Source organism: Xenopus tropicalis, chromosome 3 (genome assembly GCF_000004195.4).
Source record: "Xenopus tropicalis strain Nigerian chromosome 3, UCB_Xtro_10.0, whole genome shotgun sequence".
NCBI lineage: Eukaryota > Metazoa > Chordata > Amphibia > Anura > Pipidae > Xenopus > Xenopus tropicalis.
In genome coordinates, this window is record NC_030679.2 from 100,297,056 (window position 1) to 100,418,951 (window position 121,896).

The 121,896-nt window shown below is 38.5% G+C and overlaps 1 protein-coding gene across 3 annotated transcripts; it reads left to right on the forward strand.

Annotated features, from left to right (window-relative positions):
* Positions 1-54,996: 54,996 nt before the first annotated feature.
* On the forward strand, positions 54,997-120,199 carry rfx7 (regulatory factor X7). Of its 3 annotated transcripts, none has more exons than XM_012958368.3 (9): positions 54,997-55,240; positions 84,217-84,250; positions 100,061-100,143; positions 104,527-104,649; positions 106,625-106,741; positions 108,374-108,458; positions 110,794-111,001; positions 111,500-111,795; positions 115,212-120,199. In XM_012958368.3, exons 5-9 carry the CDS (start codon positions 106,683-106,685, stop codon positions 118,422-118,424), a joined length of 3,861 nt encoding a protein of 1,286 aa, XP_012813822.1. In that variant the 5' UTR covers positions 54,997-55,240; positions 84,217-84,250; positions 100,061-100,143; positions 104,527-104,649; positions 106,625-106,682; the 3' UTR covers positions 118,425-120,199. The 3 variants fall into 3 exon arrangements, with proteins under 3 accessions (XP_012813822.1, XP_012813821.2, NP_001090849.1); NM_001097380.1 differs by lacking the exon at positions 54,997-55,240 and adding an exon at positions 55,590-56,177 and having other exon boundaries at positions 115,212-120,026; XM_012958367.3 differs by lacking the exons at positions 54,997-55,240; positions 84,217-84,250 and adding an exon at positions 55,263-56,177.
* Positions 120,200-121,896: the final 1,697 nt, after the last annotated feature.

Here is a 121,896-nt window from a genome sequence, read left to right on the forward strand (position 1 = left end):
AATGTGAAGGTGCTACTACCAGAAAATAAAAAATAAAATTATTGGAATCACCACATATAAAACACCTTACAAAGGAATTTTCTCACAATTACCTGGCATTCTACATGCAGTGATCCCAGGTACCTGAGAAAAAATGTTGATTTTAAATGGTATTTTTTAGACACTTTGTCACTCACAGTAGAGGAGATTTCCCACGAATGACAAAGCTCTGTCTGTCTTTGCTTGAAGGGGTTCTCTAAGTCTGTCTGTTTTTTCCTGATGTAATAATGGTGTTGATAAGGTATATTCAGTTATAATTGATTTGCATCTGTTATAGATGTGATAACTGCTTCATCTTGTTTCAAACTAAACAATGAGGAGTATGATAAAAGCAATGTTTTAATGTTTTCACTTCTGTCCAACACGAAGCATGTTATCTTTACTGTTTTGTCTTTTTTTTGTACCAGAATGCAGTACACAATGCAATAGAAGGGAAGCTTTGTGTGTTGCTGGGTATAACCGTGATACCAGTGATAGTCTGATTACAGCAGCTTTTCTATCTGCATGAGAAAGGTTCTTAAATGTTAAATCTCATCAGTACAATAAAGAAAATTGTGAGCATTAGTCCCATTGTCTTGAATTACCACAAGTCTTCCCTTAGGCATAATCTTTTAATCTGGGGATTTTGGCCATTTCTGATTAATTGGTACCGAATTGGTTGGATAATCACTATGCATTACTTCATTTGCTATCTTGTGGTAGTTTTATCAGGATTATCTATACCTTACTAAATACAAGCTTCTTTTTATGATTGAATCTTCAGGATCTTAACTTGTTATAACCAATAGAAAGGTCTGCTAAGACCTATGGTGGCTAAGATCCTATGGTGTATAGTGCATAGTGTATGCATCATTATGCCTTTACCTTTTTATATATGTGGATGAGCAATACTGTAATTAAAGTAATACCGACACAAACTGATGGGGTCCAGTATATGCCCAGGACTCAAGGTTTTAAGAGGTAGTATATTTTTCATGCCTCCAATATGAAGCTGTTTGAAATTCAAGCACTGCATAATTGAGAATGTAAAACCAGCTGCTGGCATGCTGGGTAGACAATTTTGCTTTAGTCCAACACTCTGAAGTGAAGCCCTTGATGTTTTTACCAAACAACTAGTATTCATATGTGTCTGAGCGACTAGACATGTAACAAAATGAAATGTTACTGTAAATTTCTAATGGAGAAGAAATGTAGTCATTTTAAGATAAATTCACAAATTCATTATGTAGTCTAGTTAAACCTAAGGTGTTGTTAGTTTCTGCTGGGAAACCCTGCGTTAGATGTATATACAGTGGAGACCTTAATTTCCAATTTATAGATGCATGGATGAAAAACTAGGGAGCCTGAGGGCAAGCTTTCCTAAAGTGGCATGAGATCTCATAAAGGATGAAGCAATGGAGGAAGTCTTTCACAGAAACGACGAGAAGACTTATCAATTGGTAACACGTTATGTGATGAGTAGAAAATGAAAAATAGAACAAAGGAGAGTTCAAAGGAGAGTTTATAAGCTTTATAAATGAGTCAATAGAAGAAGTTCAAAGTTTATGTTTAATAGTTAAGACTATATGATGGCTTCTCAAGGGTACTGAAAATGCAGCAGAACATGCAGCAGGTGCATTTAGGAATTCTTAAATGCTCAGTTAACCTTTATACCAAAACCCAGAAAAGACCAGGCCTATATCAGTCCTAGCAGAACACTTAAATAAATTTCCCCCATATCTGACTGATCTAGATCAAATGTGCTTATCCTTAATAGCCGAGCCACAAACAATATTAGAAGAACTCTACAACTTATACTTATCTTACACAAAACAAAATAACAAGAGATGCTGATGTTGATTGATATCCACAAAGCCTTTGATTCAATCTCATGGGACTATATATTATTTCTAGATAAATGGGGTATCAGGTTTTACTTTATCACAATTTTAAAAACCTTATACCACTCTCCTAAGACTATACCAAAATGGGTGTCATATTGGGCAGGCCCTATAAACACAGAGAGGGGCACTAAACAAGGATGCCCCCTATCCCCCATCCTATTTATTTTTGTAATCGAACCCCTAGCTGAACTCAATACACAAGATAACAACATCACAGGGATACAGATAGGCCATTCAGCACACAAACAATACCTTTATGCAGACAACATTTAAATGACAAAAACCAAACCATTATTCTCACTACCTAACTTAATTAACATCCTAGACACCTTTGGGAAAATTTTGTGATTAACCATCAACCAAACCAAATCAGAAGCTTCAAATATCACCATACCACAACATACCTTCAAGCTGTTAAAACTAAAGATTGATTTCAAATGGCAAAATTTATCTAGGAGTTAATATCCCAAATAATATTTCTACTTCATACCAACATAACTACTCCACAAAATGGAAAATGGTGAGGTTCTTGGTTTGGGAGAATTCACGCCTTCAAAATGACTCTTTTACCCAAAATATTATAACTGTTTGGGACATTACATATTGCAATTCCAGACCAGGATATTAAGACCATGCAGAGAAAGTATTCTAATTTATATGGGAAGATAGGCACCCCAGAACCACCCAACAAACTATGTACAAGGCCAAATATCAAGGGGCCCAAGCATTCCATAGCAAAAAAAACTACTGGTTCCATTAAAGGGGTGGTTCGCCTCCAGGTTAACTTGTGTTAACTTTCCTCTTCTGACTCTTTCTAGCTTTTCAAATGGGGGGGGGGGGGGGGGGGGTCACAATTTTATTGTCTTTGTTACTTATCTTTCTAATTAGGTCCCCTTATACTGATATTCCTGTCACTTTTTCAAACCACTGCCTGGTAGCTAGGTTAAATTGGGCCCTAGCAACCAGGTAGCTACTGAAATTCCAAAGTGCAGAACTGCTGAACAAAAAGATAAGTAATTCAAACACTGCTAATAATAATAATAATAAATTAAAACTAATTGCAAAATTTCTCAGTATAGCACTCTCCATGTCATACTAAAAGCTAATTTAGAGGTGAATAACCCCTTTAATACACATGCATGCTCATACCCCCTAAGTAAGTCACCATTTTAAAACACCAGTTGTACTCCATCCTCCCAAATGTATGGTTACGGACTTCCCTTCTACAATGCCCCTAATTCATGAATCTATTTCTAGCCTATTCTTTAGCAATATGGAACAAATACAAATATTATGCTAAACTTTTTTCACCAACCCTCCTAGCCACACCAATTCTTGGCTACCCACTACACACGTCAGGACTATCTCCCAAACCTTTCAACTGGTGGACATGAAATGGTTTTTAAATTTATATATCATTTTTACTCCAGATCAGGTCCTAAAACACTGTCTACGATTCAGGAAACCTATAACCTTTCACTATCAGCAGATAAATCATTTTATCCATATATTTAACAAAGACAAATCTAGTTTAAACCCCTACTTATCTTAAGACAGTTTGTATGAAGTACTCATACTCAAGGGGGTTCATTTATCAACACTGGGCAAAGCTGCCCATGGGCAGTAACCCATGGCAACCAATCAAATTGTTGCTTTCATTGTTCTACCTGCTGCGGGCTGCAGAAAGCCAATTGCTGATTGGTTGCTATGGGTTACTGCCCACAGGCAAATTTGCCCAGTGTCGATAAATGAGCCCCAAGGAGTTTAATCTCTAACCTATTTTGATTGTTAATTGATATATATTCTAAAGATCCTTTACCATATCTGCCCATACCTGATGCACTCTTACCTTCCAATTTGTGCCTGTATGTTACCCAACCACTCCCTGTGTGTAATTTTGTATTCTGTAAGATTGTACAGCACTGCGTACCCTTATACATACATACATGCATACATATACCCTAGCTTGGAACAAATATATTAATACCACCATTGCAGAAGAAAATTGGTCTCAAATATGGAAATCTGTGGCCAGTTGCTCTAGAAAGATTCAATTGTTGGAAACCTCAGATTCTTATACATTGATAAATGACTGCTTTCGTTTACACAAGATAAACCCCTGGTTCAGAAAAGGCTGCTTTACACGCTGCAGCCAAACCAGTTCAGTGATCTGGGGGGACTGCCCAAATGCCCAAAGATTTTGGTCTAGAATTTATAATATCATGTACTCTGTAACACGAAAAACATAAAGAAGGATCCACAGAATGCTTTAGTAAATATTAGGATACCCAGTGTTAAAGGAACAGTAACACCAAAAAATGAAAGTGTATAGAAGTAATTACAATATAATGTACTGTTGCCCTGCACTGGTACAATTGGTGTGTTTGCCTCAGAAAGACTACTATAGTTTATATAAGTAAGCTGCTGTGTAGCCATGGGGGCAGCCATTCAAAGGAGAAAAGGCACAGGTTACTTAGCAGATAACAGATAAACCCTCATTATATGGGGCTTATCTACTAGTTATCTGCTATGTAACCTGTGCCTTTTCTCCTTTTTTCCAGCTTGAATGACTGCCCCCATGGCTACACAGCAGCTTATTTATATAGTAGCTTTTCTGTAGCAAAAAACACCAGTTTAATTTTTTGATGTTACTGTTCCTTTAACAACTATACAAGATCAATCTTTGCAATAAAAGTCAATGAGTAACATTTATGGATAATGAAAATTGCAATAAGGTCTTATACCAGCCGTTCTGCCATAGCTTCTAGTCTTTAAAACATTTTATTTTTCTACACCAAGGGACCTCAAAGATATAATCAGTTCGTAAGCTTAAAATATTTGTGACTCTAATTATGTATAGATCATAGAGTTAAGGTGGCCATACACGGGTGGGCGATATCGGGGACCATTTAGGTAAAAAAAAATAATAATCCGATCGTTTGGCCCTGGGGCCAGACGATCGGATTATGTGGGAGGCAATGGGGCAGTCGGATCGGGGACCGCATCAACGAGCCGATGCGGTCCCCGATCCGACCAGATTTTCTAACCTGGCCGATCGAGATCTGGCCAATTTCAGGCCAGATATCGGTCGGCCAGGCCGATCTGCTCTCCCCATACACGGGCCGATTAGCTGCCGAATCGGTCCAAGGGACCGATATCGGCAGCTATAGTCGGCCCGTGTATGGCCACCTTTACTCTTGTAATTTCTCTTTTTTCTATAAGGATATTGGCAGGGCCGGATTTCTATCCTGGGCGCCCCGAGGCCGCGCCTGTGGGTGTCCCCCCCGCGCATGCGCGAACGCGCCCCCCAGTGCGCATGCGCGAACACGCCACCCCAGTGCGCATGCGCAACGCGCCGGCTCCCCATTGCGCATGCGTGAACGCTCCTTTAAACTCCCATACGGAGCAGTGGGGAGAGGTCCCGACTGCTCCGTATGGGAGCCAAATTTAAAAATGTTGTTGCGGCGGGGCGGCATGCCGCCCCTAAACTTCTGCCGCCCTAGGCCCGGGCCTTTGTGGCCTCTCCACAAATCCGGGCCTGGATATTGGATGATCATTATATAATTGTTTTATTGTGATATATGCCTTGTAAAAGTTAAAATGCAAATAAAAATCATTGAAAAGAAAAAGTAGGGTTAGACTGTATTTGTAACTTTGTAAAAACTGAGGGAGTCCTATTAAAATATTAATTCAGACCCCATATGCTGTTAGCCCAAGGGCAGACCATATATATATATATATATATATACCAAATCAAACACAACCAGCACCAAGGGTCTTGTGGTTCAAACAAATATTAGTGTATTATAATTGCATGTACAACCGACGTTTCGGTCCCAAAAGGGTTGTACATGCAATTATAATACACTAATATTTGTTTGAACCACAAGACCCTTGGTGCTGGTTGTGTTTGATTTGGTATCTATTTGGTATTCCGTACACAGGGGCAGCTACATTGCAGCAACTTTCGGAGTGTGGTGCTGTCGTGTGGACTTTTATATATATATATATATATATATATATATATATAAAGAACCCTGTGCATATGTCAAACTATTCAAGGCCCTTAAAAATGAAACCCATTCCTTTATAACTCAGCTCTGGCTGGAAATACACTCTTTCATGCTTCCCATGCCCTCTAAAGCTGTTTTTTCTTCTCTAATCACCTCATCACATTCACTGCTGCAACATACATCTTGAGCTTCTGCCTGTTGACCTATCATACTCTCCCTTTCCCTCCAAAACCTTCAAACTCTGCCTAAAGACTCACCTGTTTAAAAGAGCAGAGTGGACACACTTCAGAATTCTCAGCTGCACTGAGTCCTCTATCAAAAGAAACACAGGATTTCTTGCCTCCTTTTTTCGGAACATGTTCTTCGGATCTGTCACGATGTCCCTGAGGAGACGCTGTGGACTACCAGGAAGTTGGGAACCTGAAAACTGGGTAACCAGGAGTGTAACCATATACCATGGAATTGATGTCAGAGGCCATGATGATCAATGAAAGGAACTTTAATAAACGTAGTAAAGTGAAAACAAGTAACAGTGCACACTATGGATATACAGACTTGAAAATGGCAGGCAAAGACACTCCAAAATCAGGCCAAAGGTCAGGGCTAGCAGCAATCAAAGTCAGGGACAGGCCAAGGTCAGAACCGGGGAATCAGAGAACAAGGAAGGGCACCAGAGAATGGTAACAGGGCAGAGAGCAGGAACAGGACACAGAATCTGGAGCTTGAAACCAGAAGGGGGTCACAAGATTAATACCACTGGAACAAGGGAATCAGCGGCAGGGTCACAGAAACAGCTTAATGACCAAACAAGGTTCAGTGGTCAGGGACAGGCTTATAAAGGGTCATGATTACAAGATGGGAAACACATGAGGATAACGAGGTGGGCGGAGGAAAGGGAGCAGACAGAATACCAGAAGTGTGACAAGATAATTTGTCAGAACCAGCCCAAAACACCTCCAGAACCACATCAACCACAGTTTGAATCCCGAGTGATCCTGACAGTATCAGACCTCTCTTTTTGGGCTCCTTCAGGTTTGGGGCTTGAGTCTGCTCAGTTCTTTCCTCTCTCCCCCTCCCTTCTCCTGCGCCCCCCTCCCATAAGAATGCTTAAGAACTTACTTCCCCCACCCTTAGGAATGTGTGATCTGAGCTCCCAATGGCTATAACTGCAGCAGGAAGCTACCAAGACCAAGCTAAAATGGCAACTACTATCAGAGTGAGCTTCTAAGCCTCTTTACTCTGGTATACTCTAGTATAGTAAAGCTTTCTGCTGAATAAATATAGCATTCTAGGTGGCACTAATGTGGCAAATCTATTTTCAGTAAAATGCCAAAATGACTTTCCTTCTCTTTTAAAAACTCATGGCCCTCTAATCCTACTGTATCCTTATTCTGTAACTCTTGTTTGCGGATGTACAACCCCCATTGACAGTGATCTATGCAACTGCACATGAACGGTAAATAACTAAGTGAAATATTCAGCTTCCAGTCTGTTTTCTGTAAATGCTCAGATCACTGTCCTCACGTGGATCATTGCAATAAGACCTGCATTCCTGGAAATGTTTCATTCTACAGAGGAATGCAGCCATAGCATCCACACTATGTCAGCTATACCTACTGCTTTGCTCACATAGTTACAATTGTTCTGAAAATATGGTGTGTTCTGTACAAATGCCACTGTACATACACTGTTTTTTTATTTGTTTTCATTTTTTGGTTACATTTTGCTAGCTGTAACCAGTTCTCTGTGTTAGATTTTAAAGGACGTGTCAACCTCAAAAATAATTTTTTGCCTAATAAAAGCAACTTTCCAATGTGAATTTACAAACCGGATTCCAAAAAAGTTGGGACACTAAACAAATTGTGAATAAAAACTGAACGCAATGATGTGGAGGTGCCAACTTCTAATATTTTATTCAGAATAGAACATAAATCACGGAACAAAAGTTTAAACTGAGAAAATGTACCATTTTAAGGGAAAAATATGTTGATTCAGAATTTCATGGTGTCAACAAATCCCAAAAAAGTTGGGGGACAAGGCCATTTTCACCACTGTGTGGCATCTCCCCTTCTTCTTACAACACTCAACAGACGTCTGGGGACAGAGGAGACCAGTTTCTCAAGTTTAGGAATAGGAATGCTCTCCCATTCTTGTCTAATACAGGCCTCTAACTGTTCAATCGTCTTGGGCCTTCTTTGTCGCACCTTCCTCTTTATGATGCGCCAAATGTTCTCTATAGGTGAAAGATCTGGACTGCAGACTGGCCATTTCAGTACCCGGATCCTTCTCCTACGCAGCCACGATGTTGTGATTGATGCAGAATGTGGTCTGGCATTATCTTGTTGAAAAATGCAGGGTCTTCTCTGAAAGAGATGACGTCTGGATGGGAGCATATGTTGTTCTAGAACCTGAATATATTTTTCTGCATTGATGCTGCCTTTCCAGACATGCAAGCTGCCCATGCTACACGCACTCATGCAACCCCATACCATCAGAGATGCAGGCTTCTGAACTGAGCGTTGATAACAACTTGGGTTGTCCTTGTCCTCTTTGGTCCGGATGACATGGCGTCCCAGATTTCCAAAAAGAACTTTGAATCGTGACTCGTCTGACCACAGAACAGTCTTCCATTTTGCCACACTCCATTTTAAATGATCCCTGGCCCAGTGAAAACGCCTGAGCTTGTGGATCTTGCTTAGAAATGGCTTCTTCTTTGCACTGTAGAGTTTCAGCTGGCAACGGCGGATGGCACGGTGGATTGTGTTCACTGACAATGGTTTCTGGAAGTATTCCTGAGCCCATTCTGTGATTTCCTTTACAGTAGCATTCCTGTTTGGGGTACAGTGTCGTTTAAGGGCCCGGAGATCACGGGCATCCAGTATGGTTTTACGGCCTTGACCCTTACGCACAGAGATTGTTCCAGATTCTCTGAATCTTTGGATGATGTTATGCACGATGATAGATGCACAATCTTTGCAATTTTTCGCTGGGTAACACCTTTCTGATATTGCTCCACTATCTTTCTGCACAACATTGTGGGAATTGGTGATCCTCTACCCATCTTGGCTTCTGAGAGACACTGCAACTCTGAGAAGCTCTTTTTATACCTAATCATGTTGCCAATTGACCTAATTAGTGTTATTTGGTCTTCCAGCTCTTCGTTATGCTCAAATTTACTTTTTCCAGCCTCTTATTGCTACTTGTCCCAACTTTTTTGGGATTTGTTGACACCATGAAATTCTGAATCAACATATTTTTCCCTTAAAATGGTACATTTTCTCAGTTTAAACTTTTGTTCCGTGATTTATGTTCTATTCTGAATAAAATATTAGAAGTTGGCACCTCCACATCATTGCATTCAGTTTTTATTCACAATTTGTTTAATGTCCCAACTTTTTTGGAATCCGGTTTGTATTTAAAATGTTTAATGCTTTAAAAAATATTTGTAAATATAATTGCTATTGAAAGCAGCATTTGCTGAACTCCTGATTGTTACTTTTTAAACAAAGTTGCAAAGGTCAGTCTCCTCCAGCAAGTCAGGTCTGTCAGTCTGCTGCTTGTGTTACATTGTTTCAAATGCCAGAGCTTCCAGGGCAGAGTATAGAAAGGATTGACAGACACTGCTTTTATTAGAAATTATACATACAAATAACTTAGAACCCATTACAAATTTGTAATGACTGTATATTGTAAAGTTGCTAAGAATTTTGTTTTTTTTATTAGGCAAAAAATTATATTTTGTAAAGACTTGTCCTTTAAACAGAAAATATTAAATGGATTAAATCTGTAGGGCTAAAAATCTTTGTTACCAGATCTAATTGTATGTCCATATCAAATGTATTTTTAAACAATGTATAAAAGGCCAACAAAAAATGGACAGCAAAATGTGAAAACAGTGAGGGGTGCCAGTTTGTTTGGTAAATTGTTAAACGTGTGGCCTGGTGCTCTTTTTCCTCCCAAAAAAATACATCTGCCCAGGTACTTTTTTCTAGAGTTCAGGGCCATCATGGTTTGGATTTTTACAAAGTATCCCCTGAGCTGCCCTGGGTGAGGCACACACAGAATAGTGCTTTTGACAAGTAAAGCAACATTGCCACCCGGCCGGTATTTAACCAGCCTCGCTAGTAAAACACCTGCCAAGGCCAAGGCCCTGGTAGTTCCCAGTAAATTTGCAATAAGATAGGTTAAAGGAGAAGGAAATGCTAATAAAGAGTTAATCTCAAGCTGCAGGCATACCTTCAGTTGTCTCAATAGTGCCCTTAAGTCTCCCCATATTTCGCCTGTTCAGATGATCAGAAGCGTCATAGGAAAAAAAACGCTGAGCTCTGTAAAGAAAGTTCCCATAATGTCTCACTCCTGCACCGAGACCAAGACCCCTGTACATGCACAGTGTGTAAGACTATGAGGAAGCTTCCTGCTGATTGGCTCAGATCACCCATTCCTAAGGGGGGGGGAGTTCTTAGCATTCTTGAGGGAGGGGGAGCAGGAGAGAGGGGAGAGCTGTGCAGACTCTGACACAGGAAAACAAAGAGACAACAAATCCTGTTTCTTTTGACAGAGAACTCAATGCAGCGTTTCTGTAAGTGCTTATGGCTGTATTTACATAGACCTTTCTGATAAAGCTTACTTAGTTTTTACCTTTCCTTCTCCTTTAATATAAGCCCCTGGCCTGCCCCAATCTGCTCCAATTTTACCCTTTTTCTTTCTCAATTCTCTCCATAACCTGCTCTCCATCTGTCCCTGCGTCTTAGCTTCACCCCTTTACCTCACTTCACCACCCCCTTTATGTCACTGCTGCACCCTTTTGTGCCCACTGCCCAGTAAAAATAATTTCGAAAGAGAGCAACTCTAGACGCGGTCTAGGATTACATAAGAGTCAGAAATACTGGGCCCTGTTACTTTAGATATCTGAAAGTTACGTTTAGCAGAGGTTTTCCAGAATGTTATAGATGTGCTGCTTAAGGAGTAGTCAGAATACAGAACGAGAGTTGCATGTGCACTATTGGGGTAATATAATAAACATAATAAATAGTGCTATCGGAAATCTATGTAAACAATCTCACCATTAAATATTGGTGGAATGTAAAAGTAACAAAACGTTTTGTGATTTTTAATCATGCGTTTTTTTTTAAATTTATTACTTTAATAAAATTTCTCATATCATTTTGTTGTCACAGGGATTCTCCATTTGGGTGCCATGGGCGTATTTTGTATAATAATTTTCTCACTTCTGTCATTTGGTGACAGCTATGGATGGATGTGCAACAGGCCTTCTTGACACATAAACTATAATACAGTATATTTATCAGGCTAAAGAAATTAGAGGTCAGGGATAGAATTAGCACAAGAAGTTTGTTAAGTTCAAAAGAGCTAGCACAACTGGAAGGATTTACCTAGAGCTGTGATCCCCAACCAGTGACTCATGTGCAACATGTTGCTCACAAACCCCTTGGATGGGGTGGCCACAGTAAAGGTTCTTATTTTTTTTCCTGGCTTGGAGGCAAGTTTTGGTTGCATAAAAATCAGGTGTACTGACAAACAGAACCCCCTGTAGGCTGCCAATTAGGGGCTGCCAATTAGCCATTCACAGCCAATATTTGGCACACCCAAGAACTTTTTTTATGCTTGTGTTGCTCTCCAACTTTTGAATGTGGCTCATGGGTAAAAAAGGTTGGGGATCTCTGACCTAGAGTGTTACACAGATAGTCCATGTGTAGCCAAACCAGAGATGAGCTGGTATACTGCAGTCCTTATCTAAGTAAGCTTTATCAGAAAGGTCTATGTAAATACAGCCATAAGCACTCACAGAAAGGTTGCACTGAGTCCTCTATCAAAAGAAACACAGGGTTACATTTTTTGTGTTCACAAGTTCTTCGATATCAGACTTCCTCTCTCAGAAAAATCCTTTATTGCTGGGGTCAGAGTCTGCGCAGCTCTCTCCTCTCTCCTGCTCCCCCCTCCCATAAGAATTTATAAGAACTCACTCTCATCAGAATGTGTGATCTGAGCTACCAACGGCTAGAGCTGCAGCAGGAAGTTAGGGCACTTAACTCAGGTATGGTAAAGCTTTCTGCAGAATAAATGTAGCATTCTAGCTTGCACTAATGTGGCTAATCTATTGGCAGTAATATGCCAAAATGACTTTTCTTCTCCTTTAAGGGGGTTTGAAGTCTCCATTGGCTTCAGGACACATTCTGCCAGTTGCTTCTTTTTACTGTGTTTTTCAAATACTACCTAGTCACTCACTACCCCATTAGAACATACCCCCTAACCTATCTATTGACTTCACTCAATGCTTCCCCCAGAAAGGGGATGTTATTTCATCCTTTTGTCTGATAACCTTTCTGGGCTGTAGGTGGGAAGTAGTAGACAAGGTATGGACAGGAAACACAGTAGGGGTGGAGATCCCATATTGAAAGGGGTTATGTTCAGCAGACAGAATGGCACCAGTGCCTCTAAGGGCTATAAGAGGATTACTATATAAATCACAGAATAATTTTACCTCTTTATATCATGTAACACATGGCACTAAATCTCAAACATCTGCCTATTAGAGATTACAGTAAAGAGAAGTTGCAAATCAGTACGCATGCATGTGCTCACTTGGGGAGTGCGCATGTCGGGAGGGGGCCTTAGAGACTGTGAGGGGGCCCTTCAAGGACCGGGCAAAACAGGGGTGTGTTATGGCACACCAGGGTGTAGGGCCCCATGATTTTTGAAGGCAGCCCTGGGAAATGCTCTTAAGAGAAATTTAGATGTGTGTGACACAGAAGTTTCAGCATTGCTATGGGCTAGAGCTAAGGTAGGCAACAGTGGAATCTGCCTAAATTTTAAATTTTTTTTAGTTAATTCCTGTTTAAGTTTTCTGATCCAAGTAGCTATCTATATCTAAGCCACATAGGGTTGCCACCTGTCCTGTTTTGAACTTGACAGTTTGTCAAGGGGCTGTTCAATTTAAAACTTCAGTCAAGCAGTAACCCTGCCCCCAAAATAATAGACATGCCTATAATGCCGCTCAATTCTGCCAGAGATATAAATCATAGGGACCACTACCAATTCGCGGTTAAAAGCATACCAGAAAGGTTAACTAGTGTTCATTACCTTGCTAGGCCTAATAGCAAGCATTATCTTATAACTGGTTCTCTACAGCATAAGAATAAGGAACTTGTGACTTCTGCGTTGTAATAATTTCATATTAATCGGACGTTGGACAATTACTATAAAGATGCACATGTTCTTAAGTTGCACCAGGATTAGCCACATATGAGGAAGGATCCTGGAAACAGAATACCAATAAACCGTGACCTAATACTCGGTGAGGCACTAGAAACAAATAAAGTAAGTCTATAATTAAGGGATCTATCTCGCGTAGAGCACCAGAATGACACTTACCTGAGTATAACAATCAATACTTACTTGATAATTTGCACAGTAATCCAACGATTAAATAAATAAAAATAAATACAGTGCAATACTCACCTGATCCCTCGAAAAACAGGGGTTAACCAATTAATAAATTATACAACACACGAAGGGTTAATTAAAGTTTATTGAATGAATGGTGTGCTTCTTTCCAACCTTTCTGTATAAATACCGCCAATATATACCTGAATGGAAGGATCGTAATTCCTTGTGGAAATTGTAACACGCAGACAGCATTGATACAAATGAAACCATTCGCAATAGACAAAGACATTTTGTAAAGTAATAATATCCAGGAGGATAAGAGCTAGAATTGAAACGGTTTCAAGGTGTGATTCACAACATTTTTAATACTTTTCCTTACTTCCTTTTCTATCTATTTTAACTTAACAATTTTAACTAGCAATAAGTAAAAGTTATATTTTAATGGAAAGAGGTGTGCCAGTTTTGTCCTCTTCGTGTCTATAACACGATACAATATATTCGTAAATCTCTGATACTGAGCACCCTAACACACACGACTGTAGTGCGAGGTTCTTTTCATTTTGTATACAATTTAGAACTTTGGGTCTTTTCTTTTCCCGATTTCTTACCTCAGCACACAGATAGGTCAATCATGTCACAAAGATCTAGTACTCAAGCCTTAGACGAAACCCCCACTTTCAACCTGAGAGAAAGAAATGCACGTAGAAAGGAAAATCTCTCTCAAATTTTTTCGAAACCCTTAACCCTGAATACATCATTGTCGAACAGCCACAATGATTTATTGCGTAACCTGAAACATTTAATGTTACAACAGACAAAGAGTTGGTGGAGTATGAACTTTTTTGAGCAATATCTACAACAAAATTTAATCCCCAGGGGTTTGAGGTTACATACCTACCCCTCATTTGAATTATCAAATCAGGACTTAAGGGATAAATGGGAAGAGACACTAACTGCGTGCTCCTTCAAATTAATGGGTATTTTAATTGTAAATGAAAGAGACAATTTAGATAAATTAGAAAGAGAAATTGAGGATATACAAAAGGAAATTGACACTATAAAAATTGAAGTTCAAAGAGGATATGAAAAAATACTATCTGAAATTGACAAGTATGAATCAATCATAATAGAGCGGAAAAAACGGAAACTATATAGAGACCAACAAGACTTCGATACAGGGAAAGTGTATATCTGGCCACACAAAAGTTCCAGCTCCCCTAGAAAACAAGAAAAAGATTTAGATACTTCAGACACAGATACTGAGACACAGTCCAATAGAGGAGAAAGACCAAAAACTAATTTTTTAGAGAAACGCAACTGGCAGAGCAGATTTCAAGAAAAAAGAAACAAAGCAGAACAAATCACTATACCGAATTCAAACACAAGATTAGGAGGGGACAAAGAAAGATACGCATTGAGACCCCAAGAGAGACGGCATTACGGTTCCAACCACAGGAGATACCAGTGGAGGACGTAGAAAACAAAGCATTATTAGTGATAAATTTATCCAAACACTCCCTAAATGATGCACATTTATCAGTCTTAACTAAAGGCCTTTCTTTTTGCCCCACGCCATATTATGATCACTTCGAGTTAGAGAAAGACCTGAATCTTTTTTGTCGAAAAATTTTACTTAAAAAACATTTCTACAGACAGGATGACGATATCCAATTAGACAAAGAAAACAGGACACTCGAAATCCTGAATAGTTTACTTTCGGAAAATGAGGTGTCACAAAAAGCTCATCCAGAGGAAGTAACAAAATTAAAGAAAAAATCAGACTTTACTCCTACTTATGGAATTAGTCAGCATGTCTCGGTGTTTAAGGACATGGTCTCTGAGGCCTTCACAAATTTGAAACTAAGATACTATCCAGACAATTTATCCAAGTTAGAAAGAGAAGCCTTAAAAGAGATCAGATCCTGGCAAGATGTACAGATCAAACCATCAGATAAAGGAGGTAACATAGTCATTTGGGCAAATGAATTATACACTTTTGAGGCAAAACGACAACTACACTCTGAGACATATAAAAAACTATATTCTAACCCTACTGATATATATATGAACAAATATAACCAAATAATAGAAGAAGCTTTTAAAGATCTGCTCATCTCTAACCAAGAAAAAACGTTTCTAACGGCGAAATGTCCCAGGATTGCCACATTCTACCTCTTACCAAAGATACACAAAAATAGCCAAAAACCCCCTGGCCGACCTATAGTGTCAGGGAATGGCAACTTAACGGAAAACGCCAGTAAATACATAGACCAACAGCTAAGGGGACATGTAGCTATGCTACCCTCATATGTCAAGGACACGACTGAGGTGTTAGCCAAATTGGAAGGAATCCATGTAAATAAAGATACATGGTTAGTAACCCTGGATGTCGAGGCACTATACACCTCAATTAAACACCGAGATGGTATAGAGGCAGTAAAGTATTTCTTAGATATAGATAGTACAATAGATCTGGATAAGGGACATTTTTTAATCAAGCTGTTAGGTTTCATCTTAGAGCACAACTATTTCATTTTCAATAACAATTTTTATCTACAAACACAGGGAACCGCAATGGGCACGGCCTGTGCCCCTACTTATGCCAACCTGTTCCTAGGAAAATGGGAACAGGATTGTGTGTTCTCTGATGACTTGAGCTTTTTTACTAGCTTTATCCCCCTGTGGATTCGTTACATCGATGACATTCTGTTTCTGTGGGAGGGACCCCTGAATCTATTGGAGGATTTTTATGAGATTATTAACAAAAATTCTCTTAATATAAAACTGACAAAAACAGTATCACAGAAATCAATTCCATTTTTAGATCTCACTATAGCAATTGATGAACATTTAAATATCACTACAGACCTGTATAGAAAAGAAACAGCCACAAACACAATTTTGCATTACAAAAGTTTTCATAAAGAAACAGTCAAAAAGTCCTTACCAATTGGAGAATTTTTACGTATAAAACGGAATTGTACGACATACAAGACTTTCTCCTTACGGGCAAGGCAACTAAAAGAGAGACTAAGGAGAAGGGGGTACCCAAATAAAATACTGAAACAGGCATACCACAGGGCAGCTATAACAGACCGAAATCAGTTATTAAAAACTAAGCCTACACAAACGAATGAAGACCACCAGATAAGATTTGTGACTACATTTGGACCTCATACACAGGAATTACAAAAAATTGTTCAATCTCTCTGGCCCATCGCATGCCAAGATCCAGTGCTGAAACAGATCTTACCGGCAAAAGTGTCCTTCTGCTACAAAAGGTGTCAAAATTTGGGAGACCAATTAACTAGAAGCCATTTTCAAAATAAAATAAGACAACCCCCAATAAAAGGCACATATAAATGTGGGAATTGTATCTCTTGCAATTTGGTTATAATCCAAAATAAATTTAAAGATCGCTTTGGACGCATGCATTATGTTAATGACTATATAAATTGTAAGACCACGAATGTAATCTATTGTTTGGAGTGTCCCTGCAATAAAAAATATGTGGGGATGACAACACAACCTCTAAACAAGAGGATACAAAAACATGTCAGTACCATAAAAAATGCAGAATTGGATTGGACAAATAATAAAATTCTAAGTACAGTAGCCAGCCATTTCCGGAAATATCACAAAGCTAATTTTAGCCAGTTAAAATTCTGGGCTATTGAACACGCATCGCTAGGAATACGGGGAGGCAATATTACTGAACACCTGCTTAAAAAAGAAAGTAAATGGATTTACCTTCTGGACTCTCTTTCTCCAAAAGGCCTAAATGAGAACATTGACTTCACTACGTTTTTAAGAACGTAATAGTTATTTGAGTAATTGTTAACACGTTCACTATGAATACAAAATGGAGTTTATTCCCTCACTCACATTTACACACAGATTCCCACTCACTCTGTCACGAACATCACTACACAACATGATTTTGTTTTCAAAATCATGGACTATATAGCAGCACTTGCCACTATAATTTATATTTTATTTTTAATTCTTACTCTCACTAGTATATTTAAGGATCATTTATAAGTAATCCCATAATATAGTTGGGATTTTTTACTCCTGCTGTAAATTAACACCTCTCAATATTTTCACTCGAGCACTTTCTTTTTTCTCTTTCTCACATCGTCCTCTCATTTTCTTTGCACCTACAATCTATTTCACCAAAGTATATAGATTGACCAAAAAAACTTTCACCTTAATTAGCACAATTATTACAATTAACAGATGTTTAGCGCATAATATACAGTTTGGAACAGAAAGATTAATAACTGTGCACTTTTACCCTCATATCATGTCAGATAAATAAATAAACCATGTCAGATAAATAAATAAACCATATTACAACTATTTAAACCCGTGATCACTAGGGAAAGATTGGAAAACGAAATAAACAAACAACAAATATGGCAAAGCAAATAAACCAAGAAAGATAATGTTTTTAACTAATTCTCCCTGAGTCTCGTAAAAGGTCAATCAAGAAATAACAATAATTAAATATAAAGTAGTGGTGAAGTGGCGGAACCGATGAGAAAATGATTGGCTGAAACAGTATTAGTATTCTGATTGGCCAAAATGGGTTTAAATTCACCCTTACGGAAATGACCAAAAATTCGCCTTGAGAAAGCTTTATGCGAAACGCGCGTCGGCGTTTCACATCCTTGATCTAGCAAATCCTGTGCCGAGGTTATAACTAGGGTTGTAGGCACAGGAATATTTTCTGACCTCCTGTTTTTTTGTGTGCAGCCAGTAATGTAGGCTGACTACTCATATTTTAGTTTAAATGCGAATTGGGGATATTGGTATCTATTGGTCACTTCAAATCCTGCTGGCCGAGGTAATAAGTGGATGCCTGGGCGCCAGGCTTTAGGTCTAAGAATTGGTGTCTCACAGATTTGATTTGATCCAGTAACTTTTTGCACCGAGTGATTAATTGGGACTGCAAACATAGGAACACCATCGGATTCTCAGGTGATGCTTAGCCAGTAATGTAGACTGGCTATTGTCCTAACTGAGTTTAATGTGAAGCGCTAATATTTGTAACTGTCGACTATGTCTCATAACCCTGCCTGCCGAAGTAACAATAGAGTGGTAGGCATTAGGATTTGGGTGTAACACGGAACATAGGTATAGGAATCTCGCCGTACTTTGCTTGGTGGTGTGGTAAATTCTGGTTGCCGAGGCAACGAGTATAATTATAGGCACCAGGACACCAGTTCAGAAACGGAACCGAATTATAAATACTGAACGGTTTAATTACTGTGTAGAATCCTAGGTGCCGAGGTAATAAATAGAGGTGTAGGCACCAGGACTCTGTCCCTTCGGGGAAGAAAGGCTGTCTTGATTTGTACTGACCAGAAGTAATCACAACGTAAAATATCGTCAGCCATCATATTTAACCATTTAGGCGCCGAAATAATAGGGAGTACATAAGCTGGGATTCCATGCAGTTCGTCTTTTTGGCACTAATGGGCAATATGGTGAATCATCAAAGCCGAATGTAACTTATATGCCGCATAAGGAAATTACTAGCATTAGCGTACCGTATACCGATTATTTAACAAGTGGAGTCGATGCACGCCTAGGGTTGTATCGAGCGGTTAAGTAGAACCGAGGCAGTAATCGTGAACGCGATTCCTATGGGTAGTATATTGCATACTTGCAAGTGAATCTTGGGCGTTTCCGTGCATATATGATGAAGGTGTGTGGAGTAATAAGCCAACAGTGATTATAAGTATACCGAGACAGTAAATATAAACGTGACCCCCATTGTGCACTTTCATGAATAGTGGTGACAGAACAAGCAAGTGTTAATGAGCGGGTCAACATTGCTATTGCAATCAGTGACGCTGCCTTTCTGCAAGAAAATTGCAATGGGTGGATGAGTCCGCTCAATTCTGCCAGAGATATAAATCATAGGGACCACTACCAATTCGCGGTTAAAAGCATACCAGAAAGGTTAACTAGTGTTCATTACCTTGCTAGGCCTAATAGCAAGCATTATCTTATAACTGGTTCTCTACAGCATAAGAATAAGGAACTTGTGACTTCTGCGTTGTAATAATTTCATATTAATCGGACGTTGGACAATTACTATAAAGATGCACATGTTCTTAAGTTGCACCAGGATTAGCCACATATGAGGAAGGATCCTGGAAACAGAATACCAATAAACCGTGACCTAATACTCGGTGAGGCACTAGAAACAAATAAAGTAAGTCTATAATTAAGGGATCTATCTCGCGTAGAGCACCAGAATGACACTTACCTGAGTATAACAATCAATACTTACTTGATAATTTGCACAGTAATCCAACGATTAAATAAATAAAAATAAATACAGTGCAATACTCACCTGATCCCTCGAAAAACAGGGGTTAACCAATTAATAAATTATACAACACACGAAGGGTTAATTAAAGTTTATTGAATGAATGGTGTGCTTCTTTCCAACCTTTCTGTATAAATACCGCCAATATATACCTGAATGGAAGGATCGTAATTCCTTGTGGAAATTGTAACACGCAGACAGCATTGATACAAATGAAACCATTCGCAATAGACAAAGACATTTTGTAAAGTAATAATATCCAGGAGGATAAGAGCTAGAATTGAAACGGTTTCAAGGTGTGATTCACAACATTTTTAATACTTTTCCTTACTTCCTTTTCTATCTATTTTAACTTAACAATTTTAACTAGCAATAAGTAAAAGTTATATTTTAATGGAAAGAGGTGTGCCAGTTTTGTCCTCTTCGTGTCTATAACACGATACAATATATGCCTATAATGTCATCACACCCACCCCAAAATGATCACACCTACCCTGGCAGTTATAACCTATATATATATATATATATATATATATATATATATATATATGTGTATATATATTACAAAAAACTCACCAGCATATATATATATATATATATATATAGAGAGAGAGAGAGAGAGAGAGAGAGAGAGAGAGAGAGAGAGAGAGAGAGAGAGTAGAACACTTTTTGTCCCTAAAGAAGAGTACTGTTTGTACTCGAAACGTTGGAGTTTTTTCAATAAAAAGATCAACATTTCGAGCACTGACAGTGCTATTCTTCAGGGACAACCCTGTCCCTGATGAAGAGCATTGTCAGTGCTCAAAACATTGGAACTTTTTCTATAAATATTTTTTGTTGTCATTACGTCCCTGTGTGTGTGTGGCACTCTGTTCTTTTATTGTTAATTTTGACCAGCAGCCGGGGCAGTTGCCTTTTATACCTGGTATTACCGTTATAATGTGGTTCGATTTCTTCTGGCCTAAAATTTCACCTAAAGGAAGGGCAAAAGTGATGTTTGTGCACTTATTGCACTTACAATGTAGGAATCATATGGTATTATTAGCTATGCCATGCAGTTATTGTCTAATGAGATTTTGAAACCTGCCCAGTTGCTGGCTAATCTCTGACCAGATATTGGTTAAGCATGCCATCATGCCATCATGCAGTTAGCGTTGGTCCTTGGATTTTTTAAATTTCATTAAGCCATAAATTACCTAAACAAGTAGCGAACAGCTGATAGCTACTATAGACATCAGGGTAATGGCCCTTTACTTGATAGCAAATAGATTGTAAGCAGGAGAGTTATTTCTATTACCGCTAAATAGGCTTGGTTACTGTCAGGATATTTATTTTCATTCCAGCTGAAACAGAAACCAAAGGTTATTTTCAGAACTAAGGCCCCAGTGAGTCTTTGAAAGAAAGTATACATATTTTATGTTTGCTTTTATATATATATATATATATATATATATATATATATATATATATATATATATATATATACACACACACACACACACACATATATGTGAATAATCCTATTGTAAAATATAAGGATATTATAAATGACCAAGGTGTTAATGACCATATAAGAACAAGTCCAAGTGCTTTCCTACAGGTGCTTTCATACAGGTCATTGAGCTTTGAGGTGAATTTTAATATTCTTACATTTTACAACAAAAGGGGTGCCTTATTTATTATTGTTGACTGTGATGGTTATTAACAACCAGGTTTATAGTGAATAATTTATTTAATAGTCTGTATTATATAACTTCTGAAACTATTCTGTGCCATACTTTCAGTGCAAGTTTATAATATATATATACACAAATAAAGACTTGCACGGGAAATATAAAAACATATTCATTAGTAGATGTACAGCAGGAGATTATTACTTCATAATGAACCTGTTAGATATAGAACCAAATATGAATGCCCATAATTATCTGACTAATGAGAGTTTAGGAGTGATAGGTTCTATAATAGCACAGAATAGCTACAGTGGGGCTCATTTATCAACGCAACGCAGCGCAGTAGTAGTCGCAGACGCATAATTTTTGCCCTGCGCATAAGCATATTTATCAGTATATCGCAAACACGGTCGCTTACCGTTTCATGCGTTAATTTGAACGCAAACAGATGCGCCACGCACAAATCCGTTTATGTGGCCGCAGAATTGCGCACGTGAGGTCGCAAACAGTATGATAAATTATGTGCATGGATGGCGCAAGGTCACGGCGCATTTGTAGCGCATATATGGACGCAAACGGTGTGGTTTTTGCGTTCGTTGTTTCGCATAGTGCGACGGTGTTGCGCCTTTATTTGCGCCTAACTTGGCTTTATGATTGTTATCGTGTAGCCTATGTTAAACTGAAATGCATCTTAGTTAACATTTAATGATCCTCCTATTCCTTACAAGGCCTTGAACTCCCCTCCCTCAGTATAACATTAACCCTTTGCTAACCGTGGGTGGCTAAACTCCCTTCCCACAGTATAGCCTTACACCCCATCAGGGCCGCCATTAGGGGGGCACAGGGGTACAGTTGTCCCGGGCCCGGACAATTTTAACTTTAAAAGGGGGCTACAGTTTTCTTATTAGCTCGGGCCCCCTTAAATCAATTCCGGGCCCTGTCATTGGTGGTCAGCAGGTGATCCTATTGGTCACGCTCCGTGCATACATGCATGTCAGTACGCACGGGGCACAACCTTATAAAAAGACCTGGCGTCTTTCGCAACTCAGAAGTGCAGTGCTATCGTGAACGGAGGAGCCACCGTAGACAAGGGGGGCTGTGCTGTGCTGGCTACCAATGTACTAGGGTTTGGGCACTGCTGACTACCAATGTACTAGGGGCAGGCCCGGATTTGTGGCAAGGCCACAAAGGCCCGGGCCTAGGGCAGCAAATACACAGGGGCGGCATGCCGCCCCGCCGCAAGCAAATGTTAACATTTTGCTCCCATACGGAGCAATGGGGACATCTCCCCACTGCTCCGTATGGGAGTTCTAAGTTAGGCGCTTGCGCATGCGCATTAGCGATAGGGGTTGTTCGCGCATGCGCAAGTTAGGCGCATGCGCATTCGCGTTTACGCGGCGGGGGTGGGGGGGCGCCGAATGGTGGCGGCCTTGGGGCGCCCCAAGTAGAAATCCGGCCCTGACTAGGGGGGGCCTGCTGGCTACCAATGTCTCATGTTTGTGAGTCCTTTGTACTGGTGGGAGGGGGGCCCAGAAAATGTTGTTGTGAGGGGCCCCGTGATTTCTGATGGCGGCCCTGCACCCCATTAATTAAATCTAGGACCCAAGAAGTAAACAAAAGTGCAATATGTCCTGGGAGGGGGGTGAGGAAGATACCAGGGGTGGTTGCCTGACAGAGTACTGTGTGTTATTGTGTTATATTGTGCTGTTTGTTTTTGCCAGTGAGATTTATGGCCCCTGTAATTATCCCTTAAAGTATAGACCCCTCCTGCCCCACTCAGGGTGCTCTATGAGTAATGTAATCTACAGGTGCTGAACATCCAGATATGATGCATTTCTGTATAAAGGATAAAATAAAGAATAAAGAAACAATTATGCAAACAAACAGTAGTTTTATTTAACATTATGTTATAATAAACATGTTTTTTTGGGATTTTAACTTTTCTGTCGTAACACACTTAATTATTTTTTATTTGTTCCAGACTAGCAAATTTATCATCAATTTTCAAAAAAATTTCCTGTTTGAACACTTCCATCTCTTGACGAATAACATCGATTTTCTCAAGTAAAGAGGAATGACAATAACTACAATATGATGAAGGAACTTTGGATGCCTCCATATTGACACACAAAACTGACTCTTGTGAGTTAGAGAGTGGGATTTCGGCATAGCTGCTACATGCCTCAATTTCAGCCTCTGGTCCTGCCGAAGCTTGTGGTGATGACATGTGTGTAGAAAACATATCTGAAATATCATCAGATGTTGGCAATTCAGGCTGCTCGTCATGGTGTTGAGATGCAGGCTCTAAAGGATCAGAAGCCTGATCATCATAGGCTGCCGGTTGTATATAAGGCTGAGGTGTAGTTGAGGGCAAAGTGATATGGGCACATACCTCAGCTTCTGCCTGTTGCTCTTCTACTTGTACAGCCTGTGATAAAATGTGTTGTTGAGGTATTTTGCCTGCTGATTTTTTTACAGGCTGGTGTTCAGGTGGTTTAGATTGCAATTTTGACCTTTTTTTTCCTTGAGCTTGCAGGCCAGATGGTCCGGCTACTGGCTCTTTCACTGTAGGATGTGCTTGAGCTTTGGATGTAGTCTGGGCCCCAGGTATCTTATCAGATGATACATTGGAATGGTGGTGTGTCCTTTTACTACACCTCTTTTTCATTATGTGTTGTCTATCTATTGAAATGAAAATTAAAATTGTTAAAAAATAAATATACAATTATATTTTAATGAAGTAATTCACCTAATCCTTATTGGGGATGTTCATAAAAAAAAAAAAAATTTACGTCATATTAAGGGAGAATGTTATAGTGGTCATGGAATTTTATTACAATATAATCAAATGCATGAAATTAGTATTTTTATAATAACAAACAAATATAAATAATTTATTAATAGTATTTCTATGTCTAAGAGCTGTTTGTCTCTGCACAGTCTATGTGAAAAAAATAAGATATAAGATATAAATGTTCTTATTCAAATATGTTTTAAATCAAATAAATACACTCAGGACTTATTTAACCCCACAACATAACCACTGGATGTCCTGCCACAATGTTATTTTGCATTACCTAATTTTAATAGATGTGATCAGAGTCCTAACTGATCTAGAGTACAATCTGGACAAATGAAACTTCACATGGGACATTAGCACACAAATGTTAGATATTTTTGTTCAAATTAAATAAACTATGGGGCACATTTATCAAAACCTGAATTTGAATCCCGAATGGGCAAAATTTTGATTGGATCCCAAATTTTTTGAATATTGCAAATATCACAAAAATGCTTATGAAAAAAATCATATTAGTCATGAAAAAATCGTATTAGTCACGATAATATTGTATTTGCGATCTGAAAGTCACCAAATTTTTGGAACAAACCATTGGAAACAGTGGCAGAGCCTTTCAGAATTTTTGTTTTGGACGCGCTAAAAATCGCACAGTCGTGCAAAAAGTTGCGCGCGCAACAAAAAATTGCCCAGACGCATGAAAAAATCCATGCACGTACGCTTGGAGCGTTTGTGCCTTCGTAAATGTGCCGCTATATCTGAAAATTGTTCAAAAACTTGGTCTTATTGTGCGTTATAACAGATTTGGTCAGTTCAATAACATGGGTCATATTAAATCCACTTACTTAACATTATTCTGTGGCGGATCTGCTTTATTCGTTCCTTTTCTCGTCTATTTAAGTCATTCCAGCGCCGTTGTAGTTGGCGTAATGTTCGCATACGACCTGTTTTTTCTGCAATAATTTTTTGCACCTCCTGAATTATGCTAATACGCATAAAGTGATAGTTTTGCGCATAGCTTGGGATGCGGTCATATCTGCACATAGATATAAAACAGCACAAGTCAAATTATAAATTTGGAAGCACAAACTTGGAAAGGGCAGGTTGCATTTTCTGGTGTATTGTATAATAATTGAATCCCTATTTCTTTAAAGTTATAATTTTATTATTTCCTAATTGTTCTTAACACAATCTTGCTAATGGTATAATAATCCAAATAATTGATCATGAATGAAGTCTAAGTTTATACTGTTATCATTGAGAGAAAGTTTTGAAAATAATATTCCAACAATCAAATGACCTTTAAAAGTATTAACTTCATTAGATTTATATAAATTAATTTAGTCTATTAAACACATGCTTACCTTCTCTTATCTAAAATTTTGACAAGAAAATAAATTTCTCTTGAAGAGAATGCTTGACTTCTTTGACTGTCTGCCATAGTGCTCCTCTATCTTTCTCTGAGACTAGCAATCGGCCGAGATCCAGTGCGCCTGTGACGTCACGCATTTGCCACACCCAGCTAACCTATCGAAGAAGCGCCGCTATAGACGCAAATAAAGTCAAAGCAGACGCAAGAAAGATAAGTTGCGTCGCTACGGGTGCGTGCTGCGTCATAACGCTGTTATGCGCAATTTATGGCGCGAAAGTGCGTTTGTTGAAAACATTTTTGCAAGAAGTTTTGTGCATGAAGGTTGTGTATGAAAAGTTTCCAGGAGGAGAAAAATATGGCAGAACAACTTACTGACAAAGAATTCCAACAGTTGCTGCAGTTTTTGCCTTTTATTCGAGCTCAGTCTACAATTCAGAGTGCAGGCTCCCTGAATAATGCTCCCACAGCTACAAACCTCACATCTGTGGTAAGTAGTGTTCCACAATTAGCTGGACCAACAATTATTTTGGAGTCTACAAAGTCTGCAAGCGCTGAACCACCTGTGACTGAGGAAAATCGGATTTGCCAAGGTTTGTCTGAAAACACTTCTACTACTGACAAAGCAGAGAATGTGATTCCGTTTAAAAAGTGCCAAACTAAATCTAAACATAAAAGTGTTGCTTGTGACCAAAATGTATTGGAATATGAAGAATTAGGCAACAATTTGAGGAACCAGTGTGAGGATTTATCTTCCAGTGAGGATTCAGAAGACTTAAAAGGCCATTCCAAATCTGGCCTTATTGAGAGTAGCCAGAAGCGAATGTCAAAATTTTCTGATGAAGAATTAGAAGTCTTAATTCGTGAAGTAAGTGTATCCTGTTTTTGTTTTTATATTTCATTAATGAATTTAACATGTGTCATGTATCAGGATGCATGCAATTTAATTTAATTGATATTTGTTTTATTTTTCAAAAAAGTCAAAATAGTAGCTGAAAAGGTTTTCAAAAATTTAGATTTATTAACATTGTGATTGTGTTTATGAAAAATTCACAATTAAAAGTTTATATTAATTATGTTTAATATTTTATAAAAAAAAAAGGGGCAAAACTCCATACATAATAACAATATAATTGGCCATTATCAGTACACAAGAGTATCTCCAAATGTTTTGTTTATTAAACATAAGACTAGTTAAATAGAAATGAGTGGATACTATGTGTTATGTCTGTTGGCAATGTGCTTTATATAACATTAGTAAAATTACAGAAATATTAATGCAGGTCTATCTGTGTTGTATATCGTATTAATATTTGTAAACATTTTTGTTTTAAGGTCACTGAGAAATATGAGATGCTCTATGGATCTTTGGCTTCAAAACTTACTAATCAAAGGAAAAAACAAATATGGGAAACCATCAGAAGTAAAGTTTGTGCTGTTGGAGTTAAGCCAAGATCAATTATTCAGCTTAAGAAACGGTGGCTGGATATTCGCCGGTAAGTATTCCTAAAAAGTTATTCAATTCCAATAGGCTAAACCTATAGGGAATAGCTTTAGAACGGTAACCTGAGCATAGTGGGCTCTATCCAATAACAGTAAAGATGTGAAGAGGTAGGGAAATAAGGCCATAGGGAGCTGAACCCTATGGGTCCCTACAGTTATTTAATAGTTATTAATAATAAAAACTTTTCTTGCTTTAAAAAAGTGTAATTCATTATTTTAGCCTGTTTTTAAACAATACCATTTGCTCAATAATATATTAATGTCAAAATGTATATACAGGTATTGGACAAGTTATCCTGAATGCTTGTGACCTGGTGACTATCCAATAAATTATATTCTTACAAATGCTACTTAGTGATATTTGTTAGAATAGTAGCTTAGTGAGTTAACTTGTCACATGACTTGTGAAATCAAGTGTATTATAAGGCATCATGAACATTTGTATTGTTGCAATATTTAATGTACTATTTTTATTCCCTAATTAAAGACGTACAAAGGATAAACTCGGCCAACTTGAGAAAATAAGACACAAAACTGGTGGTGGTGAAGAGAACACTGCATCTCTTAATCGGTTTGAAACGCAGGTAAATGAAATTAAATAATTATCCAAAAATTTAAATAAAAAACCAGCTCTACTTAATGCAAGAATAATTTTAGACACTTCTAAGTAAAATAACAAAAAACCATAGATGAATACATAATATAAAGTGATTACACTAAAATTATTAATATTGCATTATTAAATATGACCAAGTATTCAGCAAACCACGTAGCTGTCATTTATTTTGCCACTGAAATGTTTTTAGGTGTATTATAATATTTATCTGTCTTTCTATCACTATCTTTCTGTGTTGATGAATTTGAAATGATATGAGTTTAGTTTCAGTGTAGACATGTTAACAAACCAATAGCATTGTCAGCACTTAACTACTTTTAATGGTTTAAATTAAAAATTATGTTTTTCTTTAAGGTACAAGAGACCATACCCGAGCTCTTAATTAAAGGGGATTCTACGCTTGATAGTAGTGATCTCAAATCTGTCGGCACATATGGTAATAAAAAGTTATTATATAAAATATGTATTAAGTAAAGTACGAGAGACAGAATTGATTGAGATTTGTGCACATTTTTAAGTAAACATTAAAAATTATTTAACTATAACACTTAAAAACATTTGTATTTTCCTTTTATTTAATTTATTAATATACATCTTTATATTAGCCATTATTTCCTTCATAATGCTAATTGTGAAACTATTTGCAAGCTTACAACAACACTTTTAATATACTTCTTAGTAGTATATTAGGCATATTTTGAGAAAATCCACTTATCTACTACCCTTCAAAATATCCTTTAACACAACTTAAGTTTTACTATGTCTGTATTTTATATATATATATATATAATTTTTTATAATTTTTTTTTTTATTTTTTTCTAGCTCTAATTGAAAAATTATTCATGGATGAGGACGCTATTCAAGACACAAATAATGAGGATATCGCCTCCACTTCAAAAATCCATACCAAACCATTTGTGTGCATTGACAGTCAAAAAAAAGTGATTCTAGAAGAAATGTTACATCTGTGCAAGGAAACAGGACCTGCACAAGATAAATGTTTAAATGTATTAAATGAGATCTTGTCAGTATCTAAAGAACAACTCAAACTGGCACGAGACAACAGTAACATATTACAAAGCATGTGCTCCTCTATGAAGTCTGTTGAGTTAGCCTTTTTGGACTTTTTGAAATTGGAAAGGCACCTTGTACTGGCAGTAGAAACGGACAAAACTGATTACATTGTGGATGATCTAAATAGTAGTTTGTTTGAATCTGACACAGGGGATTTGCCAAAACAAGAAGAAACTAACACAATAGAATTGACAAGTAAACCAAATTCACCATTGTCCGTTACCCAAAAGCAAAACAATGCACCGAACGATACATGTTTAGTTGAAAATCTATTAAGCCAGCAAGATGCCCAATGCTGTGACGGTGGCAAACCAAAGTGTGACACAGAGGCACATTCTCAGGAGAATTCTCAGGAACCAAAACTCCTCAGGCGCTCAACACGAAAGAGGAAATGTAATGTTGAATTAGCCAGTCAAAAAAGAGGGAAACCAAAAAACATTCAAAACAACAAATAGGTTTTTTCCTATTAGCATAAACTTAAATTCAAGGTTCTTTTGAAATATGCATTCTGTTATTTTGAACTGGCTTTTAAGTTATTTAGATATATAATTTCTATATTTTTTGTATTTTATTGTGTTAGCATATTTGCAGATCTGACTTGCTGGAGGAGGCAATAAGCAAAATATTTTTTGTTTCATCAATCAACAATGATTGTTTTTTTTTTTGTTAACACAAATAAAAATTTAATTTGTTGATCAGCTTTTGATTGAATTGTATTTTTTTTAACTCCTAAATAATTATTGTGTCATGCAGCCAGGGATAAACAGTAGACTGTGTTTTGATAAGGTGACATTCAAGAGCAATTTTAGCATTCAGTTACACACTTCACCAAAATAATATGGTTAAAGAGTTTCAAGCATAGGTGGAGGGTGATTTCTTCGTTTGTTTAGGCTACACATGGGCCATACACATACTGACCTAAATCTAATGTGTACATTTGTGTTGATCAATTAAGTCCATAAGTGTGATCAGTTAGTTCAAACACATAGTTCACCTTTCAATTAATTTTTAATGTAGGCAGCATTGATATTGAGACTATTTGCAATTTTTTTAATTTTAATGGTTTTTCATTCAGGTTTCTGTTCATCAGCTCAAAATTTTTGATTTTACCAGCTATTTGGTTACTTGGGGTGGTATTTACACTAGTAAACAAGTAGTGTTTTTAACCCCCATTTGAACTATGGAAAGAGGCAGAATAACAATACAAATTAATTTATAAAAAATAAATTATGAAGACCAATTGCAAATTTTTTAGCAATAGACCAATGTAAACACAAACATTACATTAAAATTGAAACACCCCTTTAGGTCTGTGTCACACGGGGATATTATTTGTCATAGAAAAATCTGTGTTGTTGCAGGTGAATAATCTCCCTGTGTGTCGGAGGCCTTAGATGTGTTAAAGTTAGTTTGATAGACAGGCAGGCAGTGGGTACTGACATCCAAGGCACATTATATGCAGTGAGAATTGTTGGGTACAGATGGCAGATATTCAGGCCCTGCAACTATAACACTGGCACTGATACACAGCACTGGCCCCACTGTAACTAACTAGAAATTAAATAAACAATGTAAAAATTAAAGAAATATTTTTTAATTGTTACATTTGCAAGTGTCATATCAAAACGGTGTGATCTTATGAACATTTTTTTGTATTATTTGTATTTTAAAAATCACACATATGCTGCTTAATTGGCGCATAGTAGGTGTGTTTGCGTCCATATAAACGCATTTGCTATTCGTGGCGTACCGGCCACATATTCCGCGTGCGTAGTGACGCAAATGTGCGTTGAAAACACCGCGAGCAGGTTTAGTTCTGTGAGGATATTTTTCAGAGATACATGGCTTTATTTAATAATCACCACCATGTCCTATTAGCAATGCTAATAGATTATTTTGATGATTCAGATCATATTGAAAGACCTAGGCTGAGAGTTGCCCGAAAATTTAATGCTCGCACTGTTTTGTCCCAATTAACAGATGAGGAAATCAGACTGAGATACAGGCTAGGTCGAACAGCTATTTGTGAATTATATGACAAAATCAAACATTACCTAGAGCCAACCACAAAGCGCAGCCTTCCTATTCCTGGAATTTCAAAACTATTAGGGACATTACACTTTCTTGCATCGGGCTCATTCCAGACAACAATTAGTGCATGCACTGGCTACAGTCAGCCATCATTTTCTAAACATTTAAAATTTGTCCTGGCTGGTATTTGCAGTTTAGCACCAGAGCTGCTCAAATATGACATGGATCCTGCAAATTTGGCCAAAATGAAGAGTGATTTCTACAGTATTGCTCAAATGCCAAATGTCATTGGGGCCATTGACTGCACTCATGTAGCTCTCATTCCACCAGCTGACAAAGAGCGATTTTATTATAATCGTAAAGGGTTTCATTCCATTAATGTACAGGTAGGTGACAATATATTTTTATATATAATTAAAACTTTTACATGTTAACCTTATTGATTGTAAACTTGATTTAAAGTAAAAATGCAGGTATGCCTGGAGCTTTAAATTAACTCTTTACTAGCCTTTCCTTCTCATTTAATATCAACAAAATAGGTTGTCTGTGATGCATCGTGCAGAATCCTGGATGTTGTTTCAAAATTCCCTGGATCAACACACGACTCTTTTATATTTAGAAACTCACACTTGCATGAAAGGCTGCAATCAGGAGAAGCTGGAAGTGGATGGCTGCTTGGTTGGTATAGTTTTTAATTTACATTTTAGTCAGATGTAAAACATTAATTAAAGGGCAACTTTTGTAATTTCTTATTTTTCATGTTTTAAGGAGACAGTGGTTATTCCGTTAAACCATGGCTTATAACACCACTACTTAATCCACAAAATGAATCAGAAGAGAATTTTAATAGCAGCCATAAAGCCACAAGGTGTATCATTGAAAGAACCTTTGGAATTCTGAAGAGTCGATTCAGATGTTTGGACAAAACAGGGGGTGCCTTAATGTACAAACCTGAAAAAGTCTGTCAGATTATTTTTTGTTGCTGCATACTGCATAATTTTGCCCTCCTGCATAAGGAAAACATGGAGATTGCACAGGATCTGACACCACAATCAGAGGATGTCATTGAGCCAAATAGTGAAATAAATCAAGAAGGCGTGCTGATACGCAGGCAACTTATTCGTGATTTTTTTACTGGTAAGTTTATTGAATGTTAATATTGCAAATTCCTGATTCTGCAGTTTCACTCAAGCAGCCCAGAGTGCAATATGCTACATCTGAAGTGAAATATTAATTTTTAGTTAAATATTCTCTGCAGCAGTGCTGTCCAACTGGCGGCCCGTGACCCCCCTCTGTGTGGCCCCCCACCTGTCTGGCTGTTTTGATGGCTCTGCCTGCCCTATGGTGCCTGTGGGAGGTGAACCTTGCAGAAGTTTGTTGTGGGAGTTTGTTAGCAGTTGGAAATAGCCATTAAATGGTCCCTAAGGTGTGTAATTATATGCTGGGGGTTTCTTTGCTTTCCACGGGGAGGAGGAACTATATGGATTTAAGGGTGTGTCTTAATATGACATAATATAATTCTTTCACATATGAATGGTGGTTGATATCCCCGCAGTGAGGACCATGCATTTGGGTTTTTGCTGCACTACCACCATTGTGATAAAATAGGTGTGGTTTGAAGTGGGTGTGGTTTAAAGGGGGAGTGGATGCGAGAGAAATTCCAGCCCTCGGCAACGCAGAAGTTGGACAGCACTGCCCTACAGCATACATCGAATGTAAGTTAATGTTGTTTGAAAATAATTGGCCTTTAATGAGATTAATGAATTAAGCTCAGCAGGGACAATTAGCAGAAAGGTAACAACTACTTAAGAAATTTATAAAAGGCTACAACATTAATGATAATTCAGCCCGAGCTCATTTACAAACAAAAAAGAAAAGACAAAATAACAACATCTACAAATTTTGTACATTGAAAAAAGAAGATAAATGTCACAGATTATTCAAAGTGTAAGTAGTAAAGCACTATTCTGTTAGAATGACCATCTGTACACAATGTTATGTCAAACGACAAATTTATTAAATAGAAAAAAATACAAGAAAGAAAGGCATAGTGCAAAATGTAAAGCATAATGATATGTTTGTGCAAATATAAATAATTCATATTTTGACATGTATTGAATTTATTATTTTGCAGATGCATAATTGGCAGAACTGTGGAAGAACATTTGCAAAGAAAAAAACTGTAAATCGTGTCTATTATTTAAAAAAAAAAAAATATTAACCTGTTAATATAAAGAAATATGAAATAAAGATGACAACATAAATGATGTCTGCATTCAATTATTAAAAAAAATATTCCAGTACTTAATCAAACTGAGCAATTCATAATAGTCACACACTCTTTCAGGGTTACATTTATTTTATAAAGTTCTGTATTGTTATAAAAAAATATAAATCACATATGTAAGAAATGACACTAAGTAACCCATAGCAAACAAAAATATGTTTGCTTTTAAAAAAGGTGAGCAGAAAATTATAACTATTAATTTGTTGCTATCATTTACTGGTACTTGGCAACCTTACTACTCCCTTTATTACATAACCCCCTATGGGTGTATCATTTACTATTAATAACGGTACTAATAAAGACATATGCCCCTTTTATGTTACTGAACTGTAAATACACTTGATCTAATCAATAAATGGATGAAATAATTAATAGGAATATTTTTTTTTTTTAAACAATTACGCATTATGTGCAAATATATGTAACATTATTAATATGAGAGAACAATGGTGGTAATGTAAGAAATCCATAACAACTACATGCTTCCTAACAAAACAACCTTTTTGTTAGGAAGTTGTTGTTTAAATTAAAAAAAGATATGAAAGACTCACATTAACATTTCATATCAAGGGCAACTGTGTTTATAAAAAAAACAAAGATGAAAAAATATTACAAATGTATTGAAACATTATAAACAAATTAACAATCATAGTTCATTCATAATTAGAATTAACATATCATAAGTTTGAGAGACATTAACATAGTTTATTAATGACATACATAAATTAATTACTATAAATATTGCACTAATTTCATTTTAGCGCAAATATGCGACTATACTAACGCAAGTGGTGAAGAACGCGCAAATATACGCCACAAATGAACTGGCGGTAAAAGTTTAATGCAGCTACACCTGCGCACATTTGCGCATATATAAGCGCAAATAGCGTTCATACACTCGCAAAGGGCGCGCTCGCGCAAAAATCGCGCAGTTAGAGCACGCCCCTGGCCACACCCACCCCCACAATTTAAATATTTGCGACATTATTGCCCAGTATTTGCGACATGCGCAATAAAAGAACTGCCGTAAAAAAAAACACACAGCGCAATGTAACGCATATGCAATTGCGTGTGCGTAAATAATGGCGCATAATAATGATTGCGTCCGTTTGTGCGCTGCGTTGCGTTGATAAATGAGCCCCAGTGTATTTTATTTAAAGGTCACTAAAACCACAGTTAAAAAGTACAGGCATCTTCAAAGGAATATCAGATTAAATGCATAACATTTTTTTTTTTTTTTTTTTTTTTAAATAAGGGAATTATCCATGCTCTTTGTTTGTGGTGAGCTATGCAATTTGATCCTTTTCTGGTATGTGCTATAAACAACAGCCTTCAAAAATTGTTTATTTTGCTTTAACCTGTTGCATGATCCTTTTCATTTATGATATTATGTTTGAGTTAATGTAATGCAGTCCCTACAATGCCACTGTAATGGGTTAGGTGAACCAGAAAACAAACCAAAAAAGGAAGAATACATAGATATATTCTACACACAAAAAAAGCTTTATTAGACATCCCCTTTGATGTTGTTAGGAGCACTAAATAACTTCCCACTACCTAAGGGCTCTGGCACACGAGGAGATTAGTCGCCCGCGACAAATCTCCCTGTTCGCGGGCGACTAATCTCCCCGAAATTCCATCCCACCGGCGAAAATGTAAATCGCCGGTGGGATGGCATATGCGGCGGGGAGATTTCAGTGAAATCGCGGAAGTTGCCTTGAGAGGAAACTTCCACGATTTCACTGAAATTGTGCCGCCACGTATGCCATCCCACCGGCGATTTACATTTTCGCCGGTGGCATGGCATTTCGGGGAGATTAGTCGCCCGCGAACAGGGAGATTTGTCACGGGCGACTAATCTCCCCCTGTGCCAGAGCCCTAAGACAGTTTACCCCTGTGGCAACTAAAACTCTAACATTTCTCATTTTTTACATTTTAAAATTCGAATAAATTCTTTTTCATGACTATCTTACCTTTACTTCAAAGTCTGAACTAAAAAAATCTGCGTGGGAAAGGCGTGAACATCGGAAAAAAAATCAAATGGTTAGTAAATGGCCCCCTTGTAGTTGCTGCGGCTGTCTTATACAATATACAAACTTAGCTTTATTCTTGGACATCTGATTTTTGTTTGCCAGATGGATGGGTGTGGATTTAAAGGACAACGAAAGGCAAAGTCACTTGGGGGTGCCAAAATGTTACATAAGGGGCAGCAAGAAGCCAATGCATTTACCTCCCCTACACTGTGTCATACAGGGAACAAATTTTGGTGAGAAAATTCATTGTTTAAAATTTTCATGCTATGTGTGACTGCACACAAGTTAATGCCGTGCCTGTCAGCGCAGAGGCACAGTGGCACGGAGGTGAGCCAAGGCTGTGCCTCATAGTTACATATTACATAGTTACAGTGGAGGAAATAATTATTTGACCCCTCACTAATTTTGTAAGTTTGTCCAATGACAAAGAAATGAAAAGTCTCAGAACAGTATCATTTCAATGGTAGGTTTATTTTAACAGTGGCAGATAGCACATCAAAAGGAAAATCGAAAAAATAACTTTAAATAAAAGATAGCAATAAGTAGGGGCACCAGGCAGGGATGCCCCCTCTCCCCGCTTTTATTCGCACTCGCAATGGAACCCATGGCCTGTCGTATAAAAGCTCAGAACAACATTGAAGGTCTGAAACTGGGCCCCAACAAAGAAATCATCTTGATGTATGCAGATGACACCCTCATTTACTTACCTAACTCAGAACAAGCACTAGAAATGGTACTGCAGGTAATTGATTCCCATACTACCTACTCTGGCCTAAAAATCAACTGGGAAAAATCAGTGTTATTCTCAATAGACCCTCGACCACCAGACGCTCCCACTCAGACTAAAGGTCTACAATGGGTAGAGTCCTTTAAATATCTGGGAATTTGGATACATGCTAACCTAAATAAATTTGAAGAACTCAACATAAACCCAGTTCTTAGGCTAATAGAAAAAAAAACTGAACAATGGGCAAAACTACCTCTGTCACTAATAGGTCGCATAAACCTGTTTAAGATGGTAATTCTTCCCAAATTGACCTATATTTTTAGACAAGCCCCAACTGTCCTTCACAAATCCACCTTTGCCAAACTAAAAAGCCTAACGACCACACTATACTGGAATCACTCACCCCCGAGAATAGCCCTCACAACCCTGCAACTCCCTATAAATAAAGGAGGCCTAGCAGCTCCAAACCTATTTTTATATTACCTTGCAGCGCAACTTACAACGGCCAGAAACTGGACAGTACCCACCTTAACCAATGCTGCAACTATTCTGGAAGCCCAAGTAAGAGGCTCACTGGAAGAGCTAAAAAACCTCTTATACAGAGGCACTAAATACACAAAAAAGCCTCTCCGCTAATGAAAGCAACTGTGAGAGCATGGCAAACCGTGAATAGTTTTTACCCCAAGCCCCAACAACATTACTCCTTATACATGCCGTTATGGCACAACTCCCACCTAAAACACTTCAGATCAATCCCAGATCCGCAATTACGGGCACAATACAACATAAAATACATGGCAGATATAGTGGAAAATGGCAAGATACTAACATATCAACAACTTAAACAAAAATTCTTGCTCCCTAACAAGATGCTCTTTAGATACTTACAACTCAGGCATGCTGCGGAGGCCCAATTTGGCCGCACGCTAATTGATACAACCCCAAAACAAACAGAAATAAGAACGCATGCGGAAACCCTTAAGAAACCACTATCGAGTTTCTATGCACAATTAATGGAAGCTGGTAACACACCCCTGAATAGGCTCTATATGAAATGGCAAAATGATATTCCCCAGCTTACAACAGAACAATGGGAAGATATTTTAGACTCTGCCTTCGAAGGGGTCATTAGCAGTAAAGACAAGATGACTCAACTAAACTACCTACACAGGACCTATCTTACCCCACAGAGGTTACACAACATGAACCCTACACTATCCCAGAACTGCCCTAGATGCCAATACACCCCAGCAAGTTTTATCCACATGACATGGGAATGTCCTAAAATAAAACGCTTCTGGGGAAAGGTCATACAGTGCATAAAAGAAAAAACAGACATAACACTTCCAATGGATCCCAAGGTTACACTACTCAACCTAGTAGAAGAAATCTCACCAAGAAGGGCACAAAGAACGTTAGTGTCAATACTATGTATGTACGCAAAAAAATCCATAGCAATCCACTGGAAATCCAGTGCTGCCCCATCTATTCACTCCTGGAAACAATTAATAGAAAAGGCCATTCCACTCTATAAACTCACCTATATGAGAAGAGGTTGCCCAGACAAATTCTATAAAGTATGGGAACCCTGGTTAGATATACAGTAGATTAAACCCCTACATGACACAACAAAGCAGAACGAAACAAACACACACCAAATGGTACCTCCCCCTAAGTATAGACACCAAGAGAAATAGCAAGCAAGGAATAAGACACCATCAAGGTTAAATTGGTTAAATTTTAATTTTATTTTTTTGTTTATTATTCTTATTTTCACTATTAAACATGGCATGTATAATGATACTCTGCTCTATTACAAGTAAATACAAAAATGCAAAAGCAAACTTAATAATGCATGTAAACAACTGTATGTAATGCTTTGAAATGTTTAATAAAAGAAATGTAAAAAAAAAAAAAAAAATAAAAGATAGCAACTGATTTGCATTTCATTGAGTGAAATAAGTTTTTGAACCCTCTAACAAAAAAAGACTTAATACTTAGTGGAAAAACCCTGGTTTGCAAGCACAGAGGTCAAACGTTTCTTGTAATTGATGACCAAGTTTGCGCACATTTTAGGAGGAATGTTGGTCCACTCCTCTTTGCAGATCATCTCTAAATCCCTAAGGTTTCGAGGCTGTCTCTGTGCAACTCTGAGCTTGAGCTCCCTCCATAGGTTTTCTATTGGATTAAGGTCCGGAGACTGACTAGGCCACTCCATGACCTTAATGTGCTTCTTCTTGAGCCACTCCTTTGTTGCCTTTGCTGTATGTTTTGGGTCATTGTCGTGCTGGAACACCCATCCATGACCCATTTTCAGTTTCCTGGCAGAGGGAAGGAGGTTGTCGTTCAGGATTTCACGATACATGGCTCCGTCCATTTTCCCGTTAATGCGAATAAGTTGTCCTGTGCCCTTAGCAGAAAAACACCCCCAAAGCAAAATGTTTCCACCCCCATGCTTGACGGTGGGGACGGTGTTTTGGGGGTCATAGGCAGCATTTTTCTTCCTCCAAACACAGCGAGTTGAGTTAATGCCAAAGAGCTCTATTTTGGTCTCATCAGACCACAGCACCTTCTCCCAGTCACTCACAGAATCATTCAGGTGTTAATTGGCAAACTTCAGACGGGCCTGCACATGTGCCTTCTTGAGCAGGGGGACCTTGCGAGCCCTGCAGGATTTTAATCCATTGCGGTGTAATGTGTTTCCAATGGTTTTCTTGGTGACTGTGGTCCCTGCTAATTTGAGGTCATTAACTAACTCCTCCCGTGTAGTTCTAGGATGCTTTTTCACCTTTCTCAGAATCATTGACACCCCACGAGGTGAGATCTTGCGTGGAGCCCCAGAGCGAGGTCGATTGATGGTCATTTTGTGCTCCTTCCATTTTCGAACAATCGCACCAACAGTTGTCACCTTCTCTCCCAGCTTCTTGCTAATGGTTTTGTAGCCCATTCCAGCCTTGTGCAGGTCTACAATTTTGTCTCTGACATCCTTGGACAGCTCTTTGGTCTTTCCCATGTTGGAGAGTTTGGAGTCTGCTTGATTGATTGATTCTGTGGACAGGTGTCGTTTATACAGGTGACTAGTTAAGACAGGTGTCCTTAATGAGGTTGACTAATTGAGTAGAAGTGTCTAACCACTCTGTGGGAGCCAGAACTCTTAATGGTTGGTAGGGGTTCAAAAACTTATTTCACTCAATGAAGTGCAAATCAGTTGCTATCTTTTATTTAAAGTTATTTTTTCGATTTTCCTTTGATGTGCTATCTGCCACTGTTAAAATAAACCTACCATTGAAATGATACAGTTCTGAGACTTTTCATTTCTTTGTCATTGGACAAACTTACAAAATCAGTGAGGGGTCAAATAATTATTTCCTCCACTGTACATAGGGTTGAAAAAAGACCATCAAGTTCAACCCATCCAAGTAAACCCAGCACACACAACCTATACTGACCTATCTATACACTCACATACATAAACTATATATACAACCACTACTACTAACTGTAGATATTAGTATCACAATAGCCTTGGATATTCTGCTTGTTCAAAAACTTATCCAGGCCCCTCTTAAAAGCATTTACAGAATCTGCCATTACAACATCATTAGGAAGGGCATTCCACAACCTCACTGCCCTCACCGTGAAAAACCTCCTACGCTGCTTCAAATGAAAGCTTTGTTCCTCTAATCTAAAGGGGTGACCTCTGGTGCGTTGATCGTTTTTATTGGAAAACGAACATCCCTTATCTGCCTATAATTCCCTCTAATGTACTTGTACAGAGTAATCATGTCCCCTCGCAAGCGCCTCTTTTCCAGAGAAAACAACCCCAACCCTGGCAGTCTAACCTCATAGCTTAAATCTTCCATCCCCTTTACCAGTTTAGTTGCACGTCTCTGCACTCTCTCCAGCTCATTAATATCCTTCTTAAGGACTGGAGCCCAAAACTGAACTGCATACTTAAGGTGAGGCCTTACCAGGGACCTATAAAGAGGCAAAATTATGTTTTCATCCCTTGAGTCAGTGCCCTTTTTTTATACAAGACTTTATTTGCTTTAGTAGCCACAGAATGACATTGCCTGGAATCAGACAACTTGTTATCTACAAAAACCCCTAGATCCTTCTCCATTAAGGATACCCCTAACACACTACCATTCAGTAGATAGTTTGCGTTTATATTATTTCTACTAAAGTGCATAACTTTGCACTTGTCAACATTGAACATCATTTTCCAGTTTGCTGCCCAGTTTTCCAATTTTGTCAAATCGCTCTGCAAAGTGGCAGCATCCTGCATGGAACTTATAGTTTTGCACAATTTAGTATCATCAGCAAAAATAGATACAGTACTCTCTATGCCCACCTCCAGGTCATTAATAAACAAGTTAAAAAGCAAAGGCCCAAGGACTGACCCCTGCGGTACTCCACTAACCACACTGGTCCAATTAGAAAATGTTCCATTTACCACCACTCTTTGTAATCTATCCTTCAGCCAGTTCTCTACCCAATTACAAATATTATGTTCTAGGCCAATATTCCTCAATTTGATCACTAACCTTCTGTGAGGTACAGTATCAAATGCTTTAGAAAAGTCCAAGTAGATGACATCAACTGCCATTCCAGCATCAAGGTTCCTGCTCACCTCCTCATAAAAGGTGACTAAATTAGTCTGGCAAGATCTGTTACGCATAAAACCATGCTGGCACAAACTTATAGTATTGTCAACTGCAATGTATTCAAGTACCCTATCCCTTATTACCCCTTACAAATTCTTCCCTACTACTGACGTCAGACTAACAGGCCTATAGTTTTCAGGCTGAGAACGGGATCCCTTTTTAAATAACGGCACCACATTAGCAATTCGCCAGTCTCTCTGCACCATGCCAGACCTCAATGAATCCTGAAAAATTAAGTGAAGAGGTTTGGCAATCACAGCGCTCAGCTCATTGAATACCCTGGGATGAATCCCATCAGGTCCTGGACCTTTGTTTACCTTTACATGTCTCTTTTGAATACCCTCCCGAGTGACCCAAGCGTCAGTAGCTAAATTACTAGATCTGGGCATATTAAAAGGGAAGCCTTCATTAGCTGGCTCCTCAGATGTATAGACAGATGAAAATAAGAGTTCAAAATATCTGCTTTTTCCCCGTTCTCATCAACCAACTTACCCCCCCCCCCCGTGATAATAAGGTTCCCACCCCTTCTTGCTTCATTTTTTTGCTATTCACATAATTAAAAAATAATTTTGGATTCTTTTTACTCCTACCTGCAATATCCCTTTCCATCTCTATTTTAGCTTGCCTGATAGCTTTTTTGCATTCATGACATTACCCTAAAACTTACTGTCCAAGAGTCCCATTTGAATGGTTTAAAATAACATACTCCCATGTGGTTATTAACTAAAGACTGGATTGGATTGAATAGATGATTGAAACAAATTTTTATGCATTTGATTATTCTGTTTGAATTTTCATTCCTGCCTTTTCAGTTACTGACTAATCTGAAAATGTACACTTGCTGAAATTCTGCAGTGACCCTCCTTTCTATAAAGTGAGAATATTGTAAGAGATAAAACTATAAAGTGAATGTTAACAAGAACATATACTATAACAAGATCTATCCTTATCCTAGCTACTCCTACGGAGGCCTACCTACACCTCTAAGTACTATCCACCTCCATCGTCATATGGTTCCTTCCCCTTTTAAAGACTGGGAAAACCTGACACCTCCTGGGTAACTATAAACCTGCCAGGGAAGCACTTTGACCTGGATATGGAAAACTTCTTCCCTTCCCAACTACAAAAGAGTACCAGCTCTTAGGTGGATCATCTAGCCTGTACTTCATAGATGCATGTATATCATACTTTTCTACTTAACAGTTCAGGTTCATCTTAAGCCTATTGAACTTGCCTTGGTTTTACCTGCTTTTAACCTTCCCAGTATATCATCTTTGAATCCCAACAATACTATTATTATTATTAATAATAATAACTGTTATTAATATATCAATATCACTATCACTGACATATTATGCATTACTTTATGGAGGCCAAACTCTAGTTGTAGCAATATGTGTTAGATTTAGCCACTAGAGGTCTCACTCCTTTTAGACCTGGGTACAAGTTAGCTAACAGAGACTTGTTGGTAGCTGCAGAGAGTGTGTTCAGCAGTAATGGCTTCTGTTAGAATCATCTAATAAAGTTTGATCCTGAGACTGTCTCACCTTGATTTGGCAACCTATCTTAACAGCAGTACTCTTTCTAGACATTGCATAGTAGTCTCACTTACATTGCAAGTGATATTCATTGAAGCAGGAGTACACAGAGCATGAATTCGGATTGAAAAATCCTCATACTCTCTGTGGACTAACAGCAAAAGTCAGACGGTACATTGGGAGACAGGGACAGGAAATTGCAGCAGAAAACTTATTCAAGGGCATATAATCTCCTTCATATTAGATAAGACAAAAAATGGAAGGTCACCTTTGTTATTAAAGTCATATGTTTTTGCTTATGCTACTTTGTAAATGGCATTCACAAGAACGTCTTTTTATAATAATTTATCTTGATGACATTTATCTTTGCCTCCCTGGCAAATCTATTGCCCTCTGAATGAGCATCAACATAATTTATATAAGCTTGCCCAGTCTTACTATATCTTGATCCTAGACTCATTTCAAGTTTCACTTCTGAAGCCCGCTGTCCTTAATTTCCTTTTCTTTACTTCTATTTGGGATCGAAACAATCCCTCTGACAGTAGATAGTCTAAAATAATATCAGGTGAAGCTAATTAGAAGAAGTGCCAACATTCAGTATTTGGGCTACAAATAGATCTGTGCTGTTTTGAGGCATCCAATATAGGGTTACCAGATCACGTGAAAATTTAGGGAAGCTACACTGATTGCATTTAAATTATATTACAATCAATGCAGCCCTTCAAACTGGATTTTCTAAACGTGTCTCTGAATTTTCATGTGATCTAGTAACCCTAATCCAATATATCATAGAAAAGCACAGCTGTAGTTGTAGGAAGTGCCCTTGCCTGTGAATATTATTAAGTAATATTACTAAAAAACACATTTTGGGAAATGAAAGTTGATCTAAATCCTATTTCAAGAAGCAAATGTGTGCAGAAGTGCCACAACATAACAGATTTGTGGAAATATATACTTAGAGGCCCATTTATCAAAGAACAATCGCTTCTGAATACAAAAAAAAGTATTTTTTTGTACTGTGTATTTTTTTGCAACTTTTTAGTTAATTTGCGCAACTCTTTTTTACTTTGCGTCACAAAAAGTGCAACAAAATTGCAACAAAATTGTATTTGTCATGGCGAGTACAAAAGTTTCGGATTCATTCAAGCTTCAGTATAGTGACTTTTCTTTGGCCAGGTTGGAGCCGTAGAGCGCCATTGAGTCAGGATCAGGAAGGTCAGGAAGGTTTTTTCCACCGTTTACGATCATTAGGATACGAAAATTTAGTGACTTTTGGATCGCTAATATGATATTATTGTGATTAATACGATTTTTTCGTAAGCATTTTCGTGAAATTTCTGGTCATCAGAAATTATGTAATAATTGTTATGTAATTACGTATCTAATCTGAATTTTACCCATTTCGGGATTTGAACTCATACTTTGATGAATCAGCCCCTTTATATATGTAAATTAAATAATAATTCTACATACAAAAGATCTGCTTGCTTAATGTATAGTGAAAACATGCTGTCAGCATTGACTTTATTCAGACTTGCATGTGTAATGGATCAGATGTAACCATGAGTTTCTATGATATCATGTCCATTTGGAATCTGGAACCCAGTTTTTTCCTCCTTTTACACTGGTCAGTAGATTGCTTATGATTGATTTCTGTCCTGTAGCACAGAGAGTATTCTCTACAGAGAACCATATTAAGTATATGCATGTCTACATGAGTAGGAAAAAGACATATTTTTAGGCATTCATGTTTTTTTTTTTTAAGAAAGTTTAGTCATGGTATAAAAAAACACGAAAATTAGACAAATACAAATTTTAAAGGGGAGATTCACCTTTAAATTAACTTTTAGCATCTTATTGAATGCCCTATTCCTAGCAACTTTGCAATTGGTTTTCATTATTTATTTTTTATTTAGCAAAAAGCTAAATTACTGAGAAACCATAAAAAATGAAGAACAATTGCAAATTGAGAATATCAATGTCTACATCATATTAAATTAATTTAAAGGTGAACTACTCCTTTAATAAATCTGCTGTATAACATTAGCAGAAACAAAATCCTAAATTTGCTTTTACCCTGTAAACTTTTACAAAAACTGACAAATACCTGTAATAAGTACACTTCTTATTATTCTTAGGGGCTGATTTACTAACCCACGAAACCAAATTGGAAAAATTCCGATTGGAAAACGAAAATTTTGCGACTTTTTCGTATTTTTTGCGATTTTTTCGTTGCCGTTACGACTTTTCGTAAATTGTCGCGACTTTTTCGTAACCATTACGACTTGCGTGAAAAGTCGCGACTTTTTCGTAGCCATTACGATTTGCTCGTATCTTGTCGCGACTTTTCCATATTGAGCGCTCGTAAACTGCGGGCAGAACTTTCAGACTTAGCATGATTTTGGAAGCCTCCCATAGGACTCAATGGCACCCTGCAGCTCCAACCTGGCCCAAGAAAAGTCACGATACTGAAGCTTGAATGAAACCGAAACTTTCGTACTTGGCGCAAAGGCTACGAAAAAGTTGCAACATTTTGCGAAACAGTCGTAATGGCTACAAAAAAGTCGCGACAATTTACAACAAAAATCGCAAGTCTTAACGCTACGAAAAAGTTGCGACATTTTGCGAAACAGTCGTAATGGCTACGAAAAAGTTGCGACAATTTACGAAAAAAAATCGCAAAATACCGGTCATTACGAAAAAAACGCATTCGGACGCCTTCAGACTGTTCGTGGATTAGTAAATCAGCCCCTTAGTGTAGAATGACCCTTTAAAGTAACCTCTGACTTTATAAAAAAAAAAAACAACCATTAAAAAAGAAAAAATACCATTAAGCAATATCCCTTTGACGTATTCTCCTTACCCATTGCTTGTGAAATTAGATAGAAGATACCAGCTCCCTAGCTATTGGGGTTAATGTCTTATGGAAATAGAAGGAATACATGAGGGTTGTAGGACAACACTCCTTTTATAAGTGGAGTGGAATGATAAAATATCTATGTATCAATGTATAGAAAATGGTGCTTTCTTTTTTAACCAAAATTATTTTCCAAAATTAGAGAAACAATAAAATGTCCTAAGCCACATCTGGCAAAAAATATGCAAATAATAAACTTTCTTGCTCCCCCTGAGGTTAACTGTAAAGAAACCAGTATCTTACAGTTCACAAGCAATATAACAGGACATATGATCATTTTTTTAAAAAATAATCTAATATTTTTAAAAATGCTGGCTAGTAAGTATATCCAATTTAGAACTAATAATAAGGCTCTATATATGAAAATACAAAAAATAAAATAAAGTAATACATCAGAATAAAAAACAAGAAGGCCAATAAGGGGCTAATTTATCAAGATCATTCTAGTTTTCTCTTGATTCGTGTCATATGTAAGGAATCCCTAGCACCAAGCACATCATTTTCATTTCTCAGCCATATATTATTATATTACATATTTGAGAAATGTTTTCTTGCCATGCATGAATATCCTGGAGGTGTCGACTTTGATTTATCATGCTGAAATTGATTTTTTTCATGATTTTAAACATATTTTAAATAATTTTGCAAATAGGTTAATATAGTTTCTTAGATTTGATGAAAATGCTTGGTGAAAAAAACATGAAATTTGAAAAATATTAGCAGGGATCTAAGTACTAAGTAATGCTCATCCCAAAAGATTCATGAGTTATGCATGGCTACCAGCCTTCATATTGCTAAAAAACATTTTACAGGATGAATTACAGGATGGCCTTCTCCCATTGGGTAATGCCCCATAGGGAGATTAGTTGCCTGCAATAAATCTCTTTATAAATATAAATAAAGCTTTCTACTGGCAATAAAGGGAATCACTGGTGGAAAGGCCTACGCATCGCTTTGTTGTCATGTAAAGTTGCCTGCAGGAGGAAACTTTGTGACTTTGGAAAACCAAAGTGATGTGTAGGTCGTTCCACTGGTGATTCCCTTTATTGCTGTTGGAAAGGCTTTTTGGGGAGATTAGTTCCGCATGGTAGCAGAGATTTATTGCGGGTGACTATTCTCCCAGTGGGACATTACCCTCTGAGTCCATTTTTAAGGGAATGTAAAGTATAAAAGTAAAATCTCATTTTCAGGTTCATTGCTAAAAAATATACTTTAATTACAAAATCTGTACAATTTTTATTTTAAAAAAATGTGCAGTTCCCCTTTCTCTCCACTCACACTGACTACTACCTGCCCAAATCTTTAGATGACTGGTAGTTGCAGTACTTCAAACAATCTGCGTTGTGGACGGCAGGAAAGTAGCATGTAGTAGTGATGCATGGCCTGAATATCTGCAGGATTTAAAGGTTAACCTGAGCGGGGAGGGTTCAAGGTAAAATCTGGGCAACCATTGGGGGTTTAGTCTGGGTGCTTGTCAGACTGGTGAAGTGCACTGCTCCTCTGCTTCCAAAGATTCTTGGAACAAGATCAATTAAGAATTTTGGTATTTCTTTTCATTGGGCACCACAGGAATAACCTGTTGAGGTACATGTGCTAATGTGCATTCCACACCCCCAAATAGCATATAAATTAAATTTGAGACTATCATGCTAGGACAATATTTCTCATGTCCAGAGTTAAATCTGGCAACATTTGGCTTTGGGTCCACAAGAGACCCTTAATTAATTAAATACGCAACAAGGGACTGTGGAAGGCAACAAACTTATCAGGGTTAGCAGATGATTCGGAGCCAGACCATTTGGGGATGGAAAGCTGGTGCAATTGGTTTCTTTGAACTGTTGATCAAAGAAAGGTAATTGTGGACCTCAGAACAGCTCTGAGAAAATATGGATTATAAAAAGGGATCCATATCTCCTTTGCTTTAGGGTTCACATAAAAGGGCAAAATATCCTCTTACTATAGCTCATACTTGAGGTTCCAATTCTGTTGGGATGTGTGCTCAGGTTTCCAAACTCTTGCCTCAGGAGGACACAAAGGAAATTCCTAACTTGGTAAAGTACATAGGGCCTCTGTGTTTTATTCCCTTTTATATTCTTTACTGTTTGCAATGTTATGTGTATGTCTCTTTTTGTAATATCTTTATAAATGCACTGTTTACCCTTGTAATATTAAATATAAAATGTAATAAGTTATGTCCTTTGGCTCTAAGACTCACGTGCTTGTATGACGTTTGGGCCTAAAATGTATTAACTGCTTGTCCGTGTGGGTAGAGGGCAAGTTGTCTGTGTAAATGCTAATTAACTAGTTGACTGCTAGTAGGAAAGTGTGTTTGGCTGTAATTTAACCCTTTGGCTTCTAGAGTGCTTGTTGAATTAGTAGAAGCTAACCCTAACTACAGCGAGAGAGAGTGTGTGACACCTTTGTGTATTGGAAAATAGTACCTTTTGTAAAGAGCAGGGAGATATTCAGATTAAGTTTCTATCGCCTCTTAAGGACAGATGGTGGCAGCAAATAGATCTGGGGCGGTTGTGTGTTTGGGGGTGTCTGATGTTAGTTTAACCTGTGTGAAAGGTGACTGAGTGTAACCCCTTGTTCTCCCGTCCCAGTGTCACATGCATCTGAGAGTGGCATGCTTCTGACAAATGTGCTGGGCATTTGTTGAATTTTTTATATACTGCACTCATCTCCAAATGTTCTGTTTAGGTGCACACAGTTCATTAAAAATGTTGGTAAGGACCAGTACTCTCTTGCATTAGATTTAAAATGACTAAGTGTCTTTATTTCACATACCACTTGTGTCCAACATTTCAGTCTACATTGAGACCTTTATGAAGGATGGTCCTTGAAGAAGTTTTTCTTTCTCTAGAAAAATCTGCACATCAACATAATGTTAGCCTTATTTCCTCAGTGAGATTATTATACATATTGATTCACTGGAGCTGTAATTTTTTTTTTAGCTATATTATAGCTAATAATAACAATGGTTATAATTGTATCTTTTGCTTCACAGGGTGAATGTTACCTACAAATCGACACCAAGTACACATACGGTAATAACTATGGATTTTAATCACTTTTTAGCAAGATTATACCAACATATTTAGTAGTCTTAAAAGGGAGCTCCACCCAAACATAACTTCAGCTTTTTTGAAAAATAAACACCATTTCAAGCAACTTTACAATATACATCAATTAAAAATATGCAGCCTTTTTATAGTTTTTAATGTAAACATATGGTTTGGAACAGTTCCCTAAGCCTGGCCCCTGTTCTCCTGCTGATCTGGCTTACAGCTTTGAGACTTAAATAAAATGTAACATTAGTCAACTGTCCTTAGCCCGCCTTTAGCCTGCATCCTCCAAATCAATGTTCCCTCTAAGCTGTGCACTCATGCGCGAGCACACAAATTTTGAGACCAGCACACACAATACATTGTGGTGTATATGCAAAAGAATAAATACCGTATATACTCGAGTATAAGCCGATCCGAATATAAGCCAAGGAAAACTGGAAAAACTTATTGACTCGAGTATAAGCCTAAGGAGGGAAATGCAGCAGCTACTGCTAAGTTTCAATAATCAAATAAATAACAGATAAATAAATAATAGATAACTTTAGGGAAATAAAAATGCTACAGCAGCAGACAAAAGCAAGTTTGGGAAGGAAGCTGCCATACTAATTATCAAGTATCAGTTCACGTGAGGGGTGTCCTCAGTGGATCCCAGTGCACAAGTCCCACCACAGTACTACAATAGTAGTTACTAGGGCAAAATAATTCTTGATGCTGGACTTAGTACAAATTTAATTTTTTTAAATAACAAGTTATTTGACCACCTACTGACTGGCTCATTGTGCAGATACACTGTAGGCACTTAACACACCCTATCATTAGTACTGTTTTTTTGTAATTAAATAAATTGGCAATTGTGTCATAGTTTGCGGACGTGCGTGCAAACTATGCACGTCCATCCACGGGGGGTGGGGGGGGGTTGGGTTGTGCAAGGAGCGCGTTACATCTGTCTGTTTTGTTATTTTAGCCATAAATGCTTTTGTTATTTTAGCCTTTTGTTATTTTAACCATAAATGCTTGTCCCCTGCCCCTGGCAGCATCCAGTCACAACTGTTAGTCTATAGGCATGGGCAGCTACAAGTTACCTTCTGTCCTTGCAACAGGATCCTGTCTGGCGCGATGTGCAGAGTTAACACGCTCCTTGCGCACACCCCCCCCCAGTGGACGGACGTGCGTGTGCACGGGGGGGAGGTGCGCGCAAGGAACGCGTTAACTCTGAACATCGCGCCAGACAGGATCCTGTTGCAAGGCCAGAAGGTAACGTGTAGCTGCCCATGCCTATAGACCAGCAGTCCATATACTCGAGTATAACCCGAGGGTTACTTTTTCAGCACATTTTTAGTGCTTATACTCAAGTATATACGGTAATTATGTACTGCACACACCACTGGCACCTTGGCATATCCTTGCCTGCTCACCCGCTCAGCAGCTTATGGTGGCAATCGCTGACTTAACTAGGGCACGCCGCCCCCCTGCAAAAGCTCTCCCTACTTGGACCCCCACTACCCACCCCTGGTGTAGTCTCCCGCCCCCATCACATCCCCCCTCCCTGGCCGCAGGTAGGAACGTGGCTGTGGAGTGGGGGATTTTTTTCACTGCTATAGAGAAAGCAGACCCCTACAGTCTAAGCCCCCCATGTGACCTTTTGGTCTGCTACCTCTATAGTTACGCCACTGGTGGCAATTTTGGATCCACTGATGTCAACCACCTGAAAGTTTATTCTGTGCATGCATGCCTAGCCCTCAAATACTTCATGGACTTTGCTTTGACTGTTTCAGTCTCCACCCATTGGTGGAGATATCGGGTGAAGATCCGCTCGCTTGGCGACATCGCCAAGCGAGCGGATCTGCCCGTGTATGGCCAGCATAAGCCAAAAGTGATATGAGATCAAGAACTAGATCTAGTAATGCCATGATCAGAAGGCTGTTTCTAAGGCAGTGGTGTACCTTGTTCTATCCGGCACCCCATAAAAAATCCTCAGGGGGACCTGGGCACACATTGGAGCCAACACACCCTTCTTCTGCCTACCCAGCTACTTGTGTGCCACACAACAGCATGTAAACAGAATTTCATCTCCAGAAGGATCAATGTAGTATAAACTTCCATACAGTAGTCCATACAGTGGCCCAGGCCCCCTTGTCCCCTGGGCCTTCTGTGACTAAGGGGGTTGATACCTTTCTTTGAAAAATTTCCCGGACAGTTTAATAGGGATGGAATGGTTAGACAGAAAGGGACGGGCTGATGATGCAAAAAGGGCAGGTCAATGATACAAAGGAGCAGGGTAATTGTGTAAACAGGCAGGACGGGAGAGACTGACCATCAATCCAGAAGAAATTAAATGAGTTGGGGGAGGAAGGGAAGGAAGGAGAAAAGAGGGCCCACCTGCAAGCAAAGATCTGGGGGCTGAACAACAGGTTATTACAAATTTACTAGCAACTACATTCAGGCCTGAACTGGGATTCAAAATAGGCCCTGGCATGTCAAGTGCACAGAGACTCAAACAGCCCCCAACCAGCCCACTAAATAGTGACTGTGTATGCATTTTACAGCAGCCCCTCTAACATTTACCAGAATATGCAGATTGCCAGTCCGGGCCTGACTATATTGCTGGTAAATTTTTAATACCAGCTCTTGCCTTGGCTGGTGTTTTACCTGCCAAGGTAGCAACCTTCGCTGTATGGTAGTTATGCCACTGTCTATAGGTCTAATGAAAACAATACTGCTTGCTAGTACCTAGGCTCTGCAGCTTTGATTCTTAGGCTACAGCCACACCTGGCTGTTTTCAAGGCCTGCTCTTCTCTGCTCGCTTCTGTCTCCACTGTCAAGCAGTGCTCAACACACGTGCAGACACATTGAGCAGATTTTGGCACATAAATGCATTTGTTTCTGAAGTCCACTCTATGGGGCACATTTATCAAAGTACGATTTTCGTACCTTTAAGAAGCACGATACAAACAAATAATATTAAATACTATTTTTTTGTATCGCGCTTTTTAAAGTGCAAAAAATTTGTGTCTGGAAATACAAAAATATTGTATAGTATCATATACTGTCTGAAAACCACAAATTTTTCATATCCGAATGATCGTAAACGGCGGGAAGACCTTTCTGATTTTGATCTTTCTGTGCATGATTTTGGAAGCCTCCCATAGGACTCAATGGCACTCTGCAGCTCCAACCTGGCCCAAGGAAAGTCACAATACCGAAGCTTGAATGAATGCTTTTGAATGAACTTTTGTACCTTTTGTGACAAATACGATTTTGTCACACAAATTGTTGCGCATTTTGTCGCAAAGTACGAAAAAGTTAACTTTAGAAAAAATAATTTTTTTTGTATTCAGACCTGTCATACTTTGATAAATGTGCCCCTGTATGTTTTAGGTCTGGACTGGCATTTCAACTTCACAGAGGCCCAAACAGCCCACTACCAGCCCAATGAATAATGACTGCCTATGGCATTTTACAGCAGCCCCTTTGGCATTTACCAAAGTCCACAGGCTGCCGGTCTGGGCATTATGCACACAGGCCGACACAGTTTGTGGAGACACAGCGGTGGAGAAGAGTGGAATGGCTGTTTCACTGCATGCTTTTATGCAGTCACACCTGGCTGTTTCTTGGCAGGGTAGGTTTTGCAGGGAACTGGGAGGTAAAATGGTTTGTGTGTGGGCAATAAGAACTCTCTAGCAATTGAGTAAAACTATGGGTTGGCATTAGGCTACCAATGTGGAAATATTAAAGAACATTACCTTGACTGTAACATTTTTATGGCTCTCATCCTGATTATACTTAGAATGTAAGCTCTACAGGGCAGGGACTTCCTTCCCACTTGTATCTCTTATTCTACGGCACTTAATCTCTGTATATTTGAAATATATTTACATTATAATGTTGTCTTCCCTGTATATACTTTGCTGTGTGTATTTCCCTGTGTGTACTTTCTGTATTGGGCTGTGTATCCTAGTAGCACAAAATAAATCAATAACAATAAAAAATAAAGTTATACATACATGCATACATACACCATTGTTCTGCAGAAAATATCAAGGCACTGGGGGCACTTTGAGACAGAGCACTGTATACACAAACACAATACACTATTGCTCAATTTTATGTTAGCAGCTTAGTCTTATATTTTTGCTCTCTTATGTGCCCCAAGTATACTTTGCCTGAGCCCTGCACATGGCTTATTTCTTTTTTGGCTTTCCAGGAATAGAGAACCATGCCTTTGGTGGCCGTGTACGGCACCTTCACAGGTGCAGCAAAAAACTGCCTCTGAAAAATTTGAGAGTGCAGAGAATGCATTTCAGGTGAGGTAGCACTGGGGATGCTGTCTCAGGCAACAGAAGCCCCTGGAGTGGCCCTGTTTATGGTAATGGATGTTTTCATCTTTGTAATAAAAGTAACTTAATCTGTTAGCATTACTGAAGTGGGAGGGTGTGTGTTATAGTTTTACTTCTCCTTCTGCAATCTGACCTGTCTTTAAAGTATATAGATTTTGCAAGGCCTAAAGTAAAACTTCCTGGCCTATGGCCTTTACTTGTTTAGGGAAACTATTGATTCTGCTGCAGTTTGGACATCACTGACATAAAGTGTTACTGTTGCCATCCTTCTGTACTCTCTGCAAAGCCCTCTATATAAACAATTAAATATAAATATTTTCTGTATATACACATATCAATACTAAACTATTAAAATCACTATAGCTTTGTAAACCACTCCTACAGACACTAAAGGCAATGGCACACGGGGAGTCGCCCGTGATACATCTTCACTATTGCGGGCAACTAATCTTCCCGACATGCCATCGCACTGGCAAGAATGTAAATTGCTGGTGGGATGGCATATGCGTTGCTTTGGTTTCCTTGCAAAGCAACTGCGGGGGACATAAGCGATTTACATTCTTGCCGTAGAGATGGCATGTCAGGGAGATTAGTCGCCTGCAATAGTGAAGATTTATCACAGGCGCCTAACCTCCCTGTGTGCCACCGCCCTTATAGAATCAGAATTTCACCAGGGCTTTCCACAACCTCACTGTAAAGAGCCATTTATTGATGCCATTTTGGGCTGCCCTTAGGTCAGGAGAGTTAAGGATGAAATTTGTGTAAGTTCGGGTTGAGTGCGGGTCAGGCTGGAAGTACACTTTTCCTTTGCGCCACTAAATTGTGCAAAACTATAAGTTCCATGCAGGATGCTGCCGCTTTGCAGAGCGATTTGACAAAATTGGAAAACTGGGCAGCAAACTGGAAAATGAGGTTCAATGTTGACAAGTGCAAAGTTATGCACTTTGGTAGGAATAATATAAACGCGAACTATCTACTGAATGGTAGTGTGTTGGGGGCATCCTTAATGGAGAAGGATCTAGGGGTTTTTGTAGATCACAAGTTGTCTAATTCCAGGCAGTGTCATTCTGTGGCTACTACAGCAAATAAAGTGCTGTCTTGTATAAAAAAGGGCATTGACTCAAGGGATGAGGACATATTTTTGCCGCTTTATAGGTCCCTGGTAAGGCCTCACCTTGAGTATGCGGTGCAGTTTTGGGCTCCAGTCCTTAAGAAGGATACTAATGAGCTGGAGAGAGTGCAGAGACGTGCAACTAAACTGGTTAAGGGGATGGAAGAGTTAAACTATGAGGTTAGACTGTCGAGGTTGGGGTTGTTTTCTCTGGAAAAGAGGCGCTTGCGAGGGGAAATGATTACTCTGTACAAGTACATTAGAGGGGATTATAGGCAGTTGGGGGATGTTCTTTTTTCCCATAAAAACAATCAGCGCACCAGAGGTCACCCCTATAGATTAGAGGAACAGAGCTTCCATTTGAAGCAGCGTAGGTGGTTTTTCACGGTGAGGGCAGTGAGGCTGTGGAATGCCCTTCCTAGTGATGTGGTAATGGCAGACTCTGTTAATGCCTTTAAGAGGGGCCTGGATGAGTTTTTGAACAAGCGGAATATCCAAGGCTATTGTTATACTAATATCTACAGTTAGTATTACTGGTTGTATATATATAGTTTATGTATGTGAGTGTATAGATTGGTTAGTATAGGTTGTGTGCTGGGTTTACTTGGATGGGTTGAACTTGATGGACAATGGTCTTTTTTCAACCCTATGTAACTATGTAACTAGGTTTCCCTGTCTTGGAACCTAAGGTGCGCACAGAAGAAATGTGGTAGGTGGTGGTTGTGGGTCCTACAATGGCAACATTTTGTTAGGTTAGGGTCGGGAGTGGGTTAAGGTTTTGCAGATTAGAGTTGGGTGCGGGAGGAGCTTTTCCTGACTAAACATCACAAGTTGCCACCTTTTCTAAAATGTTTTACTGTTTATGGGAGGGTGTGGGTGGAGATGAAAGGGGGTGAACTGTGACAAAAAAGAGGTGGATTTCATTATAGAAAGGTTGGGATCTTGATGTAAAAGGAAGGGCCAGTGACAATATGGTGGAGTCAAGATGCAAGGGAGCATTGAGGGCGCAGGCACTCAGCTTAAGGGGACTTACAAATTTACTGGCAACTACATTGCTGGTAAATTTGTAATACTGGCCCTGGCCTTGGTAGGTGTTTTACTGGTTAGGCCAGTAAAATATCACCTGGGTGGCAACCATTCATCATTTAGTTGCACTAAGCAGCATTGCATCCATTTTGCCTCTTCTACTGAATCACAAGCAAGCATGCCCACTGATGCTGGGATCCCTGGAGCAGTAAATCCAGGTTTCCCAAAACAGAAGTCTTGGCCAAAAGAACCACATTCTAATGGCATTTTAATGTTGTGAGCTAGAGGTGACACAGTGCCCACTCTGGAAATATTAACCACAATTTACATCCAAGTGGTAAATACACATGTGCGCAATTGCTTCAGTTTTGAGGAATAGTGAGAAATTGTGATAGGCGTTACTCCCCACGAGGCTGTATTTATGCTGGAATTCTGAGGGAAAAATAATGCATTTGTAAGTTACCCTTACAGACACTAATCAAGTATATCTTTGCCAAACCCATAAAAACAACTGAGTGTGTTCCAATGAAGAACAGCTGAGTAGCTAGCAACAAATGGCAGTGTTATCAAACTAGGGCATGCAGGAAAAGGTGGTTAGGCCTAGACTTGCTCCTCTCTCCCTCCACATTGCAGAAACGTGTTCAGTGAGCCTTCCATGTCTCCTATTCTTCTGCAGAAAATATCTTCTTTTGTAATTCTATGCATGAAAATTGTATCCCATTTGTTTTAAATGTATGGAAATATTGAAACAGGGAAAACACGTGGATGAAAAAGTAGGTGAGTTAGAGCACCTAAAAACGGTAGCAGAACTCTGGGACTACTGGCTGGGGAACCGTAAATGTTTAGGAGGTCCATTTGGGCTGTGGTTGATAAGCAGGCTTGTGTGACTTTGGAGATTTTTAAGGGCCCCAACTACCAAAGCGGTCGTTTAATTGTTATTGTAATAATATCTAAATATAAAACCACTGAACTGCTAAGGAATCTAGACTACATCTCTCTGCATCCTTGCATAGCCGGTGAGGCGCAGCTCGGCGATTTCTAGCCCTGTGTATGTTGTCAGGCTGTGCCTATGCTGTGTGGAGTTGTTGTTGTCAGGAAGAGTGCGCCTGCGCGGTGCGTGTGCAGCCTCGGCTCCTCTCCAGTGAGCGCCGTGCGGGCTGCTCCCGGCTGCAGTGGGACCAGGTGCTGGCTAGTCACGGGGCGCCGTGCGGAAGAAATACAGCTGCCGTTTTACCTTCATGACCCTCGACAGCGGAGCAGTCTCTGTACTTACCGACACCCCAACATTACCCTTGGGTTTGTCTCCTCCCAGCAACCTTACCATGCACCTCACCCAATTCCACGCGTCTTCCCCGTTCTAGCTCCCCGCACCCCACATATTCCCCAGACAAGCTCTCCTTCGTCATGTCCCTCCAGCAGGGGAAGGCGACTTACTCGAGGTCGGGGTAAAGGCCTAGTTTGCAGTGCTCCTTCCGTCCTCCAGCTTCCCACCCCTCCCCACCTCCTCACACATACATACACAGTCAGACACACCGAGCTCAGCATCAGCAATCATGGCAGAGGAACAGCAGCAACAACAAGCCCAGAAAATCCAACGCACGGAGCAGCCTGCCCAGCTGCCTCCCTCTGCACCAGGGGCACTGCCAGCCTTGGTGACTGGACTGCAAGGGACAGAGGCCAACGCACTGCAACAGAAGATCAAGAACTCCATCTGGTAAGTACCATGCCAACAACAACAACAACAACCCCCTTGCCCTGTCATTCATTCGCCTACCATTCGCTTTATACCTAGGAGAATGCACACTGCCTGGCACCTTTCATGGCAATACAAGCTCGATTTCCAGGGTTGGGCTTGATCCCTGAGTGTACACATGGGTGTATGCAAAATGTTGCCCCACAGGCATAGCACAGATCTGACTATAAGGACATATTTCTGCTTGGTGTCCTTGTACCCCAAAACAAAAAGGGAACACAAAAATAGCACTAAGGTCACCGCCTTTTCTGGAAAAAAATACCAGCCTTCCTATATTTTAATTTTTTGCCCTATTAATAACAGTGTTGTCAAGAACCATTTTGACCGTCTAGGCCTGAAAAATACTAGCCAGGGGGCAACCTTACATTCCATGTGTACATTACGTTAGTGTGTCATCTTATCAATTTCCATTTTGCATATATGTATATATATATATATATATATATATATATATATATACACACACACACTGACACCCCACTAGTGTGTTCCTACCCATTGGTTATGTCCACTCTTTGGCCTCCAGCTGTTGCTGAGCTGCAACCTGCAACACTGGGAGCTATAGTCCAATAACAACTGAAGGGCCACAGGATGGGCATCCGTCCATTTTAGACATATGAGAAACTAAAAATTGCAGCATAAAAACACAAGCAGTATTTCATTTTCATTGAGAACTAGGCAATGTGCTTTGATATTTCCATCCAAAAGAAGGATATGTTGTCTGTTTATCTCCCGTCCTCTGCAGTATTAAACAGGATTAAATACAATGCTGCAGATCATATTGCTGTTTTCATATGCATCATAGAGGAACATGAGAGAAATGATTTATCCATTTGTGTCCCTGCTAGTGGAACATGCAGATGATGGGAATGCATGAAATATTTTTTCATTCAGTGGATTTTTTTTATCCCAAGAATAACAAAGGTGGTCAGATGCAGTCTCGTGCTGAATGGCTGGCTGATATTTTTTTCTTGCATCAGGTCACTAGACTGATGCTGTGTGGGAGTGTCTTAGGCTGCTAGATAAAAAATCACACCTGCTTAGGTTTTATATTAGCATGGTTTGTGTGTGTGTGTGTGTGTGTGTGTGTATATATATATATATATATATATATATATATATGTGTGTGTATGCACGCACTGCACTTTCTGGTTTTCATTAGGTTAGTCACAAATGAAAAAATCCCTCTGTAGAAGACATGGCGTGTAGTATTTTTGCAGCGTTTCTATTGATAGCTTTTTACTCTCATCTGCACTGTGCTGTAAAAAGCAGCAGCAGCAGCAGAAGCTGTTTACATCCACTCACAGTTGGTATCATGTCAAAATTCCTGGCAAAATGGCTACTGAGTGAAAACCTTGTTTGTTAAAGCTCATCCTTATGTGCACATGGCTGTCCATGTTGTACAGTTGTACATCATGTACTCAGCCTAAATGACAATTTTGCTCCCCTTTGGATATAGATTTTATTCTTGTTCTTTAGACCTGGATTGCATTAATGGTTTCATTGTAGTCATTATTTGGATATTTTTTTGCTTTTCACAGAACTGGTTGTAAATTGAGAGAGAATGTTTTCTAGAAAAAAAACAAGATCATCATATCACGTGTGTCTTTGGTCTATTTGTGCATCTGGTATAACCACTGTAGTGAAGCTGCAATCTTTTGTATTTGGCTGGTGTTTGTGTTCATTTTGCATTCAGTTGTGCAGTGCCACACAACAAGTTGCTGCTTCAAAAATACTTGTTAATGATGATAATGTTTGTGTTTATTAGCAGGCTGTTAAAACCATTTACGTTTAGGGCAGATTCTCTCGATTTGCAGCTTCTTTAATTTCAAACCCAAGCTTTAACATTGCCAGGCCTTTTAGCTCTCAGCTAGTTAAACAACTTGCAAGATTAGTGGCAGTGGGTGGACTTGATCCTATGACTTTTTCATTCCCAGTCCAATGCTCTTGATAGCATCAGGTCAGACTTTTACTCCCTTTATATAATTAATATATATAATCTCATGTAACTGTAGGGCTTTTTTTCATCCATTACATCGTTATGTAGCAATGTTGCATATTGTTCACAAAGCCTGCAGATTGTTTTGGTGTTTGTCTTTTTCTGGGTTCACTCACCATGAAATAACAACAATACTTTTAATAGCATCGGGAGGTGGTTTTAGGAAAACTGTGACATACTAGCATTCTCAAGGTCATCTGAGGTGTATTACATGGAAAACATATGTTTTTCAAAACTGCTTTGTTTAATTTGCCCATGCTGATGATTGTCTTAACTTCTTGAGCATTAATATGGCACCTTTTTTATCTATACAACCCCACTTTATAGTCTGTACAGTCCTGCCTAGAAACAAGCAGTTTTTGAACAAAATTAGATTAATTGTTTCAGCTGAAATGAGTTTGTTGTAGAACAGTACTATATACTTGGAACACAAGAACCACGAGTAGCCTGTAATATAAATAATCATAAATGTTGCTTAGTGTTGTCACTTGTGTCCCATGAAATGTGCAGTGTTTAAAATTATGTGCCACTACTTAAAATTATTTAAGTCACCTCAGAGGTTCATGACCTGTTTTAAGAACATTGGGCCTGCAGCCTTGTTCTTTTTTTTATTTTGCTTCTGTAATACTGGTATAGGATCCATTTTCCAGATCCATCATCCAGAAAACTCAGAATTACAGGAAGACCATCTCCCATAGACTCCATTTTAATCAAATAATTACAATTTTTAAAACTGATTACCCTTTTCTCTGTAATTATACAACAGTACCTTGTACTTGAGCAACCGAGATATAATTAATCCTTTTGGTGCCAAAACAAACTATTGGGGTTATTTTAAATGTAAATTATTTTTAGTAGACTTAAGGTATAAAGATCCAAATTATGGAAAGACCCTTTATCTGGCAAACCCCAGGTCCCGGGCATTCTGGATAACGGGTCCCATACGTGTAACTGATTTAAATCATTGTCGGTGATGATATAATTCTGTTATTCGTATTCAAATATTGCTCCGCTTTATGTTTATTATTTACCTGTTCCGGTTTAGTTTGTGTTCTCAGGAACTGTACAAATATTGCTGTTTAGATCCTGCTCAGTGGCCTAAAACACAGGTCTTAAGCCTACTGGCTGAATGTGGCCCTTCATGACATTTTTATTTCTTGGGTAACCTAATACAGGTATGGGATCCCTTATCCGGAAACCCGTTATCCAGAAAGCTCAGAATTACGGAAAGCCTGTCTCCCATAGACTCCATTTTAATAAAATAATCCAGAATTTTAAAACTGATTTCCTTTTTCTCTGTTTTAATAAAACAGTACCTTGTAATTGATCCCAACTAAAATATAAATAACCCTTATTGGATGCAAAACAATCCTAAATTAATTTATGTTTTATTAATTTTTTAGTAGACTTAAGGTGTGGAGATCCAAATTACGGAAAGACCCCTTATCCGGAATACCCTTGGTCCCGAGCATTCTGGATAATGGGTCCTATACCTGTACATTGAAAAGGTTTGTGGTACTGCTCTAAATTACATAACCCTGGTGAATAAATTGCCAAAGCATTTTCTCCGCTGGCATAGAAGTTGCCTATACTACTTGATACCAAATGGTATTCACCTGTCCAAGAAATGTCACTTTTAACCCATTGCAATGTATGTTTAAGGCAAGGACCCATTGGCATTTATATATGCATTTGTTATGCACAGGATAACACATAAGTAGATCACACAGCATTTAAAGCATCCATTTGTACATAAGCTAATGCTGAGGGAAATTAAGGACAGTTGCACACAAAGCTATTTCAGTGTCCCACTGCCTTTTAAGTCATTCAAATGCAGGGCCAAAACACCCAAAATAGACCTTTATTGCCTTCTGTGCCAATATTAATCTGCTACCTGAATCTGGCTTGAAATAGGTTTAGTTATCTTTGGATGATTATTATTTTATATTTGCTCCATAGAAAACAACAGCAAAACACATTTTAATTCAACAACATGCATCAGCTACGCAGTTAAAGAAACCACCAAAATAAATTTGCACAGATATCCAGAAATCTTCCAGTTACAAGAAGGCCAGCTACAATAGAGTTAATTTAAAGCAAATAATTCTATTTATTTATTGTATTCTGTATCTTGTAAGGGTATAGGATACAGAGTAAAGGAAATTATTTTTTAAAATTAGACATTTTAACCATATAGATTGTTAGCTCTACGGGGCAGAGACCTCCATCCTCTTGTGTCTTTGACTCTTAACTTATTGCAACTGTATTTATCTTGTATCTATCTGTATTTATTGTTATACTTTGTATTTATCTATTATTATCTTAATAATCCCCTGTTTGTATTAATGTATTCTACTGTACAGCGCTGCGTACATAAGTAGCGCTTTATAAATAAAGATATACATACATACATACATTTAATTCTATGGGAAATGACGTTCCCCTAATTCTGAGTTTTCTGGATAAAGGATTTCCAGATAAGGGATCCTATACCTGTAGAAGGTACTGTAATAATAAAACAAACAAGTTAAACTGTAGGAATTCATATTGCTGTCTAAACAATCCTATTTGATTTATTTAATGTTTAAATAATTTTTATTAGACCTAAGGTATGGTGATCCAAATTACAGACAGATCCCTTATCCGGTAAACCATACAAGCATACCAGATAATACCAATAATACCCCATACCTGTAGTTAGAGTGGCTTTAATTTTCAAGTGAAAAAGATAACTTGCATGCAAATATGTTTCTATTTAAATGAGTGTGTTCTGCCTTCACAGAGTCTCGCAGGCAATCAAACCTTATCACTAACGAAAATCTTGACTCCCATATATACAGTGGTGTGAAAAACTATTTGCCCCCTTCCTGATTTCTTATTCTTTTGCATGTTTGTCACACAAAATGTTTCTGATCATCAAACACATTTAACTATTAGTCAAAGATAACACAAGTAAACACAAAATGCAGTTTTTAAATGAGGGTTTTTATTATTTAGGGAGAAAAAAAATCCAAACCTACATGGCCCTGTGTGAAAAAGTAATTGCCCCCTGAACCTAATAACTGGTTGGGCCACCCTTAGCAGCAATAACTGCAATCAAGCATTTGCGATAACTTGCAACGAGTCTTTTACAGCGCTCTGGAGGAATTTTGGCCCACTCATCTTTGCAGAATTGTTGTAATTCAGCTTTATTTGAGGGTTTTCTAGCATGAACTGCCTTTTTAAGGTCATGCCACAACATCTCAATAGGATTCAGGTCAGGACTTTGACTAGGCCACTCCAAAGTCTTCATTTTGTTTTTCTTCAGCCATTCAGAGGTGGATTTGCTGGTGTGTTTTGGGTCATTGTCCTGCTGCAGCACCCAAGATCGCTTCAGCTTGAGTTGACGAACAGATGGCCGGACATTCTCCTTCAGGATTTTTTGGTAGACAGTAGAATTCATGGTTCCATCTATCACAGCAAGCCTTCCAGGTCCTGAAGCAGTAAAACAACCCCAGACCATCACACTACCACCACCATATTTTACTGTTGGTATGATGTTCTTTTTCTGAAATGCTGTGTTACTTTTACACCAGATGTAACGGGACACACAGCTTCCAAAAAGTTGTCTCGTCGGTCCACAAGGTATTTTCCCAAAAGTCTTGGCAATCATTGAGATGTTTTTTAGCAAAATTGAGACGAGCCTTAATGTTCTTTTTGCTTAAAAGTGGTTTGAGCCTTGGAAATCTGCCATGCAGGCCGTTTTTGCCCAGTCTCTTTGTTATGGTGGAGTCGTGAACACTGACCTTAATTGAGGCAAGTGAGGCCTGCAGTTCTTTAGATGTTGTCCTGTGGTCTATTGTGGCCTCTCGGATGAGTTGTCTCTGCGCTCTTGGGGTAATTTTGGTCGGCCGGCCACTCCTGGGAAGGTTCACCACTGTTCCATGTTTTTGCCATTTGTGGATAATGGCTCTCACTGTGGTTCGCTGGAGTCCCAAAGCTTTAGAAATGGCTTTATAACCTTTACCAGACTGATAGATCTCAATTACTTTTGTTCTCATTTGTTCCTCAATTTCTTTGGATCTTGGCATGATGTCTAGCTTTTGAGGTGCTTTTGGTCTACTTATCTGTGTCAGGTAGCTCCTATTTAAGTGATTTCTTGATTGAAACAGGTGTGGCAGTAATCAGGCCTGGGGGTGACTACAGAAATTGAACTCAGGTGTGATAAACCACAGTTAAGTTATTTTTTTAACAAGGGGGGCAATCACTTTTTCACACAGGGCCATGTAGATTTGGAGTTTTTTTTTCTCCTTTAATAACGTAAACCTTCATTTAAAAACTGCATTTTGTGTTCAATTATGTTATCTTTGACTAATAGTTAACGGTTTTTGATGAGCAGAAACATTTAAGTGTGACAAACATGCAAAAGAATAAGAAATCAGGAAGGGGGCAAATAGTTTTTCACACCACTGTATATATAAGGAAGAGTGGAGCACACCCTATAATGGTTCAAACGCCCTGGGTGCTGGCTAAAGTAAGGGAATATATGGACAGAGAGCAGCACACACAAGGACTTAGCAAAAAAAAAAGGGAACAAATGTATTCAAAAATAATCCAACATTTCGAGTACCAACTGTACTCTTCCTCAGGGACCAGGTTTGTCCCTGAGGAAGAGTACAGTTGGTACTCGAAACGTTGGATTATTTTTGAATAAATTTTTTCCCTTTTTTTGCTAAGTCCTTGTGTGTGCGGCTCTCTGTCCATATATATATATATAAATTTTTTTTTTTTAATTAAATAAAATGTAATTTTAGGCAACATTCCAAAAAAGAAATATAAGGGAGAGTTCACCGTTAAATAAACTTTTAGTATGATGACATTTTTATGAAGACACATTTCCAATTAGACTTCATTTTTTATTTTTTGTAGTTTATCAGTTATTTGGCTTTTTGTTCAGCAGCTCTCCCATTTAATATTTAGCAGCTATTTGGTTGTTAGGGTCTTATATAACCTTCATAAGGGGCATCAACCCCCTCATCCTCTACCCACATGCAGAGATTGTTAGCAGGAAGTAAGGAAAACTCCAGGTTAAGCGCTTCTGCGCATGCACACTTTTTCCGTCATATGTGTCAGCAGTAGCTCAGAACTCTAGATAACTAATGCACTCTCTCTGCTGATCTTTGCATCCACACTGATCCCAAATTGGGTAAGCAAGATATTTTAAATAATAAAGGAAGCTTTTATTTTTTTTTAATTATTGTAGGTTAAGTTATTCTTCTGCACTACCACTCTGGTTAATACTTTGCAGAATATAAACATCCCCTTCAATATCACTGATAGTATATGAGAAGGTATACATTAACCCTTTCACTGCCAGCCGTTTTGGACCAAAGTGGAACTTCTACTGCCAGATCGTTTTTGAACATTTTGCACCGTTTCAGTTTAGGGGCCTTTCCTCGGGGGGACTTTTAGTTTACCCAGGAAAACAATATATTGTTTTTTTCAGGACAACCTAAGCTTTCAAAATATTGTAGATTTTGGTGTAATTCCAATTCTGTTACAAGATATAGGCTTCTAAATGTCTAAAAATTTTTTAAAAAAATCACATTTTCCATACTATAAACACACATACCAGAAACAAAAATTATTTTATGCACAAAAATACAACTGATTTGGAAAATCTCATGTCTCCTGAATGTGCCAATACCAAATATATATAGTTTTATGAAGATTTAGGTATAGGTCGAAACTCCCAGCAGTACACTACCAAATGTCCAAAGCACTGCTTCAGAAAACTGCATACTTTAGATTTCAAGGCCAAAAAATCCACTAACGGAAGGTTTATCCCAGAAAATTACACATTTCTGGAAAGAACAGATTCTGGGGAATCCAGAATAGGCACAACTGTTTGTCTACTCCAAACTATCAAGTCGCAATGCTTTTCCAAGTTATTGGTTTTTATCAAAATTTGTGAATTTTTAAAAAAATCACTTCAAAGTTTCCAGTCTATAGTATCTTATCTCCTATAGGTCATAAAGTAACCAAATAAAACACCCTAAATATGAACGCCAGGGGTCCACTGAACAGTTTGATGCACAATATGTATAGGTTTACCCAGGGCTGTGGAGTCGGAGTCGAGGAGTCGGAGGCAATTTTGGGTACCTGGAGTCGGCAAAAAATGAACCGACTCCGACTCCTACTAAATTTAAATGGGAATAAAAAAATAAATAAAACAAGTTTAAATGTCCCAATTCACAAACAGTCATAATTACTTCTCTGCTATAAGAATAAAGCCCAATGCACGCAGTGCATAAACGAACACGTTGAGTGACCATGAAGCATGCTTTTCATTGACTGTATGAATGTATAAAATACATTAGCATATTAAAAATGTCGGAGTCGGAAGTATCAGAAACGTCTGAGTCGGAGAATTTATCTACTGACTCCACAGCCCTGGGTTTACCCAAGTATGTGGCATGTAGGGGCCCCAATGGGAAAATACCCCCATATGATCTATCATTTCTGTCATTACAGCTCCTGCAAAATCAACACATTTACATCATTTCATGTGGGATAAAGCTACAAAAAAGTACGCTCACCCTAGAATGCCATATATTTTTTGAAAGAACACATTCCCCCGAATCTAAAATGGGTACCCATGTCTTTCTACTCCAAAGTACCAAGCCGCAAAGTTTCCTAAATTTGGCGATTTTGATGACATTTCCAATCCAATCCATCATATCTCCCACATTAGGTACCAAGATAAAAACACACTAAATTTGAACACCAGGGGTCCACTGAACAGTTTGATTCCCAATATGCATAGATATAACAAAGTCTGTGGTGTGTACTGACCCCAAAATGAAAATAGCACATATGGATTTCTCACCTGCCAACTCAGCTTTTGCACACAGAGCCCCCTGTCAGCGTATTATGTGCCGTAACACCCCCTAACTATACAGAGACCCCCAGAAAGCCATATATTTTTGGAAAGTACACATTCTGACAAATCCAACATGGGTAAAGAGTCCTTTCTATACCAAAGTACCAATCTGCAAAGCTTTCCTAAAGTTAGTGGGTTTTTTTGACATTTCAGAAAATCGTCTAAAATTTTGCAATTTGCCGCTTTTATCTCACACAATTTCTTGCGTACAAAGGCAAGTCACCCCAAATAGCAACACCAGAGATCTACTGAACAGTTTGATGCCCAATATGCATAGCTATACCAAAGTCTGTGGTGTGTACTGAACCCAAAATGAAAATAGCGCATAAGGATTTCTCACCTGCCAACTCAGCTTTTGCACACAGAGCCCCCTGACAGTGTATTATGTGCTGTAACCTCCTTAACTATACAGAGACCCCCAGAAAACCATATATTTTTGGAAAATACACATTCTGATGAATTTAAAATAGGTAAAGTTATTTTTCTACACCAGAGTACCACATGGCAAAGCGAAGCTAAAATATAGATCAGGAACACTAATACAGGGATAAAAATGCAATAAAACCACAAAAATTGTGCAAATTAGTGAAACGGCAAAATAAGTCACACAACAGTGTGGTCAGAGTATCTGATCCAATAGTCAGGCTGTCAAAATAAACAGCTTTTAGGATAAAGACGAAGGGGTTTACACATCCGAAAGTTGTGTGGCAGTGTGTAAGTGTGTATATGAGTGTATAAAAGTGTGCTAAAGTGTGCAAAATGTAAAAAAAACAAAACAGTTCTAATATGTGTACAAATGCATGTAATTGTATGTAAGTGTGTATAATAGTGTAAAGAAAGGGCACTTACCTGTCCTGGAGCTAGATGGCCGATCAGATTGCTTGTAGATGTCTTCAGTGATCCTGCAGGGTCCTCTGTGCAAAGCTCACACAGCAGGAAGTGAGTGGGCATCGCCGGAGGGAGGGGGGGAAAGCAGGGAGAGCCAAAGGAGAAGCAGCAGATGCGATCGCATCTGCTGCTTAGAGATGGGTCCTGCGATGATCGCATCGCAGGACCCACATGACATCCCCCCTGGCTGGTTGCCCAGGGGGCTGTCATCACTCAGAACATGCACATGCCGCTTCTGCAGAGAGAACCTTTATCTGCCAAACAACGTACGGCGCACGTTGTTGGCAGATAAAGCCTTTTACTGCAACAACGCATGCCGTACGTTGTTGGCAGTGAAAGGGTTAAAGGAGAACTATACCCTCGGGCGCTAATAGCCCCCTTAACTGTCACTGCCTTGACCCCCCTCACCTGTCCCTTATTGCATAGTTCCTAAGTTTAAACACTGTCCCTATTGCTAACCTCTAGCTAAAAATGCATTCTAGCGCAGCAGCGTACCTGCCCGACATTTTCTTAGCACCTGAAGACACTTTGGGTCTCTCCACCAATACGAACCTGCTTGCGCATGCCCAGTTGGAGGTAGCAGGAAATCAGCTTAAACTACGCATGCAGGGTCCGTGTCGAAGGTGAGACCTAACATGTCTTCAGTCGCTAAGAAGATGTCAGGCAGGTACGCAGCTGCACTACTCTGCATTTTTAGCTAGGGGTTAGCGATAGAGACAGTGTTTAAACCTAGGAACTATGTGATAAGGGAGAGGGGAGGGGGGGGGTCAAGGCAGTGATAGTTAAGGGGGCTTTTAGTGCCTGGGGGTATAGTTCTCCTTTAAGTATTAAACATAGTTTAAGCTGCCCATACATGGGCAATCCTGTCCCATTTGATCATCTAGTGGCTGTGCTAAATTGTTTTGATCTAATCAATTAGTGCCCTGAAAAGTGATCAGATCACATGAGGGGTCTCTGTCGCTGTATATAAAAAGCTGCTTGAAAACCCATAAGCACAACAGCTAACTTGAAATGTCTGGATCTTGTTGGTGGGATTAACATGTTTACCTAACGGTTAAGGCATTTCAAAGTGGCTGTTGAGCTTATAGGTTTCCAAGTAGCCTTTTTGTATACAGTGATAGTGGCCTGAGAGAGAATTCATGTAGTGCCTTCTGATACTCTCTCAATAATGTCTTCAAGCCTCTGCTTTATGGGAAATACATGCAAAATTTTTCAAAGCCATATTTACCAGCTGTTCAAGAGAGACAGACAATGTAGCAAGAAGCCCTAGATGGACTAACTTTGTCAGTACAGGTATGGGATCCCTTATCCGGAAACCCGTTTGTAATTGGTCCCAACTAAGATATAATTGATCCTTATTGGATGCAAAACAATCCTGTTGGGTTTGATTAATGTTTTATTGATTTTTTAGCAGACTTAAGGTATGGAGATCCAAATTACGGAAAGACCCCTTATCTGGAATACCCTTGGTCCCAAGCATTCTGGATAACGGGTCCTGTACTATGTTATAACACCACTGTACAGTAAGGGGCATATTTATTAACACTGGAAACTAACATCACCTGTGATGTTGATCATATCAACCAATCAAATCTTTTGCTTCTGTTAACTTGTCGGTGACCCTTCAAATCTAATTGCTGATTGGTTGCTATGGGCAACATCACAGCCTATGTCTCCAGTGTTAATAAATACACCCCTAAATGTGCTGTATTTGTGAAAAAGAAATTCCGGTTATTGTTACAAAATACATTAGTTTTAGATTTGGGCCATATTTTGCAATAATTTTTCAGAATCTACCATTGAAGCATATATCAGTGGGATTGATAGCATATCGTTTTGTCTAAGACCATATTCCATATGGATTTTGTTGAGTGGAGTCTCCTATTTCTCAAACATTATTCATATTCACAAGGATAATATAGGCATCCTTTGAGATGATTGTACTGGAATTATTTTACTTGCTCAGGCAGCAAATATAGCAACCAATGGAATACAAAACCTTCAAACCACAAACATGCCTCAGCTTGTCTTTTCGCTGTACAGACAGATATAAATATAAGAGATGTAGGCCTCTAGTGGAGCAATGAGTTATTCATATTACATTTTTTGTTTTTGCCTAATTGCAATTTTAAGTTGTGTAGATTGTGGTAATATAATTTTTATATTTTATTTATATATATATATATATATATATATATATTTTTTTTTTTTTTTTTTTACTGTTAACAAAAAAAAACTTCATAAGCACAATCATGAAAACTGTGTCTAATTGGTAATTCTTATAAAATAGTTTTCTTTTAAATCTATTGCTTTCCTCCCCATACTTGAAATTCAGAGAAAAAAATATAAAATATTTTAAATACAGTATATTAGATGACATTGACTGTAATGACCGATCTCTCTTTGTCATTGTGTAGTTTGTCTTGTTTTGAGAGAACCTTGTACTGTACATTGTGCTATAATAAGAAATGTCCAGAGGCATCATAAGTAACTGTTCTGCATCTCCTTAATAATGTGTAATTGATGCAGGAAACTATAGAATGCAAAGTACAGTCCATCATAGATGAAGTCACACAGATAAGTGTCAGTAGAGATTTTTGCTTGTGAATACACTGTGGCTGTTCAAGTACCACTAATTATTTGCTGGTAAAATAAACTTCCAGTCTAAATTTGAGAACCTGGTCCAGCACTGTATCACTGTAAGAAGTTAATTAGTCTTTGGGGCTATGGCACCACAATTAATAGAACAAAATATCCCACCATTTTACTGGATTTTACCTATTTGTTGTCCATTGACCCACACTGTGTAGGCCTCAGCAGCACCATTAATTGATTTGATAAGTGACATATTTACATCCTTCTGGAGTGGTAAGTTGTGCTATTATCAGCAGTCGATCAGCAGAACAATGGGAAGGTAGCAAGATAGCAGCTCTCGGTAGATATCAGAACAGCACTCAACAGTAAGGGCTCTGGCACACGGGGAGATTAGTCGCCTGCGGCAAAACTCCCTGTTCGCGGGCGACTAATCTCCCCGAGTTGCCTTCCCCCTGCCATCCCACCGGCGAACATGTAAGATTCCCGAAATCGCTCCGCCGCGTCTGCCATCCCACCGGCGACTTACATGTTCGCCGGTGGGATGGCAGGGGAAGGCAACTCCGGGAGATTAGTCGCCCGCGAACAGGGAGTTTTGCCGCGGGCGACTAATCTCCCTAAGGGCTCTGGCACACGGGGAGATTAGTCGCCCACGACAAGTCTCCCTTGTCACGGGCGACTAATCTCCCTGTGTGCCAGAGCCCTAAAGCTGGCCATACACGCACAGATGTATATTCGGTGCGTGTATGGCATGTCGGCGAGTCGACCGATATCGCAGGAAGCTGCTGATATCGGTCGACTCGCCGATCGGCCAGGTTAGAAAATTTTGATCGGGCGCCATAGAAGGCGCCTGACCAAAATCTGCCGTCAGGGCTGAATCGGCAGAAGGAGGTAGAAATCTTATTGTTTCTACCTCCTTATCTGCTGTTTCAGCCCTGACGGTGTGTGGCAGATCTGACGATGTTTCATGCAACCAATGGTCGCACGAAACATCGTCAGATCGCCACGTGTATGGCCAGCTTAAGAAATCCAAGTCCAGCTTGGGCTCCTGTTACCATCTGCAATTTTGCTCTCTGCACTAGAAGAGCCAAATTTTTGGTTAAAATAGCAGGTGTCTTTTTGCCTCACAGCGCTGCCCACTGGACACACCAACTGGATCACACTGAAATCTTTTTACACCATCATTTTGTCATTAATGGCTGTATCTTTGGCTAAAATGATATGTTAAACGATACAAGGAGTAACCTAAGTAAGACAAAATGTTTTTTTATTGTTTATAGGAAGCCAGTGGTGAGTTGTTCTTTTTCTGGGGCTTTATCATGTTTATCAAGAGTAAAATTTTCAAGTTTTTTCTACTTTAGCTGTAGTCCTTGTACAAGCTAATGTTGTTTTCCTTCCAATGGTCACATCACTCAGTAAAAGATTGTTTATCATCAAATGTCTCTCACGTTGCTAGATAGAGCAATATATATCTTTTTTTACCAACCCAGATTTCTAGGACAATCTTATTGAACCAATAACCAATGATCTTTCAGAACATTTCAAGAAGCTATGTTGGCTTGTATATATATCTAATATTATCTGTAATATATATATATATATATATATATATATATATATATATATATATATATATATATATATATACAGAAAACCCCTACTTATCTCAAGGATACCCCACATTTGCTGGACAGTATTAAGCAACTAAGTATCCTTGTGGACGGTTCTTTTTAGCGAGCATGGATGTGGTTAGCCTCTATACCTGTATCCCGCACGGGGAGGGTTTGGCGGCCACACGGCGTGCATTAGAGACAGTGGATTTTTTTCTACAGGTTTCGGGCACCGCAATGGGTGCGGCCATGGCATCCGTCGTATGCTAATTTATTTATGCATTGTTTTGAACAACAGCACATTTTGCCAAACTATGGTAATAACCTTTTGTTTTTCCAGCACTATATTGATGACATGATCTTGCTTCGGGGTGGCACTGAGACTGAGTTCCATAACATGGTAGCTAACCTTAATGCACTAGATAGTCCTGTAAAGTTTTCGGCCGATATCCAAAGTGAGCGGTTAAATTTTTTGGATATTGAACTGTGGATCACAGGTAACCATTTGGGCTACACTCTGTTCCACAAGCCCACTGATAAGTATGTGCTCCTTCACTTTGGCAGTAGCCATCCTCCGGCCCTTAAAAAATCTTTACCCATTTCAAAATTTTGTAGGGTACTGAGGAATAACTCTTGATTTACATATAGCAGAAACCCAAATCCTTGAGATGTGGGGGCGCTTTGAAGCGAGGGGTTATCCAGCATCAGTCCTGTCGCAGGCTTTATCCACGACTCGTACACGTTGTAGCCTCATTAATAGGGGACCTAAGGTACACCCGGGTATTGTGTTTAGTACCACTTTCAATGATAGGTCTGATCATATCAGAAATGCTATTGGGAAGAATTGAAATATCCTTCAGGCTGACCCTGAGTTTAAGAAAGTTTTGCCAAGGGCCTCGCTTGTTAGCTATAGGAGGGGTACAAATCTACGGGACCTCTTAGTACAGAGTGACCCTATTGCATGTCATCAGAAGAAGTCCGATTCATGGTTACGAAGCAATAAACCAGGATGTTTTAAATGTCCCAATTGTACCTCTTGCAGATACATGACACCAGGTGCGACTTTCTTACATCCACAGACAGGTAAACATCTTACTATTAGGCACCACATTACCTGTACTACAGCTTATGTGATTTACTTGATTACCTGCCCTTGTGGTTTGTCGTATGTAGGGAAGACAGATCAAACCTTGAGGATATGTATGGATGGTCATCGTTCCGCCATAAGTACTGTGTTTAGGGACGGGGTGACTAATAAACATTTTCTTTTCGCTACATTGCGATTGATCTTGTTCCCCCAAGGGGGGGTGAGAGTTCCCGTCTGCTTTTACTAAGGGAAGTTTTTTGGATAAAAACACTTAACACCTTGTCCCCTTTTGGCCTTAATGAATATTGTTCATTTTCTTGCTTCCTGAACCAACGTTAGCATTATGTGATTTTCAGATCATTCAGATTTTCAGTTTGAGTTTTGGCTTAGAATATGTGCTAGGCTTCGCTGCTATCGCTACATTTTTTCCATTAGTGCATTGGTTATTTTGGTGTTCTCCCTGCAGTGTCTGGGGTTGTTCTTTCCTTGGTACAGGGTTCTTTCTGGTGTTTAAATATGTCACATGACTGGGAGGAATTGTGCCATTGGTTGTGGGTCTGTGCTTTTAAAGGAAAAGTAACACTAACATTTTTTAAGTGAAAAAGCTATTCTGCCCTGCACCAATAACTGCCCTATCCTGCAAACCCCTTAGTATTTTGAATGCTTTAAAAGAAATACCTGTTAAAACTTGGCTTCTAGGTCACTTTAAGTAAACATCTTATTGATTACTGCACATGGGCAAGTTTTGTGCCTTTATTACATATTGGGGTAAGGCTTTCACTGAAACTATGTACCCTGTCTTGCCCAATCAGATCTGCTTTATTAATGGGCGAAAGCAGGGTAATCTTAAAGGACAAGGAAAGTCAAAATCTATGAAGCACACTATTAAATAGTACTACCATTGCTGTGTAAAAACGCTATAATTCTGGCTTGCCTAATGAAAGATTTACAGAGATACACCTGCTACATTCTACATACTTGTTTCAGTGAACAGCGCCGCCATTTTGTCAGCACCCTACCCCCCCCCCCGTCCGATCGCTCTCTCCAGTCGGCTCCCCCTTTGCTTTTCCCCCCACGAGTACCTGCTTGCCGGCTGTCTGTACACACCATGGCAACCGGACGCTAGGGGGCGTGCGCATGCACCGCCTACAGTCCCAAGTCGCCAAGTCTGGGAAGGAGCGAGGCATTATGGGAATCTTCTCTACCCAGCTCAGCGTTTTTTCTAACTGTTTGGCTTCAGATCTTCTGAATGGGAGAAATATGGGGAGTCTTAAGGGCACTATTGAGACAACTGAAGGTATGCCTGCATTTTGAGATTAACTCTTTACTAGCCTTTCCTTCTCCTTTAAAGATCTGTAAATTTGTAGGGAGGTACTGACTAAAATATTGTCATCTGCAAATAACCTGTACGTTTGACCTGTTACCATAAATTGGTGTGCCTTTCAGTAGTGTTGGGTTAACATTGGGAAATCTATTGCTTTATCATTTTATTGCTTAACTGGAATTGGGCTTTTTTTTTTTTTTTTTTTTTAGTTATTGCAGGGTCACTCAAGTAATTTTATAAAGGAGCTGAGCTGCTAATTACTAACCCTGTCCCATTGACTGTTTCTGATATTCTCAGACTTACTTTCATCTGGTATGGTACCTATGGATTGGAAAAAGGCTAATGTCACTCCTATATTTAAAAAGGGAGAAAGATCTCAGCCTGGCAATTATAGGCCTGTAAGTTTGATATCTGTGGTGGGCAAGTTATTTGAAGGCTTGTTAAGGGATCACATACAAAATTATGTGCTAGAGAATGGCATTATGAGCAGTAATCAGCATGGCTTTATGAAGGACAGGTCATGTCAGACCAATGAAATTGCTTTTTATGATTAGGTTAGTAAAAAGCTGGACAGTGGGGATGCAGTAGATGTGATCTATTTGGATTTTGCCAAAGCATTTGATACCGTTCCTCAAAAACGACTGCTTTCTAAACTAAGGTCTGTTGGTCTTAGTGAAGTCATTTGCACATGGATAGAAAACTGGCTACAGGATCGGGTACAGAGGGTGGTTGTTAATGGTACATTCTCTACTTGGAGTATGGTTCTCAGTGGGGTCCCTCAGGGTTCTGTACTGAGTCCACTTTTGTTTAACTTGTTCATAAATGATTTAAGGGAAGGGTATTATAAGCAATGTAAGGTCATGCACCTGGAATATAAAAATATGTGAGCCATTTATACTCTTAATTGGGCTGCACTAGGAAAATCCATAATGGAGAAGGACCTTGGAGTCCTTGTAGATAATAAACTTGGCTGTTGCAAGCAATGCCAGGCAGCAGCTGCAAGGGCAAACAAGATAGATTCACGGAAGGAGGGTGCTATTCTTCCCCATTTACAGTGTGCTGGTAAGGCCCCATCTAGAATATGCTGTTCAGTTTTGGTTTCCAGTGCACAAACAGGACATTATTGAATTAAAGAGGGTCCAGAGAAGGGCAACTAAGCTGGTAAAGGGTATGGAAAGTCTCCGTTTACACTGGAGAAGAGGCGCTTAAGAGGTGACATAATAACTATGTATAAATATAAAAGGAGATCATATAATAACCTCTCTAATGCTTTATTTACCAGTAGGTCTTTCCAACTTACACGGGGGCACCCACTCCGTTTAGAAGGAAGGATTTTTTACTGTGAGAGTTGTGAAGTTGTGGAATTCTCTCCCTGAACCAGTCGTACTGGCTGATACATTATATAGCTTCAAGAAGGGGTTGGATAACTTTTTAGCAAGTGAAGGAATATAGGCATTATGGTTTAACTTGATGGACAAATGTCTTTTTTCAACCTAACTTACTATGTTGCTATGTGATATCCAGTGAGTTATAGAAACCTCTTAAAGGCAGCAGAGGCCTATTACAAAGCTGAATATAAACGTGGCTAATATAAGGGGATGTTCAAGCACAAGTACAGGTATCGGACCCCTTATCCGGAAACCCGTTATCCAGAAAGCTCCGAATTACGGAATGCCCGTCTCCCATAGACTCCTTTTTCTATGTATAAATAAAACAGAACCTTGTAATTGATTCCAACTAAGATATAATTAATCCTTATTGGATGCAAAACAATCCTATTGGGTTTAATGAATGTTTTATTGATTTTTTAGTAGACTTAAGGTATGGAGATCCAAATTACGGAAAGACCCCTTATCCGGAATACCCTTGGTCCCGAGCATTCTGGATAATGGGTCCTATACCTGTAATTCATTGGCCCAGGGTGTGCATGTTACTTTAGAATTTTTTCTTATCTTTTCCTGCTGTGTCATTCACTGTTTTGTGTGCTTGGTATTTTCTGTAAATGTTCTGTATTTTGCAGTGGTTAAAATAAAGTTTAATGGTATTGCTGATATTTTTTTTCTGAAAGGATAACAAAATGATTTACCATTCTCCGTAAATGTTGTAGTTTATTTTTCTTATAATATTTCATATTTTTCATAGTTTTTGACTGAAAGCTTTTGAGAGCATGCTCTCTGCAAAGTGTGTACCTGCTCGATGTAGATTTATTGTAATATTCATTAATAATGCTAAACAGTATAGGCAAACAATATAGCAGATGCCAATCTGTGGTAGTAAATACTCCTGTGAGCTAAGGGCTCTGGCACACGGGGAGATTAGTCGCCCGCGACAAATCTCCTGTGTCTCGGGCAACTAATCTCCCCCAAATGCCATCCCACTGGTGAAAATGTAAATCGCTGGTGGGATGGCATACGCGGTGGCGCGATTTCACTGAAATCGCGTAAGTTTCCTCTCGAGGCAACTTGCGCAATTTGACTGAAATCGTGCCGCCGCTTATGCCATCCCACCGGCGATTTACATTTTTGCCGGTGGGATGCCAATCCCAGGAGATTAGTCGCCCGCAAACAGGGAGTTTTGTCGCGGGCGACTAATCTCCCCGTGTGCCAGAGCCCTAAAGGTATTTTTTGCAAATGCAGTGTGACCCTATTTACATAAGGGCCTTTATGCTGATAAGGGCCTTTTCCATTATAATAGTGCGCACTTAAGCCAGCCATATACGCTCTGATTATATTGTACGAAACCTCGTTTTGTACGATATTCGGTGCTTAAATAGCTGCTCAACGAGGCAACCGATATTGCAAAAGGCTGCGGATATTGGTCGACCCGTAGGTTGGCCAGGTTAAAAGATTTTGATGCGCCCGAGCAAAATCTACGTCCAGGGCTGAATCGGCAGGAGGAGGTAGAATTTCTATTGTTTCTACCTCCATATCTAACGATTCAGCCCTGAATGTCAGTGGAGGGTTGGAACGATCTTTCAAAAGACCACGCGAAAGATCAAAATTGCTATGTGTATGGCCACCTTTATTTGGCCAATAACATGCATTTATGTAGGTTTCACACTGTAATACATTGATTTGGAATGACTGCTGTTTTTGGTCCTTTTAGACTTTCCAAGTAATAGTGCTTTAAAATTGTAAATTAACAGACCATATAAGGTACAAATATACAAATAATATTGTTCATACAAGACCTGTCATTGCATGTCTATGTATAGATTGTGCTATCAAAATTAGTAATATCACATTCTGTGTGTATTTTTTTGCACATGATATACAGTGAGGAAGCAGGTAGATAGGAAAGAGCTAATGATAACTGTAAATCGGTTCATTTTGTAATTGTTGGGGTTTGCACTGATTGTCAACAGCTCAGCTCTAAATTCAGCTAAACTGAGTTGAGGCTCATTTATCAACAGCTGGTTAAAAAATGATGTAATCACTTTAAAGTTGTTGTTCAACAGTTTTTGTTAGTATAAATACTAAATTCTTTTGACATGTATGTAATTATGTTTGAAAAAAATTGTTTTGGTTTTGTATATATTATGAACCTGAAAGGTGGGCAAAAGAGTTTCGAAGCTTACTGTATATAATATAAGAAGTTATTGTGTGAACTAAACTATTGGTACACAAATCATTTTTCAGGTACAGCGGGAGCTGGCACATAGATAAAACACCTATTTGATTTTTTAAATTGTTACATATATATTCTTCCTCCCCATGAACAGTTTATATAACAAGAAATGAAATAATGTGCAAAACTTAAAATTAATTAAATATCTGCCAATGTGTAGTAGTACAATGTTTCCATTTTGTGAAATTCATAGTCAAAAAAACTGAATTTTGATTCTAAGGACATGGACACACAGGGCAGATTGACTCCTATGCTTAAAAAATCTTCTTGTTGTGCCTGCACCAGGAAGCACTGAATCTGGCCCGATGCAAGCACACGCAGCCCATAATTGTTGCCAGATAATGGCTGCGTGTGCCCTTAAAATCAAAATTCAGTATTTTGGTGGACAAACTACTGTCTTGTGGCTTGAGTGCCCCTGATGATAATCACCAGCTCATAACTGTACCTGGTTCTTTCAATTCAGGTTCATGGCAATTTGGATTGTTTTGTCCCCTGCCTTTAGACTTATAAAATGGATGAATGAAAAAGCACTGTGAATGCGCCATTAGCAAAAGTAAACTTATTTGGGTGGTGGGGGGTCATTCAATTTCACACCAAATGTATATTATTTACTTTGTTCTGGGGATCTAAACTAATATACCTATAAAATACTATCTTAAATTACCACTCATACTATATTTAACAAAATATACTGTCCCAATGTTTTAAGATGAATCCCAGCTTATATAAACTATAATATAACTAACAGTGGGTTCACGGAGAACCCGATCCATTAATAATGCTCTGCTGGCAGCACCTTGATCCTCGTATAGGAGTAGCCATTTCACCTATACATATAGAACTATATTGAAAATATATTCTGGATGGGTTTTTAACCTAAGGGCTTATACGCGCACGTCGCGCCCTGGGTTCCCCTGTGGCGGGGTTCTCCTGTACTCTGCGAAATGCCCAAGTGTATGCGCCCTTATTAAGATTGTTGTCTGTAATGGTGTTTGTCAAAGCATCATACAGTGGCTTGCAAAAGTATTCGGCCCCATTGAACTTTTCCACATTTTGTCACATTGCAGCCACAAACATGAATCAATTTTATTGGAATTCCACGGGAAAGACCAATACAACGTGGTGTACACGTGAGAAGTGGAACAAAAATCATACATGATTCCAAACATTTTTACAAATAGATAAGTGCAAAGTGGGGTGTGCGTAATTATTCAGCCCCCTGAGTCAATACTTTGTAGAACCACCTTTTGCTGCAATTACAGCTGCCAGTCTTTTAGGGTATGTCTCTACCAGCTTTGCACATCTAGAGACTGAAATCCTTGCCCATTCTTCTTTGCAAAACAGCTCCAGCTCAGTAGATGGACAGCGTTTGTGAACAGCAGTTTTCAGATCTTGCCACAGATTCTCGATTGGATTTAGATCTGGACTTTGACTGGGCCATTCTAACACATGGATATGTTTTGTTTTAAACCATTCCATTGTTGCCCTGGCTTTATGTTTAGGGTCGTTGTCCTGCTGGAAGGTGAACCTCCGCCCCAGTTTCAAGTCTTTTGCAGACTCCAAGAGGTTTTCTTCCAAGATTGCCCTGTATTTGGCTCCATCCATCTTCCCATCAACTCTGACCAGCTTCCCTGTCCCTGCTGAAGAGAAGCAACCCCAGAGCATGATGCTGCCACCACCATATTTGACAGTGGGGATGGTGCGTTCAGAGTGATGTACAGTGTTAGTTTTCCGCCACACATAGCGTTTTGCATTTTGGCCAAAAAGTTCCATTTTGGTCCTCATCTGACCAGAGCACCTTCTTCCACATGTTTGCTGTGTCCCCCACATGGCTTGTGGCAAACTGCAAATGAGACTTCTTATGGTTTTCTGTTAACCATGGCTTTCTTCTTGCCACTCTTCCATAAAGGCCAACTTTGTGCAGTGCACGACTAATAGTTGTCCTATGGACAGATTCCCCCACCTGAGCTCTAGATCTCTGCAGCTCGTCCAGAGTCACCATGGGCCTCTTGGCTGCATTTCTGATCAGCGCTCTCCTTGTTCAGCCTGTGAGTTTAGGTGGACGGCCTTGTCTTGGTAGGTTTACAGTTGTGCCATACTCCTTCCATTTCTGAATGATCGCTTGAACAGTGCTCCGTGGGATGTTCAAGGCTTTGGAAATCTTTTTGTAGCCTAAGCCTGCTTTAAATTTCTCAATAACTTTATCCCTGACCTGTCTGGTGTGTTCTTTGGACTTCATGGTGTTGTTGCTCCCAATATTCTCTTAGACAACCTCTGAGGCCGTCACAGAGCAGCTGTATTTGTACTGACATTAGATTACACACAGGTGCACTCTATTTAGTCATTAGCACTCATCAGGCAATGTCTATGGGCAACTGACTGCACTCAGACCAAAGGGGGCTGAATAATTACGCACACCCCTCTTTGCAGTTATTTATTTGTAAAAAATGTTTGGAATCATGTATGATTTTCGTTCCACTTCTCACGTGTACACCACTTTGTATTGGTCTTTCACGTGGAATTCCAATAAAATTGATTCATGTTTGTGGCTGTAATGTGACAAAATGTGGAAAAGTTCAATACTTTTGCAAGCCACTGTATATTGTACCCCTGTCTTATTGTTCTCACCATAAACTCAACGTTATCATTTGCAACATTCCTATAAATATGTGAGCACAAACCTGCACCAACACACAAACAGCTCACAGCTGGAAAGAAGCTTTTTTCAAGGGTGCCGTAGCAACTAGAAAATTCTGATTCTCAAGTGTGCTCTGTGTAGAAGAGTGGGCGATGTTTGAATAAAAGAAAGCAAGCAGAACATGAAGCATGGATGATGATGATAATAATAATAAGGTACACTGTGGCTTCTCTTTGTCATTTGTTTTGTCTTTGGCAGTGTAACTACAGCGAATGGAAGCCATCAGTGTTATGCAAACCTGAATTTATATATTTTAACAAAAAGTGTTATAAAAAGTGTTTATAGATGCTTTTGAGAAAAAATTGCTGCCTTGATTCAATGTAAATGATAGACAGGGTTTACCATACTTTCTTGGGGCAATGTCATTTTCATCTGTGCTGTTTTTGGTGGTAATCAAAATGGCATTCTCCCAATGTGCCACCAATAATCATTGTAAACCAGTCAATAAACCCCTTACTTTCACTTGAATAGGAAACACCTGACAGTGCTGTTGCAAGTGATTTTAAGCCCAAAGATGCTCAAGTGAATTGTTTCTGGATGAAAAGCACCACCGCTTTTTTAGCGTGCAGTTTGTTATTGGTGCCATCTAAAATATGCTGCAAAAGCCTTACATACTGTATAAACCTCTATAGGTGTCAGGGGCATTTTGATTGGCTAACTTGTTGATACAGTGGTAGAACAGTAAAATAGCACATCTGAGTTGTCTTGGTTGGTTAACTGCACTGTAGCTAAATGTAGCTAAATGTAACTTAGTACACCACAAAAGCATTTTGATCACCACTGCTGCTCGTCACCACGATCAAAACCTCTAGTGTTCCTGTAGCCTCAAGGACTATAAGGCTAGATCGGCCCATTAGTCTGTGTTTCTAACTATAGCGCAATAAATGTAATTGTAGAAAGAAACTGTTTAGGTAGATGCAATACAAATGTCTGAAGCTGGAGCATGTACGCTTGCAGCTCTCAAAGCAGTATTGTGTTTTATTTTGGCAGTTGCTTTACAACAACTTTATCATTCTGACCCACTTGAATTGTTGCGTGGTACATGTTCTGTGCCTCAGATTGTTTCCTGTCTGAAGAGCAGTGCCTTAGGGGCTCTAGATATCTTCCTGTCTCCACAAATTCTCTACAAGGATAATAGCTGGAACCTAGTCTGTCCTAAATATTGCTTTAATAACAATGGCCAAATTCAATGAAAATATGCTCAGGTTTCTATTTTCTCCCACCCCAAAAGTTTACTCTGCTTATGTTATTGGACTTATACCTGGCCAGCAGCTGTGTGAGCTAGGCTGTAAATCATAATTCATAGTCTGTCCAGAAGACACATCTCTCCTTACTAAAGCAGAAACTAAAGAAGGAACTCCTAATGTATTATGACATCAACCTGTACAGCTCAGTTAGAAATACACATATATTTGCTTTGGTTCTCTAAGGCGACTGACTGCATAAATCCATAAAAGTCCTGCACTTGAAAAAGCTTTGTTGTAATTTGATGAATGAGTCATAGCCTTTTATTATGCTGTAGAATGCTCTAAATGTTAATATCTGCAACTGTATGTATACACGGTTCATAAAGTGTAATGACATCGCCTGTCTAATGTAAGAACATTTGTCTGTAATATGTTTGTAGTCATCAGGCCATAGTCCAAGTGACTTTTGGATTATTACTGCATCTAGTTTTACGCTGTGCATATTTAAACTGACTTGTTTCCTTTTCTTTGCTATGTTTTCTTGCCTCAAACAGTCAAGGTGATTTATCACCGATCAAGTTTGATTTTTTTTTCTTCTTAATCTTCACTCAGATTTGCAGTTATGGTTCCAAAGCTCAAATGTCTGGTATTCATTAAGTGCAAAAAATCTCCTTCTAGAAGCTTTGGAATTTCTATAGAAGAAAAAACGTTTCTGGGGATTCCCTAATAAGAGCTGTAATCAGATAATTGCTAGTCCCTACATAGACAGACAGCCTATAGGAGATTCTGTTTGTTAGTACACCTGGTTTTATACAACCAAAACTTACCCAAAAGCCAGGAATACAATAAGTACCTGCTTTGAGGCCACTGGAAGCAACACCCAAGGGGTTGGTGAGCAACATATTGCTTGCAAGCTGTAGATTAAAAGACCCTAATTAAATGAGCCAATGCTTGGTCATTGAATTATTGAAGGAAAAAATCCAAAGTTACATATTTGTTTAAATTAATTGTAAATTCATTTTCTATTGTACCTTTTCTGTCCTTTTTCCACCTAAATTGCTTGCAGATGCTTGTTTGATAAACTGAGCTTTGTAATTCATAAAAATGTCACTTTTTTTACGGTTTAGGAAAACCAATTTGAAAAAAAAATCTTGGATCCCTAGATTTCATGTAAATGTTTTTTTCAAGTTTCTAACTCAAATAAACTTGCATTTATAAATAATTTTAATGCTTGCATATTTATTAATATGAAAAACTCATTCAAATAAAAAAACTTGAATACTTTTAACGTGTGAATTTAAATACTCGAAAAAACCTTGAAAATCTCGAATTGAAAATATGGCTTGACTTTGCCTAGGACAGCTTCCATATAATATATAAACTGTATAAACTAGCTAGCTTTTAGATGGCGAAGTTTTATATTTGGGTTTTTGTTTTTTTGCACTTAATACCAGACATTCAAGTTTTTGAACCATACTTGAATGTTGATAAAACACCCCCTTAGTGCTGTGAAATTGGAAAAACTGTTATTTTCATAGAAATGAATAGTAATATAGTTCTAATAAATATTTGAATATAAAACATTTGAAAAATAATTTTAAATGTAATCGCTACTGAAAGCAGTATTTGTAAGCTTACATTGTCTGCAGTCCTGTCTCTGACTTCTGAAACAATCTTACAAGCTAGCTGATTAAAAGACTTAGAGGAGGCCTAACTCCTTTTAGGGCTCTGGCACACGGGGAGATTAGTTGCCCGCAACAAATCTCCCTGTTCGCGGGCGACTCTCAAGGCAACTTCAGCGATTTCACTGAAATCGCACTGCCGCGTATGCCATCCCGCCGGCGATTTACATTTTCGCCGGTGGGATGGCATTTCGGGGAAATTAGTCGCCCGCGAACAGGGAGTTTTGTTGCGGGCGACTAATCTCCCCGTGTGCCAGAGCCCTTACATTGTTTTAAGTCAGATGCAGAGAACAGAAAGGCATAAAAAAACACTCTTCATGTCAGAATCTGACCTATGGCAGGATAATGCAGATAAGAGACAAAGCTGCTGTTTACAAATACAGAAAGATGTTTACAGATGGAAGTATCCAGGAAAGCCCACCCCCCACAATAGGAAAATAAATATTTTTTTTGTTAGAATTTATTTTTATGCATATAGAATTTGTGTTAAATTACAGATAAATCTGTTATATATTAAGCTATGACCTCTATCACCTCCTTTTTTAAATAAACTCTTAGGGGCACATTTACTAACCCACGAACGGGCCGAATGCGTCCGATTGCGGTTTTTTTCGTAATGATCGGTATTTTGCGATTTTTTCGTATTTTTTGCGATTTTTTCGGCGTCTTTACGATTTTTGCACAAAAACGCTAGTTTTTCGTAGCCATTACGAAAGTTGCGCAAAGTCGCAATTTTTTCGTAGCGTTAAAACTTGCGCGCAAAGTCGCGCCTTTTAAGTTTTAACGCTACGAAAAAGGCGCAACTTTGCGCGCAAGTTTTAACGCTAGATAGGTTAATCTGGCTTAAGGCTATATAAAAAAAAAATGTTATGGCATGCATTTTCACAGCGCAATAATGGCAATTTTTTACCATGTATACGACACTTCTGTGAAATTTGGCGGATTTACAACAAATCCATAAAACTATAAGATACCTTCTGTTAATTTGTCATGCTTACGACATTTTGACTGCACTTGAGAACTGTGCACTTACTGACACTTTTGTGAATTCACCCATAGCCTGTCTTTACAATGATTAGGCTTGTGACTTGATAGTGGTCTTGCATTAAAGTTTAACAGATTTGGATTTTGCTACTGTAAGCAGCAAAAGCAGCATGTAGGTCAGCATGTAGGTCTGGGGCATTCATTTTCTTCTTCTTTAACTTTTCTGTGGTAGAGTGACTATTGTTTTTTTTTTGGGGGGGGGGCCGTTATCTTGCTGCATGAACCACTTTCTCTTGAGCTTCAGTTTGCAGAGGGATACCCTGACATTTTCCTGTAATGATGGCAAGCAGTCATGTTCCAGAGAAATCAAAGCAGGCCCAAACCATGCTAATGTCACCATCATGTTTCACAGATGGGATAGGGTTCTTATGGTGTAGTGGTTGTCTTTTGTTAAATTAGTTTCTATTTTTCTCATCCTCTTACAGGTTTACAATAGCCTTCTGACTTGTCTAGGTGGTCTTTAAGCAAACTGTAGGTGGTTGTCAATGTTCTTTTTGGAAATAAGTGGCATTTTCCTTGCAACCCTGTCATGCACACCATTGTTGTTTCATATTCTCCTGATGGTGGACTTATGAACAGTGACATTCATCAATGCAAGTGAGGCCTTTAGTTCCTTAGACATTAGACTGGTGTTTTTTAAGACCTTGCGGAGTATTACTCTTGTTGTGATTTTTGTTGGTCACCACCATTGGTAAAGAAAACAATAGTGTTGAATTGCCTCCATTTATACACAATCAGCCTGATAGTAAAATGGTGCAGTTCAAACTCTTTAGAAATAGTTTTGTAACCTTTCCCAGCCTGGTAAAGCATCAAAAAATGAACTATTTTTTGGAGGTCCTTACATCTCTCTTGTTCAAGCACACTTGCATAAACCTATATGAAAAGACTTTGGATAGTGAACACCCAGATATCTGTTTCTTATATTAGGCAGGGCCGCCCATAATCACATCTGATTATCATCTCATTGACTGAAACGCCTGACTCTAGTTTCCCCTTCAAATCAACGGAGAATCCTAGAGGTTTACGTAATATTGCCACATACAAATATGTACCTTTGGGTCATTTTCTTCAATAAATAATTGTACGAGTTTTGACTCATTTGTTTAATTGTGTTACATTATTTAATTTTTAGAACTTTTTGTGAAAAACAGACCACATTTTAGGTCATTTTACTTTTAAGTGCCAATGTAGATAGATTTTTTTTCTTTAAAAATGTAGATTTAAATCAGCCAAGATTTTGTTGTCGACTTTCTCAGAGACACTCTGAATGCTTTGATTCTTTTTTGGACCGAACAATAAAAAATACTAATGCTTGTTCATTTCTTTTCTTCCCCTGACAGTAAATCCATACAGTCAAAAGTGGACTGCATATTGGTAAGTAGTGAGTACTCTGTCAAACTTTACTAATGTTGTTGAATCAGTTGGGAAAAAACATGCCAAATGTTTTAATCGTTCCAACTATATTAGACTAAAGATGGCCGTACATGCACCAATATTATCAGTGCATATATGGTGGGCGACAAGGCAACTGTTGTCGGCTAAAGCCTTGAATATCTGTTGTCTCGTTGATCGGGCAGGATTGAAAATTTTGATCCATTGGCAAAGGTTAATGCTGAATCATCAGGGGTAAAATTCTTTTGTTTCCACCTGCATATCTGGCGATTCACCTCTTGACGTCCTGGAGTGGACAAACAATCTTTCCTGCGACCAGTGGTTTCAGGAAAGGTCATAATTGTAACGTGTATGGCCATCTTTAGTTGAGCTTCTTACTTTGGTAAAAAATACTTAAATCAGGAAATAAAATTACAGAAAAAAAGCATGTAAACTTTTTGAAATTTCAGGGAGGAGGGAGAGAGCTTTATATATCATAGGGTTCTGCAAAGCCACCTTCCCGTACAACCTCACCCTCCCACACTTCACAGTCTGGCGTGGGACATCCATACATGGTAATCATAGGCAGAGCAGCACAGTGGTGTTTGTGCCACAATGTCTTTCCACTTCCCTTCAACCCTTTCCTGTGCTACTCTTCCTCATGATGATCCTTTTTGTTGTTGTTACTGTTTTCATTATTAATAATAATTACAATAATGGCTGTGAGTGGTGCCATTTTTAGGAGTCCTATCCATATCTAATGTGCTTTCATTCCCCTTCTTTCAAGTATAGGGCTGACTTTTTCTTTAACAATTTTGTATTTTGTTTAAAATATGAACTGTGTACCCTATCTCTGGTGATTTATCCTGTTATTACCTTGAAATGTTAGTTTCACTTAGAACTTGCATACAAAAGTACAAAACAGAATTATCAGCCTGTGCTCACTGTCCTGACCACCACAATGTTGGTACATGGTAGCATTCATAGCTGCACACTTGTAGTAGACCAGGAAAAAAGGTTTGTAGAAATATACTTTTAAGTAGGTTTAATGCAGTTTGAAATCATTATCACACACTGTTAATTGAAATAATGCAAACTAAAATCTTCTCTTTAATCTCTCAATTTAAGGGAGACCTGTCACCCAGACATAAAAAGCTATATAATAAAAGTCCTTTTTAAATTAAACATGAAACCCAAATTCCTTTTTACATACCCATTATAAAGGCATTTAAAAATCCCAGCTGTCAATCATATCTTGCCTTCCTAAGGCATAAAGGTGGGGCAGACAATTACTTTTTATTAATGTTGTTTCAGTTTATTTTCTGTTATTTAAATTATAATCAATTTTTGATTCTGTAAATCTCCAACTTTAAATTTAAACTGTCAGCTGGTTCCTAGGGGTTAATTAACTTAGGAGCCAGGAAACATTTTTGTAATCAAGATGGAGGATGACTAGCATGGAGACTTAAAAGGAAAGAAAGAAAGACAAAATAAGACTATTGCCACATGGAAACCACCCTCTACTCCGCTGTCTGGTGTGTCTGCATGAGTATGCCTTTGCACACTGAAATCCGCTCCATGTGTCTGCACCCTGAGAAACTGGTCCATATGTCAGTAGCCTTACAATAAAATTGACTCCTCACATTTGATCTGGTTTCTGGGGTCTATGACCCCCCCCCCCAACCAGTTAGCATTTTCAGCTGCAGCCTAAAAAAGAGACAGAACATGAAGACTAATAATTTAAAGAACATACAAAATAAATGATGGAGATCAAATACATACTAACACACAAAACAAAAGTAAACTTCTTTTGTTTTCCTTAACATAGGTTAAGGATTGTGCACTGTTTTTTTCACAATATGTCTAAGCCTTTGTAAGAGCAAATAGGACAATGTTAGATGAAGTGGTGAATGGCAAAGTAAAAGGAAAGGCAATTATGATTTTCTGCATTTTAATGTGCTTTTGATATCGTAAAACCATACACATATGCGTTGCTTAACATTTTGCCTGAACCACTTCGAGAAGCTCAGCATGCAAGATTAGCAGAGCGGCCTAGGCTGCCAGTAGCTGCTGTTTGTTACTGTGCTTTCTCACCTTCTGCTTTGGTGAGAGACATTCCATTCTAATCTAACACAAGCCTGATCTAAAACTGTACCTGTCTGATAATGTTGAAACTAAGCAGGTGTTTGTTATGAGGGATTGACTAACTGCTAGCCTGGAAAAATAGCCTGACAGCACCTTTATATAAAATACTAGTGTGCAGAATACAAGGGCAGCACATATTTAAAATGTAAGTTTAAATTCCCTTTTCTAGAAACCCATTGTCCAGAAAGCTCCACTTTATAAGAAGGCCATCTCCCACAGAGTACATTTTAAGTTAATAATACTAATATATTTTTCTCTACAATAATAAAACAGTACCTTGTACTTTTGATGATGGCTAAGCTGCTGTCCATATTGGTGGTAAAACAATCCTGTTGGGTTTATTTAAGTTTTTAGTTGACACTTGGTCGGCGATCCAAATTACAAAAAGATTCCTTTTCGAAAAACATCCTAAACCATCCTGATAATAGATCATATACCTGTATTATTATTCATTTTGCTGTAATATATTTAATTTGATTACTGAAAATGATAGCTTATGGACAGGTATACAATAGTTTGACAATTCATATTCTTTTATTACATATAGCATATTATATCATTTAAGGCCTTCTTATTAGCAGAGACTACCCTGCTCAGCCTCAAATAGGTCAGAATCATCTGCCTGTTTTCATAGGGTGAGTTTTCCCATTGAGGATGATTTTTGCACCATCATCGTTCTTTATTTTGTGCTTCCGCAGACAGGAAAACTAAAGCTCAAGATACAAAGAATTAGACTAAAAATGTTTTTGGCTTCTGTACTAGCGAAATACCGCTTAAGCAGTGAAAATATATGCTTCTGTGCACCCAGTAGCTCCTCATGTCTTTTTCTATTGATTCATTGCACATGCTCTTGGCTGCTATGAGTTAAGCTGGCCATACACTGTAAGATTTGCTAATTTGGTGAGGTCGCTAAGCGAGCGGCTCTCCTCCCAATATGCCACTCTAGGGCCAAACCATCAAATTAAAACAATGGTCTAAAGTACTGATATCGGCAGCTGAAATCGGCCCGTGTATGGCCACCTTGAAGCTGGCCATACATTGAGAGATCTGCAAGGAGATCTTTCTCCCATATGGTCCTGAGGGCCAAATAATTGGATCACATTGATGGGATACAGGCTGTTGGCACAAGGACTGCATCTATGCACTGATGCGCTCTTCATCCTAATTGGATTTTTAAATCCCAATCAACATCTGGCTGATTTTCGACCAGATACTGGTTAGGTATGCCCATCTGTGGGCTCTATCAAAAGGGCTCTTTTTTTCTCTCCCTCCTGAAGCTGCGTACAGGAAACCTTAAGCTACAGGCATACCTTCAGTTCCCTCAATAGTCTCCCCATATTTCGCCTGTTCAGATGATCAGAAGCCTCGTAGGAAAAAAGGAACGCTGAGCTCTGTAAACAGAATTCCTATAATGCCATGCTTCTGCACCAAGACCGAGACCCCTATACATGCCCAGTATGTAAGACTATGAGAAAGCTTCCTGCTGTAGAGCTCAGATCACACATTCCCAAGGGAGGGGGAGGGAGTTCTTAGCATTCTTGTGGGAGATGGTAGCAGGAGAGGGGAGAGAGCTGCACAGACTCTGGCACAGGAATTAAGGAGACAGAAGGAGGCAAGAAATCCTCTTTCTTTTGAAGTGCAACCTTTCTGTGAGTGCTTATGACTGTATTTACATAGACCTTCCTGATAAAGCTTACCTTCTCCTTTAAGGTTTTTTTTTGCAGGCCTGCTGCCTTGCCACAGTGCCCTGTTCATTCTCCATAACACCTCCAGTCCCATGTACAGATGAATAACCATCATTCATGGACGTTCAGGTGGACCTGTACATATAAAAGCATGTCTTTATTAAGTTCATGTGTTACTGGTTTTCCTACAGACCCCTACTGAACTTTGATAAAGACATTTAAGTAATATTTAATTTGGTTTCCAAGTTGTATGTGATTCTGAGTAAGCATATGCAAAACAAAATGTTAAACTATAGCATTTTGCTAGTTTTATTGAAATGTGACATTGTCTCCCATTTTATAGCTATCTTATTTTCTCAAAAATAATCAGTAAAAGGAAATTCTTAATATGAATTAAACATTCTCGGTTTGTATCTTTCCATTTAAAAATAAGTGGGTGCTGCTGCAGCTGCTGTATTGCCTAGGTAAAATGTTATAGACATACTCTATTTATGTTTTCTGATTGTCCTCTAATCTTTCTGAAACCTGTACACATAGGGACAGATTTATTAAGACACAAATTCGGATCCCAAATGGGAAAACTTTGGATTGGATACGATAATTTCTGAAGATTGCATATATCACGAATATGCTTACGAAAAAATCGTATTGTTCACAATAATATCGTATTGGCGATCCGAAAGTCACAAAACTTTCGTATCCAAACGATCGTAAAATGCAGGAAAACCTTTCCGACTTTGATCCTTCTGTGCATGAACGAAAAAGTCGCAGAAAACACGAACGGCCCGATCGGACCGTTCGTGGATTGATAAATCTCCCTGCTAGTCTCCTTTGTTTACTCTTAAAGGTGAATTTGTCTGAAGTTTTTGTTTGCTTAAAACACAGTGTCGAAGCAATCAAAATCACTTTCCATTGCCTTGTATGACCGTCCGTTGAAATCACCAGTGCAAGAGCTCCTCAGGCAATTCTCACATAAAAACACATACTGCCACTTTTCAGGCAAAAATCACCCAGCCAGCATGTGCTTTGCTGAAATTCACTCAAATGGCAGAAGTAGTAATACGCATTTTAAAGGAACAGACAACCCCCATCAATTCACCCATTTCACCAATTTTCAAGGGAAAGTTAATCCCATCATTGTTTTCTTTTTCATCCAGGAAATTTTATCCAGGAAGTTAATCCCATCATTGTTTTCTATTTCACCCATTTTCAAGTAAAACCTTAACACATTATTGTTTTCCAAGAATCAACTCTAATGCTCCTAAAATGGCCACTGGAGCAATTCCTGTTTGGGAAAAATAAAGAGGATTCATGGAAATGAATGGCTATTTAAATTTTACGATTTTCTCAATTTTTTGGACAATAACCCCAATATTTTTGTTCAATCCTAACAACATTCTTGTGATATTTAATAAATGCAAGAATGATCGTGTTTTATTCAAAAATATACCAAGTTGAGTTTATACAAGTTTCAGGACCAGAAAAATTCTAGTTTTAGTAAATCTGCTCCATATTGTTGTTACTGATTTGTTTTTCCCTCTGGCTGGGAAAAACATAGTGTTCTTTGCTTTTATTTTTGCATTGCAAGGTCTTGGCTTCATGGCAGTAGAAAAGCACGACCAAACTAGAAAATCTTTAATATTTCTGTAGGAATAGTTTCTATTGCCAAGTAGCATTTAATTTAAGAATCTTAACATACTTTATTTTTTATCTATCAAAAGATATGCATTCCAGTAGCCCTGGAGGTCCCAGCTCCAGTGCTGCTCGAATGACAGTGGCTCTTTCTCCTGAAAAAAGTATATTACACAGTATTTTGTCAGAATCCCTAAATTTACTTGTATGTTTTTTCATCCTCTTTAAATTAGTTCTTTAAACATTTGCCCAAAAAAATATTGAGAAGTCACATCAAATATATTTGTACAGTGCCATGCCCAGGGCCTAATAGAGTGGGAGTGGTAGAGCATTTTGAACAAATGTGGCATCTCCAGGATATCAATTCCAGGGGTTGGCAATGCAGGAATTACAAAATAGTGTTGTAATCCCTTTAAAGGGCAAGAACGCCAGGAGACGTTAATGCCCTAGACATATTTACAATATGGGTTTGTTTTGTCTGTAATTTGGAAAACTGTTACAATCTTTGGTCCCCCACAGGGAAATTTGTCAGAATTGATTCATTATTGGCAAGCAAAATATATACCCCCCAGCAGTCTCTTATGGCACCAACAACAACAACAACAGACTTGTGGCCACTATGTACAGTGCATAGTGGTAAAATAAACAAAACATATGAAGAAGGTAAATGTAAATGCCAAACTGAAAAGAATAGTACCAATTGAGCATGGAGAGCATCATAGCACCAACCTTTGCCCTGTTGCACCCACCCAGGGTGTCTGGTGAACAAGGGGAGACAGAATAGGGTAGTAGTGGTGAGTGCTTGTAGTTGCGTGCCATTGCTAAGCAACATGGTTTTTACAGTCCAGGTTCCATAGCTGTGTTGCTTTTATTGTAAATATTACATTCCAAGTATACATCTGTGTTTATATCATAGATTTATGTGATTGTCTTTGGTTGCCTAAACAGAGATGGTTGCAAACATTTAATACATATCAGTTATTAAATGCACAACATTTTAATGTTATCTGTGTTTTGCCTCCAATAAGGATTAATTATATCTTAGTTGGGATAAAATACAAGGTACTCTTTAATTGTTACAGAGAAAAATCTAAATTATTTAACTACAATGGAGTCTGTGAGAGGCGGGCTTTCTGTAGTTTGGGGCTTCCTGGATTTGGGTTTCCGGAACGGCTGCCATACCTGTATATCCTCAGACATGTCTGATGATAACCCACCACACAACTTGTACTGCTAAACTTGTAATTTGATGTCCATAGTTCATTGTCTAATGTGGCTTTTATGTAATTAAAAATAAACCTGTAGCTTAACAATATTTGGGATATGACACTGTAGCAACTAATTATTCTCCAGATACAAGATGTGGTGGGGAATGATCATGTTTATTAATGCAATGCGGTCGTTTTTGGATTAGGAAATTAGGAACTGTTTCACCTTGAGGTTTAAATAAATTTTGCTCCTTATATTGTCTTTTGTATAAGCATTTATTTTTCGGTAGTCGTACTGTACAGATATTCATGATTTGTTCATTGATAATATTGGGTTGGAATTTTATGTCTTTTGGTCCCTTGTGGCCTGATCTGTTGGTGTGGTTTATAGAGCAACCTTGCCCTTATTTGGATAGGAACCTGGAGTAGATGGCTAGGGTTATACTTGGTTTTAAACTCTGCATTTGTGAGCAATTTGTGCATTTAACAATATGTATTGAAAAATGTGTAAAGGATTTACCAAACCCTGACTATATTCTTAATAAAGACTTCTTAAATGCAGAGCACTCTTCTGTGATTATGATATATATATATATATATATATATATATATATCTGTTTTGAGAGTTTTACTTTTTTCTAATGAACATGCTGCCCTCTAATGATCACAATAAAGACAACCACACCAGTAAGGAATAGAAGTTCAAATATAAACAACAAATAAATTGCAACTTAGTACAGTGTGATTTTCAGTTAGAAAAAGAAGTAAAAACACAAATAGGCAATGCAAATCCTATCCTAAGTTGCATGAAAATTGAATTTACAGATCATTTTATAGTGATTCATGGGGTTCCAGGTCTTCAAATTAAGCAACTGCAGTTATTATAGGTACAAAAGAAATGGTGATTTGTCGCAATCTTAATAGTTGCAATTATGATGTAACAAGTTGGACTTATGTATAATTGTACCTGATCTCCGTTGCACCAATGTCTAGGATAGGAATGAGGCCTCTGGAGGAAACTGTATGAAAGATTCAATAGGTAAAAATTGTTGAACTGGCAAAATTAATTCTCATTGTTGTTTAATTCTAAAGCGGATTTGATTGTTCCATTAAGCTAGCTGTGTAAATCTGTGCACTATGCATCCCTCAAACAGGTGCTTTTTTTTTTCCTTTTACAAATATGTTGCACATAATATCTGTTATTCTTCCCCTCATATGTTATTAAAGGCACAAAGTTTAGACAGATGCAGTAACCCATAGTGCCCAATAAACTCTTTGCTTGGCTGCTATAGAAGATTAGACCTATAGCCTACTTTAAACCCATTTGTCTTTCCTTACCTTCAACAAAAACTCTATAGATAAAGGGGTATCTAAATAGTGTATTTAGAGACCCCAAAATGAAGTTAGTGCATACAAATAGACCTGGCGATCAACTGAAAAATTCAACACATTAACTGCATTTGTGTGGGGCAAAAACACAAAACCATATATTTTTAGAAAGTACACATTCAGGGAAATTATGAAATTGATTGATGAAATTGCCTTAAAGAACCACTTTAAAGCACTGAACAGTTTGATGCCCAGTAAGTGCAAATTTAGCAAACTATGTGGTATACCGAGGCACCCAAATAAAAATAGTGCATATGAATTTTTTACATCTGACACGCTGGCTGCTGCAGTATAAGCACCCAGTATGTGTATTATGTGCCTTAAGACCCCCTAAAAGTATGGAGAACCTAGAAAACGATATATTTTCCAAAAAAACATTCTGACAAAACCAGAATGGTTAAATACATATTTTTACTGCAAACTACCAAACTAAAAAGTTTTAAATAAACATAGCGTTGTTTCTAAATTTTCTAAAATGTGTCACAAATCTTGCATTTTACCCTATCATATATCCCACATATTGTAACGTACCAATATTGGACATTCTAAATATGAATGCCATTGTTCTTCTAAATAGTTTGATGCCCAATATGCATAGATTTTCCAATCTAGCAGTCAGAATCACAGTTTCAATATTGTAGCTTAGCCAAATAAGTTTCTTTTTTTTTACAGACAAACAAACCAGCACCTATGCAGAACTGAAAATACAATAAAATGGCTTACATAGTAATATAGTAAGTTGAAAAAAGACGTACGTCCATCCGCCCCCATCTGAAGCTTCTCTAATTTGCCGCAGAGGGGAAAAAGTTCCTTCCTGACTCCAAGATGGCAATTGGACCAGTCTCTGGATCAACTTGTACTAAGAGCTGTCCCCCATAATCTTGTATTCCCTCACTTGCTAAGAATCCATCCAGCCCCTTCTTAAAGTTTTATATAATGTATCAGCCAGCACGACTGATTGGGGGGGGGGGGGGGGGGGCGGGGGGATATTTAAATGGAACCTCCCTTCTTCTAAACGGAGTGCCCTTGTGTCCGTTGGAAGGACCTTCTGGTAAATTAAGCACTAGAGAGGTTATTATATGATCCCCTTATATATTTATACATAGTTATCATGTCACCTCTTAAGCGCCTCTTCTCCAGTGTAAACAGACCCAACTTGGCCAGTCTTTCTTCAAAACTGAGACTTTCCATACCCGTTACCAGCTTAGTTGCCCTTCTCTGGACCCTCTCTAATTCAATCATGTCCCGTTTGAGCACTGGAGACCAAAACTGAACAGCATATTCTAGATTGGACCTTACCAGCGCTCTGAAAATTGGAAGAATAACACCCTGCTCCAATAAATCTGTACCCCTTTTAATACAGATACAATCACTAAAAATGCACCTAAATCACCAGAAATGTAATATACACACTGAAATAACATACAAAAGGTAGCTCAGTGAGGTTAGCAAATACACTATTGGTAATTACAATAAAACAATTATTTTCAGGCAAAAACAGTCACAATATTGTGTGTATATATACACATATACATATATATACAGAATATATATATATATATATATATATATATATATATATATTCTGTAAAGCACTGCGTTAATAATAAACTGACTGAAGCTGCTGATCCCATTGGATCCAGTCTGGGGGTGGCGCAGGGGGGTTTAGGAAGTGCAGGCAACAACAGGCACATAATTTGCACATGCCTGCTTTTGCCTAGGGTCCATCGATCCCCACCTCTACTCGGTGCCCAGGGGCTTTAAAAGCCGCTTCATCGATCGCAGACCTGGAAGTGCAGCGGAACGTAGAATCTACGATCTGTGCCACTTAGGTACTTTTATCCATAGAATGTATATTCTACGGACTGTGGCACTTAAAGTGTTAAAATTGTTCATATTTGTTTGCTTTGTATTATGAGAATATAATTTACCACCGTGTATGTATTTGTCTTGAAGCATTTCTAATTTCCCCTGGTTTTGTGGTTTCCTTTATCTATCCTAATCTCAGTCTAGACAGAGATTAAGTTGTTTTTTATATATTCAGGATTATCTACCTAGATTATAATCCTATGATTTTATAATTCCTTACCGTCTCAAAGATGCAGTGAATATATTCACAGATATTTCTTGAAAGTTTGTTGAACAAAGTGAAGCTAATAATAATTAACTCTCTAGTTTTAAGTAAATATTGGCATTTTTATGGCTTCAGTCACCAGTTTTGAGGGCTGACTTTTTTTTTTACTCCCTGGTTAGTGGGACAAGCTTCTACTTCATTTTAATTAAACTAACAATGTCCACTGAAAGATCCAAGCAGTTGTGTTTTTTTGTGTATCCTTTGTCTAATGTACATTTGTTCTTCTTTTAGTCTTCGTTTTTCAAATATTTTCTTCAGATACAGTATGAATAATGATCCCTTGTGTGTTTTTTACCCATATTATATGGTAGTTTAAGGCTGAAGCCACACGGGGTGGATTCTTAGCCTGCAGATAAACGCAGGCCGAGAATCTGCCCCTCTGCTTCAAAAATCTTATTGTTGTGCCTGCACCTAGAGCAATTCAGTGTGTTACAGCATGCGCGAGCAGATGTCGGCACAACGATACGATTTTTGAAGCATAGGAAAATTCTTGACCTGCGTTTATTTGCCCCATGTGGCTTTAGCCTATGCACTCAGATATACTGTGTAAAAAGTCCCCTGCAAAAAAGTCCTGTCAGAACTTATTCCACCTTTTATTGCAAAACATTTTGATATCCTCGAGGACAGCAAACAAAACTATCTTAGTTTTACCTATGCCCTCAAATAGATTTTCTGCACTTACATAAATATTTTGAATTGGCTCCCTTATGCCTGATGAGTGAATGTTATCTAAGGCTTGCTCATGAATACTGCAGTAATTGTTCTCCATCAAAAATGTCTTGTTGCTGGGTAATGGCAGAGAACGCAAAGACCAGCTAAACATGTGCTAGTTTGTACCATAACAGGTTTAAATTGAGCCTTTATGTATTATTAGCTGCATTATTATAAGAATGTTAGGGAACTTGCACTGTCAGCTTTGACTGTCCCCCCCCCCCCCCCCTTCCATTCCAGTGACAAATGCTGTGCCAAAATAGATTATCATTATTTTGTATTAACTTAGTCAACAATATGGTTGCCACCTAGGTTGGTATTTTACTGGCCTAGCCGGTAAAATACCTGTCAAGGCCAGAGCTGGTATTTACCGCCCCTGATTTGCCCCAATCTTAACTTTTTCTCTTACCTGATCTTTCCATAATCTACCCTCAATCATCTGTTGCGTCATTTCTCCACCCAATTTTGTCACCACCCCTCCCATTTGTGTGAAGCTGAAGTTTTGTGTTTCTGAAGTCATGCCGAAGTTGCCTGCAGGAGATAACTTTATGTGACTTTGGAAAACCGAAAATATGTGTAAGGTATTTTGGAGAGATTAGTCACCCGCTGTAGCAGAGGTCTATTATGAGCGACTAAATCTCAGCCTAGGGTAAGGAAAGCTACCAAGGCAGTTTAATGCCAGTAGATTAGCCACAATTGTGTAAGCTAAAACACTATATTTATTCTGTAGAATGCTTTACCGTACCTAAGTAAACAGCTCTATAAGCTCTCTGTTGAAGATAACAGCTGCCATTTTAGCTTGGTCTGTCATCACTTCCCTGCTTGCATCTCTCATGCTGCCTGTATCTCTTGCTGCTGTGGGGAAGCTCTCAGCTCAGATTACAGCAGGGAGGGGAGGGGGAGAGGAAGAGAGGAGCAATCTGCACGGGCTCATGCTGTGTCCTGAAAGGTTTGAGCTGAGAGAAGGAAATCTAATACTGTAACCCATATGTTCAGAATAGAGGAAAGAAATGCAGTGTTTCTTTTCACACAGGACAGAGAGCAGCAGTACTGTTTATGGCTGTATTTACAGAGACCTTTCTGATAAAGCTTACTTGGTTTTACCTTTTTTCTCTTCTAACAAATTTTTACCAATGTTAATTAGCTGTATACTTAAGGTATCGTTTCGTACGATATTCGGTGCGTGTATGGTATGTCGGCGAGTCGACAGATATCGCAGGAAGCTGCTGATATCGGCCGACTCGCCGATCGGACCAGTTTGAAAATTTTGATTGGGCGCCATAGAAGGCGCCTTACCAAAATCTCCCTTCAGCGCTGAATCGGCAGAAGGAGGTAGAAATCCTATTGTTTCTACCTCCTTACCTGCCATTTCAGCCCTGAATGGTGTGTGGCGGATCTGACGATGTTTTGTGCGATCGATGGTCGCACGAAACATCATCAGATCACCACGTGTATGGCCAGCTTTAGAATTATGGAGGGAATTAACACATTTTGCTGTTATTTTGAATCTTTTCTAAATATAATTCTGTACACCCATGACAATATTTAGAGAACTTTTAAAAATACTTTTATTGCATAAAACTGAATATTTAAAGGATCTCCATTAAATTTACTTGAATCCAAAAAAAAAAAAAGGATATATCCTTCAGAAGGTTTTATACCTCTAAAGCTGACCATACACTGAAAGATCCACTTGTCCCTGATATGCCCACCTTGTGGTGAGCAATATTGGACTGACCTGATCATTTTGGCCCCCTTTCTGATTTTCAACAGATATGTTAGGCAGGCCTGTCTGAGGTCCCCGTAGACGGGAGAATAAGCTGCTGACTGTCAGCAGCTTTTATTGTCCTATTTAGATTTGGAACAATTGGTTATGTCTTCACTGGCTCCTAATCTGTAGGATCAAATTCAAATTACTTATTTATCCAGGGTAATTCGGCCCGCCGGAAGTGCCCATACACGGGCCGATTAGCTGCTGAATCGGTCCAAGGGACCGATATCGGCAGCTACTGTCAGTCCGTGTATGGGGACCTTAAGACCCTTACTAATGAAGGCACTCCCTATATCTCAGCTCTAATCCCAAAATACACTCCTTTGTGTAACTTATGTTCTGCCACTGACCTTCTCCTCTATTCACTTCATTCCCAACTACTCCCGGGCTTCTGCCTGTCTCTGGAACTTTCTGCTTCAACCCATCAGACTCTCCCCTTATTTCCAAATTTTCAGCATACCCATTGTATAAAAACTAATCAGACATTTATATATGTATTATAAATCATCAATCAGTATCTACATTCCTTTTGTTTCAGTGTACCCCCCAACGCCTTTTAAGCTCTTGTAAACTTTATTGTGAATCGCTTCGTAATTTGTTGGCACTATATAAATAAATGATGATGATGCATATATTGATTGGGCAGCCTGTTGGGAGGCCCCATATATATGTACTACTAAGCTGCCACTGGAACGCTTAATTGGCAGCTTTTATTGTCTGTGTATGGCCAGTTTTTAGCTTTTCTGCCCTTTTTTTAATTTAAGATTACAATTAGCTGCCTATTGCACACATGCTATTCTCAGCCACAAAAAGGCAGATGTCTGTTTTATTGTGGCATTAGTACTAGATAAAAAAAATCAAATAAACATGGACTGTGAATTCCAACTTTCCAGTTCCGTCATAGACGCAAAGAGATTGCATTCTTATGAATTTAATATCAAAATTATTATGTAAAACCGTGTGTCAGGTAAGACTTGCCACATACATGTACAACCCTGAATTTTGTTGAAACGTTTTGGACTACTCATCTGCCAAACCTGGCATGGCACATGATATGCCTTAATATGATTAAGAGATACTTGGCAAGCCTGAACTGGCAATCCGAGTACCTAAAATTCCAGGGCCTATTTTGAATCACAGTCTGAACCTGATGCTTAATGAGTAAAGCAAACAGCCATGATATACACAGTGATAGCGACAGCTTTTCTCAAAATATTCATAAAGCCTTTGTCTGTTTTGCAGTCATCATTTAAAAAGACCCAGTATGTTGTTTTGTGTAAATGTAATGTTGTTTACAGTATTAAACATACATATGAGAAAAGCAGAGTCTCAGGTTAGATAAAGATGCGGATTTGAGAAGCAAATAGCTTGCGTAGGCAGGAATGCTTTGTCTGCCTTTCATGAAAGAATGAAATAACCTATTCATTAGATTTGGACAACATGTTATTAGCTTTTGCCAAATGCCTAAACAAGCAGCCGTTTTATATATTTGTTGCCAAGTAGCTTGTGCTGGTAAGGCCTTGTATTCTTAAATGGAAAACCTCACACTTAGAAATGCAGTAAATTATGCAAAGTATATATCACAAACAAGCTGCACACACAGGTCTTGCTTAACAATATTTTGCTAGTAAACTATTAATTGCTGTGGGTGCAGCTAATTTGTACTTTAGATTCCTAGATATCTAGGTTTTTAGCATGCACCTAAACCTAAGTACATTGCTGTGCATCTATATACATGTAAAACTTTTTTCCCAGTTAAAAGGAGAAGCCAAGTAAACTTCAACCTGTGTACAGGCTGTGTAAAAGGTCTGCAAGGAGCCCTCATTGCATTGTTTTTTTTTTTTTTTTTTTTTTTACAGTCAATGATATTTTACTCAGCATTATTACATCATATATATTGGTCACAAAAAAACCCTAATATACCTATCACTGTAATCTGTTCCTTCAACAAATATGAATAAATACCATTTTGTATGCTGAAATCCAGGTGCAAAATAGTTCTTCTCTTTCTGCATCATTTAAAATCCGGGGGCAGGGGCGGAAGGACTAAAACACTGACGTTACAAAATGTAATAACTTCTCCACAACTTACAAGACAGCAAGTAGGAACAACATAACCCCCCCACAATGCATTGCACTGTGATGTTCCTTTCCTGACATCACGTGTGCAGGGAATTGTGGGATTTAGGGGATGGAGACTGAAGGCAGAAAGTAGTCAGTCAGATCAGCAGGAGAACAGGGGGCCAGGCTTAGGTAACTTATAAACCATATTATCATGTTAAAAATAATGAAAAGACTGCATATTTTTTAATTGATGTATATTGCAAAATTGCTTAAAAATTGTGTTTAGGTGGCGTTCCCCCTTAATATAGATACACACACACACACACTCGGTGAGATTGAGATTGTACAACTAACCATTTTGCCTACATTCCATGTACATATAATGGAAACAAGCAGGCTTGTATCCATATATTCCTTTAGTTACCTTTAAAACATCATTCCCCTTTATCATATATAATTATTATTACATTTACCCTATTGTCAGTTTTGTCAAGTGATCACTAACCTTAAAGGGGGAGTATTGCGAAAATAAACATTTAGTATAAACTTTATCTTTAATATATATATATATATATATATATATATATATATATATATATATATATATATATATATATATATATATATATATATATATATATATATATATATATATATATACAGAAACAAAAGCAAAAGGAGCACTCAGGCAATCGAATGCCCTAGGTTCTGGTCATATATATATATATATATATATATATATATATATATATATATATATATATAATATATATGTTGATGCACACCACTAACAATGATTATACCTGGGTGCAAGAGCAAATATAGTACAATAAAGCAAAGAAGTGTCAGCACTCACAAGATTTAAATTATTTGAAAAAAGGGTAAATTTTATTACAAAATATGAAAAAGAACATTACAGACCTCAACGTTTCAGTCCCCCACAGGGACTTTCGTCAGGAGGCAGAGAAAAGACTGTCTGAAAACGTTATATATACTGTATATAGATATATATGGCTTATAATAGACTAATTGATGAACAAAAGCTGTATAACTTATGTTATTTTCTTTTAATAGCAAGAAGTTGAGAAGTTTACAGACCTTGAGAAACTCTACCTCTACCTCAAACTGCCTTCTGGTCCTAGCAATGTGGAGAAAAGGTACATAATTTTATGTATGTATTTTATTTAATAGTCTGTGAAGAAGCCTGCACTAAAACTTCTGCAAGACTCAATATGGTTTAAAAAGAAATGATCATTCATATTTAAATAGATATTACTTATGCAGTCAGTGAACATGGCCTTTTCTAACCTATACCACCACACTTTGTAAGCTGCAGTGGAGAAATGAATCAAACTACCTTTCTTGCAGTATTTAGTGATCACTTTAAGGGCAGTGGTACATGGGGGAGATTAGTCGCCCCGCAACAAATCTTTGTTGTCATGAGCGACTAATCTCCCCGCAATGCCATCCCACTGGCTAGAATGTAAATCGGCGGTGGGGTGGCATATGCATCACTCGGATGTCCCACAGTCGCCTGAGGTTTCTTCCGAAGACAATTTCGGGCGACTGTGGCTCATCGCAGCGACGCGCATGCCATCCCACCAGCGATTTACATTCTAGCTGGTGGGATGGCATTGCGGGGAGATTACTCGCCCGCGATCAGAGTCATTTATTCGATTGGAAACTTTTGGTTGGATAATGATAAAATCACTGCATGTATTTTGTATCTGACGATATCGCTGGGGGACCTTATTAACTCTTCCAAAAGCCTTCCTACCACTGATGTCAGACTAACATGCCTATAGTGTTGTGTAGACAGATGAAAAATAACATTTCAGCATTTATGCTTTTTTTTTTTTTTTTTTTTGCCTGTTCCCATCATTCAGCCGACCCCCCTGTGAAATAAGGGTCTCACCCCTTATTGCTTCTTTTTTTTTTTTTTTTTTTACTTATATTTACATATATAAAAAAATATTTTGGATTCCTTTTTTTTTTTTTTTTTTTTTTTTGCTGCAGTAATGTTTTCCATCTCTTTTTTTGCTTGTCTGATTTTTTGCATGCTTCATTGGCTTCCTTGTACCTGATGAAAGTTTCAGCTGTCCCAGCTAACTTGAATGCGTTAAAAGCATGTTCTCTCTTACTAATTTTGACACCAACTCTTTTATCAAACAGTAAAGGTTTTTGCTAAGTATGTTGCCATTTGCTTTTCTAAAAGCCAATATTTTGTTCCTAAATGTGTTGAAGTATTCAATGTACCGTATATACTCGAGTATAAGCCGAGATTTTCAGCCCTAAAAAAGAGCTGAAAAAGTAATCCTCGGCTTATATTCGGGTATATACGGTAGATGCTGATGTAACGCTGCCCAAGTGCGTAGCCGCACGCACCCAACCCTCCCCCGGCCGACGCGTGTACATGCGCTTACTCTGCGACCCCCTCTCTGTAAAATACCCCCGTAAAATACCTTGCTACAGGCAGCGAGCGCAGCTAGACCATTCAGACCAGCTAGACCATACAGCCATCGGACGCATACCGGCATTCGGCGCACACGTGTCATGTCGCACTCTGCGTGACGTGCGTGAGTGTGCGCCGAATGCCGGTACGCGTCCGATGGCTGTAGCAAGGTATTACGGGCTGCCGTTTTTCGTAAAATTGCGGATTGTTGTCTCCGTGGTTAAAGAACTTTCATTTAAATGAGCTGTTTAATGAATAAAGCAAGACCTATGCATTCTCCCTTGCACCGTTTGAGGCATTCTGATATCTTTGGTTACAAGGAGAGCCAGCTCGGCAGATAAGAGTTTAATGGTCATTAACACTCAGCTAAACTCTTATCTGCCGAGCTGGCTCTCCTTGTAACCAAAGATATCAGAATGCCTCAAACGGTGCAAGGGAGAATGCATAGGTCTTGCTTTATTTATAAGTTCATGCCATTTTTTGCACCTGACAGTTCATCAATATGAAAATGGACATTATGCCTCAGGGGGATCGCACATCCTGCCAGACACATTCGGAGACATGTCTCATCCTTTGGCTTTGATTTCTCTTATTTTATGCTCCTTAAGTCGCCAATGATTTTTTTCTCTGCTCTAATAGGGCTGCAGTATGTGACACGTTGCACAGAAGCCTTATAACACACATGCTCCAGGGCAGGGGTAGGGAACCTTGGCTCTCCAGCTGTTATGGAACTACCAGTCCCACAATGCATTGCAGGAGTCTGACAGCCACAGTCATAGTTAATTAAGGAAAATGCTTGATGGGATTTGTAGTTTTATCACAGCTGGAGAGCCAAGGTTTCCTACCCCTGCTCCAGGGCTTTCTCTTCAGTGGGCAACAAAACCACTGACCCAGGCTGCCCTAAAAATGGATGTCTATTAGTAACCAAAGTCAAATATGCAAAAGTAAACATATTAGAAAGGGAGAGTGGATACCCATGGGCCCCCTGGAGGACCTGGCTGCCTTCCACCCCTCCGTGCCATCACTCATGATGATAACTCCATCCCCAATATGTAATAAAAGCCAAAACAGTAAGACGATGGAATACACAAATGTCTACAGTTATAGTATGAGTTGAGGTTTTCTACTTTCTGTTTTGCTTTCTGTTCTACATTCCCCCTATGTACCCCCTTTTTCCTTCTGTGCCGGGATATCACTGTACTACATGCAAACCTTTCCTTTCTAATCACCCAAATTAAAATGATAACATGGTTGGCCAGTTGGACTAGTAATCCAGCGCTGCCCTTACTACTCAGACACAAGCTAGTGTGCAGGTGTGTTAAAAGAAATTGATGCCTAGGCTTATACTCGAGTCAATAAGTTTTTCCAGTTTTCTTAGGTAAAATTAGGTACCTCGGCTTATATTCGGATCGGCTTATACTCGAGTATATACGGTATTCTGTTTCAGAGTTTACAGTGGCAATGCTTTGTTTTTGAAAGCACTTTTTTCTGTTATCTCCAGTAAAAGCCATTGTCACGTTTGCAGCATGCTCTTAGTATCAGCGATAGAAATAAAAAATCTTCCAATATTGTATTTTTTTAACCCTCTACAGACACATGGAACAAAGTTTCTCTTGAATTCCATCCTTCATATTTTAAGGCCTGTATACAAGACCAATCAACTCTGATCCACACCCTGTTCAATATGCACTGAGACAGCACAGAGCTCTCACATGGTGGATTTTGGCCCATTTTAAAACTGAAATCTGCCCAGTGTGAGCCTGATAGATGGATTCTGTGTGTACTGAAAGGGGTGTGGATCAGAGCTGACTGACCTTTTTTCAACAGGTGGCGAAATGCCACATGTAACATTAGCCTAAGTTATTCTATTACTAATTCATTTTGACTACAAGCAAAAGATAAACATAATATAATCTCTTGTGCTATTTTATTACAGCATATAGAAAAGATCTGCCACTTTGGTAGATTTATAGGAAGTAGAACTTCAAGTGACTAAGCCATCAGTGTGGTCTTGCTGCAGCAATGTCCGAGAAACCGCAGTCTCCTGACCTTTTCAATTTTCAGACTGACTGAATAGCTCTTTAATATACCCGTTAGGGAAATAAATATCGATTGGAAATAATCACCCCCCACAATGGGTTTTGAGTTGAGTTCCTATTTTATATCTTTCTAGCTTTCATATCGGGGTCACTGACTCTGGTAGCCAAAAAGCTATTGCTCTGTGAGGCTACAATTTTATTGATATTATTACTATTTATTAATTAGCTTTTTATTTGGGTTCTCAACTATTCATTTTCCAGTCTCCTATTAAAACCACTACCTGGTTGCTAGGGTAAATTGGACTCTAGCACCAATAACTGCTGAAATGCCTGAAGAGCTGGCGAACAAGCTAAATAATTCAAAAATGACAAAAAGTAAATTACAAATTATCTCTCAATATCACTGTCTACATCACACTAAAAGTTGATTTAAAGATGAATTGTAATAGCATAACTTATTGTATGTATTGTATGCACTTAGTTGAGGCATACCTGTTTACAAGTTTACTTGTCATTCAGTTTCCATGTAATAGCTTAAAGGGAAACGAAAGGTAAAGTCACTTGGGGGTGCCAAAATGTTAGGCACCCCCAAGTGACTTTAACCGCTTACCTCGTACCCCGGGCTGGTGCCCCTGTTGGGAGAAAACAGCACCAGCCCGGGGCACCTGGAGCGCAGCGCTTCCGTGTTCTGGCTTCCTCTTCCTGAATGCCAGCGGTGGGCACATGCGCAGTAGAGTGAAAAGCCGACTTTAATGTTTAAGTTCGGCTTTTCTCTCTACTGCGCATGCGCGCGCAGCGAAACAAGAGGAAGGAAGCGCCGGCAGCTACCCCGGGCTGGTGCTGTTCCCTCCTCACAGGGGCACCAGCCCGGGGTAAAAGGTAGGTGGTCAAAGTCACTTGGGGGTGCCTAACATTTTGGCACCCCCAAGTGACTTTGACTTTCTTTTCCCTTTAATAAATGATATATATATATATATATTTTTACTTTTCTCTGCATACTGGGTACATAAAGTAAAAGATTATCAATAAATAAATAATTTATTTTGCAGTGATCAGAACTCTTTGTCATCAAGTCGGGCTCAGCAAACTCATGCATTCTCCTGGATTCGGAATACTTTGGAGGAGCATCCAGAGACTTCACTGCCAAAGCAGGAAGTTTATGATGAATATAAGTAAGTTGTTATGTTATTTATTATGTGCATAAAGGTAAACAAGTTAAAAGCATAATATTTTTGGCAGCTGAAAATGAATTTTTATGCTATATTTACATGTCACACAGCTGTTTATATGCAAGCCCAGAAACTGCTGAACTGATAGCCTCACTTTGCTCCTGTATCTGCATTAACAAGCAACGCATCAACCTGTGTGCAGACACACATAGTGAAATTTAGTGCAGAATCTAAGTATGTGTTAATATGCAGACTGAGAAGCACCTTAAAAATTGGTATCTGTTGATTGAGTGCCTGCAGATAAACTATTTCTTGGCAAAAAAAAATCCTAGTTTATATTATAGAGGGTTTTATTCTGTAGAGAGCATTGATATTTGATCATGTTTATCTTCCTGTGTATGAAATAAAACCATTGTATACCATTGTATTTAAAACAGATTATCTGTTACATGCTATATAATGTGTTTGCCCTATTCACCTTGAATGGCTGCCCTACAGCTACATTTCTATAAACTGTTGTAATGTTGGTCAATCAAACAGACAACTTTAACCAGTGTATATTGGTTAATCAAACAGACAAATTTTACCAGTGTATATTTATTTATATATTATATTTAAATCCATATAAAACACTTTCCACTTTTGGTGTTACTTGTCCTTCCTCCTTTTAATGACTCCCTCTGCACTAACTGTTGTGGGAAGAACTATGTCTATTCCTGGCAATGGTTGTGGGCTCATAAATGAAAAAGTGGTCTGTGGCTGTTCCTGCTTTGTCACTACTGCATTTCCAGGGAAATGTAGCAGTGATTAAAACAATTATTCTGCCATTTTAAGGTATTGAAAGAAATACATTTCATGTTGCGTAACAACATGTGTGGCTAAGCTGAAATTCTCTCATAAATCAGTATATACTCAGTGTTCAAAAGGGTATTTACATTTATTATTTACTCAAATTATTTTAATTTAAAATATATAAATACAGGTATAGGACCAGTTATTCAGAATACTCGGGACCAAGGGTATTCCAGATAAGGGGTATTTCCGTAATTTGGATCTCCATACCTTAAGTCTACTAAAAAAAATCAATAAAACATTAATCAAACCCAACAGGATTGTTTCGCATCCAATAAGGATCAATTATATCTTAGTTGGGACCAATTACAAGGTACTGTAATTATTCTGAATTATTTCATTAAAATGGTGTCTATGGGAGACAGACTTTCCGTTATTTGGAGCTTTGTGGATAACGGGTTTCTGGATAATGGATCCCATACCTGTATTGGATGAGTATTCATGCTAATAAGTTAATATATATATATATATATATATATATATATATATATATATTTTTTTTTTTTTTAACCTTTTCCTGTACAGAAAACTAAAACCTATGCCGTGCCATAGATGTTTTTGTTTGTTACCCACTGAGTAGCATTAGTTGAACCCAACAAATGAATTGGTTCCTGATTTTTCCAGGACAGGATTTTTCTTTCTATTTCTCTTTTTTTCTTTCTTTTGTATTCTTAGTCGCCCGTGGTTAAATCTCGGCTACTTCAGGCAAATAATCTCCCCGAAATGCCTTCCCACCAGCAATAAAGTGAATCACTGGTTTAAAGGCATACACGTCTCTTTGTTTTCCAAAGTCACGCTAAGTTTCCTGCAGGAGGATTAACCTCAGACAACTAATCTCCCCTTGGGCCATGTCACTTTAAGTGCTGTGAATAAAGTATGTAGCAGCTTAGTTTCTGCTTCGGGGTGTCTGTTTCTCCACAATACTGTATTATTGCAACTTGACTTGGAGACTAAAGTTTGGTGAACAGATTCCAATATTAATTCACAAACTGGTCTAGCAACATGTTATTTTTGGTGTAACAGCTCTAGTGAACCACTTCATAAAACATTGCTTGGTACATTGTTTTGTACTCAGAGGTGCTTCTTGACCATATTTTATTATACATGTACATTTCTGGTCTTTCAGGAGCTATTGTGACAATCTTGGCTATCATCCACTAAGTGCTGCAGATTTTGGAAAGATTATGAAAAATGTATTTCCAAACATGAAGGCACGTCGCCTGGGCACAAGAGGAAAATCAAAATATCCTTTTCTTGAAGTGTGTACTATTCCCTCAAAACAAACATATTTAAATTATTTATCTTGCATCTAGATTTAGAAAGAAAATATGATCCCTAGTTGCTAAAATTATTCCAGAAAGTGCAACTCCTATTACTGTTGTATTGGGTACCTTAAGTGCACCGTATCTTACACCTCAAAACTGAAGTGTAGTTATTGTTGTACCTGTGTTGCTGTGATCAAATAATGCATTGTATTTAGCATAAGGGTCCCTGTGAATTTTTGGAAACCAGTTTAGTCCGCACACCTGCAATGTGCTGTGTACTGGGAATAAAATACAGGCCTAAAAAGACTTGGTCGGCCCTGTAGTCCATCACTTGTGATTTATGTGAATCACAACAAACCAATCACTAGTGTCGAAACTAACTACAACTCCATAGCTAACAAAATGAGGTCAGGACCAAATAACTAAAGCAAGTAATTTAGATGACATTTAACTGTTGCTTATAGAAGTGATTAGATATTTGCATTTTTCAAAGCGGATTGATTGCTGTTTGTCAGTATTAGTAAATAAGGCCCGTTCTAAACCTAAAAGCCAATGGCACTGCCCTCCCTAAAATCCCAAAAACATAAAACAAACTGGATCTATTTAGGACTCGCTTACAAAACGGCCACAACTGAAAGATGCATAAATATAATTGATAATATGACCATTGATCCTGAGATTTCTGCCACATACAACTAGCCACCTCTGCTCTCATTAAAATACTCCTGTGTGCTAGAATGCCATTGTAGGAAAGCTAATTTTATTAATGCAAAAACATCTTCCAGAATTTTAGTGGATTTCTCTGTCTTCTGTAAAGCAGTATATAATTCTCCCTTGTGTCCAAGCAGTCCCACTATCTCTAACAATTTTTCAACAGCTTGTGGCAGACAGAATATGGGGTAGTTGTTGAAAATCATGTTTCATCATATTATATGTCATGCTTGTCTCTATTTTATTTAATAAATCCAAACTTACTGCATGTTGTATAGAACACCTTCCCTGCCATCTCCTTCTTACAGTACCTCTTCCTTTACATTTGCCCCTACCCTTTATTCCATTCACTTTCCTCCTCAAGATTACTGGACAGCATGCAAACAGTTAATTGTATCTTTTCTCTTCACTCCTTATTAGGCCAGCTACAATCTGGTTTCCATTCTCACCATTCTATAAAAAGGACCTTCAGAAAATCAGCTAATGATCTCTTTACCATTAAATCCAAATTTAAAATTCAATCTAAGCAGAACTGATGAGATAAAAATGTAACATAAATTAAAGTATATTGATTTTTAGATTAACATTTGCTTTATAAAAGCACATTAATGCCTGCAGTAGTCCCACTAAACTTTTATTGGGTCATGTTGTATGTAAAATCCAGTATCTGTCGTGTTATGTTGTCAATTTGGTGCAATTCTGTACTCGAAGATCACCTGTGTTACCTTACCTAACATTTAAGGGAACATGAGGATGACAAAAATAGGGCAAAGGGGTTGCAGCACTTTCCAAGTGAGACAGTCACTTGTCATTGCAACTCTGCCTTTGCAACCAATTCTGTTCTCAGGCTTTATTTTAAGGTGTTAATCTATGTGGTAAGGATACCTTAACTGTTTTACGTATTGCTATAGTGGACTTCGTAAGAAAGCTTTTGTACATATGCCATCACTTCCCAATCTTGACTTCAACAAATCTGGTGATGGGGTAAGTATTAATTTCTGAATCAGACCTGTCTTCTTAAATAAAAGTAATACAGTGGATATAAAAAAGTCTACACACCCCTGGTAAAATGTCAGGTTCCTGTGCAGTACAAAAATGAGACAAAGATAAATAATTTCAAAACTTTTTCCACCTTTAATGTGACCTATAAACTGTACCACTAAATTAAAAAACAAACTGAAATCTTTTAGCTGGAGGGAAGAAAACCAAAAAAACTAAAATTATGTGGTTGCCCTTAAACTAATACTTTGTTGAAGCGCCTTTTGATTTTATTACAGCACCTTTTTGGGTATGAGTCTATCAGCATGGCACATTTTGACTTTGCAAGATTTGCCCACTCTTCTTTGCAGAAACACTCCAAATCTGTCAGATTGCGAGGGCATCTCCTGGGCACAGCCCTCTTCAGATCAACCCACAGATTTTCAATCGGATTCAGGTCTGGGCTCTGGCTGGGCCATTCCAAAATCTTCTTCCGGTGAAGCCATTCCTTTGTTGATTTGGATGTATGCTTTGGGTCGTTGTCATGCTGAAAGATGAAGTTCCTCCTCATGTTCAGCTTTCTAGCAGAAGCCTGAAGGTTTTGTGCCAATATTGACTGGTGTTTGGAACTGTTCATAATTCCCTCTATCTTAACTAAGGCCCCAGTTCCAGCTGAAGAAAAACAGCTCCAAAGCATGATGCTGCCACCACCATGCATCACTGTGGGTATGGTGTTCTTTTGGTGATGTGCAGTATTGTTTTTGCACCAAACATATTTTTTGGAATTATGGCCAAAAAGTTCAAGCTTGGTTTCATCAGACCATAACACCTTTTCCCACATGCTCTTAGGAGACTTCAGATGTTTTTTTGCAAAATGTAGCCTGGCTTGGATGTTTTTCTTCGTAAGAAAAGGCTTTCCCCTTTGCCACTCTACCCCATAGCCCAGACATATGAAGAATACGGGAGATTGTTGTCACATGTACCACACAGCCAGTACTTGCCAGATATTCCTGCAGCGTTGCTTTAGGCCTCTTGGTAGCCTCCCTGACCAGTTTTCTTCTCGTCTTTTCATCAATTTTGGAGGGATGTCCAGTTCTTGGTAATGTCAGTCTTCACTGTGTTCCATGGTATATCTAATGCCTTGGAAATTCTTTTGTACCCTTCTCCTGACTGATATCTTTTAACAATGAGATCCCTCTGATGCTTTGGAAGCTCTCTGTGGACCATGGCTTTTGCTGTGGGATGCGACTAAAAAAATGTCAGGAAAGACCAACTAGAGCAGCTGAACTTTTATTTGGGGTTAATCAGAGGCACTTTAAATGATGGCAGGTGTATGCTGACTCCTATTTAACATGATTTTGAATGTGATTGCTTAATTCTGAACACAACTACATCCCCAGTTAGAAGAGGGTGTGCACACTTATGCAACCACATTATTTTAGTTTTTTTGGTTTTCTTCCCTCCACCTAAAAGATTTCAGTTTGTTTTTCAATTGAGTGGTACAGTTTATAGGTCACATTAAAGGTGGAAAAAGTTCTGAAATGATTTATCTTTGTCTCATTTTTGTACAGCACAAGAACCTGACATTTTACCAGGGGTGTGTAGACTTTTAATATCCACTGTATATGTTCATCACTAATGATGTATCTAGAGGTTGGTGAGAAGATTAGGTATTCGTTTTGATTTATTGAGATTGGTGTACTATACCCAAACAATGTAGGTCTCAAAAAATATATTGCATAAACAAGCTCATATGTAAAACCCTGCTTCATCTAAATAAGCTATTTTCATAAAAATATATGTTTTTAGTAGTATGTGCTATTGGGTACTCCTAAATAGAAAATTGCCATTTAAGAATTAAGGGCCGCCTCCTGGGATCATAGGATTCACAGTGCACACAAACAAGCCAAGGCACACATACAGGTTAGGTCACATCAGCCAATTAATGGACAGAGTTCTGTCTTTTACTCCCACACTACTTCCTGTTACAGTTTGAGCTGCATTATTTCTGATCATGTGATCTGTGGAGGAGCACACAGCCCATCACTAAATGGTGGCTCAAGGGAAAAGATGTAAAAGGGCAATATTTACTGAAATATATATTCCAGTTTGGCGAGATTCTTTAATAGTTTATATTATGTTAAGTAGCGTTAACATAATATGTTGGTTAAGTATCCATTCTGGGGTTATTGACTTCCTTTTAGAAAAAAATACATGTGTGTGGGACGCTTTAGTTAATGTGTATATTTTTAGACAAGTTATATCCTAATGCTAATCCTAATATCTTTGCTAGCTTGTAATTACATCATTTCAGTGGAATGACTTACCTCTGTTTTTTTAGGTGGATGGAATAGAAGTTTCCACACAGTTACAAAATGCTGATGAAGAAGTTGTGTCTGCTGCTTGTCGCCTTGTGTGTGAGTGGGCTCAAAAGGTTCTAAGTCAGCCATTCGATTCTGTCTTGGATTTAGCACGCTTTCTCGTTAAAAGTCACTATATCGGCACTAAGTCAATGGCAGCTCTCACTGTAATGGCGGGTGATTCAGCAGGTAAACAGAAAACGTAGACTTTTGTTGATTCATGTTCATTCTAAAACAATTTTTTTTTTTAAAAAAAGGGAAGTTTAAAGACTTTTTCATTCTCTTGCATCATAGCCATAACAACCTATAATTTTAAAGGATTGCAGGATAGTCTGCCACAACTGCCCCTGAGGTGCCCATACATGTCCATATAGTCAGGCTGTGCTTAAAATTTGTCAGACTGCCATACCAAATGTGTGCATGTATGGCCACCTCAAGGCTTCTTTAGGCACTGAACTGTATTGCTTGCCTGAAGAATTGTAAAGCTAGGTTTTTAAATGTTGTTTTGATACAAATTCATATAACAGGCCTCCTACATCTACATTATATGTTTATCGTTATATGTTTATCGTTTTCAGGCAGTTCTTCTAGTATTCTAGAAGGCTGTTCTCTCCTTTTTCTTCCCATTTGATAAATGTGAGAAAATGAATTTTCATTAAAACATGTTGGGCTCTTTGGTTTTTACAGGATTGAAGGGAATTACACAGACTTCAGCTTTTGTTCCTATGTCTGAAAGCAATTCTTTCCACCCACAAGTAAAGAGCTTGACTTCCCCAGTAGATGCCAAGCAGCAGCTACAGAGGAAGATACAAAAGAAGCAGCAAGAACAGAAGCTTCAGTCACCATTACCAGGAGAGCTCCAAATAAAAAAACAAGATGGAACTGCATCCAATGGCATAACCAGTATCTGCAATGGAAGTCCTGCAATCCTTTCTCCTCAGCCTATTGGCATTGTAGTGGCAGCTGTTCAAAGCCCAATTCCGGTAATTATTTTTTACTTGTTTCTGTAAAAGTTTTTTGGTTGTAAAGTATAAATTCCATAAAGTAAAAGAAATGTGAGTTGCCATTGTAAGCATGAATATCTCCACATGGTGAACATAATTGTTTTAAAACGTAGCAGATCCATCATCTCTTTACCTGGGAACAGCTTAAAAATATTGTTGTAAATATATTTATCAGGAAGAATTACGTTTTACTTTCTTACAAAAATATTAAAAAAAACTTGGTTTAAGCTGTACCCAAGCTTAACTCATTTATCAAGTTCAGCACCTCTTTTTAACATGAGCTAGGTGTTGTGCTGAATATACTTTTTGCCACTTGTTTTAATTAAAGGGGTAGTTCACCTTTAAATTAACTTTTAATATGATGTAGACATTGATATTCTGAGACAATTTGAATTTTTTTTTTCTTTTATTAAGCTATTTTTTAAGCAGCTCTCCATTTTAGTATTTTAGTAGCTATTTGGTTGCTAGGATCTTATTTAGCCTATCAGCCAGGCAGTGGTTTAGATGAGAGATGGGAATATTAACAGTAGAGGGCCTGCATAGAAAGATAAGTAATAAAAAGTAACAATAACAAAATTGTAGCCTCGCAGAGCAATAGTTTTTGACTACCAGGGTCAGTGACCCCCATTTGAAAGCTGGAAAGTGGCAGAAGAGAAAGGCAAATTATTCAAGAACTATAAAAAATAAACTAGAAAGGGAAGTTTGAGAACAAACTTCATGTTGGGTTGAAAAACATGAAGTCACTAAATGAAATCTGATCTCTTGTTGGCTCCGCCCACTTTTTCTAACCTGGGGCCACAGTTATATAGTAAAAAACCACTGTGCAAAGTTTGGGGACCCTGACATAAAACATGTGTAGCAGTTAAAACTTCCATACTGAAAACAATGAAAGAAATCTAATTGGCTGTTGGTGGCTCTGCCCACTTTTCAAAACTAAAACTGCAGTCCCCTAGTGACCAACTGTAAATTGTTTGGGGACCTTGGTGTTAAAGGAAAAGTAACACTAAAAATTCTATTCTACCCTGTAAAAACTCTATTCTACCCTGCCCCAATAATTGCCCTATCCTGCAAACCATTTAGTATTTTAAATGCTTTATTAGAAAATACCTGTTAAATCTTGGCTTCCTGTCATTTGAAAAAAGGCAATACGGCGATGCAGGGGAAGCATCCACTATGCGGCGATCGATTGATCGATCCTAGCCTGACTCCTTCCTATACAGAAGGAAGGCTAGGATCGATCAATCGATTGCCACATAGTGGATGCTTCCCCTGCATCGCTGTATTGCCTTTTTTCAAATGACCGGAAGCCAAGTTTTAACAGGTATTTTCTAATAAAGCATTCAAAATACTAAATGGTTTGCAGGATAAGGCAATTATTGCGGCAGGGTAGAATAGATTTTTTTACTTAAAAATTTTTAGTGTTACTTCTCCTTTAATACTGTGAGAATGGCAGCAGGTTGAATTTCCCAATTGAAAGTCAATAGGTAAAATCTGATTGGCTGTAGGTGGCTCTGTCCACTTTTTCTGACCTTGAACCGGGGTGCCTAACTTTGCAAAGTTTGGGGACCCCCCGGCGTTATTACTGTGAGAATGGCAGCAGGTTGAATTTCCGCCAAGTCAATAGGTAAAATCTGATTGGCTGTTCACGGCTCCGCCCACTTGGCATCCAACAATCATCATATTTTCATTCAGGCTGACCCCATGACTATGTGATTCAAGTTTGGGGAGTGTGGCCTCAAAGCTGGAAGATTGGCAGCAGTTTCAATTTCCCTGTAAAAGTCAATGGGTGAAATTTGATTAGCTGCTGTTGGCCGCTCCCACTTTGGGGTCATCCAACAAATGTTGCTGTTTCATTTGGGGTGACCCCATTATTATGTTATTCAAGTTTGGGGAATGTAGCTTCAAAGCTGTAAGTGTGGCAGCAGTTTAAAACTCTGTCAATGGAAGTCAATAGAACAATTGGGGGGTTCGGAGCGGTGCCACAAATAGACAGGGGGCGGGATCACTTAGAAAAGCACAAGCAACCTGCTGGGCTATAGGGCGAAGAAGTGGGGAGAGTTTGGGTGTTGTACCCCTAAATCTGTAAATCTGTAGGAAGAGTAGCATTTAGAAAATGGGGGCACTAAGAAGAAGAAGAAGAAAAAGCGGAAGAATAAGCTGAAGTCGAAGAACAGTATGTTGGGTTTTTCAACCCAACATAATAATGAAAACCAAATGCAAAGTTGCTTGGAATAGGGCAGTCTATAACATACTAAAGGCTAACTTAAATGCTCTCTTTCCTAAAATCTACATCTTCCATATAAGGTTGAGAATCATTTGTAAGTTCATCGTCTAAGCTACTAGAAGAAAGTTTCTACTAAGTAAATATTTATATTCTATTTTTTTTTTGTGTGTTTGTATCAGAAAGTAACTTGCTGCCCTGACTTGTCACCAATTTAGTTTATTGCTAAAATAGTGATGTATAATTTTCCCATTCCCATCCCCTCTTGCCTTCTGTACCCTTCCCCTTACATTTGAAAATTGAAAATAAAAAATATTAAAAAAACAAAAAACAGTTAATCGCCCCTTTAAGAAATATCTGTGGTAAAACCCTCTTCTAACTTCCTGTTTAGCTGGTTGTTTTTAATCCCCATTTAAGGAGGAATATGTAGTAAAATACAGTACTAGTCCACAAAATCAACCCTCTGTACAAGGAGCTGCTTCTTAACTGAAAGCCTAACAAAGGCTGGAGCTTAGGGGAGGGATGGTTTTGTTTATGCAGAATGTATTATTGGAACAACTAACCCTGTTTCAAGGGTGGAAGTTTAGGGAAAAAGGCAAGAAAAGGGCTTTGACATCTTGCTTAGGGCAAGGTTAATAACTTTCCCAAAGTAACTACTGCCTTTCCTATTCTATACATATATATGTTTTGCCTTCTCTATTTGTTGAATTAAGATTAAACATTTCTATCTGAGATGCAAGTACAGGTATGTGACCTCTTATCAAGAATGCTCGGGACCTGGGGTTTTCCGGATAAGGGGTCTTTTGGTAATTTGGATCTCCATACCTTAAGTCTACTAAAAAATAATTTAAATAGTAAATAAACCCAATAGGATTGTATTGTCTCTAATAAGGATTAATTATATCTTAGTTGGGATCAAGAACAAGGTACTGTTTTATTATTACATAGAAAAGGGAAATCATTTTGAAAAATTAGAATTATTTGATTATAATGGAGTCTATGTGAGGTGACCTTTCTGTAATTCGGAGCTTTCTGGATAACGGTTTACGGATAATAGGTCCTAAACCTGTATAGGTTTTAACTTTCAGTATGCTTTTGGTAGAACTTTTGTTTTTTTTTATCTGGTTTCTTTTTATATATTTGTTACATAACAGCCTTTTCTATTATTAAACAGGTACAACGAAACAGGCCTCTTGTGACTTCTCCCAGTCCTATTGGTTCTTCTGAAGGCAAAGTACTCCCTCTAAACGTGCAAGTGGTCACTCAGCACATGCAGTCTGTAAAGCAGTCGCCAAAGACTCCCCAGAATATCCCAGCAAGTCCTGTTGGTGATCGTTCTGCACGACATCGCTACCCTCAGATCCTTCCTAAACCAGCCAGTTCTAATGCTTTGACGATCCGTTCTCCTACCACTGTGGTTTTTACCAGTAGTCCAATCAAGACGGTTGTTCCTACTCCACATGTTAGTTCTCTGAATGTGGTTAAAATGACAACAATCTCTCTTGCTCCAAGCAGTACTGGTACCCCAGTGAAACCAACTCCCAGTAGTAGTACAGGGGCAACTGATGAGACTAGGACTGTTCCTCAGATTAAGAATGGTTCTGTGGTTTCTTTGCAATCTCCTGTACCTAGAGGAGGAACACCTGCATCTTCTTCAGTGGAAGTGAAAACAGAACCTGAAATTGTTTCAGAGGATACGGCAGTGCAGTGCCAAGAGACTCCTGATAGTTCTAAAGCTCAAAAGAGAACTGTAATAGGTTTGACGCAAAAGGGTAATCAAGAGAGTGTGACGTTAAAGCTATCCCAAGATGCTGCCCGGGATCAAGCTGTTAAAGGTGTTGATCATAGAGCTGAAGGAACAAGGACCAAATGTAAAAGCCGTTCTGTTGAAGGTACAACTATTTCTTCAGCAGGCAGTAACCAGAGTACTCTAACTCTTTCTGTTGCACCTCAAACTTTATTTAACAATCGCTCTAGTCAAAACACTAATGGAGATCAAGGAGTGAAAGATGTCAGAGTGTGTAACAAAAGCCCACGGAAGCGATTACCCACTACAGGGCAGGAGTCGCCAATACCACCAGCTAAAAAATCACTTCTGGGTCAAATAACTTCAGATTGCCCTGTACCAGAAGGTATTACCGGTAAGAAGATTCCTAGAACACTGTTAGCAAAAAATGATGATGCTGTTACTCTTGCTTTGGTACCGAGCAAAGAAACAGAAGGAGATAATACCACTTTAGCAGTAAATTACCCTTTGAGTTGTGTTGCTGAAACATCCAGTGATACACCCCAAGAGATTGTGGCCTCATCTCAGGATGTTAAAGTAAAACTAGAAGGAAATGTGTTTAAGTTTGTGAATGAATCGAAGTCGGATAATACTTTTAGTCAAGATGCCTGGCAACACATAGCCGAAGATGCAGACTTCTCGTCTTCTAACTGTGAGCAGACGCAAACTATTGGTGTATTGGATATTTCTGAAACTTCTGGTGCTGATAACCTGCAGAAACCAGTATGGGAAGATTTTGAAGGAATACAGCAAGGCATATACAGCCAGCAACTTGAAGATTCGTCTTTGAATCAGCTACAAGCACATTCTTCAAACCAGTTACCTCAGCATTCTGATATGACTGACCCTAGCTTCTTTTCTTTTGATGATGACCTCACGCAGGACAGCATTGTAGAGGAACTGGTGCTCATGGAAGAACAAATGTCAATGAACAATAATCCTCAGAACTATGGTAACTTGGGTATGGTGCTGCAAAACCAATCAACAGCTAGCCATGGGACACCAGTACCAACTCATCCAGGCAGTGCACACTTTTACCATTCAGTCCACAGTAGTGGAACTCCTGTTCACACTCCCACTCCAACGCCAACTCCCACTCCAACTTTAACTCCAACTCCAACATCTGAAATGATTTCTGGCACTCATAGCCTATCCAGAGAAAGCCCATGCTCTCGCTTAGCTCAAACAACACCTGTAGATAGTGCTTTAGGAAGCAGTCGACATACACCAGTTGGAACGCCTCATTCTAACTGTAGCAGCAGTGTTCCCCCAAGTCCAGTTGAATGCAGAAATCCATTTGCATTTACGCCTATAAGTGCGAGCATCTCATATCATGATGCTACCATTGTGTCAAGTAGTCCAGTAAAACCAATGCAGAGGCCTATGGCAACCCATCCAGACAAAACTAAATTAGAATGGATGAATAATGGGTATGGCAGTGTCGTAAATCCTTCTGTTTCCAGCCATGGTATTCTTCCAAGCTATAAAGAGCTGGACAGTTTCAGAAAGCCACATGCCTTTGCAGTGCCTGGTCAGTCATATCAATCTCAGTCTAGACATCATGACAATCATTTAGGCAGGTTGACCCCTGTGTCACCCGTGCAGCATCAGTTGTCCATTATAAATAATGCCAGCAAGCAAGAGGGATTTGCAGTACCAGCACCTTTAGACAACAAATCTACAAATTCTTCTGGAAATAGCAATTTCAGGTGCCGTAGTGTAAGCCCAGCTGTACATCGTCAACGTAACCTAAGTGGAAACACAAATTGCCCTGTTTCTAATGTACCGCAGTCTAATGTGACAGCTTTTGGAACTCTAGTAGTCCCAGAGATTCACAGCATACTTAGCAACATCCAACCAGATAACAGTGCCAACAGTATAGCTCAACGAAGTCAGTCAGTCCCTCTGACAGTAATGATGCAAACAGCTTTTCCATCTCTACAAAAACAAAATAACACGCAGAACATCACACATGTTTTATTAAGTAAACTGGATTCTGACAGAGATGACGCAGTCAGAGGGTTGGGAATAAATAACATGCCTTCTAATTATACTGCAAGAATGAATCTCACTCAGATTTTAGAAACATCTCCCATGTTTTCTGGTGCCAATCAGCAAAGTATATTAAATTCCAGCAATCCAGCTTATGAATTCCAAACCCCATCTTACCTCACAAAAAACAATAGTTCTGAGCAAATCAGTTTTACATCTGGAGAAAACCAAGCACAAACTGATATTGGAGAGCAGCAACTTGATTTCAGTAGCACTGTTAAGGATCTCTTAGATGGAGATAGCCTCCAAACCAACCAGCAGCTTGTGGTTCAAGTGGCCTCTGAGTTGAACAATGCCTCCGACTTCTCCAGCGACATTCGATTGTCTTCTGAGCTCTCAGGCAGCATCAATGATCTCAATACTTTAGATCCAAATCTGTTGTTTGATCCAGGCCGACAGCCTGGGCAGGACGAGGATGCTACACTGGAGGAAATTAACAATGACCCTTTGTTTCAGCATATTTGCAATGAATCCATAAATTCCATGACCTCTTCTGGATTTGAATGGATGGAAAGCAAGGACCATCCTACAGTTGAAATGTTGGGTTAATTTTGTACTATAATGTAGCACACTGTATCAAAAAGGCAGACGTTGTATTTGTCTTAATGGAAGTGCCTCCCGCAGCAGAAACATTTGTAATTATGAGATTTTGATAAGGTTTGCTGCACAAATTGATCGTTCAGCTGTTTTCAACAAGCTTAAAAAATCTTGGGCAATTGATGAGCCAGTATTAACTCCCATTTCTGTTTTTGCCCACTTGGTATAATTTCCTTCAGCTGACAGTCATTTAAAGCCAGTTACACTAATGAGCATGTTTTAGTCTAATGTTTGCTAGCTCCAGACCATGCTCCTCCCTTATAGGAACTGCTGTTTTCCTTGAAGTGGAAAGAACAAACAAATGCCCTCTGGGTTTGAGTATAATGACTGGGATACCATTGTGAATACTTTTATCACTCGTGGCACGTGTAAATTATTATCAAAAGAAAGGAAAACCTGTTCTTGTTATAGAAACATAATGATGAGCAGTGCCCAGTAGCTGTGTGTGTTTTTTTTTTTATGCACTATGATGTAATAAGAAACTTTTTAAACGTCCGTGACCTCACATGATATTTAGAAGTTTTATTTTATGTTATTTTGTTTTAAATCTGGTTTTTCACATAAGCAGGTATGTGAAATAATTTTCCAGTGAGCTGACAATGGTTTGGTGAGTCCTAAGACAACAAATAGGTTTCTGTGGAACCGCCGCCATATTTTGGAGGTTGCTACCCAGAAGTCTCTTCACTAGCAATGTAACAGCAGCTGATATTAAGCACTGATATTTCTAATATTTGTACATATTAGAAAATGTGTCTTTGTTGCATGTATTTTTTTTTTTCTTTTAGCAAGACAGAGAAGAGAAATTGGACTTTTAAGATTACCTTTACAACTCATACTCCATGTTTTAGGATGCTTGCATGCATAACAGTGGCTGCCCTCTTTTTAATGATCAAGAAGTAAGAAAGTTATTGCGGGATAGCGGATATAGGAAGAATTGTTGTTGTTGAAGTGTTGCATTAGTCACTTTTTATCAATATGTATGTAGTGGCCAAGAAGGCTGTTGAGTAGGGATATGGACCGTATACTCCTCAAGATTTTATAATCAAACATGCCATTCAGAATTATGAAGCTGTCACTGAAGGTTTTTTTTAAAAGAAAAAATGCATGTTAAACAATTTTAGCTGTGTGTGCAAGCTTCAGATACTCTCAAACCTCCTTGTTCGATATTCTGCAGCGCTTCATGAAATTATTTGCAGCCCATCATTAAAGCAGTGTAAAAAAAAACGACAGAATGGAATTCCCACAAATGTAAAATTTTTAACCTTGACTATAATCCAATGGCTTAGTTGTGTAGAGTAATCATTTTGATTGTGTTTTATCTCAGACAGATATTGTTGTTAAAATGCAAATACATAAAGTCATCATCATTTTCAACCAACGGTGCTAAGGTCAACTCCAGAGCTTTGTAAACTTGTATGTGATAGTTTCCTTGGCCATTCTATGTGTTTGCTGGTATTTTTAAATATTTTTTAAGACCTGCTCTTAGTACTTGTTACTACTGTACATTGAGATGGAGCACTATTGCGTACCAAAGTATTTAAAAAAAAAAAAAAAAAAAAAAAAAATAGTAGAAACCCAAAGGATAAATTTGATTTATTTTAATTGTGACCTTGGCAGGCAAAAAGTGCGTTTGTCTGTTGGGGGAAATACAGTGGTGAGCACGTTAGTACCATAGCAGAAAATTCATTCTTTATCCTAGTTAAAAAAAAAAGGACTATATGTAGAGGTCTATATAAACACCAGTGCTTTTACTGCTGGATTGGTTATCAGTGTTTGCAGGGCTGGTATGGAATATGATCCGCTAGCAGTGAACACTATAATTTTTTATTTTTAAATAAAAAAAATTTAAAAGAGAGAACCTTTTGCAATGTACCCTATGTACAGTATTGCAGCAAACATCTTTCGATTTTGATTGGAGGCATTTTCTGTAAGCCAAATGCCTTTTCATACTGCCTGGAAATATGACATTTTGCTGCCAGAAGGTGGCGCCATAAGCAATGGAAAAGGATTAATCACACGGACATTCTCGGGTTCATTTATTGCACTAACTTTCCCTTGAACCTGTGGCATGGCACCTCTCTTCTGATAAATGCAACTATGTAGCCCCAAGAGAGAAATAAAAAAAAGAGGAAAAAATGATTTCATTCTATTAAAAAAATAAAAGTTATAAAAAAATAGAAATGTCATACAAATGACAGATACAATTGTCTTATGTAGCAATGTGCATTGATCTCAGTGAGATATTCTATTTCTTATTCTCTTACATGAGAATATTACAGCAGGAAGAAATTATGTTTAGTTGCTTCACCGTGTTAATACATGATCACAGTATGTGCATGTGTGTTATTACCTTGTACAGTCTTGGTATATTCTTGTAACCACTTTTTTGCTGTATTAAAATTTGTTCTGTGTTGCCCTGGCAAACATAGTTAATCACAGGATGTTTCCTTTTATGTTTACTAATTCAGATTAGTTGTTAAAATTTCCCCTCCCCCTTGTTTGTTTTTTTCTGTTTTTTTTTTTTTTTAATTGACTTTTTTCCATGATACTCCATCGCAAATGCTCTTTTTTTGTTTGCAAAAAGCTGCAATACTCAGACCTTTGGACTATGAAGGGAAGATTATCCTGTGCAATGCATCTGAGTTACTGCATAGAAGCAGCAGAATGTGCACTACCCAGCGCACATTACAGAAATAATCCCCTATCAGTTTTTTACTGCAAAAAACAAACATCTGATTACCCCCTATTTCATTGTCTGTTGTACTGCTGAAACCACAGTAGTTTAAACTTGCAGTAGAATTTCAGTTATGTTTTTTATGAAAAGTGCTCAAAAATGTTTTTTTTAAATGTTTTCAAAAAACAATAAAAATATTTTATATGAAACATGTGGCATACATGTGTTTTTGTACTTTCATTGAGCTGTCCCCTGTTATAATGTATATACAAAGGAAAAGAATGGCATTTCAAGAATTGAACAAATGAATTGGAAAATATTTAGCTTTAAATGAATTCAAACTGGGACATTCTATAGTATTCCCAGTGGCTCAAGCACATTTACAAAAATGATTTAGAACAGTCAGGAAAGTGTTAACTAGTTAATAGGAATTGACACATTTACATACACACATATAGTATATATATATACATATATATATATATATATATATACTGTATATGTGTGAATTTACTAGGATGTGTCCTGTTTTAAACAGATGTGCACAATTCTGCTTTGAAGCAGCACTGAGCTCTAACATCCCTCTGAATTGGTACAGATGCAAACTGCAAGAGAAAATTACAGATTTGGCCTATTTGTTTTCACACTGGAGAAAATAGAGTGTTACACATAAAATGCTTAGTATTTTAATGAGGTGTAACAAAGAGTACTACATCAAATCACCAAATCAATGAGCATTAATGAATCAAC

What these genes read in the sequence shown, in the direction of transcription:
- rfx7 (XM_012958367.3), top strand. Translation starts at nt 55,533, where the DNA reads ATGCTGTGTGGAGTTGTTGTTGTCAGGAAGAGTGCGCCTGCGCGGTGC. An exon ending in GAAGTTTATGATGAATATAA is followed by an intron (nt 104,650 to 106,624) that starts GTAAGTTGTTAT and finishes CTGGTCTTTCAG; the next exon opens with GAGCTATTGTGACAATCTTG. An exon ending in AATGGCGGGTGATTCAGCAG is followed by an intron (nt 111,002 to 111,499) that starts GTAAACAGAAAA and finishes TGGTTTTTACAG; the next exon opens with GATTGAAGGGAATTACACAG.